The sequence below is a fragment of the Antechinus flavipes genome, chromosome 4 (assembly GCF_016432865.1).
Source record: "Antechinus flavipes isolate AdamAnt ecotype Samford, QLD, Australia chromosome 4, AdamAnt_v2, whole genome shotgun sequence".
Lineage (NCBI taxonomy): Eukaryota > Metazoa > Chordata > Mammalia > Dasyuromorphia > Dasyuridae > Antechinus > Antechinus flavipes.
Window position 1 is genome coordinate 429,015,171 of NC_067401.1, and position 126,858 is coordinate 429,142,028.

General features: G+C 38.4%; 2 protein-coding genes across 3 annotated transcripts in view; both read left to right on the forward strand.

Annotated features, from left to right (window-relative positions):
* Window positions 1–9,010, forward strand: part of CREG1 (cellular repressor of E1A stimulated genes 1) — a 10,683-nt gene extending 1,673 nt beyond the window's left edge. Inside the window, exons 2-4 of one of the 2 annotated variants that reach the window (XM_051999025.1) lie at window positions 2,039–2,161; window positions 3,361–3,545; window positions 7,016–9,010. In XM_051999025.1, coding sequence (XP_051854985.1) covers window positions 2,039–2,161; window positions 3,361–3,545; window position 7,016 — 309 coding nt within the window. In that variant the 3' untranslated portion in view covers window positions 7,017–9,010. Of the gene's footprint in view, window positions 1–2,038; window positions 2,162–3,360; window positions 3,547–7,015 lie in introns of those variants that run through there. The other variant, XM_051999026.1, reaches the window with a different exon arrangement.
* A 22,629-nt stretch (window positions 9,011–31,639) lies between these two features.
* Window positions 31,640–121,368, forward strand: CD247 (CD247 molecule). The gene is made up of 8 exons (XM_051999027.1): window positions 31,640–31,818; window positions 107,241–107,344; window positions 108,166–108,222; window positions 110,222–110,302; window positions 113,665–113,697; window positions 116,982–117,038; window positions 117,565–117,606; window positions 119,710–121,368. The coding sequence occupies exons 1-8, from the start codon at window positions 31,761–31,763 to the stop codon at window positions 119,773–119,775; spliced, it is 498 nt and encodes a 165-aa protein (XP_051854987.1). The 5' UTR covers window positions 31,640–31,760; the 3' UTR covers window positions 119,776–121,368.
* The last annotated feature ends 5,490 nt before the right edge of the window (window positions 121,369–126,858 follow it).

Sequence of the window (126,858 nt, forward strand, 5' to 3'; positions counted from 1 at the left end):
GAACTAGGGCCTTCATGACTGACTTTAGGTTCAATATAAATTACAGAAGACTTGACATTTGGATAGTTCCCCACACTGATGAAATGATAAACAAAACAGATCGTGGTATGCTGCTGTTCCACTCTCCACCCATCTTTCTAGAAGCCAGCTCACATCTTCATGGTCTTTTAGGAAGCCTTTCTCAATCACTCCAGCAGCTGTGGTGCCCTTCGTTGTTAGTATAATTTTGCCATTGATCCGTCTTATTGATCAGGATATCGCATGCATTGTATTTTAAGTTTTAAAATTTGTTTCCAGCTAGAGAGCTTCTTGATGGCAAGGGCCATGTCTTAAGTTTTTTTTTTTTCCCCCCATTGCACCTTCAAAATTGTGCTCAGTAAATAGTTGTAGTTTGAGCTAAAAGTCAGATCACTAATACTTTGCTTGTTGCTTTTGTGGTGGTTGTGATTCCAGGCCATGGTGGCCACCTTTTGCTGGAGTGAATGGAGGGCTGGTTAGAGTTGTCTCTGGCCTAGTGTCTGACTTCAATATATCCAAAAGAGTCTGTACAAAAAGCCAGCACAGTCTGACATCCAAACTGTGACCTGTTTTTTATCTAATAGTGGCACATTTAACTGGCCTCATATCCCAACAGACACACGCTGTGAACTCTTACTTAGCATTTTCCATACTCCTTAGTCTTAGAGCTCATCTTATCTGGATATTACAACAGGAATAAGCACTTCTATTTTAAAAATCACATTAAAGATTCTGCTAGCTGGAGCTATCCGAAACACTTGTTGATCAAGCCACTTTGGGCTTTGATAAATTAGCTACTGAGCAACTTCTCTCTGTATTAAATTTCATATCATATCATAACCTTAGGCAGAGAGAGAGAGAGACGGAGAGACAGTTAAGACAAAAGATATGTTCTTTAAGGTCTTGGACTCTTCTTATCTCTTGCATTTTGTACATTCATGGGCATATCAAGTAAATGCTTAATAAATGTTTGTGGATTGAATAAAGAATAGAATTAGGTTCATAAACAGAAAATAGCACTTTAAAAGTTTATTAGCGGGTAGCTAGGTGGCACAGTGGGTAGAGTACCAGCCCTGAAGTTAGGAGGGCCCGAGTTCAAGTCTAGACCCCAGACATTTAACACGTCTTAGCTGTGTGACCCTGGGCAAGTCATTTAACCCCAATTGCCTCAGCCCCTCTCCCTCCCAAAGTTTATTAGTCAGGGACAATGTTTGTTCCTAATTTAAAGTTTGCTTTAATTGATTTAATTAAATAAATTAAATTAAATGAAGTTTGCTTCATTGATTTTCAGCAAGACAAGAGTTTTGCAAGTATGGGGATAGATCTTCTAACCAAAAAAGAAACAATTGCTAGTTACATTTACTCTGAGCCAATCAGGGCCCAAACCATGACCCAAAGCATATCTCCTATGGCTTCATTCAAATAATTAATAAAACTGTTGAAAAGCATAGAAACAGTAATAGATTACTATTCCATTAGACATCTCTCTTCAAGTTACTATTGACCCATAATTCTTTAGGTATAGTCATTCATCTTCTTCTAAATCTACCTACTTATTCATTCAGCCCATATTTCTTTAGTTCATATACTGAAATCTAAGTAATATTATATCTGTAGCATTCCCATGATCCACAAAAGTAGCTACTCTGTCAAAAAAGAAAATGAGGTTAATCTGGCATATCTTGGTCTTGATAAATGTAGACTACCTTTTAATAATCAAAGCTTCTCAGAATCTATCCATGTCCTTTTTTTGAAAATTGGAACATCATTTGTTCTTCAGCCTTATAATAGCTCTACACTTCAACATCAGTCTTTTAAATATCACTTTCTGTAGGCTTAAGAAGCATCCCAGCCATGAGTAGAAATGCTGTTTATAATGGTGCTTATTTGAAGCAAGGTGAGTGGAAGTGGCTATTGAAAATATGTGATAGTGTTGGGGGTTTCATGGCATCTGTGAAATTTATTCACTTTCCAGATGTCAGTTAACAGAAAGATTTCAGCCTTCATTGTCATTCTGCAGGCGAATCCAAATGCTGGTTTGACATTGTCTTTGGCACAGACTGGTTTTTGCAAGAAACATGAATTTGATCCTCAGAGTCCCCTTTGTGCTCACATAATGCTTTCAGGAACAGTCACTAAGGTGGTAAGTTATCATTGTATAATAATAAAGACTTAAAGTAATGGGATTTTATTTTTTAATCAAGTAAAGAAGAGCTTGGTGAACTTAATTATATTGATTTGTCATTAAGGTTGTAGAGAGTACTGTAGAGGAAAAGCATCCTTATTTAAGGTAGTATGCATAACAGGTGCAACATCCCTTGGATTAAATTTGAAAAAGTAATGAATGATGTCCAGGAAAGAAATGGAGAGACAAAATGTGAAAGAAACACTAGATTAAATGTAATTGATATTGATCTTAAAATTACTTATATTGGTGGACTAACAAACCTTCTTTGTAGCACTTTGTGTTTTGTTCATTTGAGGCAAGCTTTATTTAAAGAGCAGTTGAGAATCACTTTTGGGTATTTAATTGATGAAAAGAAGAAAATGGCAAAAACAGCAGAAGGAAATTGGATATCCAACATATTGTTCAGTCCAATTAGGCTCTTTTAATAAAGGTTGTTGAATTTTATTAAAATTTTTTAATTTTTACCTCCAATTTTATATTTGTTTTGTCTTTTGAGCATTTTCAATTGCCATCTGTACTGTCTTCAGATATTAAATATCTGTCAGTAACATTTCTTTTGTTTAGTCAAATTATATATGTAATTGTATATATTTAGCTTGAGGATTCTAAAGACAGTTATCATAAGTTTTATTGTTATAATTAGTGCAAGTTATTTAAGTATTTTAAGAAATACCATCGATTATACTGCAACATATTTAACATATATAGGACTGCTTGCCATCTTGGGGGGGGGGGGTGGAGGGAGGGAGGGGAAAAAACGAAACATAAGCGAGTGCAAGGGATAATGTTGTAAAAAATTACCCTGGCATGGATTCTGTCAATACAAAGTTATTATTAAATAAAATTAAATTAAAATTAAAAAAAAAAAAAGAAATACCATCCATTTTCCAGGGAGATCATCAGTACTGATGGTATTTTCCACTTTATATCTATTATAATGACCCATAAATAACTAGGATTTAAAAAACTGAATTGTTATTTTCCTTCTTTCTACTTGCCTGATTTAAAAAAAAATCAAGATTTACAACTGAATTACTCTGTAGATTTTGGTGACTACATATTCTCAATAGATTAGAAAATAAAGTATTAAAACTGTAAGGATTTTTTATTTCTGATGGAGAAAAAAAATTACATTCTTCTTTGATAATTTTTAGGTGAATGATACAGAAATAGCCTTTGCAAAAAAGTCATTATTCACTCGTCATCCTGAAATGAAATCATGGCCTTCAGATCATAACTGGTTCTTTGCCAAATTCAATATAACCAACATCTGGGTCATAGATTTCTTTGGTGGAGCCAAAACAGTGACACCTGAAGAATATTTTAAAGCCAAACCTTAGTAAGTACTTATCTTCTTTCTGTTAATATGACTATTTCTAGTAGTCTCTACATTTGTTGCCTGAGTTCCCAATACTGATTAAAGTTTAAAGTCTGTGTTGGGATTTTATTAAAGATGAGGAGAGTCTGAAATGTTGCCCTCACTCTCTCAAAGAAAAGTGTATTAAAATCAACATATGAGAAAAGAGTGGGTGAGGTACTTGATCTACTTAATCTGACTCTTAGTAAACTAGGGACAATCTACTCTCTGAATCTTTTTACACCCTTAGGACAGTTCTTAGAGACCCAGGTGTTTCTAGAACTTTTTCCTTAATTCAGTGGGCCTACAATAAAAACAGTGAGTATGTTCTAGGAAATGTGGACTGGTATATCAGGAAATCAGGATATTAGAACAGATTGGAGAAGAGCCACAGGAGGAAAAAAAAAAAAAAGAACTATGGGAAGAAGTTGAATGAGGATAGAAAGAGGATAGAGAGGAGGGAGGACAGTTTGGCAGAGGAATAGAAACTAAGGAATGAGATCAGATTCCATGAAGTTTAAAGAAGAGTTGGTATGGTCATGTTGAAGAAAAAAGTCGGTTTCCATCTTCTGGAAGTCTTCTGAATTTTTTCAGTGATTAGTGCTTCCTCCTTCTTGAAATTACTGTTATATACTTGGTATTTCCTTAACTTACATATGTGTTCTATCTCTCAGTAAAACAACTTGTTGAGGACAGGGACTATTTTGTTTTTGTCTTGGTATAACTAGCATCTAACACAATGTCTTGCATAAGGTTAGAATTTAATAAAAATTTAAATTGAAATGAGTTGTATTTTGAGTAACTGCTCTGTTAATTACATTTATCTGGGTCACACTTCATACTGTTTCTAATAGCAAAAATAAACTTTATGAAGTATTTTACATATATCTCATTTGAGACTCATAGCAGTCCCCTGAAGTTGAGAAGATGAATGCTATTATTCTCATTTGTAGTTGAGGAAATGGGTGATGGGATGCCATGTGCCTGTGGTGACAGTGTTAATGAACAATGGCGCCAACACTTAACCCCACATCTTTTGACTCCAAGACCAGGGCTCTCTCCACAATATCACCCTGCCTCTTTACATTATAGACTTGTTTTATATGCATAACAATTCAACTGGAATAGAAATCATTTCAACTCTTGGCAAAAAGAAGTGTAGAAATTAAAATTTGGGCCAGCATGCTTACCATACCAAGGAAATTTAAAATTATTTTAATTCTGGACTAATAGATCATTGTGATACAGGAAAAGAGGAAAGTAAACATTTTTGTGAAGGAAAGTTAATCTGAAAAACTGATTGTTGAAAGAACTTTTGGAGGAGAAACATAATATTTGCAAGTGCTCAACTCATTCTTCCTCTTCCCGTGCATAAATATTGGTCTTAGAAGATGTTATTTTTCCAAATAACAAAAAGCTTTTTAAATTAGAATTTAATTTTGCTTAGATGTGATACTTTCAAAAAAAATTAATCCTTTAGTAATCTTCCTAGGTGCCATATATCAATCTAATACTGAGCTATGATAAAAGGAAGACTTATTTAAATGTTAGGTCAAGTCAACAAGCAGCTATTAAGTACCTATAGTTGTCCCTTCCACACCTCAGGGATTAGGGGCATAACATCCCAGGGATACAGAAAATTCTTGTAAAATTTTTTGGCCCTACCAAAAATACTGACCTTCACAAGTCATCTGTGGCTTTTGCAAAACTCCCTACAAATTCCCAATCTGTGATATATCAAAACTGCTACTGGGAAAGTTGCTGTGTAAAAGGGATAATGATAGTTTTACTGTGTTTGAGGCACTGGTGACACAAAGAAAGTCAAAAAAATGTCCCTGCTTTCAAATATTTCACAATATAAGGAGGGAAACATTTGAACAAGTCTGATAGACCCAGGATAAATTGGAGTTAATCAAGAGACATTGAGCACAAAAACTAGGGACAGCTGGGAGAAGCTTCTTTGCAGAAGGTAGGATTTCAGCCAGAAAGTGAAGGTGAGGAGGGAGGGCATTTTTGGCATGAGACAGCCCATGAAAAGGCAGAATTGGGAAATTGAGTGTCATGTTTGAGAACTTTCAGGTGGTCTGGATCCCAGCATCTACAGAGGGAGACCGAAGAACACTAAGAAGAGAGGAATAGGCCAGTTTATAGAGGGATGTAAAAGCTAAACAAGACTTTATACTTGATCCTAGAGGTGTTAGTAAGGATAAAGTTATTGAATGGGGGGAATAATGTGGTCAGACTTATGCTTTAGAAAGAACAGTTTGGCAGCTAAATGGAAGATAGACAAGAGAGGGAGAGACTTGAGGCAGAGAGATTAGTGCAATTATGGGTTGAATAGGGACTTAATGAGGCCATGTCAGAAGAAAGAATGGAATTATGAACGAAAAAATGTTGCAGAATTAAAAACAAGACTTGGGAACTATTTGGCTAAGGGAGCTTAAGAGAGATGGCTTTTCATCAGTTCATTTCATAGCATCCTGATTTTTATTGGTTATTTTTGTTTTTTTCTTTGATAGCATAGAAGAAAGTATATACTATGATCCTAAGGCAGACTACTCAAACATGGAGGAGAAAACATGATTTTTACTATCATAAAGTCAGCATGAGCCAATATTGCTTACAAGACCTCTTTTTTTTTTTTTTTTTAACTGAAATGATGAGTCAGAATACTCTAGAACAGGGATCAAGAACCTATTGTAGGCAGCTGCTCTCCAACAGAGAAAAATCAATTAAGTAAAAACAGGGAAATTTTCTTTGAGAAACAAAAGATTTCATTTAAAAATTGAAACAAAATAATATTTTGTCCAATTGATTCAAATTTAAAATATTTCAATTGTAATATTTGCTATTTAAAATGAGGAAATGGGGGGGGGAAGAGTAGGAAAAGAGTAAAAAGGAACTGGTAAACAGCTACACAGAGAGAAACACATAGAAAGAAAAATCTGGAGAAAGACATGGATTTGGATGAGTATGATAGAGTGAAAAAAAATATTGGCTTTAGAGTTAGAAGAATTTGGGTATTAGTTCCAGCTCTGCCACTTATTGTAACTCCTCATCTGTGAAATAGGAATAATACTTGAATTACCTGTTTCATGTTACTAAGTGTAAGTTGTTATTGGTAGTTTAATAAGCCATTCTTTTTATGTTATGCTTCTTTTCAATTATCATCTAGTCGTGCCCATTCAGAGTATTAATTAGATAACCATTATTCTCTCCTTCCTTTGAAAAAGATTGTTTTGAACCTAAGTTATCAGAGTAGCCTACCAGGTGGGAAATTATTTTCTGGACTAATGATAACCAAAGCAATAGTACTTCATAGACTAGATGTACTTAAGTCTAATGTTTCCTTTGGGTTGAAGATTCCCTGTTTTCATCTTAAAATAAATTATTTTTAAAATCTTTGCACGTGTAAACTCTGCTTAATAAAAATTCTTTTCTCCCTTCCCCAGGTGAAGAAGAATATGGTCAATTACATAATTCTGTCAAGAAACTTGAGTTACTTTGTTTGGGATACATAGAGAAACTATGTAAAAGTTTCTGTGCATAGTTTTGTTTTAAAAAAATCACCTTATTTTTATATGCTTAATATTCAAATCAAAAGCTTGCTGTGAAAAATTTAGGTTTACTATTTTTATGACACTTTGAATTTTTCTTTTTAAAGAAATAATTCATTAGAAATCCTGATTCTACTGAGTATTAATGTAGTATGCTCAGAAACAAAAGTTGCAAATTTAAAATGGGCCTTTGAGATTGGAAGCTTTTTCAGTTCTTGTTTATTCCTGGAAATTTCTTTGCTCACTAAACTTACTAGTCACTACTTATGAGGCCTTTGATAGTTTTATCTGAACAGGATGAAAAGTGAAAAATTTGCCCATATACTGAATGTGCCTGAATCTTGACAAACAAACTTTTTTTTTAAACCAAATGAAGCTTCAGACAACTAATCAGCTTATGTATGGTGATTTTGGGATTCTTGCTAGTCATACAGGAATAAAGCTAGATTGTGAAGAAATTGTTGTGACAATATGTGGACTCAAGTAGGCAGATGAATTTGTCCCTAAGTTTGATTTTTACCCATTTTACCTAAATAGCTTTCTTCTTAGGATTCCCTTCCTCCCTTTAAAAAAACAAAACAAACAAACAAACAAACAAAAAAAACAGTGTTGGAATTTGTGGATAAATACTGAGATGAGTCCATGGTTTCAGGTATTATTCTACAATGTTCTTTAACTATTCTTTCTTGCTTTTGGCAATAAGGTCATCAGGCTTTTTTAGGTGTTTTTTCCAACCCCTCTTGAAAGAAACCAGGAGAGGGAAAATCATATAAAGAAAAGGAAAAATGTTTTCTTCAAAATAAAATGTAATGGAAGATGTTATTGCTAATTATTATAATGATTATAAAAATAAGTCTGAACCCTTTTGGGAAGCAGGAAGAGGTATTATCTTGAAAGGTAGTATGATGGAGCTGGAATCAGATCTCACCCCTAAGACATATGTACTTGTTATAGGACACTGGACAAGTAATTTTACTTCTCAGTATCATAGACATCTCTCTTAAAGCTGTAAGTTGCAGAGAAAGTGCCAATTTGCATTGATAGAAGAAATTTTCTTGTCTGAGAGTTCTTTATAACATTAAATCACCAATCCAGTTCCTATCCTCTATTTGAGTTCTTAAAATTGATTATTCTTATAAGGTAATTCCTAAATATCGTAGACTAAAATATTATTTTCTATATTTCCAATAGTCATTTTCAGACAAGATTATTTATTTGAAAGTGTGTAAGCTATAGCAGTAACAACAGTACTTCTAGAGTTGTCTTTATCACTCTGTTATTGATTCATTTTTTAAAAAATGCTTTATTCCTAGTTGTTTAAATCAACATCAAGGGAATAAAAAAGGGATGAAACTTTACCAACATCATATTAAAATCCTTTAGAATTTCATTAAGTAAGATCAGGTCCTATACAGATTTGCCTTCCCCAGAGTTCCATCTTAAAATGAATAATAGCTATTCAACAAATATTTGTACTGTAAATTGATTACCCTTGAGGTTTCAATGAATTTATGTAACTCAGGGAAACACAGCATTTGAAAAGATTTTGGGAGCTATTTAGATGAAATGGGTTTTTAGAAGCCTACCAGCTATCTTTCTTAAAATGTTATAAAGAAAACAAAATTGCTCATTTACTCAAAATCTGCTCATTGCAGAAATAATTTCTATGGATTTTTCAGAATTCCTTTTGAAGTGTTATATGTTGGAAGTTAAATGTTATATTCAAAAATTGCAAAGTGAAAAAATGACTTTATTAGAAAACTATAAAATTGACTTTATAGTATTCTATCATGCTCAATTGATGCTTTAAAAAATGTTTTCTATAAAATTTCATTGTGAAGTTGATCTCAAACAAATCACTAATAATTAAAATTTATTCTTTAATGAAAAGTGTTTGATTTATTGTCTTCTGATTTTTGCTTTCTTCTAAGCTTGTTGTGAGTTCCTTCTGTTTCTGTTTTCATTTTAGCCTAGACTGTTATCGTAGCAGTCAAAGAAGATAAATTACTATTTCAAAGCTTAGCTGATGATCTTTTGATTAAGTGCTGGATGCTTTTCTTCCCTTTTGTCAAATAGCTAATCATACGCTGAAATTAATGGAAAAGCCAGAGCCCAATATGTTATAGAACCTTACCTCTAGTGAAGTTAACTTTATGATACAAATTTAGGATGACCAGCCTAGTTATATCCTTTTCATTTATTGTTAGCTTTCCGTTGGAAACTTCTATTCCAGTCCTCTCTTTCAACTATATAAAAGCCCTTTGGAATTCAGTTAAGTTCTGATTTTTCTTAGAAAAGTAAAGTGAACTAGCAGGTGCTTGCTTCTCTTTTAATTAAATTCAAAGAGCATTAAAACGTGAATGCATTCTGATTGGCCACCAGAGGGTACTGTAGACTGCAGTTTTTGAGTAGATGAAAGCATTTTGTGCTAGATTTGGGAATTTAAAGCTGAAAAGGGCTTTAAAGATCATTTAGTCCAACCATCTCATTTTTCAGGGGTTTGTGGTTGTGTATTGAAAGGTAAGAAGGCTGAATAATTCTAAACATGGTTCATTGAATAGTTTAAAGACAAAAAAAAAGAGGAAGATAGATTGTTATCTCTATTGGAACCAGAGGGAGAACATGGGATGGTATCCTCAGAAGGAGTGGGGTGTTCATAATATCCTAATTGCTCTTCCTGATCCAGTCTTTACCTACCTCCAAATCCATTTTCCATAGTTGCTACAATAATCTTCCTAAGATTATATATTATATAATATTCCTTTTTTTTTAATAACTTTTTATTGATAGAACCCATGCCAGGGTAATTTTTTTACAGCATTATCCCTTGCATTCACTTTTTCCCCTCCCCTAGATGGCAAGCAGTCCTTTACATGTTGAATAGGTTACAGTTACATAATATTCCTTAAAGTTTACCCAAAAGAAGGAAATAGACTGCTGAGTCTCTAATTTAAGGCTGTCTATAATATGGGTTCTACCGACTCATCTTCTCTCCAATTATTTTACATCACTCCTTATTTGTAATTCTAGTCTAACAGGACTTCTGAGCTGTTCACTAAACACAAATATCCCATCCACCCTCCTCTGCATTTTCCTTAAGTTGTCTCATGTGTCTGGAATGTTTTTCCCACTCCACCACTTACAGGAAAAAATATCTTCCTCCAAAGGTTCTTGAGTCTCAGGAGGAACCTGAGTCTTTCCTATGGCTCTTTCTTCTGTCCTCTCATTTGTTTAATATTCTCCCGCTTCAATTGCTTTGTTTACTTTTTGATTTATGTTCTATCTCTCCCTACTCATGGCCTTCCAGTAGGCTGTATAATCTTTGAGGGCCAAGGCCCATTTTGTTTATTTCCGGCACTCAGCAAAGTGCCTTGCATAATGGTAGGTATTTAGCAAGTATTCCTTGAATCATTTCCAATTCATAATTAGGGAAAAGAGCTAAGGTGTTAAGTGAGCAATTTAAAACCTCCTTTATTAAACTCTTATCCAGGTTAGTAACTTGCCCATAATCAGTCCAATGCTTCCCTGATCATCCCAATCATCCTGATTTGTGTTATACTGGATTTACAAGACTCTGGAGAGAGAGTGAAGCTGACCTTTGCAATTCTGCCTCACTTAAATCCACTTCACTCAAAAGTCATGGCTTGATGTCATTGGTCTGCTTTAAAAATGACGGTTGAATGACAACTTGTATATGTCAAAGTCAGGATTTTGAACTAGATTTTTTTGAGTCCAGGGTCATCACATGCTTTATTTGTTGGATAGTTTCCACTTCACCAAAATACTTAGCTTTCTAAAAAATCCTATTGAGAAAACTGAAAAAAAAAGTTTTAAGAAGTGAGAGACTATTTTGGGATTCACATTAACTGATGTGATTTAGGAGAATAATCTCTAGCCAAATAATGTACAAAATGAGATTGATGTAGATACTAAATGTTGGGGTTCAATCGTGAAGAATTTGCAATAGCCATTCTCTTTGGCAAAAGGTAGATTTGTTTCAAAGAGGTTACAGACAAAATGAAGAGATACAGTAGACACCAGGAATAAAATATAAATTAGAGTTGGGAGAGCATATAATTATCAAGGAAAGGGATTTTAAAAATTATTAATGGAAGACAAGTTCCATAGTGGAACTCAGTTAACCAGGAGAAAGGGAACACTTCATGAGGTTGGAGTATGCCCTTAGCTAGCAAGCTAAATCCTAAAAAGGATTTAGCAATTTATAAGAGAATTAGCCATAGGAAGAAGAAAGACACCATGAGGCACTATGTGCAGATGAGGAGAGACCACATGGCATGGGAAAGAGAAGAGGGCAAAGATACCCGAGGCAGATACTGTGGAAGGCTACAACCCCCAAAGGGATTCAGCAAAGATGTCAAAGATCATGGACAGATTTCTAGGGGAAATTTAACCCTTAGGGGTTTGACTTAATTTTGACATCTGATGACATAGTAAAGTGAGGCTACTATGACCTCCACAGAACACCATAAACCTGAAGTGATTCCAGTCAGTGCCCTTCCATGCTTGCCTGAAGGGGTAATTCCATCAATATTTCAATCTTTCTCAGTCAATTTCACCTATTTACTTAGGACTTCATCATTAACTACTTTTGAATTTGAGTCTGCAAATTTTTATAACACAAAATAGATTTTAGAATAGCTTGAGGTTTTGAGGTCTGAAGAAAAAAACTTTTTTTCTTTCCCTATTGTGGTCAGCAATAAAAATGATAGGGAAATAGTTCTCCAGTATATCCTGTTCATTGGGAATATGAGTAATGGGAAGAAATTAAAAAGAAGATGTGTTTTCATTTTTCTCTACCTCATCCTGGTAAACTTTTTCTCCCCTGAAACTGGTAAGAATGTAACTTTCAAAAGGGTACCTATATGTAGTTTTATGTGGGCTGAAGGAGCAAAAATCTAGGTTAGAATTATAAAAAACCTTGAAGCACTTAGTCTTCTTGACCAAGACCCTAAGTACATTAGACCAAAATCTTAAGTCTTCCCTTAAGATTCTATATAGGCCATGAACTTTATAGGACTGGGTCAGAGGTACTGGTTGATTGCTAATGACTATTTCATTGTTTGCTCTGCCCCATTCTTCCCTTTGTAACTGTCCAGCTATTTTCTCCCTAATTTTCATTACCTTCCTCCAAACTTCCCTTTCCTTTCTTAGTTGCTGCTTTGCTATTATGGATTTTTAAGGATAACATCCACTTTTTTTTGGTAGAGATTCTAGAAAGTAAATTATTAATAGAATAGGAATAACATGACACTTTGGCACAGTGGGTAGAATACCAGGTCGGGGATCAGGAAGACTCATCTCCACGAGTTCAAATCTGGCCTCAAACTTTCCTATCTAAACCTGGGCATGGTTTTTTTTTTGGTAACTTTTTATTGATAGACCGCATGCCAGGGTAATTTTTTGCAGCATTATCCCTTGCATTCACTTCTGTTCCGATTTTTCCCCTCCATCCCTCCACCCCCTCCCCCAGATGGTAAGTAGTCCTTTACATGTTGAATAGGTTACTATATATCCTAGATACAATATATGTGTGCAGAACCGAACAGTTTTCTTGTTGCACAGGGAGAATTGAATTCAGAAGGTATAAATAACCCAGGAAGAAAAGCAATGCCAATGGAGGAGACAGGAAAGTAGAAAGACAATTCCTTTTCTCAAGATATTTTCTGAGAAAACAACATTCAAACAATTATGTACAAACAAGATAGGTGCAGGATAAATTGGAGATATCAAGAGAAAGAAGGCACTAGCCTTAAGAGGGGAGGATCAGGACTGGCTTGTAGAAGGTAGGGTTTTACCTGGGATTTGGAAGAATCCAGGGAGGGCAGAAGACATAGATGAGGAGAATTAAAGAACTTTAGGTCAGCTAGCTGTTAGGTACCAAAAGTTTGTGTTTTGGGTGAGCTAGGATGGAGTTTCTAATTACAAAAATAGCAAATAAACGCGAGAATTGGATATTCCTATAGCATTTTAGAAGGTTGAATGAAACATCTGTTCCTCATTTTATTCCCTGCTTACTCATCCGCTTACACTAGCTGCATAGTCATAGGCAAGTCACATAAACTGTGTGTGTCTTTTATCAGCTAAAAATAATGGGTGGGGGTGGGGGGGAGAATGAAACTACCTACCATGTATTCCCCATGACCCTTAGCAAGTCTGAGGCCGCTATAATGACAGCATTATAAGGAAAAAATAAGAAATTTTCACAAAAACTTTATTATATATTTAAAAGGAATAGCATGCTATACATAATATATTTGCAGTCTCATGTGCAATCATATTTTTTTTATTATATTGTTCCATAAATTAAAAAAAAGAGAGAATGGCATTATGTAAAGCCAGAAATGTTAAACAAATATAAGGTCTAATTAATTTCTTATTTAGTTTTAAACTAGATATTTTAATTTTACTAAGAGAATTTTGTGAGTCAAGGAATCCTATAATGAATCCTTTTATAAAGTGAATGGAATTTTAAGATGAAATTTGCTTAAAGTGAGCTATACTGACATATACACCCTGAGTGCAGAGATTGTCTTATTTATTTTTATAACTCCCTGAGTGTATAGCAGAGTGTGCCTCTGCATATTGCAGACATGTCATTGTTTGAATGAATCAAAAACGAAAGTACACACTGAAAGGTAATCTAAATGTTCACATAAAATAGCATAGCCTGTACTTGCTATTAGAGCTTAAAACTATAGAATATTTTAGGTATACTAAAGATTATAAACCTTAGGATTGCCAAATCAACGTTATGTTTTCTCTTGTTGAGTCACTGCTATTATGACAGGTGGAAGAGTAAAGAATATCAATTGAGCCAATTAGTGATTGTTTTCTTGACCTCAGTGTATCACATGTAATCATAAAATAAAATAAAGGAGCCAAACAAGAATTTCCATCTCATGCTTCATACTGCATACTTGAAATCATAAGCATTTTCTCAGAACAAATTAACATACATATATATTCCATCAATTGATGAGGAGCTGTTTCACCATCCCTATTCCTAAAACCTATTTCATAGGAGAGGAAAGATTGTTTAGAAAAAATAAAGGGCATCAATTTTTTTCTGTGCTTGTACACCAAATTTGGTCATCTTTCCTAAGGCAGGAAAACTCATGTAGTGACCCTGCTTCAGCTGCTCAGGTATCTTATTATAAGGAAGTGCTTATATTTTTGCATTTTCCTATCTTCTCCATTTTGAGTCATTGGTGAAACAGTTCAACTCTAATCTACATTGTAGTCTTAAATCCCTTCACCCCCTGATCCCATTGCTGATCACATTTTGCTAAAACTAAACTCTGGATTATTCCTATCACCTAGTTCCTTTCACCTATTCATGTTCTGCTGAATGGACTTAGAAAATGATGAAACCATAGCTTTTCTGAATCTTTCCATCCTTCTTCTTGCCTCCTCCTTCCTTTTATTCCTTTTAGCTGAAGTCCTTACTTTATGCTTCATTCCTAAAATGTATGGCCATTTACTGAAAGCTTCCGTCTCTTTTTATCTCTTATCACTTGTATGTTTTTCCCTATTTTTTTCCCTCTTCATTTCTGTTTCTGATGACATGGCCTTTATCCATACCAAGGCCAACCTCTTTACATGCACTCATGATCCCATTCTCTCCTATCTTCTCCACCATCTTGCCCCCATTATCATCTCCACTCTTTCTAATTTTCAATTTCTTTCTGTTGCCGACAAGAAAGCTCATGTCTCTCCATTAAAAACAAAAACAAAATTCAAACTATTTTGGCTGTTAGCTTTGTTGTTCAGTCATGTCTGACTCTTCATGATCCCATCTGGGGTTTTCTGAATAAATGTGGCCATTTCCTTCTTAAGTTCATTTTACAGATGAGGAAACTGAAGCAAATTGTTTGAGGCCAGATTTGAACTCATGAGGATGAGTCTTCTTGACTCCAGGTCTGAAATTCTATTCAGCCACCCCAAGCTAATATCTAGCTTGTTATAACATCTCTTTCTTACTAATTTTATAATATTCCCTTTATCAAAGGAACAGAAGTCCATAACCATCCTAAAAATCAATTCAGTGCAATTATTTCAATAATGTTTGAGTTTAACTCCCTTTCTTTGCAGAGGGGACTGTTGAATATTGCATATAGTGATTCAGTGAATATATTGGCTTTCTTTTTTGATTTTTCATTATAAGGGAGGACTACAAACATGATATTCATATCTAAGCCTAGTTCAAAACCATATCCAAGATATGAGTATATTAGTGATATCTAATTAAAATTAATTGTTGGATCAAAAGGTATGCACAGTTGTAAAATTCTTTGGCCATAATTCCAAATTGTGTTCCAGAATGGTTGGATCATTTCACAACTTCACCAACAATGCATTAATATTCAGTTATCCCACATCCCTTCCAATAGCCAACATTTTTCTTTTTGTCAGGTTAATCACTCTGATAGGCATGATGTAGAATCTCAGAATTGTTTAGTTTTCATTTCTTTGATCAATAGTGATTTAAAGCATTTTTTCATATGACTATAGAGAGCTTTGATTTCCTTGTCTGAAAACTGTCTGTTGATATACGCCGATCATTTATCAATTGGGGAATGACTTGTACTTTTATAAATTTTACACTTCTATTAGAGAAACTTATTGCAAAATTTTCCTAATTTCCTGCTTTTCTTATAATTTCAGTTGCATTGGTTTTGTTAAAAAAAAAAAACTTTTAAATTTAATATAATCAAAATTACCTAAATTCTTCTCTTCCATAAATTTCACAGATAAAATATTCCATGCTCTCTTTATTTATGATATTACCTCTTATGTGTAAATTATACACCTATTTTGACTACATGTTGGTATATGGTATGAGATGTTGATTTGTACCTAGTTTTTGCCATGCTGTTTTTCAGTTTTCCCAGCATTTTTTGTCAAATAATGAGTTTTTGTTCCCAAAGTTTGGATCTTTGGTTTATAATATAATGGATTACTATGGCCATCTATTATAATGTAATTTGTACCTTAAGTATTTTAGAATTGATTGCATGATATGAGAGACATTTGGCACAGGACCACCCAGCATGGCATCTGTCATCAGAGAAGATCTAGTACTTTATGAGCAAAACATAAATGCAAAAAAGAAGAAGAAATCAGAATCAGAAAAAAATGTGAGATGGGCAAAGTTAGAGAATCCACCCCAAATGTTCATATGGACTATTTGTGCCTAATCTGTGGCAGAGCATTTTGAGCTTTTATTTTGTCTGATCAGCCACAATTGGACACATTAGGATTCTAATATAGTAATGTCATTTTGGTCCTCTTCAAGAATAAAGTATAACAATAACAACCAATTTGTACCTAATCTATTTCACTAATCTACTACTCTATTTCTTAGCCAGTATCAGATTGTTTTAATAATTACTACTTTATAAAATAGTTTGAGATCTGGTACTGCTAGATCACTTTCTTTTGAATTTTTTAAACTGATTCCTTTGGTATTCTTAAGCTTTTGTTCTTCTAGGTGAATTTTGTTATTATTTTTTCTAGCTCTATCAAATGATTTTTTGATAGTTTCATTGGTATGACACTGAATTTTGATAAATTGTCATTTTTATTGTATTAGTTAGACCTGCCTATGAGCGACTTATATTTTTTCAGTTGTTTAGATCTGACTTTAATTGTGTGAAAAGTGTTTTATAATTGTGTTTAAATAATTTCTGGATTTGTCTTGGCAGGTAGGTCCGTAAATATTTTATACTGATTATAGTTATTTTAAAGGGAATTTCTATTTCTATTTTTTGCTGCTGGACTTTGTTGGTAATATATAGACATGCTGATGATTTATGTGGACTTATTTTGTATCCTGGAACTTTGCTAAAGTCTTTAATAATTTCAACTAGTTTTTTTGTTGATTTTCATGAGTTTTCTAAGTATAGCATCATATCATCTGCAAAGAGTGATAGCTTTGTTTTTTCATTGCCAGTTCTAATTCCTATAATTTATTTTTCTTCTTTTATTGTTATAAATAACATTTCTAGTATTATATTGAATAATAGAGGTGATAATGGGTGTCTTTGCTTCACCTCTGATTGTATGAGGAAAGCTTTTAGCTTATCCCCATTACAGATAATGCTTGTTGATGGTTTTAGATAAATATTACTTATCATTTTTAAGGCAAGCTCCATTTATTCCTGTGCTCATTAGCAATTTTAATAGGAATGGGTGCTGTATTTTGTCAAAGGTTTTTTCTGCATGTATTGAGATAATCATATGATTTCTGTTGGTTTTGTTATTCATATGGTCAGTTAGTTTTCAAGCCAATTGTGGCTGATCAGACCAATAAAAGCTCAGAATGCTCTGCCACAGATCAGGCACAAATAGTCCATATGAACATTTGGGGTGGAGTTTTCCAGTCAGTTATTCCTGGTATAAATCCCACTTGGTTATAATGTATGATCTATGTGATGTGTTGTAATCTCTTTGCTAGTATTTTATTTAAAAATTTTGTATTAATATTCATTAAGAAAATTAGTCTATTATATTCTTTCTCTGTTTTGGTTCTTACAACTTTGGGTGTCAGTACCATATTTATGTCATAAAAATAATTTGGTAGGATTCCTTCTTTGTTTCTTTTTCCAAAAAATTTATATAGTATTGGGATTAATTGTTCTCTAAAGATTTGGTAGAATTCACTTGTGAATCCATCTGGTTCTGGGAATTTTTCTTAAGTTCATTGATGGCTTCTTCAGTTTCTTTTTCTAAGATTAGGCTTTTAATATTCCATTTTTTCTTTTGTTGGTATGGGTAATTTGTATTTTTACAGATAAATTCACACATTTAATTTAAATTGTCTAATTTATTGGCATATATTTGGGTAAAATAGCTCCTAATTGTTAAGGACCATGCCTAGATGAAGGGGCAGGTCAATTCTCTGAAAGCCTTCACAGCTGTGAATCATAATAACAAGCATTTTTCATAAGTTTCTCATCAGTCTCCTGGCTCAGCCCTTTGATATGTTGGCCCATTTAATTACTCCACTAAAAAAGTCTTATTGGGTCTCTTCTTCCTTTCCTTTCCCGGCGGTTACCGAAGGAACTCTGGGAAGATCTTACTCACGAAGAGCTCTCCAATGCTTCAACTTCATTATTTCTTGTGATTCTTGTGATTTATCGTGATGTTCCACATTTGGGCACCATATATTGTGACATGGAAGCCACCTTCCAATGGCTGCTGGAGGTCTAACTCAGACCTGTAGAATGGATCTCTTCATGTGAGAGGATGATGATGATACAAGGAGACTGAGAGGCAGTTGCATTGTCTGACCTCTCTCCTCTTTCCTCTTGCCTCCAATTTATTTCATTTCCAACCCACAAGGAACATCTGTGTAGGCTGCTTTGCAACTCCTTCAAGTTTATGATTCATAGCTGTGGAGGTTTTCGGAGAATTGACCTGCCCCTTCCCCTTTGGTGCTGAATTCACTCTTTCATTTTTGATGCTAGTAATTTGTTTTTTTCTTTTCTTTTTTTAATCAAATTGGCTAGTGGTTTATTCATCTTGTTGTTGTTTTGTTGTTGTTGTTGTTTTTTCAATAAAAAGTTTCTAGTTTTATTTATGAGTTCAATGGTTATATTATTTTTAGTTTTATTCATGTCTCCTTTGATTTTCAGGATTTCCAATTTGGTGTTTAATTGAGTGTTTTTGATTTGTTCTTTTTCTGATATTTTGTTGTATGCCCAATTCATTGACTTGCTTTTTCTCTATTTTATTGATGTAGGCAATTAAAGATATAAATTTCCCCCTAAGTACCACTTTGGCTGCATCCATAAATTTTAGTATGCTATCTCATTTTTGTCATTTTCTTTAATGAAATTATTAATTATTTCTATCATTGTTCTTTGATCCACTTGTTTTTTATATTAGATTTTAAAATTAATTTTAATCTTTCTATTGTCTTTGGATATATTTGAATGTAATTCTTTTTTTTTATTATTATAGCTTTTTATTTACAAGATATATGCATGGGTAATTTTTCAGCATTGACAATTGCAAAACCTTTTGTTCCAATTTTTCCCCTCCTTTCCCTCAGCCCTCCTCCAGATGGCAAGTAGACCAATACATGTTAAATATGTTAAGTTATATGTTAAATACACCATATGTATGTGTGTCCATACAGTTATTTGCTGTACAAAAAGAATCAGACTTTGAAATAGTGTACAATTAACCTGTGAAGGAAATAAAAAAATGCAAGTGGACAAAAATAGAAGGATTGGGAATTCTATGTAGTGGTTTATACTCATTTCGCAGAGTTTTTTCTCTGGGTGTAGCTGGTTCAATTCATTACTGCTCTATTGGAACTGATTTGGTTCATCTCATTGCTGAAGAAGGCCTCGTCCATCAGAATTGATCATCGTATAGTATTGTTGTTGAAGTATATAATAATCTCCTGGTCCTGCTCATTTCACTCAACATCAGTTCATGTAAGTCTCTCCAGGCCTTTCTGAAATCATCCTGCTGGTCATTTCTTACCAAATAATAATATTCCATAATATTCATATATCACAATTTATTCAGCCATTCTCCAATTGATGGACATCCATGCAGTTTCCAGTTTCTGGCCACTACAAAGAGGGCTGCCACAAACATTCTTGCACATACAGGTCCCTTTCCCTATTTGAATGTAATTCAATGAACGTCATTATTGAACGTAATTTTTATTGCATTATGATCTGAAAAGAATGAGTTTCTGAATTTCATTGTGAGGTTTTTATTTCTTCATATATGGTCAGGGTTTTTTTTTGGTAGGTGTTATATACTGCTGTGAAAAGGTATATTCCTTTCCATTCCCATTCAGTTTTCTCCCGATAACTACCTTATCTACATTTTCCAGAATTTTGTTAATATTCTTAATTTCTTTCTAGCTCATTTTTTTTTTTTTTGGTTAGATTTATTTAGTCTGAGAGGGAACAGTTGAATTCCCTCAGAAGTATAGTTTTATAATCTATTTCCTCTTATAATTCATTTAACTTCTCTTTCAACAATTTAGATGCTATGTCATTTAGTGCATATATATATTTAATATTTATATGATTTCATTGTCTATGGTACCTTTCAACAAATGTAATTTCCTTCTTTATTTCTTTTAATTAAAATCTATTTTTGTTTTTGCTTTCCTGAGATCATGATTTCTACTCCTGCTTTCTTTGCTTTAGCTGAAACATAATAGGTTCTGCTCTAGCTTCTTATCTTTACCTTGTGTGTTTCAGCTTGCTTGAGATATGTTTCTTATAAACCGCAAATTGTAGGATTCTGGTTTTTAATCCATTTTGCTATGTATGTACTTTCTTTTTATAAGAGAACTCAACTAATTCACATTTATAGCTATGATAATTATGTATTTTTCTCCCTGATACTTTTCCCTTGTTTATGTCCTTTTCTCTCTTACACTTACCTTTTCCATCCTCACATATGTTTTACTTCTGATCACTGTCTTCCTCAATATACTCTTCTTTTTATTAGTCTCACTTCCCCTCATATTATCTTCATCCCTTTTTACTTTCTCACAGGCTAAGATAGATTTCTATATCCAATTGAGTGTGTATGTTATTACCTCTTTGGGATAATATTAATGAGAGTCACGTTTAATCTTTGCTTGCCACCTCTTCCCTCATCTTCTCTTTCATTATAATTGCTCTTTTGTGTGTGTATGAGGTAATTTACCTCATTCAATCTTCTCCTTCCTTCCAGTATAATTTCCTTTCTCGCTCCTTTATTTTTTGGGTGAGATTTTATCATTTTATATCTATCCCTTTCTCTACATATACTCCTTCTAAATGCTTTTAAGTGATAAAGTTAAGATAAAGATAAAGATAAATATTATCTTGTCATATAGAAATATAAACTCTTAAACCTTATTGAATATTTATATTTTCTGTTTCTTCTTTATTTTTTATCTTTTTATATTTCCCTTAAGTCTTGCATTTTTTAGGACAAACTTTTTATTTAGTTTTGGTCTTTTAATTAGAAATGGTTGAAAGTCCTCTATTTCATTAAAAGTCTGTTTTTTTCCCTGAAAGATTATGTTCAGTTTTATTGGGTAGGTGATTCTTGATTATAATCCTAACTCCTTTGCCTCTTGGTATATCATATTCTAAACCCTTCTTTTCTTTTATGTGGAAGCTCCCAAATCTTGTGTAATTCTGACTGTAGTTCCATGGTATTTGAATTGTTTCTTTTTGTCAATTTGCAATACTTTCTCCTTGATTTGTCAGCTCTGGAATTTGTCTATAATGCTCCCAGGAGTTTTCATTTGAGATTTCTTTCAAGTTATGACTGGTGTATTCTTTCAATTCAATTTTGCCCTTTGGTCTAATATAGCAAGGCAGTTTTCTTTTATAATTTCCTGAAAGATGTTGTCCAGGCCTTTTTTTTTTTTTTTTTTTTTTAATCATGGCTTTAAGGTAGTCCAATTATTTTTATATTATTCTTCTGACTCTATTTTCTAAGTCAGTTGTTTTTCCAATGAGAAATTTCACATTTTTCCCTATTTTTAAATTATTTAAAATTTTGTTTCATGGTATCTTGATGGTTCATATAGTCATTAGTTTCTACTTTTCCAGTTCTCATTTCTAAAGATTGGTTTTCTTCTTTTCCATATGGCCAGTTTTATTTTTTTAGGAAGTTAGTTTCTTCAGTAAATTTTTGTATATGTTTTCCCATGCTGTTGATCCTTTTTTTCATGATTCCTTTGCATTACCCTCATTCCCCTCTCCCCCCCCCCCCAATTTTTCTTCTACTTCTCTAATTTGTTTTTTAAAATCCTTTTCCAGGAATTCTTTTTGGGCCTGAGACCAAATTATATTTTTCTTTCAGGCTTCACATATACCATTTTGACGTAATTGTGCTCTTCTGAGTTTATACCTTGATTCTTTTTATCATCCTGATAACTTTCTATTGTCAAGTTTGGGGACTTTTTAGCTCATTTTTTTAATGCCTTTTTTGTGATTTGGTGTTTTTATGTACATGCTATCTACCTCCAGAGAGAAAACTGATAAATTCAGAGTATAGATTATAGCATATTTTTGAATTTTATTTTTCTTGGGGTTTTTTGATGTGTTTTCTTTTGTACCAAAATAAATGTGGAAATGTTTTGTATGATTTCACATCCTATTGCTTACCTTGTCAAGGGAGAGCAAGGAGAAAATTTGGAACTCAAAATTTTAAAAAATGAGTATTAAAAAGTTTTTTATGTAATTGAGAAATGTTTAATGAAATAAATAAGAGTACTTTTTAAAAAAAAAAAAAAGAGCTTGACTATAGGTGATTCCTGGAAAGGATGATTATAGAGAAGGAGTTGGGCTACTTTGCTGTCTTTGGGCTTATAGGAAACCAGATAAAGCTATGTCCTAAGGTATTGATAATGACAGAGTATGGAGGTATTTTCCTGTGTATATGTGTGTGTGTGTGTGTAAGGGGATATTTGGGAGGGAGTTAGAATAACTCTCAACTTCCCTAAGTGCCAGGACTTTGTCTTCCCTATCCCTCATCCTTTCATATTTTGTATCCTCTGTTGTTGTTCAGTTATTCTTCAATAGTGTTCAACTCTTTAGGAATCTTTTGGAATTTTGGCAAAAATACTGGAATGGTTTGCCATTTCCTACTCCAGTTCATTTTACAGATGAGGAAATTGAGGCAAATAAGTGACTTGCTCAGAAACACACAGCTAATAAGCCTCTGAGATGGAATTTTTTTTTTAATGTTATGAAAATGTTTCTTTTATTTTTTAATTTCAGAACAGAATAAATTAAATAAAAAATAAAAAGTAAACAATCAATACTATGTTTCAAGCACTATGTTAACTCTGCTAATTGATGAATCTGTAATAGATAATAAATTTAAACAGAGTTAAAATAAAAGGATCACATAGAAATTGAAAAGTGTGTCCTTTTTGATTCTTTTTCAGGTATGGATAGTTTTTAGAAGTTTAATTTACATCGAAGAGTTGAAAAATAAAGTGTATCCATATATACACACACATACATATACATGCATGTGCACACATACATATATGAGGGTATATAATGCATATATTTATCTTTGTGTATATGTTTGCATGTATTTCAGCATGTGCATATCAGCCAATGTTTTTTTTTTAATTAAAGCTTTAACAAACAAACAAACAAACAAAAAAACCCAAGCAAACAACAACAAAAAGAATGAAAATATTATATTGTGATCTACATTCGGTGCCCACTGTCCTCTCTCTGGGTGCAGATGGTTCTCTTCATCACAACACCATTGGAACTAGCCTTAATCATCTCATTGTTGAAGAGAGCCATGAACAGCAGAATTGATCATCTTATAATCTTCCTGTTGCTGTGTGCAATGATCTCCTGATTCTGCTCATTTCACATATACCAGTTCCTATAAGTCTCTCCAGGCCTCTCTGAAATCATCCTGCTGGTTGTTTCTTACAGAACAGTAATAATATTCCATAACATTCATATACCATAACTTGTTTAGCCATTCTCCATTTGATGGGCATCTATTAATTTTCCAGTTTCTTGTCACTATGAAAAGGGCTGCCACAAACATTTTTGTACATGTAGATTTCTTTGTCTCCTTTAAGATCTTTTTGGGATACAGGCCCAATGGAAACACTGCTGGATCAAAGAGTATGCACAATTTGATAGCCCTTTGGGTATAGTTCCAAATTGTTCTCCGAAATAGTTCAATCAGTTCACAATTCCACCAACAATATATTAGTATCTCAGTTTCCCTACATCCTCTCCAACATTCATCTTTATTTTTTTCATGTCATCTTATGGCATTCTCTCTCTCTCTCTCTCTCTCTCTCTCTCATTCCTGAAGCAATTGGAGTTAAGTATGGCTCTTATTTTTTAAAAAAAGATCTGATATTTTATTTTCCCCTACTTACAAGCAAGAACCATTTTTATACATATAGGTCCTTTTTCTTTAAAAAAAAAAAATCTCTTTGGCATACATATTAGTATGCTTGGTCAAACGGTATATGTGCTTTGTATATAGTTCCAATTTGTTCTGTTGAATCTGTATATAACTTTACTAATGGTACAACAGTGTCTCATTTTTCCTACATTCCCTCTAACATTTTTCATTTTCCTTTCTTATCATATTAGCCAATTTGATAGGGGTGCAGTGATAACTCAAGAGTTATTTAATTTGAATTTCTTTAATAGTGATTTAGAGCATTTATTCTTATGATTATAAATAACTTTGATTACTTTATTTGAAAAATGGGAATGGCTCTTACTTTCATAAGTTTGACTCAGTTCCTGTATACTTGAGAAATGAGGTTTTTATTAGAGAATCTTGGTATAAAAATATTTTTCTCCAGCTTCTGGGCCTTTCCCATGGACAGTGACAATGATTGCTTTGCATGGTAGAACTTAAATAGTCCTTATCAAGAAGTCTTAGACAGGGTTGGAATCAGCTTTGTCACAATGCCTTAATAATTTAAAAACACTATTCAATATCATCCTCATACTGAAAAAAAGGAAGAAAGAAAAAAGAAAAAAATTAGAAAAATAAATGCATATGGAACCCATTTGGTTTTGGATCAAGGATCATGAAAAACTGAGGCCTCCCAACTATTAATATATGTGGTATCAGAGGGACAATTAGGTCTGAAGTCCCACACGCATGGCAAAGAGTCTCCATATAACTAGAATCTGAGAAGCCTACATTTCTGACTTGAATATCCAGCCTAAGCTGAGGAGAATTCCTGAACTCTCATTTTACTCCATCAGGCCTAGCCTAATCAAAGCTACATGGAGTTACCTGGCACCTTACCAAAGAGGTGCCTACTGAGGTGGGACTACTGCCAAGTCTGTTGCATCCTTAGCATTTCAACTATAATGGGCTTTCCCTGCCTCCCTTCTCCATGCCCATTTAGGTTGAGGACTTATGTGTGGCTAAGACCTTTTACTCCAGCTGCCACTTCTCTGCTGGCCTAGGTGCCTCAAGCAATGGATGGGCAGGCCTTGACAAATGGTAGGAAATCTCTCTGCTCTCAAGGAGCCCACTTACCAAGTCTGATCCCCAATGTGGTTCTAGGACTTTATCAAAACTTAAGGAGTCACCTGGTACCAAAAGCAATTGCTTCAGAAATACCAGTGGACATATCAGAGGACAGAATGATAGTGAAAGAGTTTGTGGAATATATTTGTCATTGTTGGTGTCCCTTTTGTGCGGAATATGTCACTGCTAGCATCCCTTTTGAGAAATGAACTCATTCATCTGGGGGAGATTCTGAAGCATGATAAAAATGTACTGAACAATGAGGTTCAGGGTGGGATTAGGGAAGGAATGGTGAGAAGAGGGCAAAATTGAGGCCTTTCACCACCTATACCACTCAACTTTATTCCTTTACTACAAATATTGAGGAAAATATGTTTTACCTTTTTGTTCTAGGTGCTACATTTAGGAAAGGTATTAGAGAAGAATTAAATCAATGCCCATCATTAAGTGCTATTAAGGACTCATTCCAATCTTGAGTAGATTAACCCTTCCTTCCCCAAACCCTTTCACCACTGCCTAAAGAAAGGAGTATGGATTAAAGATGGTCTTTTTTTTCCCAGATTGGAGGCCAATAGCTAAAATACTGGCTGATGGATGACAGTCAGGATCCAGAAAAGATTTTGACAGGTTAGAGCATCTAACTAAATCTAATACAATTAAATTCAGTTAAAAAAATATAATATCTTACTCTAGGATTTAAAAAAAAAATCAACTTCAGAGGTACAACAAGGGGGAGATATGATTGGGCAACAATTTGTCTAAAAAATATCTGAAGGGTTTTTAGTGGATCTAGGCAACCAGGTGGTACAGTAGATAGAGCCCCAGGCCTGAGATCAGGAAGACCCAAGTTCAAATGTGGTCTCAGACACTTACTAGCTGTGTGATCCTAGGGAAGTCACATTATGTCTCAGTTTCTACAACTGTAAAATGGAGGTAATACCATCTACCTCCCAGGATTGAGGACATATGAGATATTTGTGAGGACCATGCCTGGCACACAGTAGGTATTTAATAATTGCTTATTTACTAACTTTCCCTCATTATTTAAGCCTATGAAGATGTTTTGGGATCCTGTGACCTGTCATTTTTGATTCCACCTGGCAGGGAGGTTATTTACCCTCTATTATAGGGAACTCAGGGTAAGACCTCAGTGTGTTCCAGGGAATCTCTCAAAGAGCCTCGACCCAAGACCCATAAATGCATGGAGTCATAGGCCAAAACAATTAGACATCAATCAGGTTCCAACTATGAGGGACAGGGAGGTTTGCCAGTTCAATAGCAGAGAGTTAAATAGTCAGCAGTAAGTAACACCAGAGTGGGTCTCAGGCTGAACTAGGATCCAGTTCAAAGTAACATGTGAACAACACAGTGATCAAAGGCAGGGTATTATTGATCATAGCAGCCTCAGATACTTAACTTCCTAGTGTTTGTTAGCTCTCCTTCTGAGCTTGAGGTCATGATACCAGTCACACCTCCTCATTCTATTTAGAAGACTGTAGTTTTTATATTAAAGGACAGTGGAAGACATATTGATTGCATCATACAATAGTTTTCTCTCTAAATCATTGCTACAAATGCTTGCCAGGGTCCAGAATGGTCTTAAGTCATACTACTAGAGTCCTCCAGGATTCATTCTATTAATTATTTGTGAAGACAGCTGTTTACCCATGAATTAAGTTAATCACGTAGCCCACACTTCATTTTATCCATAAGGATAGCATGAAATACTTTGTCAGATGTCTTGTTGAAATCTTGTTGTAGTAGACAATCTATTAAGGAGAAATAAAAGGATCTAGTTAAAGTTGGATGACATAAATTTTCCAGTCAGGGAAGGTCCTATTCTTGATCTTACCATCACTAATAAGGACTAATAGCCTTCTATTTCAAAGCTTCTTGAACTGTGTGTTGTAACCCTAAATTGGATTGCATAATTGAATATAGGGGTCATGAAATTATGATTTATTATCAGTAAATGTTTGATTTATATACCCATTTTTTATACCTATGTACCCAGTATTGTGTAAAAATTTCTTGGGTGAAAAGAGGTCATAAGGGGAAAACTTTTAAGAAGCCCTACTTGATTTGACCATAATTTCCTGACATTCTGTTATTAACAGAATTGAGTCTGTTCTTAACCTTCATCAAGACTTCCAACACCTTCATCCCTCAGTACCTTTTTAGGGCACTATCCTTGCTCTCATTTAAGTGCACTACTTTCCATATCTTGACACTATAGTTAAGCAATTCAGTTCCATACTGTAGTGATCCTTTAGTCTCTTGTACAGTTGCCGCTCACCTCTTGCTAAATCCCAGCCTTGGATTACTCTCATCATCTCTCTACACTGATCCTGCTCATGGGCTTTTGAGCAGAGCAGGAGGAAGTTATATAAACATTCTGAGTATTCAAAAAATTTCTGCTATCCAACATGAACTAAGTCCTCATTCACAACAAAGCAATCCTTTCCCTCATCCCTGACATCCTCTCTTACTTATCATAGAAACTACAGTACTGAAAACTTTCTCTTCTCTCCTTAAGCCTTCCTTTCTACACTTCCGCCTTTCCTTACCTGACTACTTTTTAAGACATTTGAGGCCAAGCAAAGAAAGCTAGCTAACTTTTTATTTCAAAACCCCTTGACATTAGTGCTTCCCTTCCTCCTTTCTTTCAGTCTCTGATAGTTAGCCCTTCCCCTTGCCGAATCTAGGACTTCTACATGTTCCAAAGGCACATGCTTTGAAAGCATACGCCAGCCTTTTTTGACTCCTCAATTACCTCCTCCCAAATTCTTATCATCTCCTTATCTACAGATTCCTTTCCTACAACATTCAAACAGTACAAATCTTCCCATCCTAAAACCCCAAACAAAGCCTATCATTAGCCTCAAACTATTATCTAAAGCTCTCTTTCCTTTCTTAATCAAACTTATAACCTCCACTTCTTCTCTCACTCCTCCTATCTTTGCAAGCTGGCTTCCAACCTCTTCATTAAACTGAGTCTACTATCTCTAAAATTACCAATGGTTATTTAATTACTAAATCTTAGGGTCTTTTCTCAGGCCTCATTCTTCTTGACTCTGCTGCTGCATTGGCCCTTCTTCTGATTATCCTTTCCTTTCTAGGTTTCGATGACATGGCTTTCTCCCAATTCTTCCACATATCTCACCTATTCTCAGACCGCTTTGTAGAATCTTCCTCCAAGTTATATTTAATAACTCTTTGAGTCCCAAATGTTCTGTCTTAGATATTCTTCTCCCTCTTACTCTCTTAGTGACCTCACCAACTCTTATGAATTTAATTATCAGCTCTATGTAGATGACTTACAGATCTATATATCCATCTCCAGCCTCTCTCTCTAGCTTCAGTCCCTCAACAGCAATTGCAATTGGACATTTTAAACTTCATGATTCAGAGTCATCTCAAACTCAACATATATAAAGTTCATGTCCCCACCTCTCTTTTAAATACCCTATTTTCAATGAAAGCATTATCATTCTTCTAGTTCAAGATTGCAGCATTATATTTAACCCTTCTCATTATAAAGGAGTAGTCTTTCTCTTCTCATCTGAATATAACCAATATTTAATGGTCTTCTAATTGGTCCCTTTGCCTTCTTTCCCCATTCTATCCATCCTCTGCAGAGGTTCCAAAGTGAAGTTTACCTTAGTGCCCATCTAATTGGGTGATTTCTTACTCAATAAATTCTCTAATTGTCTCTATGATAAAATAAAAAGGCCTCTGTTTAGCTTTTAAAGCCCTTCACAACCTGGCCCCATGCTATCTTTCTAGCTTCATCATATATTATGATTATTACCATACATAATTTTTCTGAAAGGAATAAAAAATAAAAAGGTAAGATGGAGAATGAAAGGTATGGAAAGAGTCTGTCTCTGCAGATTGACGTGCCCTTGAATCTGGCTTTGCTTTTTGACTCTTGATAAGCAAACAAGAATTGGTCAGGAGTCCTGTAATACTTATCCATCCAGAGAGCAAAGACAGAACAAGTTAAGGGAACCACAAATCATACTAGTCTAATTGCATACACACCACAATCTTAGAGTAAAGGACATCAGCGGCTCACAAAGGGGATGTTCCTGGGAAAGAGAGATTCAGCCCTCTTAAAGCCACAGAAAGGTTGATGTTTCTCTGGATCATTCTCTGATGTTGGGTTAAGTGCATAAATACTGGTGGTTGGAGAAAAAGGGGTGAATATAAGACTGTTCCACCTGACTGAAGAAGAACAAGTGCATGGTCTGTTGTAAGTAATTAATCTTGCCCTCAAAGAGCTTACCTTGGGGAGATAAGAGATAGTGATTGTAATTATACTTGTGATACCATTGATTAAAGGGAATTTTTGGATAAGGAAATCTTCTCTATCCCTGTAAGTCTGAGCAATTTATATTCTTCCAGAGTTTCTTGTGACAGAGGTGTTGCCAGGTCTCCTGTGATCCCAGTTAGATTTGAATACAATTGAGAAACAATGAAAAAATTTATAAAAGTACAATAGAACATAGCTAATTGTGATATGTGATTTTCTAATATGCAGCCAAAGGGATCATTGTGTATGCTTTAGCAGATCCTATTTTTATGTAAGTTTAATAACAACCAGCCCAGAGAACTGAGAGGTTAAATGTGTTTCCCATAATCACACAGTAAGTGCTTGTCAGAGGCAGGATAAAGAGGCAAGGACACAACATATAAACAGGTGTGTACCCGATAATTTGAGGAGGAAGGAGCTAGCTCTAAAGACTTCCTGTGTGAGATGCACATGAGTTGAGCTTTAAAGAAAGTTAGAGATTCTGCATCTTAGTCAGGTCTCTTCTAGTTATAGTTGGTGCCTCCCTAAAAAGGGAGCTCTACAGCTCTCTAGTTCTCCTAGTTTCAGGTTCATTGAACGTTAACCATAGCTCAAGAGTGTTATTTGCTACAATTCGACCAATGATCCTTAAAGTGGGGTTAAAATACAAAGAAGTACCAGGGTCAAGTTCATGGCTTACCAGGGAGACACCATCCATGTCAATGCCAAAGCCTTAGCATGTTAATTTGGTCAACAAGTTAATCCATCATGTGAGTGACACAGGAAGGCATTCATTAACACTTTCCACCTAAGCATTATGTAGTTAATAGTAATTACTTTAAAAAGGTATTTAATTTGCAATATTCCCAAGGCCATTGTAGCTCTGGTTAAACCAAACTTCAGCCCATCTTAATCCCAAAGAGGCTGTGGAGAACGGATCAGTTCTGTAGGCATGCTGTGACCCAACTTCAAGCCAAACCAATCCTATCCAGCCCAATCCAACACTTGTTATTAAGCACTTTTTACATGCAAGTTCCTGAGTTAGGTATAGAGCTAAAAAGACCAAAACAAAACACAAAACAGTTCCTGCCTTCAAAGAGCTAGCATTCTACTGGAGGAAAAAAAAAAAAGAGTATAAGAGCTAGAACTGTAAGTCTTTATCTATAATTGCAATCTGTGCCAGCCATCTAGAAATCATCTATTTCAACACTCTTATTTTATATATGAAGAACAGATTCCCAAAGAGTTTCAGTGATCAGGGAAGGTAACATTGATGGAGCCAAAATTTGAAACCAGATCCTTTGAATCTAAATCCATCTTGCATTCTACTATACTACCTCCAGAATAAAAACTTTCAAGAGTACCTCCAAATAACCTGATCAACATACTACTACAGTGACCCAAGATGAGTGTGTGTGTGTGTATGTGTGTGTGTGTGTGTGTGTGTGTGTGTGTGTGTGTTCAGTGTAAACTGATCTCCCTTTCCAATACCAAGTCAAAATTAATCTTGCTGGAAACAAGCTGTCCTGCTGAAATCCAGTTCTCATAAATCCTTGATGAAACCTGCCTCCATTCATTTTCAGAAAACTGGGACATTTCTCCAGATCTAAGCAATGAGGTTGGAGGTTAGGGGGCACAGGAAGAGAGAACCAAATCTGTCACCAACATCCCTATTGTCATGTTGGAAAATGTGGAAGAGGTTAGTGAACAGGATTGGGGGTGGGTGGAGCGAGAATAGCATCTCTAAAACTTATTTCTTCAAAATATACTTTACAAAATATAAAATCTGATTCATTGATGTCAGTTGGTTCCTAGCCACCCTGCAGGTTCTGTCAGTCAGCTGGACACTGATATTAGGAGGTGCAAGAAAAGGGGCCAGGAAAGAGGCAGCTCTCAGTTCTAGCAAGCAGCTGGGTCATGTCTGTTCAGGAACCAAACTTACCTGATCCGGGGAGCATGGGGTATGCAATTAGCCATTCTAACACCCCTATTGAAGAAAGGAAAATGAAACATCAATCCTGGATGAGAGAGAAAGAACACATACAACACACACATCCATGCACACACACACCCCAAAACCTCAAACCTCTGAAGCTTCCTTATTGTGAACCGAAAGGGGGAGTGTGTGTGATGCAGCCTCCCTGTTGGTAGGTGATTTCTGAAAGATCTAGTCCTCACACTTCCTGAGGAGGCAGTCAGAAGAACAAAGCCTGCAGAGGTAGCTTTTCTCTTCATCGTCCCAGACCCGGCTGCCAATTGGCCTCCTGTCCCCCCCAGCACCATCCTGGGGGAAAGAAAGAAATGAAGTGGAAGGGGATTGTTATCGCTGCCATCCTGCAGGCACAGGTCCCAATTACAGGTAAGGCCAGGTTTTCAGATAGCAGGGGGGACTCTTTTAGAAATCCATTGGAGAAGGAGGAAAGAAACGGGTCTCTCCATCAAATCACCATCCTTCTGGCATCAATCAGAGAAAGGGAGCGATGATGGGGAGTCAGGATGAGATTCTACCTATGTTACCTCTATCCTCCTCATTACAAGAAACTTGGGCATTGTTTCCGAGCTAGCCACTCAAAGGCAACTTTCCTACATGTTATCTCTTTCTTCTAGATATAAATTCTGCCCCCCACCCCCCCCCCAGGCATAAAGAAAAACCTTTGGGAGGAAATGAGGTGGGGGTCAAGCCATAAGGGCAACTGATGCAGTTGCTGGTATCTAATGGGAGGAGGATATAAAGTAAGGCAGATCTGAACCAGGAACTGTCCTCTGAGCCATGTTTCATGAGAGATGTCTTGCCTTTAGATTTGGGTCATCCATTTGCTGTTTGGACCCTTTTCTTCTTTGCAAACTCAGAAGTATTTTCAAGCTTCCTGGAAGGCTATCTTAGGATGAATGATAAGTGGACCAAGAGAAAAAGTTGAATTTGAGTGGCAGAAGTAGTGTGTTGGGAAGGCTGTTCCATTTGTAACCAATTTTTCCTGAATCCTCAGGAGAATATTCAGCTGCTTCAGCCAAACCAGGCTCTCCTTTTGAGTGCCATCAAAAAAAATTTATGAAAAGACCACATTTTCAAAAATCTTAGTCATAGGCCCTGCAGATTCATGGCAAAGAGAGAGGCCTGCCGGCAGGCCCATGACACACCCAGCCTGGGCTCTCTGTAACAGCTCTTGTGTTATTTTCTAGGCTGATGAGGGGTGGAGGGCAACTGGGCAGGGGGGGCAGCAAGAGGCTGAGGAAAGCAAGAAAGTATAACGGCAGAATGATGGGTGCTAAGGCTGCTCCTTGATTCTGGAGATATCCTAACTAGCAGTAACCATCAAGTGACCTTGTTTCAATGTTCACTTCAGGACTATTTTTTTTTTTTTGTCTTGTCTTCTAGCTCAGAGCACTGGGAAGAAAGTGAATGGCTAGATTTAGTAGGGCCAGATATAGGATCTTAATTTTTATCAAGAGTGGGGTGAGCCTGATTTGAATTTAAAGAGATGAACAAAGGAGTTGGAAGTGGAAACCGCCTTCCAACAGATGCAGATCTCTCTTCATATCAGTTCCCACCACTTTAGGCAGCCAGCTCTATGCTCTCAAGCCTCTAGAAGATGAGAAAGAAAGTTTGGGTGATTAAGAGAACAGCATGGCACCTTGCCTCTCTTAGGAGCACACACTCTCTTTGTGTCTTTGGAGCAAGGTTATAGGAAATTGGGCGCCATGACATTTTCTGTAATTACACAGCTTTTTCTGCTTAACATTATCATTGTGAATGAGTCACATTGCATAGCTGTTTGCCCGCAAGTGCAATCCAAGTATTGAATGCAGTATCTTGGATTGAGGTGACTTATAATAGACACTCCTTGATACCTAAGCAAACAGTAAAAATGTGTTGAATTTAGGGTGTGGGGATGATCAATCAATTGGCACGTGGGGCTTATAGGAGAATCTAGGGCTAAACTGATTGAGCAATATAGATTTTACCCATGAGATACTGTATGACTGACTTGGACTGTCCTCTGTCCTCCAAACTCCCTCAAACCCAAATGAAGTTTAGCTGTGATTCCATTTTACCATAGGGTGGTGGGGATGGAGAGTAAATCTGAAACTCTTCTTTTGGAGAAAGGGCAGAACAGGGAGCTTGGATGGTTTGCCTCTTGAAGACAAAACAGAAAGTCAGTGGGCTAACTTATCAGCTTTTCTACAATCCCATGATTTCAACATCTGAATGGTGTCTGCAGCTGCCCAGATGAAAATGATTTAACTCAAGGTTGCTGGCAAAAAGACTTTTTTCCCCAAATGGCTGGCATAGCAGCCCGGACACTGGTGGAAAGTCTTCTAGTAAATTTGGATATACACTCCAGATTTGTTGTGGAAGAAAAAAATAGGGTGACTTTGATTCCAGAGGCCAAATCTGTACAATGCCATTGCCGCAGTGGCAGTTGGACACAGGAAAAAGAATCCTGGATCTATAATCTGATCCTGATTTGACTATTTACTACTAGAGAACCACTGGACAAATTACCCCAATGGACCTCAATTTCCTTACCTATGAAATAAGAGCACTGAATTAGTTAACCTAAGTCCCTTCTAACTCTAAAACTATAGTTCTATGAAATAGCCACAAAACTAGAATTTGAATGGAGACTTTTTTTTTCTCTTATTTGAAAACAAAATTTTAAAAAAATTATATTTATCTTTCATTTTTATCATGATTTTTACAGCATTACCACCATCTCAATTTTTCTTTCTAAAGCAACAATATATAGGTCATCCTTCAAAGCAAATGAGCAATTAAAAAAAAAAACAAGTAATAATCAGATGGCAGTCTTATTGACTTTGCTGAAATATAATAAAGCTTAAATTGAGAAGCATTTGAAATAATATATATATTCACACTGCAAACATCAGTTATGCTTTTGTATCCTTATTGATATTTCCCATCCATGTCCCAGGAATACTCCTTTTTTCCAATGATAAAGAGCCAGGGCAGTAGATTAAGAATACTACCAATGTCCCATAGACAACCCCGAGGTCCAACTTGATTATCATAAATTTATGAATGAAGCCAAATGACCTGGCATATTGTTTGCTATCTGACCTATGTCCAGAAAAAGATATAACTATCCAAGGTTTGTATTTACCCATCAGCACCTAATTATATCATAAAACAAGTAATAAGTGATTCAAATCCATCTGATAATGCTTTACTCACTTCACTGAAGATTTATTAGTACAACTGATCACAAATTTAGGAGTTCAATACTAATCCCTCTACCTTGACCCCCAAATATTCCCTAATGGACTTAAAGGATTTAGTTGTCCATGATGATCCACGTAAATATCTTACTGTTTTTCATTTAATTTAATTTATAGGGAAGTATCCTCAGGAAAAAATATATTTGAGTAAATTCAGCATCCTAGGACTATTACGTAGAAGAAGGAACATTTAAAGAAAAATCCATCTAGTTGTCAATGGCCTGGTATTATACAGTCTTGCAATTTAATTGCATACAAAGGAGAAAATATGTATTTAGATAAGAGTGCATGTACAACATGTAACTGGGTTTGTCAGAAAAATTTGTTAATATGAATTTAAAAGTAATAACTATACAATGTTCATAGTATAAGCAATTTGCATCCCACTGGAATGGGACAAATGTTTAAGCATAAGAGGAATATTCGTGAAAATTATATAAGAATGGGATCTTTCATATTAGTTCATTTATGCCCCTAAAAATTCTTTTCTTTGATATACAAGACCCAATCACTTCTTGTAAGCCAGAGCTTCTTAGATTTCTCTGTCCATGATTTCTTGGTCTCTTAGAAAAGGACAGAATCCTGCTCCATTTGTTATTGCAGTTCCCTCCAAAACCTTTGGTATCACATAATAATTTTGTGGAGCTTTTGCTTGAATAAATAGGAGTGTGGCTTCTTTTTAAAAAAGTTCATATTCTGTGCGTGCTTTAAAAACTATTTTAAAAGTACTAAAGTATATTTTAAAAATTTTGTCTATGTACTTTTTTTTAAATATAGCTTTTTATTTACAAGATATATACATGGGTAATTTTTCAGCATCGACAATTGCAAAACCTTTTGTTCCAACTTTTCCCCTTCTTCCTTCCACTCCTTCCCCCAGATGGCATATTGACCAATATATGTTAAATATGTTAAAGTATAAGAACTAAAGTATTTTTTAAAAACTTCAATAGAGTAGGGGGAAAAATTCACAGACACAGAAACAAATGGCAGCTTTATTACTACCTTCTTAAACTCATGCTCTGTTTTAAAGCAAATGTACACAATTGAAATTCACCATTTCATATACAATTCTTTCTTTTTCTACTTTGTGTGTTCAAATTTTTGTGCTTATTGATAATTCAATTCTTAATAAAAATGCATTTTTTAAGAATGCATGATATGAATTGCATTTCACAATTATGGATCTAGAGTAGCCTGGAGATCTCCCACTGAGATCTCCCTATTCTCCTGGGTGTATGAATTAATTATAAATTACCAAATGACTGGTAATAAACCAAAATTTCTTTAGTCAACTAGAACCAAAGGCGGCATTTATACAGTGTTAGAATAACGAGTTGATTCTGTCAATTTAATCAATCAATTAATTTAGTAAATTTTTTAAAAAGCTACATTAAAAGTTTGGGAAATTAACTGAGCCCCATTGACCCAGCTTTCATAGCAGAGCTAAATTTAAAAAAAAAAATTGTAAGATGCTAAATTGAATACAACTTTCTCATTCAATCAGGGCCTAAAAGACAAGCATACTTATAAAATGACTACATAGTTAAATTAATCCTTATGGACTTATTTTATTTTCTATTGGACTGCATTTTTTATTTCTATCAGGATTTTTATTCTGAGAACAGAAGGATGCTGTACAATGTTTAATAAAAATTTAAGCAGTTAAGATGGCAGGTCAAATCGTACAAAAGAAAGAACCTGACTCATAATATCCCCTATGAGGTGAGAAAGCTGTTAATGAGAAATTTACAGTTATTAAAATAATTAAAATGGGGGAAAGGGTATCCAATGCTTTCTCCAACTTTCGCCAACCATCAAGGAAAAGCCAAGAACAATTATGACTTGTTTTTTTTATTATATTAAAGTAGACTAGTGGAAAGCTTTTAAAAGTAATTAGGGAAAGCTAAACCGTTAATATGGAAAACAAGAAGAGGTTCTCATGGTTAGTAACTGTTATCTTAATAAATATGTGAAATCCTCCAAGAAAGAAGAGGGAAGAAGTTTATAGGCAGCAACTTAAGTCAAATTTATCTTTGGTAGTGGCAGTCAGAAGGCCTGAATTCTAGTCTTAAGGCTGTCATTAATTTACCGTACAACTTAGGGCAAATTACTCTATCCCTCTGAGCCTTGAATTTCTCATTTGTAAAATGAGAGTTTTGAAAACAGACAGTCTCTATGATTCTTTCCAGTTTGAGTTTGTAAGATCTGAGATTTAGAAGAGATTTTAGAGATCACCTAGTCCAATCCTCTTCTTTTAGAGATGAGGAAACAAACCTGGTGAGGTGAAAGGGCACGAGGTAGTAAAAGAAAGTTGAACTTGGGTCCTGGATTCTAAATCCAGCTTTCTTTTCATGGCTCTAAGGTCTATGACTAGAATTTATAATTGAAGTAGTAGTCAAGAGGATGGAGAACCAGAAAGCTTGAGCTGGTTCTTGATCCATAATAGATAATTTGCATCTAGTCAACACAAGCCAGACTGGGTATTTCTTTAAGAAATTTAAAAATAAAACAACATAACATACTGAGGCACTATGGATCGGGACACAAAAAACAACAGAATATAAACTGAACAAAAAAGCGGGGGAGACGGGGGGTTCTAATGTTGACTCCATGTTATTATAAGCAAGTCTTTCTTTAAGAAAATTTTAAGTAAAACTATAACGTCCTGAAGCGGTATGGATTGGGACACAAAACAATGGAATATAAATGAAAAAGGGGTTCTAATATTGACTCCATGTTATTATAAGCAAGTCATTTTCCTTCTCTCTGCCTCAGTTTCTCCAAAAAAAAAGGAACAGAATACCACACACACATACACACACACACACCTGGGACAGTAGAATGGAAAGGTCATCGGACTGGGAGTCAGGAGACTTGGGTTATAGTCCTGTTTATGCTATGACCCAACTGGGGGAGGTCTTTTCTGATACATCAGTTTCATGGAGCTGTTAGACTGAATGATGTTAATGGTTCTTTTCAGTTCTACCATTCTCTTATTCCCTCATAAAGGAAAAGTAATAAGATTAGGTGATAAGTTTTGAGTTCCTCAGCAGAGAGGAAATGGCTTTTATAAAGCTTAAAGCACAGACCATTGTTAATTAAATAAAAGGTAGAAATGCTCTAAAAAAAAAAAAAAAAAAAAAAAAAAAAAGCTTGGGGAAAAAAATTATCGGACAGGAAAACTTCAATTCTTAAAGGATTTGTGACTTGGGTGGATGCCCCTTGAACAAATGTAGGTGTTCATGCTGCCATGTTTTAGTGAAATATATTCATGACATGGCAGCCAAATATTTGAAGATCAGGATTAGATGAGTCTGACCTCCCTTAGATTGGCCTTCAAACAATAGGTGTAGAGAGAATATATCCCAAATTGCTTTTTTTTTTCCCCTCCTCCTGACTTGTAAGCCATTACCTATTGAAAATCTATAGGATGGCCAGGGAGTGAGCAGGACAGTTTTCTACATATTTAGGTCAAATAAAGGTAACTCTTACCCCTCACTCAATTCTACTTACACTCCCACTTTTCCCCCCCACCTCCCTTATAATAAATATAGTCAAGCAAGCTAAGGTAACCGATGGAGATCAAACTTCAGTGACATGGGGGGTGTCTATTCCAAGCATGTGAAGACTTCCCCTGGTGTAGTGGCTGCACCCCAGTGAACCAGCTCAGCAGACAGGCTAAATCAGGTTGAGAGTAACCAACAGACTTCAAATCTGTTTTTTCCTGGTAGAATTGACCGATGAGAATAATTTGTTCCAATATGCATGAAGGTGGCTGAAGCAGGCACTGTGGAACACTTAGAGCTTGGCAGACATTGACGATATCATGGTCACCCACTGCATCTCAGGATCATTTCCAGTTATCTTACTTTTTGTTTTGACACTGAACTTAGATGACTCCAGAAAAAAGATTGAGACTGACAACTTTGTACAACTCTGCCTCATTTAAATCCACTTACACATGAATCAAAACATCTCACTGTAATGTTATTGGTCCTTTTCAAAAACGAAGGGCAAAAAAACATAAAGTAAGGGTTAAATTACTCTCTGGAGTTGTCTGCAAACTTATTTTTATCTGTCTCTTGACCCTATTCACTCTGCATTTTTAGTCCATTACCAAGAGGGAAGGAGAATAAGGGAGGAGAGGACGGGGACAAGCATTTATGAAATGTCTACTGTGTACCAAGCATGTTATTTAGAAATATGTAATTTGATCTTCACAACAACCCTAAAAAATAGGTGCTATTGTTAGTCCCATTTTTATAATTTATGGAACTGAGGCAGATAGAGGTTCTATCTACCAACATATGGGTAGCATGTGTCATCATCGGTCTTCTGAAGTCACAATTGATCAAAATTGTAGTTTTTCCAAATAGTTTTCTTTAAATGATCATGATCGATTCATAAATTGCCCTCCTGGTTTAGCTTGTTTCATTCTATCAGTTCATATAAGTATTTTGAAGTAGCTTCTGTTCAAACTTTAATTGTCTCAAGCTCTTGTCTCAAGCTCCTTTTTCTTGTGCTTTGGATAGTCATTATGAGTGTTTGGAAGAATTGATAGAAAAGACTTAGGGAAGAGCATGATATCTGTCTTCAAATGTTACCATTCTGAGGCTAAATTGTGTTTATAGGATTTCCTCCGGACTAGAGTATGGGAGCAAGAAGTAGAAATTACATGACAGATTTCAGCCAGATAGATGGAATAGATTCCTAATAATTAGAATTCTCTGAAAATGAAATGAGTGTCCTCATGAAAAAAGCAGTTCCTCATCCTTGGAAGTCTTTTAAGGAGGCTAGAAGGCTACTTTTCAAAGAGATTTCATACCTTTTTTGGGAAAGTGAATGAGAGGATCTCTAAAGTCTCAATTCTAGGGCTCCGTACAAGAACACTGGCTTAGGACAAACTTTGGAAGCATTAAAAAAACCAAAACACCCAAACTATGGGTTTGGTGGTGCTATCACATCCTGTGCTAAAATAAGTAAGTATTTATCATGATAACTAAAGGAATAAAAGTGGGGGTAGAAGAGGTGTAATGGGGGAGGGGAGGAGAAGGAAGGCCATTGAAGCACATGGTTGAGGTCAGACTGACAATATGGAGCAGGCCAGCATAGGAAGTGGTCAAGGGCACCACAATGCTGTGAGTAGCCACTGTCTGTCTTTGCTTTGCACGTTTTTACATCCTTAGCTAGTAACAATTATGAAATGAGACACTTCATTCTTAAACTGAAAGAAAAGAGGAAAAAATAGAACATAGATTTGCTTCTTTGCTGCGCCCAGTAAATTGGTTCTTGATTAGGCTCTTATTACTCAACATTTAAAAATGATAATTCATAATGGTTGATTTCTGAAGCAGGTTCTTTTTAAAGGATTTGCCTTGGTAAACATGGCTTCCTGTTTGAGAAGTTAGAGATGATTAATTGTTTGCTTGATATTTTCACTAAATGTAACTCTTCCCTTTGATTATGGTTGAGTGGAATAAATTTTAAGGTTGAAGCTAGGATTCTAGGCTTTGAATCTGGCCTTTGCTATTTACTGAAGAGCAGTAAGTTGGGTATTACTCTTGGGTAAAATTACAGAATCGTAGAATCTTAGAGGTGGAAGAGATATTAATGATTATCTGGTTGCTTCCCTCAGTTTACTGGCGGAAACACTGAGGCCCATTAAAAGCAAGGAATTTGCCCCCCCCCAAATCACAACTAGTTCAGTTACAAAATCAGGAAGAAACTGAGGTCCTTTTCTATCACATCTTCTGCTCAGTCCTCTCCGTTACTCTATGATGTTGAGCAGATCTCCTTTGTATCGGTCTCAGTTTACTCCTTTGTAATGATGGCTTTGTAGGAGATAGTTAGATGGTGCAGTGACTAGAGTTCCTTGCCTCTGTGATCCTGGGCAAGTCACTTAACGCATTTTTCTGTAGTTACCTCATTGTAAAATAAGCTATAAAAGAAAATGGAAAACTCCAGTATTTTTGCTGAGAAAAGCTCTTGGACAATACAGTTCTCAGGGTCATGAAACACTGGACATGACTGAACAACAACAATGATGGATTTAGACTAGATAACCTTTTAGGTTCTAGCTAGAGCTAAATTTCATGATCCTATATATATCATTGTTGATGTTTAATTGAAGTTCTACCAAAAAAAAAATTACTATCCTTTGGAGTTTTGCCACAGTTCTGATAAATGCGGTTTTCAATGTAAGTACTTAAAACAAAAGATAAAAATTTTTAAATCACATGAAAGAAAAATCAAGAGTACTCTTTATGAATTTGTTTGGAGATACCACTTTAAGAACCTTACTCCTGGATCTATAAGTTGGTAAAAATTAGCAAACAATTAGGAATGAATCTAAATTCCTTTATCAGTCTGGTAGAAAAAAAAGTAGCACCTATAAAATGCAAAGACAAATATTTGATTTTCTCAGTCTGCTAATTCAGTAAAATATGAGAATAAGCAACAAATTTGAAGTTAACTGAATCCCATTGAAATCTGCCTACATAGTAGATGCTTAATAAAGGTTGAATTGATTGGATCAAATGGAATTCAATCACTTTATATGGCCAATAATATTTTAGGATCTAAAAGACAAATGTATTCATTAAATGATTATATAAATATACATACACACAGATATGTACATATATGTATATGTGTGTGTATGTGTATGTATATATCAGGGCTTCTTAAACTTTTTCCGCTTGCAACCTCTTTTTGCTCAAGAAATTTTTAAGTGACTATGTGTATATAAGTATATAAAATAGGTATATAAATCAAATGTTTACTAATAATATGTCATAAAGAAATTTATTTTAAAACAATTTTTGGTATATTTATAATTTTTCCATTTGTTAAAGATTAAAGCAAATTTGCATAGTAATGAGATGAATATGCTTGTTTATTTTTATGTAAAGAATTAAATCTTGACAGAATATTTGATACTCTTTACTGGGGTCAAATTTTTTGTGACCTCTACATTCAGTTATGTGACCCCATATGAGGTTGTGCCCCGCAGTTTAAGAAGCTTTGGTTTATATATAAACATATATAAGAAATATGGGGTGTAGATGTTTATATATGTGTGTTACATATATATATAATATATATGTTGAGGGGGATTTTTTCCCCTCCCTCCCACCAGACCTAAATTTCATTAGGTGTTTGAAGGACTTTATAATTTTTTTTTTTTTTTTACTGGAACTTAACGGTCTTAGAGAATTGCTTGTCTAGCTCTAAGACAAAATGTCACTTAGTGAGTGGAAGGTAGATCTCCAGGTTAGGAGGACCTGGCCTGAGTCTTGCCTCAGATATATTCTGATTATGTGGCCCTTCATATGTCATTTAACCTAAGTAATTTTCATATTTTATATCTAATATACAAATATTTTAGTTTGACCAAAGTAATCAACCGTGGAAGGAAGAAAACAACCATTTATTAAGCACCTACTTTATGGCAGACACTGTGCTAAGTGCTTTACAAATATTATCTTATTTGATCCTCAGAAGAACCCTGGGAGATAAGTGGTATTATGATCCTCATTTTAGAGTTGAAGAAGGTGAGACAAAAGTTTAAAGGATCTGTCCAGAATCACATGGCTAGTGTTTCAGGCATTATTTGAACACAGGTTTTCCTAACTCCCAGGTGAGAGCTCTGTCTACCATACTACCTATTTACCTAGTAGCCAAAAATATACAAATAAAGTTCCCAGAACATTGGGAAGGACTCACAGTGGCAAACGCTGGACAGGGGTCATCCAGGGTGTACAGATATAGATGGGTTATGTTCTGATTAGTGGGAAGAAACATGCATACCACTGGGATCATGAGTCTTTTACAAAATCTGAGTATTTTAATCAGATATTTCATTTTGAAGTTTGTCATTTTTATACATGTACACATACCCCTTGTTAATTAAAATTCTCATATAAATCACATTTTTGCAATTCAGTTCATATTTTAATTGCACTAGAGAATCTTCCTATAAATTGTTTTGTTAAAAAAAAAAAAAAAAAGAATAATAACCCCCTAATTGTTCTGTTTTGTAAGTTTGGCTAGCATTACAGGCTTTCATAAAACCATGTATATCTAAACATTTTTCCTATTCCCCACTTTCCCTCTTCATGGAAAAAGATAATTATTTTTGAATAACAGATGTTAGAATTTATTTGTTTGTTTGTTTTAACATGGTGATTTTTTTATTATTATAACTTTTTATTTACAAGACATATGCATGGGTAATTTTTCAGCACTGACAATTGCGAAACCTTTTGTTCCAATTTTTCCCCTGCTTCCCCCCCCCTCACCCCTTCCCCTAGATGGCAGGTAGAACAATACATGTTAAATATGTTAAAGTATATATTAAATACAATATATGTATACATATCCATACAGTTATTTTGCTGCACAAGAATCAGACTTTGAAATAATGCCCAATTAACGTGTAAAGGAAATAAAAAATGCAGGCGGACAAAAATAGAGGGATTGGAAATTCTATGTAGTGCTTCACATTCAATAAATGTTAGAATTTAAATAGATAAACCTTCAGGTGGTATAATTTTGATCCCAGAGCAGCTCTTCTGTATCACCCAAGCTAAGTGTAGACTACTCTGGACCAATTTCAGTCATAGCACCAATTGTTGGTGCGTGTTCAGCAAATGCAAAGCCATTTTAAAGTAGCTTAGCCAAATAATGTGATGAAAAATAAATGCCATAAAAAAAGCTAATAATGTATAGAAAACAGTTGAAAATCAATGAAGGTTAAAGGTGACTTCCAATGGAATAAAATTCATAAGATAACAAAAAAATCTTTTGCCAAATTTTGTTTGGGAATTCAGAATTTGAATCTACTTCAGTGATTTTTCTGTTTGAGGATTTTATTTGAGGATTAGATGGGATGCCACTTCCCTCCATCGGTGTGAATAATTGAGAATTGACTATCTATTAGATAACATATTCCTTCTCTGAAAAATGTGAAACACAATCTACCATATGGGATTCATTAAAACAACAGCTCTCTTGCCTGAATGCCAAGTGGTCTCAGAAAATTTTGTCAAGAGATAAGGAGAAATGAAAAAAAAGGGAAAAAGTCCCAAATATTCTGGAGTCAGTGATGTTGTTAGGTCCAGTAATAGGTGTTAGTAGCTGCCAAGCCCTGCCTGTTCCTTAAATCACATTTAATTGTAGGGCTAGTCAGACTATTCTGTGGCTCACAATCATTGTGTAAGTGTGTGTATGTGTTGTATGTGTGTTTATGTATATACTCATATTCTTTGAGGAATGGGAATAAACAGCTTAGTCTCATGCAAATGAGTTGTGTTGAATTATTTAGCAAACCCCAACAAATTCCTTTCAATGGAGAAGAGTGGGGAAAAAAAAAACTTATGGATCTTAGGAATCTATGAAACATGAAGAGCTGAGTTACAGTTTGATGGGAATTTCCCTGGCTTGTTGTTCATCTGGTTCAGAGGTTTTAGTGGGGCGGGGGATGGAAAAATGGTAATTCTCAGAACTCATGGTTGAAGTTCCACATGTCTTCTCCCATGGTGATTGAGCCACTAGCATAGCTAAGGTTAGGTCAGACTCATAGAGTGGTCAAACAAACCATATCTAAATCTACCTACTGGTTTAAAAAAATAGGACCAGATTATAAAATGTTCAATAATTGTCTTCAACAGCCATGGCTAGTATTCTTTGAGGCTGCACTAGAATGGTTAAAAAGAAGCCCACTTAATTAATTTTCTGTCATCTGAATAGTTGATGAATTGCAGAACAGTATGTTGAATTTTCATAGATGATACAACCTGGTCATTAAAAACGTTGCCTTTAGCAACTGGCCTACATGGCCAGTTTTGCAATTTGATTATTTAGATATTCTAGCCGTTTCAACAATCTGGCCAATAGCTCAGCATTCAAGGCTTGCACCATGCAAACAGCCTAGCAAACAATTCATTCAAATCAATCATGTTGACTGGGCCAGTGTTCTAGAGAAGGCAAATTTGGTGGCATGAAATGTCAGAAATCAAAGACAGACACTACTGTTGCTGTGTGTCACAGTGTCAATTTTTGTCAGTGCTTCAGCTTGATGGAGTTCTTCAATGTTTCAAACTGATTTGGGTCAACTTTTTGGTTTATGGGCCTGTGCTTATTTGCATGCCTGTTCCAGTAGCTAGAGTAGCTTTCATAGGGGAAAATCCTCACCCAGGATTTTTTTTTTTTTGGGGGGGGCGGGGAGAGGTTGGTTTTGTGGACTAGTAAGCTCTAGGGGCTATGGATTTTTGTTGATGAGCCTTTTCAGAATCTCAAAGCCAACTAGCTAGATGCTCTCTTCAGAAGTCATCTTGTCCAGTGCTTGACTAATACACACAACTCCCCATTCACTTCTCTTCTACCGTTTGATTCTCTTCCTCCCATAGCATTTCATTACACTATGCACAGTTTGCCCACCCATCACTTACATTAGCTTCCACCTTGCTTTGCTTCCATATTACATATAGCATTTCCAGCAATGATTGAGTCCCATCACCCCACCTAAAAAGTCTTTAAAATGAAAAAATCAGCATTAAAGTTAGGGTAGTAAACTAAACAGCTTGTACTGATTCTGAACTGGAAAATATCATGGATACATAAGATAGACTTCACTTTATAGAGTAAATCCATTCTTGGAAGAGGTATGAAACAAATCACTTTTTAAATGTACCTAGGAGCTTGCAGTTTAAAGAATCTTGTAGCAAATTATTTTGAATATGGATGGATCTTTTTTTAATGTAAATAAGCTTCCCTCTTCTCTCTGGCCACTTAATTCATTTTGTTTTTAATTGTGTGTTTTTAAAGGTTTCTTAAGGTAGGGAATAGATACATTGGATTTTGTTAAAGTGAAGGAAATCTGCTACTTTTTAAGCTTTAGTAGTCTAAAACTGCACTAAGACTTTTGGGAAACCCAAAATTAATCTGGTGGTTGGTAAGAGATTACATTATTAGGGTCAGCTTGACAAATTTCTAGGTGGTTGTGGTAGGGGTGGGGAAGAGTATAGAAAAAATTTATTTTAAAGAGCTGACTACAATGTATTGCACTAAAAAAAGTGCTGAATTTGAATGTCAGGGAAACTGGGTTCAAATTTCAACTCTTCAATCTTATTAGATAGGTGAATTTTTCTTCCCCAGTTTTCTAGAAACTCTTCCATCATTATCTTCCATTAGAATTTAAGCTTCCTAAGAGCAAGACTGTCTTATCTACTCTTGAATGTTTCTCTAGCACTTAGCACAGTGCCTAGCAGATATAAAGTGCTTAAAAAATATTTTTTTTCTATTTATCTGCCATATTTACAGGCAACTGGTTATCCGCTGTGAAGTTGTTGGAGAATCCATCCAATTTAAACTGATATCCAGTCACCTGAAACTTCCCCCAAATTCCTCTATCTCCAAACTAACTCTGTTGAAAAAAAAAATCACCATTCCCAGAGAATCGTTCACCATCTTTGACAGGAGCAGTATTTCCAATGACCCTGACACATAAGTTTGATTGCCTTTTCCAAAGTCCCCATGATGGGCAGGGCAGGCAGCCTAGGTTGCACTAATTTTTCTTTAAAAGGCATTGAAATTGTTCTCACGGATTAATTGTCTTAAAGGACTAAGACATGGGCAATTTTCTGGTTGTTTGATTATAAAAACACTAGAAACACGAAAGGCTCCAGTTGTTCCTCAGGCTTCTGACCTTGGGACTATTATAGACCCAGTTAGCAGTTAACAGAGAGCTCCACTCAGTGAATCAAGGCCACAGTCTTGTTGAATATTCTTTCCATGCTGTATATGAGTAAAACTTTTCTTAACTATTAAATGTACCACCAGTGACTCATTTTGCTTTAGTCTCCAACCTGAGATTGGTATCTAGGGCTGGCCTATTACAAATGGTATCACCTTATATAATGGTATTGTATTGTCCAGACTACATAATAGTTAAATTATGTAGACCAGGACTTCTTAAACTTTTTCCAATTTTTGACTCCTTTTTACCCAAGAAATTTTTATGTGACTCTGGGTGTATAGGTACATAAATAGGTATACAAATCAAACATTTACTGATAATAAATCATAATTTTGTAACCCCCACATTCAATTATGAGACCCCCATATGGTGTCATGACCCACAGCTTAAGAATCTGGGATATAGATCATCTATGTAACTCTGTTATATTGGGGTAGTCAAGAAAGGCTTCAGAGTGGATTGGGTTGGTTAAAGAAGGCTTCCTGAAGAAGATGGTAGATGAGTAGAAAGGAAATAGAGTTTAAGTGAGTAGGTAAGAAGGGGTAGGTATATGTGTGTACACTTTTAGAGTGTATGGGATGAAGAAAGTTCAGACAAGTTCACCTTAAAAGTTGATTTCTAAACCCAGCCCTTTATTCTTTTTCATCATTCTTGACTCCCTGCCTCACCCCGGGTATTGAGGATAGATAGTCTAAGGCTTTTCAGTGATAGGCTATGAAAAGGTAACTAAGAAGGGAAAGACCAACAATCATATTTTGCCCTTAGTCAACCACAACAAAAGAGAAGAGAGAACCTTATCCATAGACATAAACTTTACAATAATCTGGGTAGGTTCTAACATCCCCACTAAAAAAAAAAAAAGACCACTGATTTATAGAAGTGATTAAGTTCCTATGATTACCATGATATAAACTCCTTGTTGAATAAATGACTCAAACCCCTGTTTCCATAAAGTACATTTCCCCAACTGTCCCAACAAGGAGATAGTTTCCTTTCAAATTGCTTCAGTGATGTTTCATTTTTTCTATTCAAAGAACCATAGCATTTCAGAGCTAGAAAAGACCTTGGAGATCATTTAGCCTCATTGTCCTAACTAGCAATTTGGGCACTTGGGGAAGCAACAGGAAATCAACCTTGTCGTTCTTGATGTGAAAATAATACAAGAAATAATTTAGACAAACTCACTTGAGTAGTAAGGGGAATTAGTTGCCACAATGACTCACAGATGGCTACATCTGGCAGCTTCTCATTTTAACTACTTTTCTTGCTAAGTAGATGTTAAGTCACATGAATGAATGAAAAAACATTTATGTGATTACCGTGTTCCAAGAACTGTGCGAAGTAAACAATACAAAAGCAAAGAGTCTCTATCTCAAGAAACTTACCTTATGTTGCTATTGATGTTTTGCCCTTCTCAAAGAGGACCATGACATCAGGGAGCCGATGCCATGATATGCTAATACAATGGATTTCAGTGAGGGATTTCAGCTGGATAAGGTTATCTATCTCACCTTCTCCTCCAGAGCCATCTAGGTCCAGTGGCCAGATATAGATCAGGAAGACTGGAGATGGACTAGATACACTGAGAAGATCTTGTTCTTTTTAAGCTAAGGTCTTCAACAGGTCTCAATTTGATTGAGGCAACACCCCTTCAGTGGTTAAAGCTAGTTAAAAACTGAAGCATCTTTCTAAGAAGGAAACAACACATAGGGAAAAACAGTGGCCAAAGACAGTGAAGTGGAACATTGTAAAGGAGATTGATATACCCCATCCTGGAACAATGGCAGAGTTCAGTTGATTATCATGGTTCCAAAACTGGAGGGAAAGGGGAAAGAAAAAGAAGGAAAACAAAGAGAAGGGAAGGCAAGATTATTGGCATAGCTGTGGAGGAAGTGGTTGGAGAGTAGGGAGTGAAGTGAAGCAAGATGGCTGGAGGATTTCTCAGAAAATATTTGGACAGTCAACAGTCAGAAAGAACAGTGTCCCAAGGCAAAAATTATGAGCATAGGGATTTTTAGCTTTTTTTATGTGATGGACTGCTTCAGCAGTCTGGTGAAACCTATGCACTCTTAAGAATAATGCTTAAATACACACAGTAAAATTTGTTATTGTCCAGTCATTTCAATCAAATCTAGCTCTTTGTGACTCCATTGGTATTTTCTTGACACTTGCCATTTCCTTCTCTGGCTCATTTTACAGATGAGGAAACTGAGGCAAACTGGATTAAGTGATTTTCCCAGAATCACACAGCTAGGAAGTGTCTGAGGCTGGATTTGAATTCAGAAAGATGAGTTTCTGGCTCCAGGTCCAGTGTTCTATTCACTGAACCACCCAGCTGCCTAAACAATAAAATTCATAGCTTTTTTTAAAAAGTCAATTACACTAAAATGCAGTTATCATTTTTTTTTTTTTTAAGTTCCTTGACTCTAGAATTAAGAACTCCTAATAGATCTAGGGGCATAGTCTCTGGTGTGGGAAGCACATTCTGGTTTTTTGTTTTTTTTTTTTTTTTGGAGGGGGAGAGGGGGTTGCCAGAGTATTTATATGAAATACTATAGGGCAGCTAGATGGCACAATGGAGTAACCAGTTTGAATCAAGTTCAAATGTAGCCTCAAACACTTATTAGCTGTGTGGCTCTGAGCCAGTCACTTAATTCTATTTGCCTCAGTTTCCTCATCTGCAAAACGAACTGGGGAAGAAAATGACAAATCTTCAACATCTTTGCCAAGAGAACCCCAAATGGGGTCACGGTGAGTCTGAAATGACTGAACAACAACAAATTTACATAATTTGAAATTTCAGTGCCCAGGAGCTGCTAGGTGGCTCACTGGATAGAACACCAGCCCTCAAGTCAGGAGGACCTGAGTTCAAATCCGACCCCAGACATTTAGCACATCTTAGCTGTGTGACCCTGGGCAAGCCACATAACCGCAGTTGCCTCAGGAAAAAAAAAAAAAGAAAAAGAAATTTCAGTGCCTAAGTGCCTCAAGCTAGTTCTGGACGTTAGCTCAATCTTTTTATTTTACAACCAGAAAACTGAAGCCTAGGAGGGTTAAGTGACCGGCCAGAACCACAGTCAGCTCAGGACTTAGCGCCTCTCTCAGCTCTGGAGGATGATTAAAGTTTCTGTTTCCTCTTTCTGGCCTCCAGGGAGGCTCGCGGTTACAATGATTGTTATTTAGTTCCCAGTAACTTGCCCAGGGTCACATGACTAGTGAGTATTTGAGGGTGCATTTATGAACACGGGGCTTCTTGACTCCACCCACTGTATCCCTTAGCTGGCTTTTACTTTGATACCGGGTGGGAAGGTTTTCGGAATACTTTGTTATCTCTTAGCTCGTTTGAATCTTGCTACAACTTTGTGGAAAAGATTCTGTTATTAGCCACATTTTATCACTAAAGAAATCCAGTCCGATAATTCACATAGCAAAGTATCCTATGCGGGTCTGAAGGCCGGGCCAAACTGGTACCCCCGAAGAACCCTCGGACCACCGCCCTAGAAGTGCAGTCAGTGGGGAAAGTCCAGAGGCGCCGCGGGAGGAAGGCTGTAGCTCCGGACCGAACCCGCAGAGCTCAGCCAATAGATTGCTACAAGCAGCGGATTGTTCTCGTGGCTCGGCTCCCCCTCCCCCTCATTCTACCCCTCCCCCCCGGAGCCGGAGTAAATGAGTCGCACCCAGAAGAGAGGTTGCCTGGGATCCCAGTTTCACCAGGGGTTGCCCTTCGGAGAAACGTCGCCCGTATGTTCTCGAAATGAGCGCGAGCTGCCGCACAGCCCACGGAGCCCAAGTGGCTGAGAGGCGGCTTTCGTTCGCCTGTGCGCAGACCCCTCTTCCTGCCCTTCGCCCGATGCCCCAGCCCTCAGCAGAGCTTCCTCAGCGGGGAGAGGAGGACAAAAGGGGGGGCTTTCAGGCCATTGCCACGGGGGCTCGGCTGCTGCGTGATGACTGTTCCAATTTGTTCGTGTCCTTGCGAGAAAGATCATTAGAAGTCAGAGTCCCAGAGAGCTGAGAAGTCAGCTGGCTGGGAGCCCCCTTGGATCCGAGAAGTAGAGGAAGAGGGAAATGATGGGATTTGTCTCAGGGGGACATAGGTAGTGAGTGGAAGAAGAAGGATTGAATTCCAGGTCCTCTGACTACAACTGTAATACATTTTCTGTTACACCCTATTTATTGATCATTGAATCCAGCCTCAATTTACAGAAAGGAAGGTTCAGAGAAAAGGGATTCGCACAAGGTCACACACACGGCTAGTAAATAGCACAGTCGGCACTTAAATCTGGTTCTGATCTCGTTTGATTCTGAATCGGGGTCAACAATTATTTGAGAAATGAGTTTGGGGAGAAATGGACAATTATGTTTGTTTTCACTTTAGGTTGTACTTGAGTTTCTGATGAGATGGTTTTTGTTCAGAGCAGGGCTCTGGGCTGCAATGTAAGATTCTTCTTGTTGGTAACAGAAGAGGTAAAATGGGTAGTCAAAGACAACTTGGGCAGAGAAAAACAACAACTTACTGCATTTCCTTTTCCTCTTAGCTTTCATAGAGAAAGGTTTATAGGGTATGGAAAATGGTGGAAGAACCTTCTCTGCTTCTCTCTGTTGTTAGAAAATGGCGGTCATGCAAGTTAGTAGAGAAAGGGGTTCACAGCCAATTACCACTGGCAAAAAGGTATCTCCGTTTGAGATCACAAGTCCGGCACTCTATGTATCTTTAGGTGCACTGAGGAGTGAGTCCTGGACAGACAATATGGTGATTTATTTTCCTTGACACTACTTAACTAGTTATAAGGGATTTGGTGGCAGATAGTGGGGGGAGAATCATTAGGAAATGATCATTATCAAAACCAAACAAGATCATCAATAAAATACTTCTTTAAAAAATGAAAAATAGCCCCCCAATACAGTATGTTTTTGTTTTTGCTTTTTGCTTTTTTTATCCCAAGCTGCACAAGCAAATGGACTTGGGCAAGTTATTTGACTACTGTAGCCTCAGTTTCCTCATCTATAGAATTTATTTTTTATTTTCTTCAGTTTTGTCCTACTCTATGTGACTCCATTTGGGATTTTGTTGGCAAAGACACTAATGTAATATTCCATTTCCTTTTCCAGTTCATTTTACAGATGAGGAAACTGAGGCAAACAAGGCTAATTGACTTTGCCCCGGATCACATAGGTATTAAGTTTCTGAGGCCAGATTTGAAGGCAGAAAGATGAGTCTTCCTGACTTCAGGCCTGGCACTCTATCCACTGTGCCATCAAATTGGCCCATCTGGAAAATGGGGATAAACAAATCATCTACTTCCCAGAGTTGTTGTGAAGGTCAAAAGGGACAATATAAATGTATATAAATTGATACAAAATTTATATATTTATACAAATATATGTGAATGTTAAGCACTTTGTGAACCTCATGGATCTATATAAAAATATTAGCTATGCTTCTTCATCAGTTCTCCAAAGTCTTTTTAGGACTTTCTATGCTCCTTTTTTCTACATTAGGTTCTACACAGGTTCACTGTGTAAATTGTTCCTTAGTTCTGATGATTTCATCCAATATCAATTGTTACAAGTCTTCCTAAGTTGTTTCTCTGAATTCTTACCTGTTATTTCTTATTAATGTCATTAATATGCCTTTTCCAAATTGATGGGTAGTAACTTTTTTAGTCCTTGACTACTACAAAAAAGCATATACTTTATAAGTATGTGCATATTTTTCCCTCTTCGTTAAAGTCTTATTGTTATATATATCAACTAATGGATATTTACCTTAACTTAATATGCTACATTACACGATATGTTCAGTTATTTTTTTTTTAGCTTAAATTTTAGTTTTTAATCCAGATTGTTTTTAGAAGAGTGGGACTATTTCTTAGTAACACCCACATGCTATCCCTTGGTGCTGATACTACATTTGACTGATAATTTCCATCTCTGTGGTAATGAATGAATGGGTGACTCCCTGGGGGTTGTGAACAATTAAATTCTGATTTTAAGTCTTGGCTAGGTTCCTTGGGCAGGTTTAATTGAAGGTCCTGAATCATTAATTTATGAGCTGTGGCTTGTCTTCACCTTCTGTCCTCTATATAACTGTACTTACGTATCTTACCTTTATAGCCTCATTTATGAGACTATTTAGGAGAAAGTCAAGACCTATGTTTAGATCCTGTGCCAAGAAGATGTCATCAGGCTCACTTAGCACTTGTGTGAGTGCCTGGCATTGAAAATGGGAATGAGTGCTACTGACACCATCCATCCCAAGGAATCGGAGGGTTGTGGGTATTTCAGATACATCTCTAGCCTGTAAAGATCTGATGGCTTCACTAAGCTTATTTACCTCCAAGACTGAAATGGATAGGGCATTGGACTCATCCAGGATGGCATTTCTCAAGTTTTGTTTCTTTTTTTTATTTCCTAGAAATTACATGCTAGACTTAGAGCACAAATGCCCACTGTTCTGGCCTTAGAGGTGGCTCAGGAACTTAGGTAGACATAGGAATATGGTCATTGTGTGGGTAAGATAAGGGAGGAGGGGAGTTCACCAAATCAACCATCCAACAAACATTTATCAAGCACCTGCTATATGCTCAGCACTATGTTAAGCATTGAGGATACAGAGTCTAGAGTGAAAACAGTCTCTGTCCTCAACAAACTGTCAGTGCTCATGAAAACCCTTCTCCTAAGCATTTGGCCTGGTGAAATCTGCTGCAGCTCTCGAGTTTATCCTTTTTAAGGTTAAGGAGACTATCCTTCTTAAGTCTGTATTGAATTCTTTGGTCATATGAGAATAGGGGAGAAGTATGTTGGGGAAATTGGATACAAGACTAAAGACATGCAAGAATAGGAACCCACAGATTTGCCCACACAACTGCAGCTGCACACCTGTTGTGAGACCGTTGTTCTCTGGCCTTGGTTCACCTTGCTGCTGGTGGTGGGTGTCTTAGCAAAGCCACCGGTCTGAAAGTGAAGAGGACATTTTCATGAGCTTTGAAATGTTTTCTTTCCTGAATAGAGAGACTGGATTACTGGTGGTTTTGATGAGTATGGGAATCAAATTAAAAATTCAAATTCCAGCCAGGGTAGGGCAAAGGCCTAGCATTATTGGCTGGTGGCCCATATAAAGAGGGGAAAGTTATAGAAAGGCTGCAGCAGGTGGCTGTAGTCAGAGAGGGTACTGTTCTCAGGCTCTGGAGCTGCCTGATGTAAAGTGAGGGTAAATAGCAATTGTTTTCTGTTCTAGGCAAGAAACTTTGAGGTCTGCCCCTCTCAACTTGATATTCTTTGATGGTAAATTAGACTGTCTTTTGTCTCATTGCCTAGTCCTTAATCATTAAAGGACTTTGTCTCACATAAACTGAGGTCTGGGAAACGACCTTGATTTAGAAAGGCCCAAATCATGCCAGGCCATAGACAGTTGTCTTGATTTTTGTTTTGCTTACTGGACTTCAATAGTTCAGGAATAAAGAGGCTGATGACTTTGCCCAATTCTGCTTCACTTAAATCCAATTCACACACAAGTCAAAACATTTCCCTGTGATGTCATTGCTTCTCTTTGAGAAGGAAGAACGAGCAGCAATTGCGACAACAAAAATAGCCGCCTGATATTTTTACAGGCCAGAACTTGAAACAAGGTGCTAACTCACTGGAATTGATAGAAACAATGCTTATGTATTTTAAGAGTTCACACATTAGTTCACACATTAGCGTTCAAGATTCACAAGTCAGGATTCAGTCGGGAGATTCACAAGTCTGAGAAATTCATAAATCAGGAATCCCATTCTTGGAGGAGGAGTCAACCTTTGAGTTCACACCTTTAAGAGATCATATATAAGAAGCTCTTGGAGCCTCAGCCAGGAGTCTGTTGGGGAGATTGAGAGCCAGAATTCAGGCAGGAGACTCAGAGCCAGGATTCACAGTGAGCTGGAGGCTGAAGCTGACAGAGGCAAAGGACAAGTAACAAGAGCTCTCGGAATCAAGGAAAGCTAACTGGGCTATTTTGGAAGAGGCAATGAAGGATCTGAACTTTTAACAGCTGGCTGCACTTGAGGTGATTATTACTCTGAACTGAAACTAAGGCTGCCTCCAGAAGCCCCCCAAGAAATCTACTCCCAGAGAATGATTATATTTTAGACAAGAGAACATTATAATTTTAGAGAAGAGAACATTACATGATACGAAAGATTTAATTTATCTTAAATATTTGATTCCTCATCTTATAGACACATAACACACACACACATACACACACACGCACAAAACCCATGATTATACACAAATAGATACACATACATGCATGTATGCATATATGGTTATACATGTATATTTTTTATTGTGAATTTTAAATTTTTAATAGCTTTTTATTTTTTATTGTGAATTTAAAATTTTTAATAATATTTTTTTTATTTTTCAAAATACATGTAAAGATAGTTTTTTTATTGAAGCTTTTTATTTTCAAAACATATGCAAGGATAATTTTTCAATATTGACCCTTGCAGTATTTTCATATTGTTGTTTGAAAGCCTTAAGAACTCTTGTCAACACAGAGAACATTTACAATTCCAGAGGACCAATGATAATACATACTATCTACCTTCCAAAAGAGGATTAATTCAGATATAGAATGAGATATATATTTTTGAACCCCCAGTGAGGAAATTTATTCTTCTTGACTATATATATATATATTTGTTACAAGGGCTTTGTTATTCTTGTCATTGTTTTTCCAAAGGGAAGGAGAGAGAATAGATTTTTTTGTTCACTCCCCCCTCCAAAAAAATTTAGACAAATAAAGGAGGACACAATGAAACAAGGGAGCTTTTTCCAAATCATGGTAAAGCCTATAAATTCCTTCTAAAAATATTGTTGTTAAATGCATAAAATATACGAGGTTATGAAGGAAATGGATTTTTATTAAAATGAAATTATGAAAAATTTTTTAAAGTTTATGGACAGTAGATTAAGAAGCCCTGGTTTGGGTGATCCTTAAAATCTCTTCAAGTTCTAAATTTTGAATATTATGAAATCCTTTCTATCTCCCATAAATCCATAGAAGGGCTCATCCTCCCTTCTGATTTTCAGAGCAGTGGCTCAAACAATATTATTTCCACTGTTATTATAATCCAGAAATATACTCATTCCTTTCTATCAATTTCATTTTAAGAAAATGTTTTTTCATAATCACATTTTTAGTTCCTTTTTACAGTTATTATCTTTCCCTTCCCTCTAGCATGCATCCTCTGCTAAACATTTTCTTTATTTTAAGTGGCCAGTTCCTTTTAAAAAAATCATAGAATGTGAGTTTTTGCATTTTCCATCTTGAGTCTCTCAAGATATTTGGGGACCTCAGAGGTTAGAGTTATACTCCTAACATGTCTAGGCACGCACAGATCAGATGAAGTTTGATTTGAATCCTCTCCTAGGGGACTGATCAGAATCAGTAAAACACCTAGCATTTTCAGGATGTGTTTATATGACTCAAAATATTCCATTGAGGAAAAGTCCATTTTGTATTCTTGGCCCTTTAGTAATGTAAGGACTAAACCCATCTGCTGGGTATCGATTAAGTGTTTGGAAGATTTCACATTGTGTTTGTATATAAACACAATATAGCCTTAGAAAACCTCAAACCCTAAATGTATGCTAAAAGGACCAGGAAGGTCCACTAGAAAGTAAATATTTTCTGTGTAGCCCCAGACAGAAAAAAAAAAAAAAAAAAAAAAAAAAAAAAAAGGAATGTTGGTGGTTAATGAGTATTAATGAGTAGAAGTTATAGAGAGGAAGCTTTAACTTGATGGAAAGAGGAATTCTCTAAGAATTATCCAGAAATGGAATGGAATGCCTCAGGAGGTGACATGCTGGGGAAGTGAGAAACTATGGAGAAGACGGGGTGACCATTTGTTGAGTGTGTTGTATGTTGTATGGCAGCTTGATTGTACTGTGGATAATAGATAGATTCGAGCAAGAAAGACTCACTTTTGAATTATAACTGATAGCTGTGTGAATCTAGTAGGCAAAGTAGTTTATAATAACCTTTCTCTCAAAAGATTATTAAGGGAAGCAAATGAAAGAATGTTTATACACATAAAGCTTTGTTGTATAAATGCTAACTACTATAATGATGATTCTTGTTCAGCCCTCTGAGGTCCTTCTTGTTCTGAGATTCTGGAATAATATGTGTTGACTAACTCTGACAATGTTATGGATGATATGATGGATATACATATTTTCTTCCATGGTTTCATGGCAAACAGCATAAGCAAAGTGTTGTTTGTTTATTTAAAGGCGAGAATGACATGCATTCACTTATAAAGTGCCTTGGGTTCTTTATTCCTGTAGTCCTGCCTCTAACATTTAGTGTGACCTTACTGGATGATGTTGAACAGGTCTCTTAACCCCCTAGACTTCAGTTTCCATAGCTGTAAAGTGTCCTGAAATGAAGAATTTACATTATTCTTCCATTCAATGCAAGGAGAGATGGGTTGGGCACAAATGACAAGAACAGTTATTTTAATATTATTTAGTTTTACTTAAAGAGACAAGCTCAAGAGTTTCAATTTCTAAGAACCGAGAGCATTTTATTTTATAGGTTTTCTCTCTTCCTAACAATTACACTGCTTTGCATAACAAACTCATCACTAGGGAAGAGAGAGAGGGGTCTAGTTTATTTTTTAAAAAATTGCTGGGTGGCATATTGGAACACTCTGATATCATTCATGACTGATGGAAGTATTTTTTTTCCCCACACTATATACTTAGGTTGTTTTGAAGTTGAGGGGGGGTGAGAGGAAAATTGTGATTTAAAAAAGAAAACACTTAACTTTAAAATGGTGTTGATTTCTTAAAATGTAAATACAGCATCCTGTTACATTGAACCAAGAAAGAAGTGGAGCAATAACAGCCTGGATCGATATGGCAAGAATTATTGTAGGACATTAGGCCGGTATGTGATGTTCAAGGATTTCCTTCGCTTGGAAAATGAAAAGCTGGCCCATAAAAGGTGTTGTCTGCCTAGTCATCATAAGCTTTCTCATTTTAATGGGATATATTGTCCTCCTGGAAGCAATAATCTCCTCTGGGTCATGGTTAAAATGATTTTGGTTCAATGTCGAAGTTTCATTACACAGAGAACATTTCTACAATGCAGCATAAGGAGCAGAACACAACTCAGTAGAAATTCTACATTGGCCCCAATAATGTGCAGAAATCTCATGAATAGGACCCTATGACACCAGAGGGAGGCTCCTTCTGTGTATGAGGATGCAACAAAGTCAACAACAACCCATCAAAAGCTCCCTCTGTGCGAGGTTCATTGCTAGCCATGGGGGAGTTGCCAAGCCGGAACCATTCATACTGCCTGCCCCCAACAAGTTTACATTTTAACAGGGGAGTGGACCCAAATGAGTACAAAGCACAGCAGAACTATTAAAGGCAAAGGGGAGAGCTTTGCAAGTTCTAAGATTTGAGGAGGAAGAAATCACGCCTAATTTTAGGGTGTCAAGGAAGATTTCCAAGAGGGGAAGGTACTTAATAGAACCAGAGGTACGATTGAGTCAGCTCAGACTGTTCTCGAAAGTTGACAGTTAAATGTTCAGCATGAACATTTACACTTTGGAAATGGGCAAGCTCTTCAAATCAGGGCTTGATTTATTATTTTGTTGATTGTCTAGACTAAAGGAAGTGATGGAAAAATGTTAATGATGCATTTCCCCCTGGAGAGCCAGTAGTTAAATATTTGCCAGCACATTCCGGGGTAGAACCTGAGAGAAGGTATGTTCATGTGTGGAAAGGAGAGGTCAAGATACATAGAGGAGAATCCCTTCAAATCCTGATTCTTTGCCACCATAGAGAACCTTTTCCCTTAAAAAAAAAATCTCTTTGGGATTCAGACCTAGAAGTGGTATCATTGAATCAAATGGTATGAATAGTTTTAGAGTCCTTTGTGCATAGTTCCAAATTGTTCTCCATGTTGATTGGGTTGGTTCACAACTCCACCAATAGTAATTAGTGTCTCAATTTTTCCACATTTTCACTCCATTTATCATTTTCCTTTTCTCTCACAGTAGCTAATCTGATAAATATTACTTAAGACTTATTTTATTTGTATTACCCTAATCAATAATGATAATAATCAATTAATAAATTGTGAACTACTTGAAGATAAGAACTATGGCTTATTCACTTCTGGATTTTAAAAACATAGCATGGTGGCTTGTATATAGCATCAACTTAATAAACATGTAAAATTGAATTAAATTTTTTTTAAAAGATACATAGAAGAAGGAGGGAGATATCTGTTCTAGATGGGAGGGACAGCTTGCATGCAGGGCACAGAGATAGAAAAAAGGAGGCAATCAAAAAATGGAAAGTGATTGAGTTCAGCTGGAATAAAGTTATATTTAAAACTATATATTTATATTTAAATTAGAAATTTTTCTAATTTCTAGGGGATGGGGTTGGAGGGAAGAGAGGGAGAAAAATTTGAAACACAAAGTTTTGCAAGGGTGAATGTTGAAAACTATCTTTGCATATATTTTGAAAATAAATATTTTTTAAAAAGGAATATAGATAGTGCAAAGGGTTGTAGTATGAGACAAAACTGAAGAGGTGGGTTAGACCCAGGTTGCAAAAAGCTTCGAATGCCAAATGAAGGAATTTGTACTTGTTTGGAATGCATTGAGGAGCTTCTGAAATGTAATGGTACCCTTAGGAGGTGATGGATCCGTGAATGCAGGGAACATTGAATTGAGGAAGATTAGACAATTAGGAGACCATTCCAATAGGTGATATCGACCTGCACCAGGGTGTTATCCGTAAGAGTGGAGAGAAGATTCAGAGCTACTGAGAAGGTGTGTAATAAAACTTCACATATGCTAATTCTGCAAATATTTTGCCCCCACAGCATGTAAGCTTCTGGAGGGCAGGAACTATTTCATTTTTCCCTTTTTATCCTTGCCACCTCTCACGGTGCTTGGCAATTTTTTGAAATGATTTCATGAATTATTTCATTTGCTACTCAAAGAAACTCTATCAGGTAGGCACTTTATTTTTGCCATTGTTTTGCCAAGTGAGAAAACTGAGACTTAGTAATTTGCTCCAGATCAGAAGAATTTGTGGCAAAATTGTTCCTTGTGCCCCATCTTTCAATTTCAAGCTTTCCACTGTGCCACTGTATATATGAATGTCTTAGCCTCAAAAAAGAAAATAAGCTTTACTGAAATTTGCAAATCAATTTCCATTATTACACACTGTTTTCATTTGCTGTTTTGTTTTCAGAGACAGTTTGTTTTAGAGGTTAAAATTTCCATTCTTGTTCTTACCAAAAGAATTATATTTAGCTGTGAGCTTTGGGGCCAATTTGATCAATCAATTTTGGCAAAGGGAAAATAGAAAAACATATATATATATATATATATATATATATATATATATATATTTTTTGTGTGTGTGTGTGTGTGTGTGTGTGTGTGTGTGTGCATTTCACGGACATTAATCAAACAGGATGTAGATTTGCTTGGTCTTTTCAAGAACCTCTTAGGAAAAAATTTGAAATGCCTGAACTTTCAAACTCAATCTGTTCCCAATGGGAGGGGGCTACTAGAACCACCATTTTTTCAGTTTAGTCCTTGAGTAATTGATCATGTTATTCCTTTATGCCCTTACATCATGGTCTATAGTAGAGAGGAAACCTAGAGGTATTTTCATATTTCATTGGTCAGTTAGCAATTTGGAGCATACAAAATAGTTGGAATTCTAACTTCTCCTAGAAATTTTTTTTTTCTTACTTCCCTAAGCACATTCTTCCTCTTCCCATCCTCATAGTGTTTACAAGCATCCGTTTTCCTTCACCCTACCCAAATGGCACTCTAACAAGAGTCTAGGGTTTTCTGCCTTTATTATTCGTTGTTGTTCAGTAATCCGACTCTTTGTAATCCCATTTGGGATTTTCTTGGCAAAGATATTAGAGTGGTTTGCCATTTCCTTGTCCTGCTCATTTTACAAATAAAGAAACTGAGATAAACAAGATTAAATTACTTACCCAGGATCATAGTGTCTGAGGACAGATTTGAATTTAGGAAAATGAGTCTTCCTGACTTCATGCCCAGTATTCTATCTATGGTGTCACTTGGCTGCCCGAGGGCATTTCTGATGTTTGGTATTGGACAAATCACTTAACATGCCTAGACTTCAATCTCCTATCTTTAAAATGAGGGAATTGGACTAGCTGGTTTCTGAGATTTCTTCCAAGTCCAGAACTGTGAGGTATATACACACACATACCCACATATACACATTCATGTTAGTAATAGCAGCTAGTTTACATAATTCTGTGAAAATTTTCAAGGCAATTTGCAGATACCATCATATTTGATCTTCACAACAACCTTGGGAAATAGGTGTTATTATCTCCATTTTAATAATGAAGACACTCATCATTAAGTAACTTGTCCACGGTTACATAGCTACTTAAGTGTCTAAGGCTAGATCTGAATTCAGGTCTTCTTGACTTCTAGACCTAGCTTTCTATCCAATACCCATTGCTCTATCTAAGTGCTTTGTAGCCTATTTACACCTACTGTATGTCTTTCCATTGTTCTATGAGTGACCTACAATTTTGATTTCTCAGATTGTAGTATTTCATGATTCATAATCACATAGTTTCACTGGAAAGATATTGTTTTTTTAAAAAAGAAAAAAAGTGAGGATGAGTTTTTGTTTGAGGAGAAGCTTGGGGTCAATGAAAAGTGTTTGCTCTACAATTTTTCAAATATAATTCTTCCCTTTCTCTTCCTCCTCTTCATTTATGGGTATAGTTCATCTTTCATGTATCCAAGATATAATATACTGACAGACCCATTCTCTGAGTCATCCATTCAAATGCATATAGTTTGGATGACAGACGCAAAGAATATGTCCAAACTAACATGTCAAGATTTATAGTAATCTCAGTCAGTTCAAAGTCCAGAACAACAAGTCTTCAGCAATGTCCTTCAGGAATTCCATGAATTATTGGTAAATAGGTCATTTTCACAATACAGACAATCAGGTTAGAAGGAAGTTTCAAAATCATGTTACTAGCCTGCTCTGCAACCGGATATCACATGATAGATTTTAATTTGTAATAATTTGAGGAACCTTATCTCCCAATAAGTCCTGTCAATGTTTTCTTTTGCTTTAAATATTTTTGAAATTATAAAATTTTAACTGCAATTGAGAATGAAGAAGTTTGAGACTTCTTATCAGAGAAAGCAAAACCAAATAAAACTGACATAAAATTTTACCAGTGAATACTTTGACACTCTTGCTGCAGGTTCTGAACTTTGGGTTGAATATAGCCTAATCCTGACATCCTTGTCACCTTTCTTTTACTGGCATAACCCAGCCTATGGCACATCCCTTTGTGCTAAGTTAGAATATCTTATACTCCCAGACCAGGCCCTCTAACATGAGACTCTAATTCTTCACCAGGATCAGACATAAGAAAATCTGAGGGAGCTAGATCCCACACATTTGTCCCCTGATTGCTGCTTTTTAACAGTTGTTCCCCTATCATGGAGTTTTCAAGCCATGAATGGTGGAGGTTAAGGGTAGGAGAGGGGAAGAAGAGGCCTCAGGTGGGAGTTAATGACTCTGATACTGGGTGATCTAAGGCTAGAGGATCAGTCTAGTGTGACTCAAACAAACTTTGAAGTGGTCCCAGAAACCAAAGAATCTTAGAGCTTAAAAGAATCTTAGCGGTCACCTCTTTCTACTTCTCAGCCAATTAAGGCAGCCTTTTGTCAACAGAGATGGCCATCAAGCCTCCCTTTCAAGTCTGCAATAGCAGAGAGGGCTAGCTAGAAGCTTAAGTGGAAAAATATCTGAGGGTTGAGTGGTCTATACATTGCAAACTTCATATGAGTCAGCGCACCTATGAAGGCTTCCAGAAAAGCTGAAATATTTTAATGAAATATGACAAGGGAGCTTTTTGTCCAATTCTACTTTGCACTGCTCAGCCCCAGGGGTATGCTGGTTTAACCATCAGTTTTTGCAGTATGTGTGTGTGGGGGGAGGGGGAGAAATGTAAGCAAGACATTTTAAAATATAATCTATATTATTATTTTCTCCATCCCTTTCTTAAGTCTAAACAATCAACAAAACTATGGAATCAAGCTCTGCTGTATAGCGTTTACCAATTTCACTGAAAATTTAACAATTAGATCTTGTGAGCCACTTTGAACTGGTTCCAGCACATCCCTGACTCAGATTATACCTAGGGTATTTTGTCCACTTCTGGGTACCTCATTTTAGGAGGTAAACTGACAAATAAAACCCAGAGCTAGGCAACAAGATTATCAAGGGGAATAGAAACTATGCTGTCTAGGATGGGTTAATGAAACTGTAGTTGCTTAGCCTGGAGAAGAGAAGATTTAGGAGGGACATGATAGCTGTCTTCAAGCATTTGAAGGATTATCATGTCTAAGAGGGAAGAGACTTATTCTTCTTAGACCCAGAGGGCAGGAGGAAGATTAATGGCGGAAAGTTACAAAGAAGCATATTTCAGTTTGACATCAGAAAAAAACTACCAAACAAATAAATTTCTCCAAAAATGGAATGGCTTGCCTTAAGGGGTAGTGAGTTCCCCATCACGAGAGGTCTTCAATCAGAGGCAGAATGACTATTTGTTAGGGATATTGCAGACAGGGTACTGCAATACTTCAGCTAAGTGTTGACATAGATGGCTTCTAAGATCCCTCCCAAACTCTAAGATTCTTTGAATCTTTCTTTCTAGTGCTTGGATGCTTACTACACCTTAAGATGGCTTATTCCATTTTTAGATAGCTAGAACCATTAGAAAGTTCTTTTTTACAGAGCCAAAGTCTGCCTCCTTGTAGTTTTTACGTCTTAGTGTTGTTTTCTGTAGCCATAAAACAAACCTCCTACAAACACTTGCAGATTGCTATTAAATATACCTCCATCTACTCTGGAATTTGGGACTGTGGCTTCCTTGAGAATTTCCCTTTTTAGAGTGGCCAGAATGTTCTACTGTGGAGAGTGGAGTGAGACTGACCAGCTCCTCAACTCCTTGTCCTTAATCAGGGCTTGCTGAGGCTGATTCATGAGCAATACCAGGATGATAAAAGTAGAAAAACCCCTGGATTTGAAGTCAGGGGGTCATGGGGATTCTAGTTCTTCCATTTGCTCCCTGTGGAACCTCTTTGTGTCTTAGTTTTCTTATCTGTAAAACAAAAACTATCGGACTAAATGATGTTTGAAGCCCCTTCCTGCTTAAACACCCTTTGGTTTGATGATCCCAGACAAAGCAAGACTGAAAATAAATACAAAGATCAGAGGTAATACCTGGCATAGAGCAGTAAGCCTCAATAGAGCATGATATATTCTCCCATTAATTCTGATGATATTTTTTTCAAGTGCCTCATTATTTACACATTGTTTTCTTCATTAGAAGGTAAACTCCTCAATGGCAGGAACTTCATTGTGCCTTTCTTTGTATGTACTGTTTGTGGCACTCAATAAGGAATGGAAAGAAAAAGAAAGAGAAGAATTTATGTAGCACTCATTATGGGTTGGGCACTATGAAAGCACTTTTTACAAAAAGTATCTTATTTGACTTAGTAAATGTTTGATGAATAACTGTCTGTCAGAAAAATGTGCCATCCATGAGGAATGAGAGATGTTCCACATGGAGTGCAATCTTCTAAATGATTTGGCCATGATGGTCTCAAAGACAAGCTTACACAAATATACTTCAGTCAAAAATCAGCAATCTTTTTAGCTCTGGCTTTTAGTGAAGATATTGATGCTTCTGGCTGGTCTGAGATTGTCTTAGACAAAGAAGAAGGAAAAGAGACAAAAAGAGAAGAGATGAAAATGAAATCCTCATTTCCTGGGAAAAGAAAAATGGAAGAAGAGGTTGGGATACTGGGAAGAATCAATTAATCAATCAATCATCAACAAGCATTTATCAGCCATTTATTGTTTGACAAATATTATGCTAAGTGTTTTGAGTTCAAAGACAAAAGCAAAATTTCTCCAACCTTAAGAAGTTTATGTCCTTTCAGGGGAAACAACATACATACCCACATAAGTATATAAAAAATATAGGAGGAGAAAGTATAGGGGCTAGATTTGTAATGTCATTAGCACAGGAAGCTACTGGATAAGGGAGTTCCCTTTCTCTACAAAAAATAAATAAAATAAATGAGAGAACAGCAGATCTCAGAAAAAGTGAGATAGAAGTAAACAGGTTGGCTGTAATCAAACCCTGTTTCAGGTTTTATGCTCCCATAATCTAGCTCAGTAAATTATTAGCCACGTTAGTTCTTGAATAAAGAAAGCAATAGTATACCATGAGGATGTTCCATCGGGGAGGGGCTAGCCAAGCCAATGAGTAAAACATGGAGGATTATTCTATTCTTACTAGGTGCTCTATGATAGTGTAAACTGGTGGCTATAGGCTATAGGAAGCTTTCATCCCTGTGGAATGAAGGCATCATCACAGGATTAAGCCATTAGCTGATCAACCAACAAGTATTTATTGAACCTCTAATGTGCTTGAGCCTTGTGTAAGGCACAAGAAATTAATATGGAACAGTCCATTTTTTTTTCAATGAATCTATATCAATCAATTCATCCACAAACATTTATTATTTACCATGTCCAAGGTACTAACCAGGCTGGTATTGGAGATCCAAAGATAAAAATAAAACTGTCCCTGCCCTCAAATAACTTACATTTTGGCTACAACAACACCATGTTAAATGTTGGAGTCTTGAGCAAAATGCATTTTATTTTAACTAGCACTTTGTTTCTTGAAATAGGGTCTCCTCCTCCTTAAACTTCCAATAGCACTTTTCCTGGATTTTTCTTTTGCACTTATCTAACTCAATAGTCTAGATGATCTCTTAGATTTCTTCCCATTTTGAATCTTAGAATCCTATTTGTGTACATATATGTCACATCCCGATTCTTGCTTGAAAGGAGGGCTCAAATGAAGCTAGTTTTGTAGTCTTACCATTTATTACATATCATGCCTTGCACACAGTAGGCATTTAATAAATGCTTATTAAGTTGAAGTGAAATAGAGGGTATCCCAACAGTCTTAGTGCAATTTTAAGCTTTAAAAACTACTAAAGTTTAAAACTGTCCTAAGGTTTTGGGGATACACTGTATTGTTACCATGAACTGGAAGGATAAGAAGTTGCTCTTGTAAGCTCCTAAATTCTGCATCCCATCCATCCATTCCCAGGGCATCTTGCTATCTGCTCAGCAACTTCAGATGTATAAAGCCCCTTCCACCTATCACCCTAGTCCCCTCACACACTTTTTTTTTTTTTTTTTTTTGCTCTGGGAATGGAACTTAAATCAAAACTACCATTACTTCTGCAAAGTAATAGTGAACGATCAGTTGCCCTATGATTCTATTCACTGTCTCTGTGATTTCCCAAATCAAAATTCCCTTTCCTGGGGACATGTGCTTCCTCTATATCTGTTATTTCCTTCAATTAGAATATCAATCAGTCAAAAAAATTGTTAATTTAGCCATCTTGATGCTAAATGCTGAGGATACAAAGAAAAGAAAAAAAAAAAAAAGAAAAGAAAAGACAGTCTGTGCTCTTGAGGGACTAAAGTCAGTACCTTCAGGTCAGGGAATCTTATCCCCTGCATTTAGTTCAGTGTCTGAAACATAGTAAGTATTTAATGGATGTTTTTCTCCCTTTCTTTCTTCTTCTTAATTCATTGATTTCTGGGGCAATAATCTGAGAAACTCTTGCATGGGATTGGATTTTTTTTTTGAGGGTTAAGTTGTAAAACTTAACACCAAACCAAGAGACCACAACCTAGTAACACTGGGCGCAGAATGCTGACTAGAGAGGTAGAAGATCTGTGGTTTCAACTTATTTTAAACACCAACTTTCTAAAAAGGGTCCATTTTCTCCTCTCATAAATAAACACCTCTTCATTGGGCAGAGATAAGGAAAAAGGAACTGAACTGTTTCTCTTCTCTTTCCCCTTCTTCCCAATTAATCCTGTCCATTCTTACTCTCACCATGTCTCTCACCCCTAGAAAGAGAAGAAGGGGTTGGAAAGAGAGTGAGGGGAACACAGAGAAAGAAAGAGAAAATAGTGGAGGAGGAAAAGAAAGATGGAAAGAGATGAGTGAGAGAATGAAGAGAGAAGATATTACAGGGGAAGGGAGAAATAAGGAAGGGAAAAGAATAAGGAGGAAGGGAATGGGGTAGGTAGAATAATAGCTTACTTTTTAAATTAATTTTTTGCTGTTTTATAGACTACAAAAGATTTTCACATACATAGTCTCAATTGTGCCTCACAATGACTTAATGAGAGAGATAAAATGTTGCTTCTTGTTGTTCTTGCTGTTGGTTCTTCATTGTTGAAGAAAACCAATGACATCCCACACATGATTTGTGTGTGAGTTGGATTTAAGTGAGGTAGAGATGTGCAAAATATTCCTGTTTCACAGATGAAAGAACTAAAGCTGAAGGATATTGAGTACCTTGTTCAATATAAGTTTCATGGTACCATAGTGCGTAGAGCACGTGGCCAAGAATTAGGAAGATTTACTATCAAATCTGGCCTCAGATGTGTCCTAGTTGTGTGACCCTGGGCAAGTCACTTAATTTCTGCCTGACTCAGTTTCCTCACCTGCAAAATGGGGATAATCATAATCATTTATATCTAGCAGGGTTGTTGGGAAAATCAAATGAGAAAATGTTGAAAAAGTACTTAGTACATAATAAGAGCTTGATAAATGTTTGTACCAGGCATAAGAGACTGAGAGGACATTGATATTTTTTAATTTTATTTTTTAATTCATTATTTATTTTAATTTAATTTTTAAATTATTTTTATTAATTGTTAATTAATAAAAATAAACATTAATCAATTACATGTAAAAACAGTTTTTAGAAGGAAAAGGACCCACATATGCAAAAATATTTGTAGCAGCCCTTTTTGTAATGTCAAGGAACTGGAAATTGAGTGGATACCTCTCAGTTGGGGAATGGCCAAATAGTTATGGTATGTGAATGTAATAAAATATTATTATTTTATAAGAAATGACAACCAGGCTGATTTCAGAAAAGTTTTTAAAGATATGAACTAGTGTGAAATGAAGCGAAGAACACTGTATACAAAAATATTATATGATGATCAACTGTGATAACTCTTTCCAACAATGAGGTGATTCAATGCAATTCCAATAGACTTTTGATGGAAAGAATCATCTTCATCCAGAGAGAGAACGATGGAGACTGAATGAGGATCAAAGCATAGTATTTTCACATTTGTTATTTCTGGTTTGGTTTGGTTTTTCTTTCTCATTTTTCCCCTTTTGATTTCATTTTGCTTTTGCAGTGTGACAAATATAGAAATGTGTTTAAAAGAATTACACATGTTTAACCTATGTAAGATTGGTTACTATCTAGAAGAGAGGATAGGGGACACAAGGAGAAAAACACAAGGTTTTGCAAAGGTAAATGTTGAAAACAGATAGTTGCAAGTATCTGGAAAAATAAAATACTATTTAAAAAAACAGTTTTTAACTTTTCATCCATTTTAGATGTGCAGGGAGCAAAACCCATTGTCATCTCATACTTCTGACTGGAAACAATCTTTGATCTGCCATGCTTCTCTGAGATCCCTAGGGCCCTCAAATGGATAAAGAAATTATGGGAGCATATGTTTAGATCTGGAAGAGACCTTCTGATTCTAACCTTTATAAGATGAAGAAACTAAGAGAGATTAAGAGTTAAGATATACAGGTGATGAATAGCAGAAGCCAAATTCTCATAAGCCAAATACACTGTTCTGCTCAAAGGACAGTCAACCTCATTTCCTATTAGGTGGAAAGGCTTCCATTCCAGAGAAGGATGATAGGTAGGTTGGGGTTTCCCCCCAAGGCTACCCCTTCCTTTGGGGTGTTGTTTATGATTTGGACTTAAATCAAACAGTCAGCCCATGATGCCTTGGAGGAAAATTACCCCCACACCTAGGCAGGGGTTTCAGCAAAATCTTACAAGACATTTTGTTTTTATAGGTTTTCTATTTGTATCTATAGTGGTTTCTGAAATCACTAGCCATTGTCTTCCTTTTCCCTCTAACTAAGCAGAAAATGCTGGGTGAACAAAAGTGAAGGAAGCTAACATGATCATTTCCCTCAGTACAGCAAAGGTTAAACCTTTCCTTCATGTCATTTCACCTAGGATCAAGTTTCTGTTTAGAACTATCTCTGTATTTTGCAGTTTCTGTGTGTTTCTCACATATATGACACATATACAATATAATACATATATATATACGTGCATTCATATATATATGTGAATATATGTGTATGTGTACATACACACAGACATACAGATTCTATCAATTTGGGCTTTATTTCGTTTTATTCTGGGCCTGTGATTTCATTGGTGGGAACTCCCCATATGGAAACTCCTTCCACCTATACATATTAGGAAGTCATCTATAACTAACCAAAAAATCAAATCAATCAGCAACCATTTACTAATAGTCTTAAGGTTGCATGGAGGTATAGAGAGCCCATGATTGTGGAGCTGGCTGGTGTCAGAGGCAGGACCTAAACCCACCTCTTCCTGACTCTTTCTATTCTGCCACGCTGCAGATAGACAGACAGAAAGAAAGACAGGATAGACAGACAGGACAGCTAGTTCGATGGATTGATAGATCAATTGATGGACGGAAGTACTGATGCATATAAATAGACAGGATGGACAGATTAATAGAATACTAGATTGATTGATGGATGGATGGAGATGCAAACAGATCAATAAATAAATATATATTTGTGAATTTAAATATACTTCAATGCTCAGAAAGCCTGAGATTTCATTGGTGCTATACAATTATATAGCTCAGCACCACCCACCCCCCCACCCCATGTACATATACTTTATTTTTTTTCTTCATTTTATTTTTATTTTTTTCAATTATAGTTTTTTTATTTACAAGATATATGCATGGGTAATTTTTCAGCATTGACAATTGCAAAACCTTTTGTTCCAACTTTTCCCCTCATTCTCCCACCCCTTCCCCCCGATGCAGGTTGATCAATACATGTTAAATATGTTAAAGTATAAGTTAAATACAATATACATACATATACTTTAATACATAGGTCTTCAAAGATTACTGAGGCTAAAAATAAAAATCATCACCTAATGGCCAACTTTTGTTAATGAATTTCTCTGAATTCACCTGGACTAACTATTCACTTTTCTTGTTCATAAAGGAAAGGGGTTACAAACAGAAGTTCCCTTCCCAATTTAAACATATGCTCCCATAATTCCTTTCTTCAACTGATGTCCCTGGGGAGCTCAGAGAAGCCTGGCAGACAGAAGGCTGTCTCCACTGAGAAGTGTGAGATGACAATTGGCCATTGCTGAGTGAACATCTAAAATGCATGAATCAGTGTCCCTCAGTCTCTGCTTCACAGGGTTTGCATTGACTTCAAGGAGGGGCGAGTTACAGCTATTTTGGGTTGGACCGTTAATTTCATTCTATTTCTGAATATTTCTGTCAGGCAGCAGACAATCTGTGTCCAGGATGCTTCTCAAAAATCCAAGGTCGACATAGTTTCTGCTTCATGGTGCTCCACTGGTTTTAGTCAATGGGATGTAGTTCTGATTCCTCCTCTGTTAGTGATTACCTGTGTGCCTTAGGCAAGTGTCCTGACCTCTTGTTTCCTTACCTGTAAATTGAGAGGATTGGACTAATGATCCCTAAGACTCCACCCTAAGACTCTAAATGATCTTCTAGAGACATAGTCTTTAAAAACTCAGAATTACCTACATATTCTACAGTGAGGTTAGGAGGCTAGTTGGGGAGAGATGTATGCGGGGGTGAGAATAAAGGCACTGAAATATTTTCCCCTTTAGGCTATTTCTGTGATTCTATTAGTTTGGGGAAACTCCCCAAATGGAAACTTCTTCCACCTTGGGTAACAATATTAGAGAGTTCCCTGGACTGCTGAGAAATTTTGAGATATTCAGGATCATACCAATGGATGTTTTAGAAGTAATACTTCCACTTAGATCAGTGATTCTCAAACTTTTGTTTTCAGTATCTTTATCCTATTAAAAATTATTGAGGATCTCTCCAAAGAATTTTTGTTTATCTGGATTATATTTATAGACATTTACCATATTGGAAATAAAAACTATTTTTGAATTTGTAGACCCTCTAAAAGGGTTTCAGAGATCCCCAGGATTCTCTAGACCGTACTTTGAGAACCATTGACCTAGATCTTTCTAACTAATTCTCCATCTTCTTTGCCTCACTACTTCTCATTTAAATATGTAGAATTATATATTATGTGGGCAGCTAGGTGGATAGCCAATAGAGAGAGCCCTGTGTCTGAAGTTGGGAAGACTTGAATTCAAAACCATCCTCAAACACTCACTAGTTGTGTGACTCTGCATAAATCACTTAACGTTGTTTGCCTCAGTTTCCTCATCTGTAAAATGAACTGGAGAAGGAAATGGCAAACCACTCCAGTATCTTTGTCAAGGAACTCAAACATAACTGAAAAGATTCAACAACTACAACTTATGTTATATATAAATATGTATTCTGGTGCAGTAGTTCCGCCTAATGGAAAGCTATAAAGGATATGTAACATCAAGTAACAACTATTTATCGAGTGCCTGCTACGTAACAAACATCACGCTAGATAATGGGGTTGAGAAAAGAAAACAAGCATTTATTAAGCATCTAGTATTTGCCAGGCACTAAAGTGATAAGCACTTTACAAATATCTCATTTAGTCCTCACAGGCCCCTGAGATGGAAGTGCCATTATGGTCCCCATTTTACAGCTGAGAAATTGGAGGCAGACAGGTTAAGTAACTTACTCACAGTCACATAGAGTCACAGATTTGAATTCAGATCTCTCCTGATCCTGGGTTCAGGGCTCTATCCGACTCTCCCCTAGCTCCTCTCAATATAAACTTTCAAAATGGAGGAATACAAAGAAAAGAAATGAAATAGTCCCTACTGCACAAAAGCTTATATTCTATCAGGGGAGACAACATATGCATATATTAGCATATATGGAATAAATACAGTTAGAATCCAATGTAAAATAAATCCGAGGCAGTTAAATAAAAGGTAGTTTGGGGAGTTTGGGAAAGCAGGAGAGGCTGTAATGTGGCATTTAAAGGAAGTGAAGGATTGAGTTTAACCAAGGAGGAGATAAAGGGAGAGTACATGGGGGCCTGGAGGACAGCCAGCCAGTGCAAAAAAGTAGAAATGAGAAGCAGGGTGCAAATGAAGGACAGATAGAAGGCAAGTTTGATGGGATCCTCATCAGTGTTAAAGGGAGTAAGGGAGAAGAAAGAAGAAAGCCAGTTTGGGGACAAGTTGTTAGGGGTTTTAAATGCCCACCAAGGGAGGTTATATTTTATCCTAGAAATGATAGAAAGCCAATGGAGTTTAATGAGTAGGGAGGTGACCCAGTCAGATCTGTGCTTAAGAAAAATCACCTGGGCATGTGTTATACATGAGGGCCAGTTCTACCATGTCCAATGGCTTGTGCATTTCCTATCTCTGAATTTAGCTTTGGTGACTCTCCTGCACATATATCCCCAAGAAAGTCTAATTCAGGATCCAATCTCAGATCCTGTTTCCCCAGAATGGGACCAAACTTCTTCCAAATTCTACTGGTGAAGAGTTTTAGACTCATACTATGGTAGCACGAACAGAGACCTTAGAACAGAAAGAACAGACTCTAAAGTCGGAGAGGTTGCATTCAAATCCTACCTCCTGTGTGACCTTGAGCCTCAGTTTCCTCTTCTGTAAAACGGAAGATTTATACCAGATGACCATTAATTTCCCTTTTAGGTCTAGATTATGACTGCAGCCCAGCCTTCTTATTTCACTGATGAAGAAGCTAAAGGAACATAAGTCAGTAAAAAATACTTAAATGTTTGTTTTGGAAGGAAAAATAAATAAAAACTTGTTTTGACGTGCTCATGTTCACAAATATAAGCACACCTTGTTTTATTGCACTTCACAGTTTTTGCATTTTGTGGCAACCATGTTGAGCATGTTTATCGGTGCCATTTTCTCAACAGCCTATGCTCATGTCATGTCTCTCTGTCACATTTTAGTAATTTTCACAATATTTCAAACATTTTCATTATCATCATATCTATTTTGGTGACCTGTGATCAGTGATCTTTATGCTATTATCCATTGTTACTCTTGTACAGGTTACTATTGTAATTGTTTTGGGATGTTTTGAACCACGTCCATAGAAGATGGTGAACTTAATTGATAAATGTGTATGTTCTGATTGCCCCGGAACTCACGCTCTCTGTCTCTCTCTTTTGGGGAGCTTCCCAATTCCTTGAAAAACAACAATATTGAAATTAGGACTGCTAATAACCAATGGCCTCTAAATATTCAAGTGTAAGGAAGAGTCAATTCATGTGACAAATTCCATTGTTTCTTAACAAATTGATACCTAAGACCTCTTCCAACTTGCCATATTTTCCATTCTTCAGATCCTAAAAACCAAAAAATAGACAAAAATGATGAGTAGAAGGAGGGAAGATTAGAATTTCCATCGCTCTTCTTTTTTTTTGTCTCCTTCCTTTCATCCTCACTTTTTCTCTCTTCTTTGACATCTTTCTTATTCTATAAAAGCTGATAAATTGTATAATAATTAAAAGATCAATATATCACATACAAAAAAGCAGGCAAGATATTTTTATTTAATCATTATTCCAGATGCAAAGGGAATCAAAACCTTTATAATATATACTCTTGAAGGAGCCAAGCCAAGCTAATGGGACTGGGTAGGATTTCCTTCTCATATTTTAATAGAGATTCATGGATTTTTATATACATATAAAAGGTCAAATACATATAAAATATAAAGTACATGTAAAATTTATATACACAGCCTCTGCTCACCAAGTGTGTGTACATGCATATTTATACAAATATGCAAACAGTACATTACCGTTAGGCAGAAGTGAATGAGTCCAGCGTCAGTCAACCTCTCCTCCATTTCTTATTCCAACACTTAACAGCTGGGTGATTCTGGGCAAGTCACCACCTTTTTGAGGTTAAAATTTCTTGTCTGTAAAATGGTAATATTTGTGCGACCAACTCGCAGAACTGTTGTGAGGAAACAATTTTGTAAACCTTAAAGCCGTCGTTATGATTACATACACACACATCCCCGGCTCTCCCTTTTTCTAAGAAATGAGTTTACAATCTAGAAAGCCCCTCGAGGAGCTGTCCTTTATCTCTTCCATTTTTATTCCATGATGACACATCCCTCCTGGGAGACTCCTGTCCTCAAATTTTTATTAGGCTTTTGTTGGATGCTGGATATTGAAAATCCCACAGATCCATTATGTGGTTCTCAGAGCTCCCTTTCAAGTTGCCTCTTAATGAGGTGCAAACTAATGAAATGTCCGGTGACACAGCTGCCCTTGCTGCTGGGTGGAGGTGGGGATGGCCTGCCTCAGGGGTGGGGGCAGCTTCCTAACCCACAGACATACTGGTCTTTTAGAGAAGTTTTACCACAAAAATTGAGGGCCAACCCGCTGGCTACGTGAGCCAATCCATGTGCCAATGCAATGGGCATGGGTGTTGCACAGTGCATGGTGGTATATGCTCAGGAGTCAGTAAATATTTGGTGAAAGAATGAATAAACATTTGCTGAACGAATTAGTGTGCTTACTTTGTACTCCGCCAAACCGCAGAATATTAGCGCTGGAGAAAACCTTAGAGAACATTTGGTCTATTTTATGTGAGTTCATCAATGTTGGGAACTTCTGGTTGTATAAACTCCCTCCACTAAGACCTATAAGCAACTTGTTTTTAATCTATAGTCTTAAATAGTTTTCCAAAGCGCAGAGCAGAGTAGAGTAGCAGAGTCACACAGCTTCTCTGACTTCAAGATCATTTTTATTCTTTAGGCCCCTCTGCCTTTGGTTTCTGGAAGTATAACTGTGTGATGATGACCTCAACATTGGCTATGGTTACTGGAAAGACATGTCCTCTGGTACCCTGTAGTGCTACTCACCCCTTAGATAATTTTCCACACAGAAATATCTCTTTATGGCCGCTCTCCTCTACGTATTGTCTCCATGAGAATGTAAGCTTCTTGACAATCAGGTTCTACCCTCATTTAAAAAAATACAACCAAAAAAATAAATAAATAAAAATTGCCCTCACTGGGGGAAAAAAAAGTAACTGGGGGAAATATTAAATAAATATATCTTAAAAAAAATACAACCACAGCTTAGCATTTCAGTCTGAAGGCCCTCCTCTAGTTCACTACCTTTGGGGTCACTTCTTCCTGATAGGTAGGTCCTCCCTCCTTTCTTTGGCAGATCTCACACCAGTTTCCCAAGCAGGGTCTTTTCTTGCCTTACCGCTAGGACCTCGAGGTCGGCTCTTTTTTTAGTTTCAAGGACAGACTACTTCCTGGGCAACAGCTCAATCCATCCATTTGGCATGGAATTTCCCGGACTCTTCCCACAAATTTGTCTAGCCTTTCTCTTGGTTATAAAAGGTTATGACTCATTTTCTTTGAGCTGAGAATCTTTATTCCCTTCCGAATCTCTCATTACCTTCTTCCTATCCTCCTGGGATTATAAATATAGAATAGGAAAAAACCTTAAAAGACAACCATTTTACAATGGATGAAGGACAGTAGGGGCATAAGGGATTATGATTCGCTCAGGATTACACAGTTAACGTAGAATTCTGAGGACTTTCATCAGTTGATGTACAATGCCATGTTGATTCTGGTTTTGTTTTTTTCCTGTCTCCTGCCTTCTCTCTTAAAAAACTTCTTAGAGGGAAGAGAATATTAATAATTTAAGTAAATCCATCTCTAAGTAAGGAATGAAACAATCATTAAGCACATTATAAACCTTTTACAAATATTATTTCATTTGACTCATACAACAACCCTGCTATTATTACCCTTATTTTACAGTTGGGGGGAGTGAGGTAGTTAGAGGTTAAGTGGCTTGATAGGGTCAAACAGCTAGTCCCAGCACTCCTAGCCAGCCAGATGCCATGCAAAATATCTGTTCTTTATCACTTGAGTTGCCCCCAGCCTCCAATAACTCATTCACAGTGGGGCAGTGGATGATGGCGGCAGTCTTTTTGTAGAAAAACTAGAAGGAAAAGAAAGATGGCGGGAAAGAGAAAAAGAGGGATAGAGGAAGGGAATGTGGGAGGAGTGGAAAGGAGAAAGACCTTGTGGAGAGGGGATATGGAGGATGTGTGTGAAAAAGCTGACCTGGAGAATTAAGACCACTAACGGTTGAGTTGTTCTGAGAGAAAGACCAAGAAAGGGTGAAAAGGGGTGGGGAGAGAAGGGAGAAGGGATGTCCATGGAGCAAGACCAGAGGACTTGGGATAACAGTTCACCTCTATCTACCGCTTTAATTCTCTCCTTCCTTCTCATCAGAAGGGATAACTCCAAATCAGAGAGACCATTGACAGTGACTTTTCAGGCAGCTGTATCACACCTGCTTTGCCTTTAATTCTAGTTCTGATCTGTTCCCCACTCCTATCCCAAGAACAGACAGCCATAGGGGAACCATGTTTTGGGAGTTTCCTTGTGAAATATGAAGTCTGATTCAGAGCCATCAAGCCTTAAGACAGTTGCCCAGAGTCACCAAAGTCAGTCACAGTGAGAGGCTTACATTTAGCAGGAAGTGGTAAAGGTGATGCAGTGCAAGAGGAGGGACCCTAATTCTTTTTTTTTTCTCTTATTTTTAAATGTTTCTAAATATTTAAATTTAATTTAATATTTTTACTATTCCTTATTTTTTATTTTCCCATTACATGTAAAAACAACAATTTTTTTTTTTTGGTTATACATGTATATTCACTTTTTAACATATTTCTTTATGAATCATGTTAGGAAAGAAAAATCAGAACAAAAGGAAAAAACATGAAAGAAAAAAAAAACAGAAGAAAAAGGAAAAAAGTGAACATAAGTGAACATAGTGTGTATTGATTTACATTCAGTCTCCATAGTTCTCTCTCTAGATGCAGATGACATTTTCTATTTAAAATTTACTAGATCACTGAACCACTGAGAAGAACCAAGTATGTCATAGCCGATCATCTTGTTTCTGTGTACAATGTTTTCCTGTTTCTGCTTGTTTCGCTCAGTATCAATTCATGTAGATCTTTCCAGGCCTTTCTAAAATCAGCTTGTTCATCCTTTTTATAGAACAATAATATTCCATTGCTTTTATATATCATAACTTAATCAGCCATTCCCCAATGAGCATCTACTCATTCTCCAGTTCCTTGCCACAACAAAAATAACTACTACAAATATTTTTACATACGTGGGTCCTTTTTCCTCTTTTATGATTTCTTTGGGATACAGACTCAATAGAAATACTGCTGGTTTGCAGAAAACTGCAAGGTTTTATTGCCCTTTGGGCATGATACCAAATTGCTCTCCAGAATGGTTGGATCATTTCACAACTCTACAAACTATGCATTAGTGCAGGGATCCTAATTCTGAGGCACATCTTCCCTGTGCCAATTTATCCTTGAGGGATACTGATTGAACTGAGTAAGGAAAAGAGGGACAGAAATGTTCTGGCACATCTGGCAAGCAAAAAAAAAAATCTTACTTTAGATTGTAAATTGTAAGATTCGAGATTATAAATTGTAAGATTTTGAGCTGAATAAATCCTTAGAGATCTTAGAATCTAGCCCTATTGTTTATTTACTTTTAAAAAGGCAGTGGAGTTAAATGACTTGCCCAGAGTCACACAGCTTAAAAGTGTCAAAGTATCTAAGTCTGGATTTGAAATCAAGTCCTATTTATTGGGACACCTCACTGCCCCTAGATTTATTATTTAAAGTAAAGGTAAATTCTTTGAGGGAATGGATTATTTCTCTTTTTGTCTTTTTTACTTCAACTCCTGGTGCAATATGTTGGAGAGTTTGGGGCTTTTTTTTTTTTTAAAATTTTGGTCTGCATTTGTAATTTTATTAATGGAGTAGATTCCATGTGTGTGAAAATCCCTTTTGGTGATATAAATCACTAACTTCTCCATAATTGATGATCTCAGTTGCCTAAGGACACTGAGAGGTTAAGTGATTTGCTAAATTCACACAACCAGTAAGTCAATCAATCAACAAAAATGTGTGCCAGACATTAAAACAATGAACGAAGGATACGAAGAAAAGAAAAGAAAAATGACAAAAACCATGGTCCCTGCTTTCAAGGAGCTCACATTTTATAATAGGGGAGACATCATGCAAATAATAGTATATGTAAGATCTATGTCAGTGGCAAGACTTGAAGACAGATCGATTACCTGAGCTCACTGTCCGTTATTGCTTCTTACCTTATACATGACCTCCAATGTCCTGTCCAACTTGAAATCCTATGATCTACAACTGTAATAGACCTAGCTCTTCTCGGGAATACAATCATCCAAGATCATTCCAAAAGACCCATGATAAAAATGCCATCCACATCCAAAGAAAGAACTAGGGAGTCTGCATGCAGACTGAAACATTCTATTTTTACTTTTTAAAAATCTGGTTTTTGTTTTTTCTTTTTTTATGGCTTTTCCCTTTTGTTGTTATTCTTTTTTTTTTCACAACAAAATTAATATGGAAATATGTTTAACATGATTGTACATGTAAAGCCTACATTGGATTGCTTCTTGTCTTGGGGAGGAGCGAGGGAAAGGAGGGAGGAAGAAAAATTTGGAACTCCAAATCTTACAAAAATGGATGTTGAAAACTATAATTTTATTTTATATTTTATATAAATATATGATATATTTATGTATAATATAATATTATAATATATGATATATAGCATATAATAACATATTAATATTAAGTGAAAAAACCTACAATCCACAATTAAAAGTAAAGTTGTACATATTATGCACCTAATGTTTTTTGAAATGAATCTAATTTTGCAGCTGAGGAAATTGAAACCATCACAAATTCAGTATATAGATATGGATGTATAGTTAAGCAGTCTGGGGGGACTTCTTCCCCCAAAAGGGGGACTTTTAGGCATTATAACTTATGTGCCTTTCACATTGGAATTTATATAATTTATATTTATCATATTATAATTTATGTAGATGAGCACTGCAAGAGAGCTTTTAATAAAAGTTTTAACATTTTTGGAAAAAAAATATTGCCATCTGCTAATCACAGGAGTTAGTTTTCTCAACTGCAAAATAGAAGTAGATTTGATCTCTAAGTTTTTTTCAACTCTTAAATTCTATGATTTTGAGAACTGTTTAGGGGGGGTATTTTGCCTAACAAAGGCTCTTTGGTACTTAACAATGAGCTCTTCCTCTATCCTGGGAATTTTTCTTCCCTTCTTCTATCAGTTTCATTCACAACCATGATTCAGTCTGGCTTCATACTCTAATCCTCTGCAGAAGAGGCAGGACTAAGAAACTATTTATTTCCCAAACCAGAGATGATGGCATCTCAGTGGTGACTAATGAAATCCATTTAGAGAGAGGAGACTTATTATAAAGCCCTTTGGCGATCTGTCTGGAGGTCAGGTAGCATTCAGTATAAAGGAATTATATTGGGTTTTAAAAAATACTCTCTTCACTCTTTCACGGTGGTGAGAAGAAAAGGAGAGCCACTAGTGTACAGGGTTCCTAGAGGCTATGGCTGGCCCGCCCCAACTTCCCTGTCTACTCTTCTACTGGAAAAGGTCAGCCTTTCCTTCTGGACTTGGGAAGTTGGGGGCAGAAGGAAATGGGAGAGGAAGGCCAGGGTTGGTGAGAGAGGGGGAAGATAATGCTGACTGACTGCTTAGAAATGAGCTTTACTGGAAAGTCTGAGTGAGAAGAGAAGCTCACTCCACCCACCTACTCTAAATGAGATACAGATTCAAAACAAAGCCTGAGGGAGAGCCAGGAAGACCACACGGATGAAAAGCCTAAAGTCATTTATTCATTATGAAGGACACCTGGGGCCAGCAGTATCTGACCTTTGATTTTACTTATTTAAAAAAATAAATAAATATATACATATATATGTATAGTTAGATAATTGTATCTTAGTGATATCATTCATTTTTATATCACATTCATTTCTGAATCTAATTTTTATATCACATTCAAATTCTGAATTAATGAGGGTCTGAATTTCTGAATGTTGTTTAATCATATTTGATTCCTTCTGCCCCCACTTGGAGTTTTCTTGGTAAAGACACTGAAGTAATTTGCCATTTCCTTCTCCAGCTCATTTTACAGATGAGGAAACTGAGATAAACAGGGTTAAGTGACTGGCCTAAGATCACACAGCTAATAAGTGTCTGAGACCAGATTTGGGCTTAGGAAGATGAGTCTTCCTGATTTCAAGCCCGGGACTCTCTCTACAATGCATGCAACCAAGCTGCCCATGTGCCCTAGTTTATTTCTTCCTGTAAAATGAGGCTCTGGTAAAGTGTGAATTTGACCCATTGCAAAGAAATGGGTGAATCTACTTGAAGAACCAAGACATAGGGTTTTTTTGACAATAAGGTAGAGTGTCTTGCAATTGATTTTTTCAACTGAAAAAACTGGAGCTATGTCAATATTACTCCATAATTTGGTTCAACTCAGCATCCAGTTTAAAACAGCAAATATTCATTAAATCCATTATGCTTAGCACAGGGTTAGACCCCCTGGGCAATACTAAAAGATGCAACTAGTGTTCCTTAGTAGTTTTATCATTTCTTTGGGGGAAAAGACAGAAGACAAAATGGAAGAATAACTGTGGTTAGAGACAAAGGCGTCTCCTAAGCAAGGACATGATGTAGTGGGACAGAATATCCTCAAGCCTTACAGGAATTCAAAATAATGGTTTTTGAAAAAAAAATTGCCATCTGCTAATCGTAAGAATTACTTTTCTCAACTGCAAAATAGAGTCTGATCATTGTAAGTGAGATGATAATCAGAGAAGGCTTCATGGAAGAGATTAATCTCAAAGACATAACTAGGATTTGACTTTACAGAAGGAGACAGAGGCAGTTGCAAACAGAAAAAAAAATAGCATGATTAAAAGCATGAATGTGGGTATGAGCATTGCATGTTTGGCAGGCTGTGAGGAGACCAATCAAGCTGGAATGGAAGATAAGGTGTTGGAGAGTAGTGGCAAAAGTTGGAAAGGTTGCTAGGGTTAATTGGTGAAAAGTCTTGACTGCCATACTGAGACTATAAAATGGGGAAGTATAGTTGGAGTTGGAGTGAGGAGACTGGGTTGAAATACCACCTTAGATATATACTAGTTAATGTGATATTGGACAGGTTACAAAACCTCTCAAAGAATCAATTTTCTCACCTGTAAAATGGCAATAATATTAATTGTATTAACATTCAAGTTAATATTTAGAAGAAATATTAAATAGTAATGAAAATATAAATGTTATTGTTAAGTTCCATTACTAGATTGTAAATTTCATGAGGACAGCAGCTTTTGTCTTATAAATATTTGTTGAATTGAGAAGTAATGAAATAAGAGTTCAACATAAAAAGCCACTGTAGGCCCTGGTTTGTAGATTTCTGAGGTGAATGATCATTCTGAAAATTTAACAATCAGCTTTTGCAAGTAATTAGAGCAAGTTCTAGAAAAACAGAGCTGGTTCTAGTAAACTCTTAATGTTTAAGCAATCTTCACCTTTGTTTAAATAAATATTTAGTTTGTGAAGTTTTTCCTAATGTCTATCTCAAAATTCCTTTTGTGGCTTATAGAATTATAGTTTCACAATTGAAAAGGTCCCTCTTTCCTTTTCATTAATATGAATAACGTTCCTGATATTATCTTTTTAAAAAATTTGAATATAGTTTCCCTGCATCTTTTGCCTTAAAATTATTTAGTTGTCCCCACCCCTCTGGGTTTACTATCCAGCCTACTTACCTTTTTGAGTCACACTTGTTCTCTTGCAATAGCTTTTATCCCACTTCATGAGTGAAAGTCTTCCCCACTAGGAAATTATTTTTCAGAATTGGGAGGAACCTCCATAGAGAGTCATCTCTACAATGTGTCTGATATCAGTCAATAAGATTCTTCTTGAGGACAGTATTTCTTTGAGGCCTCCTCTCTTAAAAACAAACAAACAAAAAACCAATCAATCCTGTATCTGCAATTTGCAAAGATACTAGAGTGGTTTGCCATTTCCTTCTCCAGCTCATTTTACAGATGAAGAAACTGAGGCAAAGAGATTAAGTGACTTGCTCACACAACTATTACTAGCTCATCCAACTAGTGTCTGAGCCCAGATTTGAACTCATGAAGATGTCATTCTGATTTCAGGTCTGGCTCTCCCTCCATTGTTCCACCTAGCTGTTCTAGGTCCCACTTACTTCTTACCTTTTGTTCTTATAGCACCTTATAGACACAGTGAGCATTAAGTAGTTTACAAGTCAACTTTTCCCTCTTTCCTCAATTCATTATCAACCCCTGGTCATTTCCATTTACCCGAGGGTCATTTCCATTTACCTGAGTTCCATCACTCCAGAACTGAACTTCTTGAAAAAATGAGAACCGGCAAGTCATGGTCTGTAGAGTAAGAAATACCCAGCAATCGTAGAGGGTACACTGTGGAGGTGCATTGTTGTGGGTTTTTTCTGAAGAAATTATAGGAGTGTATCATTTGATACCTGTTGTCCCTAGTATCTCCCTCTTCTATTGCCACCAGGGTTTCTGCCCGATGTCCCAATGCCAAGATCTCAGAGATCCCTAATTCTTTCTATCTCTCTATCTTTATCTCTGTTTCTCTGTCTCTGTTTGACTGCCTCTGTTTCTCTCTCTTTCTGTGTCTCTGTCTTTTTTCCTGTCTCTTTCTGTGTTTCTGTCTTTCTCTTTCTGTGTCTCTGTCTTTGCTTCTGTCTCTTTCTGTGTCTCTGTCTTTGCTTCTGTCTCTTTCTGTGTCTCTGTCTCTCTTGTCTCTCTCTTTCTGTGTCTCTGTTTTTGTTTCTGTCTCTGTCTCTTTCTGTGTCTCTGTCTATCTGTGTTTCTATCTTTTTCTGTTTCTGTCTCTTTCTGTCTGTCTTTGTTCCTGTCTCTTTCTGTGTTTCTGTCTGTCTCCCTCTTTCTGTGTCTCTTTGACTCTTTCTGTGTTTCTGTCTGTCTCTCGTCTCTTTCTGTGTCTTTCTTTCTGTCTCTTTCTGTGTCTCTGTGTCTTTGTTTCTGTCCCTTTCTATGTCTCTGTCTTTTTCTGTTTCTGTCTTTCCGTGTTTCTGTCTGTCTCTCTCTGTGTCTTTTTTTTTTTTGTCTTTCTGTGTCTCTGTCTTTGTTTCTGTCTCTTTCTGTGTCTCTGTCTTTGTTTCTGTCTCTTTCTGTGTCTGTCTGTCTCTTTGTCTTTGTTTCTGTCACACACACACACACACACAATTCATGCCTGGAGAGAGCGCCCAGCTAGACGACGAGATACATCTGCTCAGCGGTTTTAGTTGCAAAGCCCAGGATGTTATCATCATTACAGAGATCAAAATTCTGTTCATATCTCTCCTCCCGCTCACCTGCAGAAGGGGGGGGGGGAGGACAAGTCCTTTTTTCGGCTGCGGTTCTAATTTAATGAGGGTCTTGGATCGGAGGAGCGGTGCCCTCACTAGTTCGTTTAATAAGGTCTCTGAGTCTTTGGGGGCAGGGGCGCGGGCGCAGGCTGTGCCTCTTTCAGCCCGTGCACTCCCCTCGGGTTAACAGGTGGTTGTGCCAGGAGGGGCACGGACCGGGCTCGCTGGGCTGGGTTAGCCTGGGTGGGCGGAAGGGAGATTCACATCTAACTTTAAAGGAACTGGCGTCGACTTGCCTGGAGGCCCCCCGAGTGCTTGGAGCCAGAGTCAGGGAAGGAGAGAGGGGTGGGAGTGGGGGAGGGGAAAGCCCGGGGAAAAGAAAATAGTGAGACTATTTATATATCCTTTCCTATATTTAGAATTTAGGCAAAGGCCCCATCTTTTAAAACCAAAGCAGAAAGCAAACGAACTGGCAGGGAGAGGGGTGTGTGTCTGTGTGTGTCGGGGGTGGGGGAGAAAGGGCGGAGGTCTGCTTCTAACATCTGTACCTAAGGGGTATAGGAGCAGACCAGGGGCAGGGGGAATTTTGTCCGCGTTAGCACCTTTCAAGGCCGGTTAGCCTGAAGAAGTAGGCTAATAATCTGCACAGGTAAGCATTGGAAGGAAGCGGATTTGGAAATCCCGGTTTAACATAACAAAAAAGAGTATTCTATCGAATAGGCTTATCCACCAAAACCTCAGCCGGCTATCTGGGGAGATAATCGGATTCCTCTGGGCGAATGCTTTCAGGCCAGGAGACGTCTCCGATTCCTGTGGGGGGTGGGGGGAGGTTGTACTCGGTGGCTCGTAGAAAGACCTTCCGATTCTAAGATCCTCAGAGAGGGCAGAGTCTATCCTGCAGATGAGAAGAAAGGAGCGCCCGAGCTCCCAGAGCTGGCCAAGGAACCTGCCGCCATAGAACAACGACTGTGGAGGAGGAAAAAGAAACAAGAGAAACTTGGCTCTTGGAGGGAGGGGAGCACTGAGGTGTGAAAAGAGGGGGAGGAAGATAGAGAATATGAGGAAACTTGGACTCGATCCTCCTCCCCTGATGATTCAGATCGGCTCCCCTTAACCTTTCCCCTCCACCCAGAAGATGCAAGAGTATGGCCAGAGCTCCCGGAGCGATTCTGAATTCGCGTGGTAGGACATTTCCCCAAGTGGAAGGGTGGAAAGTCGTTCTCTGGAGCGGCAGGCAGGCAGCTGAGGTGCGCCTCCGTGTGTGGCCCCCAAACTCCCCATCGCTCCTTTGGGCCCCGCCGCTGCTCACCTGAATTCCCAGAATTCAGCAGTGGAGTGCCCTGAAGCCCTGCAACAGGCATTCATCCGCATTGTCGGGCACTGCAGGAAAAATCCTTTCTCAATATTCACTTTTATCATTTCCTTCTTTCTTATACAACCATTTGATTTATGTCTTTCCTTTAAAGGAGCCAACAATAAACCCCCTAGAACTAGGCAAGAAGGCCAGATTGTCGAAGTCAGAAAGTATTCATTAACGGCAGAATAGAGAATTTGAATAGATTGCAAAACATGAGTCTCGGGGTGGGGGGGGATTCCTAGAGTTATTTATTGGGGAGTGAACCCTCAAATTCTGCATTTAAATTTTAGCAAAGTTAAATTTTGCACACGTGCCTCCCTACCCAGCCTACTCTTATGTCGGTGTCTGTGTGCACGTAAATAGCCATTTATTGATGGATACACAAAGGGTTCTGAAAAGCTCGGCCTTCAGCTGCATACACTTCCAATTTTGTTAGTTGTGAAGGTTTGCTGGAGGTCATTCCAAATGGAATTTCCTTTCCCCTTCAACCCTCTCCCCTCCTCACCAGATCTGAGTCGATGAACCAGACTTGATTCTCTCTGTGACAAATCAAATTATAAAATCTTCTGAGTCTCAACAAGTAAAAGTCATGGGTTGTCGCAGTTGAGTTTTACATTTATTCCTGGAGTTTTATTAGTGGATGACGATGAATTTTAGAGATCCCATTATCTTGAAAATGAAATGTGAAAGGCTTGCTGTTCCTAGGAGAGGAAAGGTATTGGACCTTGCAGGGAAGAAGTCACTGTTTGGACAATGAAATACAGCAGATGGAAAAGTGGTTGACCCAGTATTTGTCTGCCTTAATTATGAAACTGAATCTAGTACACACACACACACACACACACACACACACACACACACCCACCTCTAAATTGAAACAGCTGTCGTTCCTTTCTCCTGAGAGTTCCTTTGGCATATCAAAAATGATCTCACAACAGAAAATCCAATGGAACTTTAAACTTCTATTTGATTAACTGGTCCTTTGGTCTCTTGATTGTTTTAGTCAAATAGATTCCACTCATTCAAATCTGAATCATTCCCCAGATGGTACTGATCTCGCTCATCGACCCAGTTTCAAAAGATGTATTTCTGTTTCTAACTCCACTTAGAGATTTCAGTTATGGGAACTCCTTGTTTTGGGTTGTGATTTGTTGTCTGTGTTTATATGCAGCTGCTCAAAAAATTCAATTCAGTTTTCTTTATTATTATTAATTAGCTACTCTGGGGGAACTTTGGTTGCTGCTGACAAGTCACTAAAATAAAACTACAATTCAGATGACCAGAACTTGGTTTAGGGAGCTGAAATATTGATCATTCTTATCATTTATTTTTTTCGTATCTTCTTAATTTCTTATCACCTAAATTTTTAGCTGAGGGTGAGAGGTCAGAGAAGGTGATTTACCTGATTGGGAGGGTTGCCAAAAGGAGCTGCTTTAACATGCAAGAATAGCACCCCTCTTCAGACTTAGTCCTGAGTTGTTGGGCAGCCCATTGACCCTGGCCAACTCTGTGTTCCTTGGAACTTAATTGAGAAAGTGAGATTCTATGTCAGCTTTTGCTAGGTTATCAGCAAACCTTCTTTTAGGAGTCCTCATATTAAATTGATTGATCATCTCCCAGTGGCCAGGAGAGGTGTTTTGGCTCATTGTCAAAGCGCCCATCAGAGAAACCTAGGTTGTGGAAGGTTTGAAAAATGGTTTCAGTGGAAAAATTGACTCTGTTCAATAATAAATTACAATGATATTTTGTATTTATATAGCACCCTTCAACTGAGGGAGCTTCCAGTGTTTTATGGATATTAACTTGCTGATCCTCACAATAGAGAAAAGATAATTTTGTTGATTTAATATTTTTGGCATCTTTTTTTAGAAGGGAGTGGGAACATTAGCTATTACAGTGAAGTTTTCTCTTATTAATTTGGAGGCAATAAACCGTCCTTTCATTTCTCCTTCGGAAAAACCTTTATTATTAGACATCACATAAGAAATTAAAAATGAATAGCGATGTCTAAAATGTGTGTGTGTGCATTTATATATCTGTGTGGGTATGGTATCTACATAAATATTTAATTTTTATGATCTAAGCTTTCTCCCTCCGTTTTCATGAGCCAGAATTTATTAGTTGCTGAACAGTGGGCCTATTATTATTTGCTTTTGTACCTAAATGATTTAAAAGTCAATTATGAATTGGTTAAGGGGATTGGTGAGCTATGGTGTGTAATATAGGTCTTGCAATTTCAATTTGTTACCGTATGTCTAGAATGAGAAAGGTGTTGGGGGGGGGGTTGGGATGAGAGTAGGATGAGTATTATTGCCTACAGCCTGATAGTACCAATATCAAGACAGGCAGAAACTCTAGGTCACTGGGAGACAATCAATTCAGCCAGGTTTTATTATTGGGACATTTTGTATGTGTATGTATGTGAGCAAAGAGGGGAGGACAGGTGCACACACATAAATCTGAGCATTAAATTGAGATGCTAGGACTGCCTAAAACGCCGGGATGAAAAACAGATGAGCTTAGGGAGAGCACAGTTGTCCCTAATGCACTTTTAACACAATAGGTTGTGGTGTCTGCAACACCAGTGGCAATTAGAGAAATTGTCAACTAACTTGGGACCCAGTTCCAACCTCAGCCTTAGCTCCAGGAAAGGAGTGTAAACTTTTATGGATTTCCTATTTATCTGCAAAGTGTCTGTCTCCTGTGTCACAGTGGGTAGAGAAATGCACTGAGAGGAGATAATAATCTATACAATGGAATTATGGATTAGATCAATTCCCCAGGAAATCTATATTTTTTTATTATTCCAAAAGGGTTTTTCTTGGGTGGCACAACAAGTACCAAAGAGGGAGCATGGGAATGGAAATTACAACACATGGTTTATGCACTGAGTCCTCGAATTGGTAATTTTTTATTTGTTTTTCTAAAAAAAAAAAAAAAATAAGTAAGGACCAGACTATGATTAAGCTTCAAAATAGCCAGTGGCCAATGGTGAGCCGGTTTTAAAAACAAAAAGCAAAAAAGCTTCGGTAATAATCTAAATAAGAAGCTGGATCTCTGTGTGGAATTGTTATTGAGAGAAAGAAACATGATGATATTCTTTATCATATACCTGGTTCAATTTCTAGTGGAATTCAGCAGGTTTGTGATTCTCTGAAGGATCTTAAAGAGAAAAACAAGTCAGTAGTTGTGGGCATAGAAAGAATGAGGATGCCAGTTCATGTCCACCTTATTTGTGACAAATGGTTTCTTTCTCCCAACAATAATAATGACTTTTATGATTACTTTACTCTTATTATTACATATTTCAATGCTTGAGATTTTATTTATGTTGGTATTCATTCTACCACATATCTAGTGATGAACCTCTCCATGCGTAGCAGGGTCACTCCTCTGAGGACCGACACGCAGTCTGTCCTTTATTGGGTCAACCCTTTTCAGGTCAGCAGAATAGTCTGTGAGCATCACCTTCATGCCATGATAAGGTATAGGAAGGAGACTTTTGTAGAAGACTGTCATCGTCTTTATTTTTATTGTTATTGTTATTGTTTGTGTCATAATGACTATCTTCCATTTGGATGGCATCTGATGATTTTACAAAGCATTTTCATGTTCTAAACATCAGTTCTCAAATTAAGCTGATTCTGTTCTAATTCCACCATAGCATATCAAAGTATATTTCCAATGTAAAAGTATCCTGAACTTTATGAACTCTTAACTCTATAAATATGTGATTTCTTGTTCTTTGATGGTTTCATTCATTTTTTTTTTTACCTTTATTTTTCACAATTAAAGTCAATATCTTTCCTTAAAGTCTTGTTCCTATGCCATCATGGCATGGAGGTGACCCTGTAGTCTTGAAAATTATACTGATAGAATACAGATTCTATTAGGAATAGTCTGTGCCTCATCCTTGCTTCCATAAAGCAGGAAACACTTAAGAGTGTGGGTCCCACCAACTAGGCATACCATGTGTCTAACAACTTTAGAAATTAGACCAGCTAAGGTCAGAGTGGATTCCCCACCAAAGCCAGACTACCAGATAAATAATTTTTCTGGCCCTCGCAATTTCTAAAAATGCATAGAGGGACTGTGACCTGCATGGACAAGGGAATTTTCTATATTATGCCAGTGAAATTGTGGATTCATGAAATAAGTAAAGTTAACTTAAGTTTGTTTTCCATATTGTGTAAGGTATCTCTTGATATCTCCTCAAGGATCATAAAAAACAACAACAAATGAGCAAGAGGGTGCCAGGATTTTAGGTCATCATTTGTTCTTCACTGACACTAACACTGTGCAACTTAAAGATTTATTTGCAATTAATGTCCAAACCATCTTTCAGCCTCCTTTAAGCTCAATAATAGCATAGCCATTTTTTGTTTGTTTCTAGGCAGATTATCACCATGTCTACAAAAAAAAAATCTTGAAAAGTGTGCAGCGGCTTAGGTTTAGAGTTCTATTTTTTAATTTTGCTATGCAATACTATTAACATTTCTCCTGTCATGAGAGCTAATAATGAGCTGTGCTTGCAAGGTAGCCGAAGTTCCCACAGCCTCAGCCTCCAATGAAGTTAATTAAGTTTAAATCTCATACTGAGTGGCTACTTGATAACAGAATAAATCTGCTGTGTTGTCAGCAAGATGAACCAGAAGAGCAGAGCTCCAAAGAGAAATTTTTATGCCGTAAATATCACTTAAATTCCTCTCAAAGTTGGAACCAGTGTCAAAGTCCAAAAAAGCAATATTCCCTGGCTAGCACTGTCAGGAGAGTGTGTGTGTGTGTGTACATGAGCAATGTATCATCTGAACACTCAAATTAACAGGGAAGAAAGATAGCGAGCTAATATAACCCAGCCGAGCACTCCAGGAGCTGCTTTAGCACTAGCCTGAGAAATATGAAGAGGGCACGGTCAGTCATCAATGACCTCCGAATGACTGGGTGCTTGGAATTTCCTGGCAGACATGGCTGGATAAATAATTCCTGCTGTGAAATAAATCCCCCAAATATTTCAGGAAAGCCAGTGCTTTTGCCCCACAGCTAGTGTAGCCTAAAGATTTGAAAGGAAGCATGGCAAATAATTGAATGAAGAGGATAGAATGGATCTTTTGGGTGACAAAAGGGTTCATAGGGTTAAGGGAGAAATGGGGGAAGAAGGGATGGCAAGGGATATGTTGTTTTAAGAACCAACTGAATGCAGATCTATAAAGAAGCAAACCGAAAAACCCTTTTAAAAAGAGAGAGAGAAAAGCCAAGATATTCTTCAACATGTTTTTATAAGGAAAGAAAAAGATGGAAAGAAAAAGGGAAGAAAGAAAAAGAAAGGGAGTTGCAATGAAAAGAGAGAAGGAGATAAAAGAAAAAAGTAAGGAAAGAGAAAACAAGAAATAAAGAAATGAAGAGAGAAGAAAGGCACAAAGAAAGAAAATGGAAGGGTCAAGAAAATAAGAAATCAAGGGAAAAGCAAAAAGAGGTAGAAAGGAAAACAAAGTCTAAGAAAAGAAGGAAAGAGAAAGATATGGAAGGAAATCAAGAAAACAATTTACCTCTGGTGTTGCACAATCTTTTCTTTATCTGAGTAGCGATGCCCACTTATTGCTATATTTGGAGCCATTTCAGCAAATACTGTTCTGTAGTATTATTTTCTCCCCTTCAGGGTATTTCATTTTGCTTTCAAAACAGTGACATTTTTGAGTTTCAGGCCTCATGTTTCATTCTCTCCTCTCCCCCCCTCCATTCCCCAGTTACTTCCAAGCTAGTCAGCCTCTAATTAAAATTCCTCCCTATAACTATGGTGTATTTCTCCTAACCTGCTGCTTCCAGGAATACAGGGGAAGATTTTTCCAAGGAAAAAACTAGAAATAGATTTGGACAAGTAAAAGTGCTTTGGTCAGTTTCTGCTTAAAGGAAACAGGTCCTTTTTACATCCAGTGCACATAAACTGGATTTCACACAGTTTCATTTTCCCAAAAGTGTTTATTCCCAAAATATTCATAAAAGTAGGGTATAAAATTAGCTGGCACACTGAACCCAGTGTAGAGCTCGTGGCTATTTGGGACACATTTTGAGTGTCAGCTAAGTGTTCCTGAAAATATGGGGGGAAGTCAGTAAACTGTCTTGGATATTGCTCAGATCAGGAATTGTGGCTCAGAAGCATCCATTTGAAATTTTAATTATAGATGAATTAGTATATCTCTTAATTAAACACCTACAGGAAAGACACCATAGAGGAGGGGTTTTAGAATATATCTAATGAAAGCATTGTTTGTATAGTTTTTCCAAATGACACATCTTGCCAATATATACACAATTATATAATAATAACTACAATTTTATAGCACTGAAGTTGGTAAAAAAAAATAGACAAGATGCTTTGCATATATTATTTTATTTAATATACATATACATACTTTCAATTCAGACATAGACATATACCATCTCCAGTGAGGGTATTTTTGTTTCTGGGCCTGGGGTACCTTGGAGATATGTTTTATTAGCCAGTGATGGAATTTTTACAAGGTGTTCCATCTGCTCATTTCATTTGAAGGACACCTCCAGGGCTGTGAGTTTCCTAAGTCAGCAAATAAAAACATTAATACATGCTTTATGAATACTAGTTTGTATGTGTATTGCATCTAGCTTTATAAATATATGTGTGAGATATACTAATGCATGGTTTGGAAATATATGTGTATAAGCATGCATATTTTTTCTTTTAAAATCTCCTTTTTTCCTATCATACAATCTGGGAAATCAAATGTGGGAAACTAGATTTGTGCCATGTGAAATAACAGATCATTTTAGAGCATATTTCAATGTTCTGATTTGGCTTGATAGTTTTAGGAAATATTTGTCAATTAAGTTGTGATTCAAATTAATTTATTGGATGGTTCAGGTTGTTTCTTTGGTTATTTTTTTAAGAGAAAAATATTTTGATTTTTTTTCTCAGGTGGTTGGTTCAATTTGGTATTTGGTAAATTTAGGGCAGCTCCTTTGGGCTTAGAAATCATAACTTCCTCCTGTTATGGGCCATTTAAGCATTTTTAATCAAATGGGAGGCCGGAATGAGTTCTGTTAATTGAGTGTGTCTTACCGAGCTTTAAAAATTGCAGCAAACCTAACACTGGGCTTCTATGTGCTCCATCTGTCTGAGGATTATGGATAGCTAGAAGTCTGAGGGTCATGGGTCAAATTGGAGACCTTACAAATCCCAGAGAAAATTCCTGTATGGAATGACATATAGGGTGACCTTCATTTCTTAATAGCCAGGAGTGGTTCATGCCTTCCTAGGCAAACTGTACACAGAAATCATTGCAGTTTAGTTAGAGAAGGGAGATGCCAGAAAAGAACTGGGGCTCATCACCAGTTCCTATTCAGGTACAACTTTCTGGTCATTCAAGAGGGAACTCTCTGGAAAAAACACCTCTTCCCTCCCAGGTCTTAAACAAGAGTTTTTGAATAGCACTTACCTATGGTTTCCTAATGAAGAGCAAATCTGGGAAGTGTTCATTTAGATTTCCTGGAGAGTGAATGAATGATGGGGGCTTTGGGATAGAGGTCAAGAAAAACATACAAGGAAGAGATCTCGTACTGAGGATGGAAAGAAAGAAGTCAAGAATGAATAACAGTGTAAAGCAGAGAAAGAAGAAGAAATTGGGGAAAAAAAAATGAGATATTGAAATGAGAGTGAAAATGAGACTGAAATGGAAAAGCAGAAAAAGAGCTAAGAAGCGGGTGGGAAGAAAGGCTGCGGCAATAAAAATAGGGTGAAGAGACCTGCCTCAAAGTGTAAATTCTACTCAAACTTGCCCCTCTTATCGATTGGGCTCTGGCTGTGTATATTCTGTCCACGTCCCTGTTCTACTACAGAAGCATAACGGAGACAGGGGAAGAGAGCCACAAATGCCTCTCCATTATAAATGGGTCAGCAGCAGGAGATTGACTGTAATAGGAAAGGCTGCTTTTAACCCTCTCCTGGCCCCTCATTCTCAGAAGGCTGCTTTAACTCTGTCCCTGCATGGGACTCCCACCCCAGAGCTTGCCGAGCATGCATACCGATGTACATGTAGATAGGGCACATCCATCTACATACATGTACACATTTAATCTCTATGTATATACATTCACATATACACAGCTGCATAGGATACATAAATGTACACATATGTGCACCCAAGCATGCATAAACATTATATCCATATGTGCTTACATGTAACATTCTCAGGTTTACATTGTACATATTAGTACGTACTTTTACACCTTGACATAGATACATTAACATAAAGACTGCTATTGTACCACACACAGAGATACAACCATACATTACACAAAACTGTGTTCATCTGCACATGCAAAATGGAAGTGACATGAATTTCTGCCTCTGTTCCTCCTCCAAACAGCCAAAAATATTCTCTCTAAATCTAGCCCTTCCTGGTAGGTAATTTCTACTTTTTCATGGATTTCTCCCTTCCATCCTCATTATGACATGAACTTATTTATGGCCTGCCTCACATACTATTTATATTGTCCAGCACAAGGCATCTCCCTCTCTAATTCTCCCTTCTCAAGGGGTCAAGGGGATACTATTGATCTTTGGGGCCACCCCTAAAGATGCTCCTTAACAGGCCATTTTTTTTCCTTGAGTAAGGAAGAACCTCATGCTCAGGGGAGCAAGGATAAAATATCTTTCTGCCTCAGTGTGATGGCAGAGGAGACTGGCTTTTACCTTTAACATTTTGTGTGATCTCAGAGAAGCCCCTGATAGCATCACCTGAAAGTTAAATCATCTTTGTGCCTTGATCTTTTAGGTACAGATAATGTCTTATTTAAACCCATGTTAAATCCTGGAAGATCTTCTCATCACCCAGCACATTCCCTACCATCTCCCAGATGGCCGATGCTCCAAGAATATAAAGGAATTTGTATTAGTTTAAGTAAAATATAATTAGAAGAGAAATCTCCCCGGGGAAAGAAAATCGCATAAAGGCATTGTAGAGCCAACTATGAATGGCTCTGTCATACTTTACCCTTTCTGTACCCTTCCCCCATCCATGGAAATGAATGGGTGAGAGTTGGCTGTATTGCATTTATTGCTATGTTTTCTCTGTGAGATAGACTGGGGATCTTTTATTATCATTCTCATGTTACAGGTGACAAGATTGAGTCAGGAGAAGTAACATTTTTAGCCTTCAGTTCATACAATCTTGTTTACAGCTATTGTTTGACTCACTATGAACACTTGTATAAATATAAAAGGATTATAAGACCATAGAATTAAGACTTAAGGGACCTTCGAGACTCAGAGGACCCCCTATCAAGCAGAATATTGAGTCAGAGGGCCCATTTCCCCCCTCCTGTGTAATCCTAAGCTTAGGCTATTGCATTCCATGGGCAATTTTCTTTGTTTTGTTTTAATTAAACTATGCTATAAAAATGCTTTTCATACCATAAATTAAAAAGAAAGAATAGGTAATATTCAGAGGTGTATGTGTGTGTACATATGTACTTGTGCACCCACCAGCAAAGTTAGTGGCAGCCTCAGCGAGATAGCAGAAGAACCTGTGGGATCTTTGATCCATGATTAAGTGCGTCACAAACGAATGCTCACTTTGAGTGGGTTTTGTTTGCTGTGCTGGCAAACTGAAAGACACATGGGGGTGGAGGGGATCTCTTTTTGCTCTGTACTACTCTCCATTTCTTCAAGCCCTACCCATCTGACTCCTACTTTGTCAATCTCAGAAGTTTCTTCTTCCTCTTGAACCAAGAGGAAATGTCCTTTGGGTCCCAACAAATTTGGAGGGAATCCTAAAGAAGGAGTCCCCTGGACTCCCTCCCGCAGACTCAGCCTAAGCTGAGGCTTACAAACAAGAGCCAAGTGGGATTCGTGTGTACTTCACTGTGGACATGAGTTCTATTTACAATTTAAAAAAAACTGAAAAGAATTTTACTCAATCACATCTTATGTCTTTGTTGTCACAGCCCTTTTGGGAGGTTAGGGACAATGAAGTTCGTATGGCTTGGGTTAGGGGGTGTAGGTGGAAGCGCTGAATTCAACCCCAAATGTGAGGACACAGATAAAGTTCCATATCCTGATCCTCTACATCTTACACTCACTCCTTTTTTCTTCAATCATTAAGGTTGCCCTTAATAAAAAGAAAGTAAGCCATACCTTTGAGGGAAGAAGGAAGGGTCAGGATTGGAGATCACCAAAGTGGCAAAGTCAAAAACTTTCCAAAGCACTTGTTTCTTGGCTAGGGACATTTGATTCTCATAACAACCCCAAGGCATTAGTTCAAGTAGATTTAAACCCATTTTACAAATGAGAAAACAGAGGCTGAAGGGGTCATTGTTTTTTCTCCTTCACAAAGGATTCTGTACTTCTCTTCTGCTCTCATGTATTAGTCTATATTTGAGGTGGGTGTGTATGTCTGTATGTGTGTGTGTATGTGTGTCTCATCCCACACTAAAGTGTAAAATTCATGAAGAGAAAATCCTGTGACGAACAGTGTGCCCTGTTCATAGTAAACATTTCACAAATGTTAGTTGAATTAAACTAGTTCCTTTATCTTCCAGATAAGAGCGTTGACCTAGGTGACTTTAAGTGGTTGAGGTAAATTTTGTTATCTTCATTTTAGAGATGAGGAAACTAAGATAGAAAAATAAATTGCTTCAAGCCATATACTTAGTCAATGGGAAAGCCTGGGCTTGAACCCAGGGCCTAAAGAAGCCATGGGCACTTCCACTAATTTGTTTCTGTACAGTGGCTCAAGAGTATCTCAGGCCTGACAAAACTGACCCGGTTTGTCATGCCAGCCTTGTCGGAAAGAACCATCACTCTGTACTTTTTGGCAGAAGAAAATGTAGTTTATTGTAGTTATCCAAAGAAAGACTCCCTGCCCTACCAAAGCAGTTTCCTTCTTTCATCTGAGCCTGGGGATCCCTTGGATTTTCACCAGGGGAGAGAAAGCTCTTCCTTAGTCTTAATTCTTGAAAGTAAACCCCAGAGATTAAGGAACTTTTATTGGAGGATCATCAGCAGTCACTGAGGATGAAGAGGAAGACAGCCATTTGTGGACATCTTTGGCAAATAGCCTGGAAATCAGTAGATTATACTTTCATAGTATGAATTTCAAAAGAAGGTGCTGAGTAAAGTTTTTGTGTTTGATTTTTAATTGGTATTTTTGAAATTTTATTTTAGAAGGGCACAAAATGTTTTTCGGAACATTCCTCCAAACTTGGATTTTTTTCATGTTATTTAATGTAGGTTTTGACATTGCCGATTTGTCATGTCTTATTTTTGAGACTTACTTTTCTAATATTACAAAAATGTCTAGTTTATTAAACTATGCATTTTTTTAAAGTCTCATAAAGTCTGTTGATTCTGAGAACTGCTGTTATGATGACATTTGGAGTCCCATGTAAGGAGACAGAGAGACAGACATAGACAGACCCCCCCCCCCCTTCCCCCTTCCTGTCCCCTCTCTGATGGAAGTTTGTAAGAGCTCACAGATAGTGGGGAGCTCATTCAGGCTCCTACATTAGTCCCAGGGGTCTCCTTCCCTTTCTCCCCTCCATAGAAGGAGTCCTGGTTTCAGAGACAGACATGGATATGCTATTTACAATGCCGCCTTTTATAAGTCACTTACAAAAATGACTTGGCGATTGAACTGGGTCTCTGAACTCCCAACACACAACTATGTATAAGTCTAACTATGTATGTTCATGTGTATTTGAGACATGGAGGCAGAAACCAGGTTTCAGGAATCAGTCAACTGATCCACATGCATGTGTTTTTTCTATGAGAGTTTCCAGTGGGGCTTCCCTACCCTAACCAGAAGGTGCTTCAGGCTCAGGAGTGGGACTTAGGGTTGGACACCTTTCCGTCCTGTGGGCCAGACTCCCAGGGAGACCTTGGGGCTTCAGAGGGAGTGAGGGTTGGACACCTCGCCTAGCCCCTGGGCCTGACACCCAGGGAGACCCTTGGGCTTCAGAGTGGGGCTCCACCTTCCTTCTCAGTGACACTTCTCAGAGTGAGCCTAGGTGGGTGGGAGTGAAGTGGGGAGGGGGGATTGGAGGTGGAGAGCGGTGTGTCAAGAAGGGACCGCATGTGGGGGCGTGTGCATGTGCTGAGGGCCTCAGATACGGAGATCAGAAGGTGATAAGTCCCCCTCCCCTGTGAGTTGCAGCCCTGCACAGGAAACCTCCAGCTCAGAGAGCCAGCTGTCAAACTCGGCCTGGAGGGGAGGTTGAACTGTTCTGTCTAACCACACTAAGAGAAGTAGGGAGGAGGGAGGGGAGGAAGGGGACCCACTGAGAAAGGGGCTCGCTGGGCCGGGCCGGGCTGGGCTGGGGTGGGGGGCAGCTAGGGACTCACCACTAGGCTCCTCCCTCCCTCCCTCCTGCTTTTTCTGGCCCTAGATTTCCTCTACCTCCTCTTGAAATCTCTTCGGCTTTTCAATTAGAATTTTTAATTTAGGGTTTGGGTCTTTGGGGACCCAAGTCTGAAGAGAGTAGGTATGAGCCCATTCTGCCTAGAGGGGAGTAACAAAAGGTCTTCTATTGTCCCAGAAGGCCAAAAAAAAAAAAAAAAAAAAAAAAAAAAAGGCAGATACTCATCTTTTGGAGTTTATTTTGGAGTCTTCTGTCTCTCTCTCTCTGACTCTGTCCCTGTCTCTTGTCTCTGTCTCTATCTCTCTCTCTGTCTCTCTGTCCCTCTCTTTTTCTCTCTCAGCCCCTCCCCCCATGGAGGAGGAGACTCCAAATTTTATTAAAACAGTTCTTCTCAGAATCAGCACTTTTTCATTTCTGACACAAGTATTCAGCCCTGAGGGGAGACTCTCCTGGTGAGGACCCGCAAGAATTAGCCACGGAGTAGATTAAAGATTAGGGGAGGAGCCTGGGGCAATTTCATCTATTTATCCCAACTGCCTTACTCCCGTCTCCTCCACAAGGAGACCTCTTTATCAGACAGAAACAGAAACAGAGAGATAGAAAGAAAGAAAGCCAGAGAAAGAGAGAGAGAAACAGAGACAGAGAGAGAGAAACTCCTCTCCGCTCCTCCTTTCTACCCTTTCTCTGACTGGGGAAGGAGGGATTCAGCCAGGGAAGGACACACAAGCTTGAACATTTGCGTCCCTTTATAGGTCTCTGGGGCCTGTCCGAATCACACGTCTCATCCTACTCCCCCAGCCCAAGTCCCATATTAATGTGGGACTGTGGGGACACGTGTGAGTACGTGTGCATATCACAGCATCACTAAAGACAAGCAGCGATGTGAAGGCTGGTTGAAGTGGAAGGACATTTCGGGGCGCACTCCATCAGCCGTGTGTAAGAATCAGAGCAAACATTTATGTAGCACTTAAACCTTTGCAGATCACTTTTCATATTATGTCATTTGATCCTTACAATAGCCCTGTGCGACCTACTACGAAGGTAGTAAATAGAGTTCCTGATTTGGAGTCAGGAAAACCTGAATTTGAATCTAACCCAGGCCGCTTACTAACTATGGCTCCTATTCTCTTAGTTTCTGCTTTCTCTTCTGTAAAATGGGAATAGTAATATCTAATTCCCAGGATAGTTGTGGGGATAGTGTAAAATCATGTTTGTAAAGTGTTCAGCAAAATCAAAGGTCTAGATAAATGCCAACCACCACCACCATCATCATCATCCATCTAATTGCTTGTGTAACCAAAGGCCTCATACTCAGTTCCCAAAAGCTTAACTGATGTTTATCTAGGACCATAAAGTCTGCAGAAGTAGCACATATACATTATCTCATGTGAGCTTTCTAGAAGCCTATAATGTGGAGACTGCAAGTATTATTTTGTTGCTGTTCAGTCATTTCAGTCTCTGTCTGACTTCATGATTCCATTTGGGTTGGCCGTTTCCTTCTCTGGCTCATTTTACAGATGAGGAAACTGAGGTAAAATGGGACGAAGGGACTTACACAGAGTCACACAAATACTAAGTTTCTGAGGAGGATTTGATCTCAGGTCAGAAAATTATTCTCTTTGTCTAACACAAATCTTTCCTGCTGAAGTGAAGTGTATTTGCTGAATGTAAGGGAGGATTTTTCAAACCATATGAGGTGTCCCAAAAGCCTTAGTACAGTAAAAAAACAAACCACAAAAGTGTAGTTTTTTAAAACTATAGTTTTAAAAATTGTAGCAAGACTTTTTGGGACAATCTCTCTATTTCCAGATGTGTCGCAGAATTGGCATTTTGAGAGGGGCCAGGGTGAGGGAGGGGAAGGATTGCTCAGCTTGGGTCTATCATAGGGACCTCCATGTAAGTCCCATCCCCCATCCCCCAACTCCTTCTCATGTACCTTTGTACTTCAAATTCCCCAAGCTGCTGCCTCCTCCCCAAGGGCACCAGATTTCCTGTTTACTAGGCAAGCGGCAACATCATCGGTTGTGGGTAGAAAGTCAGGGGAATCCTAGACTCCAGGTCAGAGGGGTGTGGAAGCTGCGTCATCAAGGAGGAACCAAGATTTACTTCTGGGCATTTGTAAATGGTGTGGGTGCTAGACTCAGAGATGAGGCAGAGGGCAAAGGTTTTCTTCAGCTGGGCTGGTCTGTTTCTCTATTTGTAATGGAAGGGGTCCTGGATTTAGAACCAGTAGACCTACATTCAAATCAAATCTCAGAGAGACAGACAGAGACAGAGACAGAGAGAAGGAAGAAGGGAGGGAATAGGGAGAGAGGAAGAGAGAGAAATATACATAGAGAAACAGACACACAAAGAGACAGAGACAGGGAAAGAGGAAGGAAGGGAGAAGAAGGAGGGAGGGAGGGAAAGAGAGAGAGAGAGAGAGAGACATAGATAGATCAAGACAGATAGACATAGGGAAATATAGACAGATGGATAGCTGACAGCCACAGAGAGACAGATAAATAGATTAATATAGATGGATGGATAGATAAGATAAAATGCATAGATTAGAGAGATAATACAGCATTTACTAAATGATGTCAGACACTGTGCCAAGCTCTGAGGTTAAAATTATAACCAAGTAAGACAGTTCCTGCTTGCAAGAGCAAAAATTATAATGGGGGCACAGAATTTAAAGGGGCACAGGAAAGTGGAGGGGAGACATGTTTGTTCCCCATCAGTATAGCATAGAGATGACTGTAGTACAAGTGGAATGGTATGCTTGATAGTGGACCCAGAAGTGACATAGTGATCCAGTTAGTCATTGTAATATTAGTCACCTAAATGTCTCTAAGCTTTATATGCAATAAAATGGGGAGCATAATTTTTAGACTACTTATCACACATGGTTCTTAAAGTGCTATGTAAATAGGAATTTTTATTTTTCTGTCTTGGTTTGAGAGTTTTTATAGTTCCTTGGACAGAATATGTGATCAGTGATTATTGGATGATGATGTGGAAGGGTGATATCCTAAATTCAATAATAAGAATGTTGTTTCATACATGTCCCAAGTTTTCATGATCTTATCTGGAGTTTTCTTGGCTAAGATACTAAAGTGTTTTTGCCATTTCCTTCTCCAGATCATGTTATAGCTGAGGAAACTGAGGCAAACCGGGATAAGAGATTTGTACAGAGGTATTGCCTAAAGTTAGATTTGAACTCAGATCTTTCAGACACCAGACCCAGAATTCTATCTATTGAGCCTTGTATTTTTCAGAAGTGGGATATTATTATTTAATAATCAAAGAGGTCAGCTTTTAATGCCAGTAGCATAAATGAATTATGATATCCCATATTTGCTGTATTTAAATATGAGGTGTGTATACTTTATGTTTGATTTTTAAAAATTAAAAGTATAATAATTATTTAAAAGCTTAAGTAATAGTATGATATAATTTATTTTACTAGTTATATAAGACACTTCATGTTACACAGTCCTTTTCTAACAATAATCCTATGGGATCTTTTATGTTCATTCTATTTTACATATGAATCTAGTGTATGTCAATCTTGTTTTACAGATGAAGAAACTGAGGTTCAGAGAGGCTCAATGAAGTCTTTAGGATCATGTTAATAGAAAGGAGCAGAGCTAGGAACTTCCAATGCTCTTTCTCCTTTTGGCTTCCAGGTCACTTCCTGTGTAAACAACCAGAAAACACAATTCCATTGTAATGGGAGCATGAGACAAAATTGCTAAGTGCTTTGATCTCAGGGGAGGATGAGATGGCTGTGAGTTGAGATCACAACAATAAAGCAAAGATTGATGGGGTGGAAAGGTGTCCGGAGCAGGTGGTAGCCAGGTTGTTGTAATCTCCACTTGACTCATGTGAAAAGACTTTGAAATGTCCCACGTTATGGAAATGTTGGACTGGATCATATTATCTCAGGACACACAAACAAAATTGTTTGTTGTTGAATTCATTGTTGAATGAAACAAAACATTCCTTGGTGAATGTATGGGCCATGCATAAGTAAACTGTCAGGGAGACTCCTTGACACTCGCTGGAAAATGTTCTTTTCTCCCCATATAGGAAGGTGTGGGACTCTGCTGGGAAGAAAAGAACAACTTTTCCAGGCTTAGAGTCCCTGTGAAATGGGAGCCTCAGGATTAGCCATGCCCAGAGCAACAAACTCAGGGTGTGATACCTCGCGTCCTCTGTCCATACTGACTTAGAGAGAATGAAAGAGCTTGTGTGATCTTGGGATGCATTAAGAGCTTCTGGGAGAAAGGAGGTGATAGTTTTACTTAGCACAATGCCTGGTACATAGTTAAGAGCTTTTAAAAAATGTTAATTATGTTCAGCTGATTGATTTTGCTGTAGTCTAGCCTGGTCAGACCACATCTGGAGCAATATATTCAGGTTGGGGTGACCCATTTTAGAGATCTGGATAAGCTGGAGAAAATCCTCCTAAGGGCACCTGGGATGATGTATCTCCTTGAATCCATGCCATATGGGAGTAGGTTGAAAGAATTAGGACGTCAACATGTTCCTGGAATTTTCTTGAGAACCGGGACATCTCGTTCTCCCCATAGCACCTAGCATATGTTGGACATTTGTTTAAATGTGTTAGGAATCTGGATCCTTCCTGATTCCTCCTGCAACCCAGTCTCCTTTCTTGTCTCCTTTGTCTCACCTCTGTCTCACAGAACTTTTCATCCTCCCAGACATGGCTAGGGCAATTGCTTCCAAGGAAGTCTTTCCTGATGTCCCCCTTTCTCCACAAAAGCTAGTCCCCTCTTTCCCAGATTACCTCATATTTGTTGTTATTTAGTCATTTTTTACTTGCATCTGACTGTTGGTATCCCATTTGGAAGTTTTCTTAGCAAAGATACTGGACTAGCTTGCCTTTTCTTTCTCCAGCTCATTTGACAGATGAGAAAATTGAGCAAACAGGATTGAGACTCTTCCAAACTCACATGTCTAGTACATGTTTGAAGCTATATTTGACTGCTGACTCCAGATCCAACATTCTATCCCCTGCACTAACCTAGCTGCCTTGCCTTTGTGTTTATCTCCCTCTATTATGTGTTTATTGTACTCTGAACTTAATCTTTATGTTCTTATATATGCACTTGTCTCTCCCAAACAAATGGAAGTTACTTGAGAGCAGGAAATAGGGCCAGGCTATATAGATAAGTGCTTGTTGATTGATTGATTGATTACCCTCCTGACAGTGTACATCGACTCCTGGCTTGGGACACCATGAATGGAGGCCCCATCCCACCTGAGATCTGAGGAGATCTATTTGTTCCTGTCTAAAGCCTGAGTGATAGGGTTAATCTCTACTCTTTGACGAAATACGTGACACTCTTACCATTGGCTATAAAATTATATCATCTCAAAAAAATTTCCACCCCATTACTTCTGTCTTCAGAAGGCCCCAAGTCCCCCAAAGTGCCCACCCTGCTGACTGTACAAAATGTGAAGAAATATTCATTTTTATTTGTTCTGAATTTACGGCTCCATAATTTCACTGTTCTCATTTTATGGGGCAGGCAAAGAAGGAACAGCTGAGCAGTTTTCTGGAAGACCTTTCAGAATCAACTACAACCCCCAAATCTTCTGCCCTGGGCTTACAAGGAAAGGAAAAAAGAAAAAGAAACTCATTTTTTTTTTTTTTTTTGGTATCTTTCGTTGTGAGAAAAACCTGAGAGGTGGGCTTTCATTGCTCTCCCTTAAACCATGTCCATTTTAGCTGTCTTCAGGTAGCAGCGTGGTATAGAGGATGAGAATAGCAGATATTTAAATAGCACTTTGAGTTTGCAAAGCGTTTCCCAAATATTTACTCAATTGATCCTCGGAAAGCTGATATATTATTGTATTCATTTACAGATAAGGGAACTGAGGCTGAAGAAAGCTATAAGATTTGCCCAGGTTCATCCATCTAGGGAGTATACAAGGTTGGATTTGAACTCCACTCTTCCTCATGCCAGATCTAGCACTCTCATCTATTGCTCTGTCTAGAGCATTGGTCTTAAAATCAGGAAAACCTGAGTTCAAATCCAGCCCTGCGCAAACTTGCTAATTATGTGATCCTTAATTTCTGTTTGCCTCAGTTTCCTCATCTGTAAAATGAAGTAATAAGAATACTAGCATCTGCCAACCCAGGATTGTTGCGAGAATCAAATGAGAAAATATATGTAAAGTGCTTTGCCAAGCTTAAAGCGTTTAGATGAATGTTGGCTGTTGGGTTGAGAAGTGAGCTGATAGCTAAGATACTAGGGGAAAATGATCTTGGGCTGGTAATGAAGTGTGAAAAACTGCATCTGTCTACGTGCAGCAGGGCTGAATTCTACTTCCTAGCTATGAGAAGTTGTTTACTATTATGGGCTCACTTTCCTCATCTGAAAAATGGGAATAATGGTTCTGACATTCTCTGACTCTCCAAGGTGGTTGTGAAGAAAATGTTCCACGAGCCTTAAAATGGTTAGGGCAGTGGAGACACTGCCATGGTTGACTGATGGGAACTAAGACCATGGACACTTTAGACCAAGTGTAGGGAGACTGAGCTCCCCAGCTTGGCTTGCTTTGAGTCTCTCCTAAAACCACACTCATCTGGGATGCATTCAATGGTGAGATAAGAAAAATCCGATCTCAGGCTTTGGAGCTTGGAGGGAGCTTGGAGGGAGCTTTGGAAGCATCATGTTCTTTCCTTCTTCCTCTGCAAGAAGTTCCCATTTATCAGCAGGGCCAGAATGGACAGAGTTATAAGGGGAGGTGGGCAGGCCCTTGTCTCTGCAGGAGCAAAAAGTGCGCTAGGTTCGCAGGGGATTCTGCCCTCTAGAAAACAGGGAATTTAAGACCCAGAGAGGGAAAGCTGAAGCTAGAATCGAAAGATCCTGTTTTTCAGTCTCTGCTCTCTGTTAGGCCAGACAGGACCTGTATTCTGCAAGAGCAATTCCTTGCCTCCCTGTCAGATTCTAACCCTGCTGATGCATGGAGGACTACCATACTTTTTAAGAAGGAGAGGAAAAGGAAAGAAAGAAAGAAAGAAAGAAAGAAAGAAAGAAAGAAAGAAAGAAAGAAAGAAAGAAAGAAAGAAAGGGAGAGAGGGAGGGAGGAAGGAAGGAAGGAAGGAAGGAAGGAAGGAAGGAAGGAAAGAAAGAAAGAGGGGAAGGAAGAAAGAAAGAAAGAGGGGAAGGAAGAGAAAGAAAGAAAGAAAAAGAGAAGGAAGAGAGAAAGGGAAGGAAGAGAGAAAGAAAGGGAAGGAAGAGAAATGAGGCAGTAGAGAGGGAGGAAGAAAGGAGAGGAAAAGGAAGGAGGGAGGGAGAGAGAAACAGAGACAAAGAGACAAAACAGAAAGAGAAAAGGAGAAAGGATACTGCTTTCCAAGATAGAAAATATTTTCATAAATATAGACTCAGTTGCTTCTCAGCTCTGCAGGGGAGGTGGGAGGAGAAAGACAGGAGAGGGAAAGGTATAAGGAAAGATAGAGAGGGAAGGGGGAAAGAGAGGAAAGATGAGAGAGAAAGAGAGAAACAGAGAGAGACAGAAAGAGGCAGAGAAAGAGACCCAGAAAAGAGAGAAAAAAAAGAGAGAAGAGAAAAGAAGAAGAAGGAAGAGGAGGAGGAGGAGGAGGAGGAGGAGGGAAGAGAAGGAGGAGGGAAGAGAAGGAGGGGGAAAGGAGAGCTGAGAAGACAGGAGGGGAGAGAGGAGGGAGAGAAGGGAGAGAGGAGACGCAGAGGGAAGGGGAGCCGGCCTCCTCTCCCCTCTCCCCTCCTTGTGTCTCGCTCAGAGCCAGGGAAGGAACACGCCAGCAGAGGGAAGCGGCCGTAGGGCGCCGGCAGAACGACGCCCGGGTTTGTCCGGCGGCCCCAGCGCCCCCTAACTCGCCTGGCAGCCCCGAGGCTCGGCCGGGCGCGGAATTGCACCTGCAGCCTGCAGGCGCCGCGGCGTCCACTAGGGGGCGCCAGCACCTCGTCTAGCCTCCCAGCAGGGCACAGCCGCCCGGAGATAGGAGACCCGCGGCAGCTTAGGAGGGGAAAGCTGCCGGGGCTGGGGGAAGCCGGGCAGACCCAGGAGATGCAGCGGTTCTGGAGGCGGGGCGGGGAGCAAACGAGAAGCGGCAGCATCCGTGGCCCGGGACGGAGCCCGCTGACTGGGGTCCCCGCCACGTCGCAGCCTCGGTCTGAGAGCGCTCGCTAAATCCCGGCTCCGCTGCTCGCTGCCTGGGACTTTGGGCACTGTTCCCACTCTGCGGGGCTTCCGCTTCCTAGGGTCTTTCTCTCTTGGAAGCCCTGTTTGCGGTCACTTCGCGTCACGTTTCTCCAACCCCCCCCCCCCCCATTGTTGATACCCTCCCCCTTTTCCAGTATGTTCAGACCGCTCCTATTTCTCTTTCCCGTCATGTACATCCCCCCCCCCCCAAGTGGAAGGCAAACCTCGAGGGGAGGGATTCTTATTCTTAAAACGTTTTATCCGAATATCTTGCACGTTACCTGGCATATCCCGGATACTGAATAAAAGTTTGGCTTCTTTTCCTGAGCCTGAATGCCCCTCTCACTCTGTCTGGAAGGACAACGGTTGGGGGATCCCATTCTCATTGGCACAATGACCTGCTTCATTTGAACCTGGACCAGTTTGTCCCTCTCTAGGCGATCGGGCGGCCGCTCCGGTTCCTGCAAGTTTACTTTATTAGCGCCCGTTTCGTGGGGATGCCAGATTGGCTTCGAGCTTATTGTCTCTCAGAACTCCCAAACTCAAGCAATCCCCTCATTTCAGCCTTTCTAGGAGCAGGGATTTCAAGCATGCGCCAACGTGCCTGACAATAAATGTGCTTTAAATTGTCTGGGAACGGACAAGAGCTTTAGGATCCTTCTACTCAAGTTCTGTAATCTCTAATTAGCTGTATAATGCATAGGGAGAGCTGAGTTCAAATGTGACTTAGGTCTTCTGGAAGATAAAGAAATATAAATCATGTTCCTTGTCTTCTTGGAGCTTAACATCTAGTGATGAGGGGTGGAAGTGTAAGGAAGTGTAAGGATGCCAGGTAAGGAAGTGTAAGAGGAGATAATGTGTGCCTGAAGAATTCTTAGAGGAAAACAAAACCCTCAATTGCCCGCTCAACTAATGGAGTGCCATAAGAGTTCTGGGAAGCAAGACATCAGGACTGGAATTATGAGAAATACCTTTATATGTGACTTTGAGACAAGTCTTAATGCTGAGAAGAATTTTATTATTATCATCATTATTAGTGATAATAATTACTGACACATCTGTGATACTTTATAGCTACAAAGCAGTATAGACAGAACTGTGGATTTTGGTCCTGGATTCAAATTTTGCCTCAGACACTTAGCTTTGTGACCCTGGGCAAGAGATTTAGCCTCAATTTCTTTGTCTGTAGAATAGGTAGTATGTGTGGAATTGATGACTTCGAAGGTTCCTTACAACTTTGAATCTAGATCCTATAATCCACACAACAGCTTTGTGAAGTGACTATTTCATTTTGTCCCTATTTTACAAATAGGGGAACTGAGACTCAGAGGTGTAGATGGACCTGGCCACGGTCACAGGACTAGCTAGCGTTAGTCTAGGAACTTTATTTTTTCATTAAAGATGTATGTTTATATCATATCTTATGCAAAATTGTAAGATTACTTATATCTTATTTTTCCACCACATGCCTTGAAGGAAGGGACAATTCTTATGAATGAGTGAATGAAACACTTATTAAATACTTTCATTTTGATGATCTCTGAGATTCAAATAGAAAAATAAGATGGTCCCTGCTCTCAAAGAAATCCCATTCTAATGGGAGAGCCAACACATAAGGGAAGGTCCCATGATTTGCAGATCATAGAATGGTCTTCTTCAACTTCCTTTCTACTGTTATGATATAGGTTTCTGATGTTGAACCAAAAATATGTTCTATTTCTCCCTCTTCCTCTTCCCCTTGTATCCCACATGCAGTAAATGACTGATAAATGGTTCTGCATGAAGGGACTCTCAGTTGGTCAGTGTATATAATTTAACACTCATACCACTATTGCAGTTAGCAAATTCCTTAAGACTCAGCAGGTGCTCAATAAAAACTTCTTAATGGAGGCTGTTTATAAACAGGGTGAAGTGATAGGTGGAATATTGACTTTGGAGTTAGATGGTTCTGGATTCAAATTCTAGACCTGTTGCTTTCTTTCAGTACGATGTTGGACTATCATGAGAAAATGTTTTATAAAACATTTTGAAGTTAACTTAAAGAGATGGGTACTATTGTCATAAATTGGAGCTTACTGCCTTTGGCTTGTCTTGGGATAAGGGATGGACTGAGGGTGGGGAGGCTCTCTGGAGGCTAAAGGACTCTTTTCTCATGAAACTATCATACCTAGAAATCAGTTCAGAATAAGCCTTTGAGTAGAGAGGGAGAAAAGGAAAAGAGGGGTAAGTCATTGAGTCAAATTTCATCATATTACACATGAGCACAGAGTTTGAATTTCCCTCTCATGGCACAATTCCTTCCCACAGAGGCCCAGAGTTTTGGACTGACTGACCCAAGACTGTGCTACCTTCTAGATGGCATCCTCTTCATTTATGGAGTCATCATCACCGCCCTGTTCCTGAGAGCAAAGGTTGGTGTCTTTTTTTCCCCTCCTGTAGAGGGCTGAAACTCTTGAGTCGTTGCACTGAGATCGGTTCAAGCACTTAGGGCTAATTACCGATTGGACAATATTCTAAGGGCATATGCTTGGAAAATGGCCCTTCCCACTATCTTGTGCTGGTTCCATAATTGGTGTGTACAGACAATTGTAGAAGAGACTAGGGGGTGGAGTAAGACTAGCCAGAGTTACTTTGGCAGTGGACAAGGAAGAAGGCGATTGTGGAGATCCTACTTCCATTCCTTTCACTTCTACCCCTAAAGACCAAGAATAAAGATTAAGAATTTTTGCTTATCCTGACTCTAGCTGATTCTGAAGTACCCTGGATGCTGATCTCACACCCTCCAAATCTGTGATTCAATAGGTTGGAGACCTCTCAGTGTGGAAATTCCCCCTCCCCTTCACCCCCCCCCCTCTGGTACAGTCAAATGCTTTTGGAAAGCATGCTGGATATGAAGTCAGAAGGGCTGCTTTTAAGTTGGTCTTTGCATTTAGCATAATGCTTTGTACAGAGCAGAAGTACACTGCCTATAGAACTGAATTGGTTTGGGAGCTGCAGTTAAAAGATTTCTACCCTTTGTGACAGAAAGGTCATCAGGTGCCAGGAGCACCTTTATTTGGAACCCAAATGGAATGGGGTCTCTCTCTTGGAAGCAGTTGACATAAAGGTCAGCCTTCTAGTTCCTTATTCCTAGTATCCTCCTTCTAGATATATATTCTAGCCATATGCATATGAGGTCAGTATTGTTTATGTCATTTCTCTCTCTTACCATCTCCTTTCTCTTTTTCTTTAGTTCAGCAAAACTGCAAGAGTCGCCAGCTACCAACAGGACCAGAATCAACTCTACAATGTAAATATCTATGGTGTGTGTGTGTGTGTGTGTGTGTGTGTGTGTGTGTGTGTGAGAGAGAGAGAGAGAGAGAGAGAGAGAGAGAGAGAGAGAGAGAGAAAGAAACAGAGACAGAGACAGATAGAGACAGAGGCAGAGACAGAGAGATGGAGAGAAATGGAGAAAGAAAAAGAGAGAGAGATGGAGAGAGAAAATATATATAAAGAGAAATGGAGAAAGACAAATGGAGAGAGAGAGATGGAGAGAAAGAGAGAAGAGAAAAAGAGATGGAGATGAAGAGGGAGACATTCATTGCTTTACAGACTATTTTATGGTGGTTAGCTCCTGAATCTCACGGATGTCTCCAGCAATGTCTATCATAGTCATCCATATCTACCTCTCTTAAAGAACTCTCAACTCTGTTCTATCAGCTTCAACGGAGAGGGTCTACCCTGCACTCTCCTTGTTCTCTTGATGTCTTAAGGTGCCAGTGGAACATGATTATGCCAGTGGAACAAGTTATCTGCTGGAGATCCCTTTCTCTAGCCTTGTGATCAGTGCATTTTCTTCTGTGGTCAGATATTGTTTTGATGACATTTTTCACATGGATTCTCCTATGTAAATTTTTTTTTTTGGTAACAGGCCTGCTTGTACCCAAGAATATTCTGGAATCAGATTAAACAGTCTCAAGAGCTGTTACATTTTCAGTGTGAACATTTACCCCTCAGAAATAATTAGTCCTACAAATTGAGACTTGGTTGATAGTTTTGTTGATTATCCAGACTTAAGAAAATGATGAAGAAATTACTGATAATGCTGATTAAATGTAAAAGTGTGTCATGTGTACATTTATTTTCCTGCAGAACCAACTGTTAAACATTCACACACTCTTGCTCACACCCACCTTGGGCTTCTTTCTATCCTGCCCATTGGGATCCTCCGCTTTAATTCTTTGGAGACTGCAGTGTGTCAGGTACCATGGCCATACAAGGCCATCAATGACTGGTGGATCACCAACAAAATAGTAACTCACATTTCTGAAGTATTTTAAGTGTTTGCAGAGTGTCACTCACAATATCCCTGTGAAGCAGAGTCATGGAAATATTTCATCGGCAATTCACAGATGGAGAAACTGAGGTTCTGAGAGGTTGATGGACTTACCCAAAGTCATACTTACTAAGTGTCACAGGCAGAATTCAAATCCACATCTCCTGCCTCCAAGTCTAGAGCTTCCTCAACCACGCCAGGGTCTCTCACTGTTCTCTCTGGGTTCTTAGCTGTGTTTTTCAGAGACGTTCCCCATTTGGATCCTGCCATTCTCCGTGGGTTCCCTTGTGTTGTTGTAGTTCCTGGGGAAGCCTGCTGGAGGCCTGTTTTATTGATAGGACCATTGGTCCCCTCTCCTGGAGGCCCCAGAGGATTAGGTCTCAAAGCACCTGTGACAGCCTGTGAACTTTATTTTACACTCTGGCAGTAATGCCTTTTTGGGGTTAGACTCATGCAAATCCGTGGTAATTACATACAAATTGGCCATTTATCAATTTCCTAAGATGTCCTGGGAGACACCAAGGATTCTTACCTTAAGTCCAGGATGGATTTCTAATTGAGGCAAGACAGGTACAATCCTGCCCAGAGGGAGACCTCTTTCATTTCCACCACTCACCAGGTTACTGGAAACAGACATTTCAGGAGCTGCTAATGATACCTTAAATAATAAATACTTAATTTTTTAAAAGTGAGGGGCAGAGCAGTCATGAGATTGGGTCACATCATTACTAAGGGCCAGAGGCTCAAGTCCAGATGGCAAACCCAGAGCCTTCTTGGGTAACCGGCGTAAAAGCCAGTGTGGTACTGTTCCTTCTCCAGTACCATTTACATCACCCACATCCTGCTTGTCTGTTTTTACTTTATTTGCCTTCCCCAAACCCCAGGCCCAGACTGGTTGGCCCCAGATTTCCCCAGTACTTTCTCCTCTCTTGCATGAGCCATGCTCTTCTGACAGTTGTTTTTCCCATTTCAGGAGCTCTCCCTAGGACGCAGAGAAGAATATGATATTTTGGATAAGAGAAGAGGCCGTGACCCGGAGATCGGAGGGAAACAGGTACTAAATCCCTCTCTTTCTGTGGCTTCCTTTGTTCCTGCACCGCTTGCTCTTGGGTTCTGGCCTCCGCTCCCATGATGCTTTTCCCTACATGGGTTCATCCATTTGCTTCGACCCTCTGCTGATCTGAGGCAGACTGTTACTCGCTCACCTCCGGTGCCTCCAGATGACCGATTATTTTGGGATTCAAGAAGCTCTTCAGGAGGTACGAATCCTCATCCTCTGACCACCCATATAAGACGATATTTTTTGGCTCACCCTTGGAACACCTTGATTTTGTTCATTAGTGGTGCTGAATTATTATTCACATCATCAGTCAGTAACCATTTGTGTCGCACCTACTTTGGGCCATGGGCTGATCCACAGAAAGGCACAATTCAGTGTGACTAGAGACCCTGATTCCATTGGGACCATGGCCACACTTCTATAATATGAACGACCAGGAGGAGGTCCCTGGCTGTGGAACAGAGCAAAGCTGACTGGCCCGACTTAGGGACACTCCCTCATCATTCACATTTCTTGAATGCCTTCAGACCTCAGGGAGACTGCCTTCCAAATCTGTAAAATGAACAATTAGTTTGATGTAATATATGTAAAATGCTTGGCTTAAATATAAATGCTCCCTATTTTGAGCATCATATACACAGCAGAACAGAAAAGGATTGTCTGTGAAATTGCAAAGTCTGTTCCACACAGGTTGCTTTTCCTTTTGAAGTCTATCACAAATTTAGCATGTAACTTTCAAAGCTGTCCTGCTCGTCTGTGCTTTTTTTCCCCCTGGCTTTCTTTCTGTTCTCTTTTATACATTTCAAAAGTATAATTCAGTCCTTTTGTTGCACCATGCGTGCTTGCCCTCTGGAGCGTTTTGGTCTGAACTTACTACTTTTGTTTCTAAAGAAAGCCAAAAGCTAGTCTTTCACCCAGCTTCACCCCAAAGCCCATTGGTGGTCAGGGCGGGCGTTGCTGCCCCAAGTGTGGATAACCTTGTAATTCTGGGGAGGGAGAAAGAGAAGGCGTGTTCCTTGGTGAGCATCAAAGCTTTCTCCTTGGGGTTGTCTAGACTGGTCTAGTACACAGGCCCATGACTTTATATTGGACAGGCCCCATTTTGGTCCTTCTCTCCCCAGCCACATTATGGTCTGGATTTGAGAGATCCACCTTGGAGAGAGCCAGTCTGGCTCATTTTCCCACAAATCACTGGTAGATCCTCTCTCTTCTGGTGCTCTCCAATAATGGGTTTAAATATACTTTCTTAAGACTCTCCAGATTCATTTATTTTTCATACTTTCCCAGTCTTCCTTAATCTTAATTCCTTCCCTCTGAGACTTGTATATGTCTTTTTGTACATAGTTATATGCTTATCCCCTCCCCCCCCCTTCCCCTTAGATTGTGAGCTTCTTGGAGTTAAATTCTGTCCTTTGTCTTTCTTTGAATCCCCATCGTTTTGCATTTAGTGTCTGGCACAAACTAGGCACTTAAAAATGCTAATTGAAAATTGAAAATTAGGATTTTCCCTATGTAAAAGGCACATTTAGATTGATTCAGAGAAGAACTTCTTCAAGGCCACACAGACAGTCATTATGGAGCTGAACTTCTCAGTGAAACTGGTTCCAGGCAAGGAGTAGGTTCCAAGTGCTGTTATTGAGAGTTTTCTTCATCCATTCCAAATGAATGGTTTGGTTTGGTTAGATTAGGTTTTTGCATTTCTAGCCACAGGTAGGGCAGGCCGCCCCTCCTGCTTGCCCCATCCCCCCCCCATTCTGTATATCCCACTTTTCTTGATAAGAAAGCCTTCCTGCACCCACCCCCATATCTCACACGCAAGAACTCCCGCGCGGCACCTTGTTACATCTGGTTACCCAGCCCTTGTTGGTTTCCTGGATGTCACTCTGGAGATGTTCTCTCTGATGCTAATCTCCCCTGGGTGGGGGGACCTGGGGGTGGAGACAAGCAGGGAAGGTGTAAACAACCACCGGGGAGAACCTGCACAAAGGAGTAGGGTCTTTTTCGCCCTCCATAGGACGCAGAGGACGCCCCACTGGATAGCAGCACTAACATACTTTGGACTTGAGTTGGACCCACCGGGTCAGACCATAGTTCCATCCACTCTAGGGCTCCTTCTGTAGCAATAACACTGAAGAACCTCAAGTATCATCGATTTAGAACTGGAATTTAGAGCCCATCTAATTTAATTCTCTCAGTTTACTACACTGGAGCCCAGAGAGGTTGTGATTTGTCCAAGGTGTCCCAAGTAAAAATATCTAGACTTGAACCCTGTTCAAGGCAGCTAAGTAGCACAGTGGCCAGAGCACCAAGTCTGGAATTAAAAAAGACCTGAATTTCAATCCAGCCTCAGACACTTCCTAACTATGTGATGCTGAGCAAGTCATTTAACTCTGTCTCAGTTTCCTCATCCGTAATGAGCCGGAAAAGGAAATGGAAAACCACTCTAAATCTTTGCCAAGACAGCCCCAAAAGGGATCACAAAGAGTTGGACCTGACTAATAACTGAACAACAAGCGTAACAACTAATTGGAGAGTCTTGTACTAGTCCTGAAGGGAATACAACATTTAGATAAAACATGTTTCCCGGGACTTGGCTGTTAGTTGATAAACTTGTCTATCATGTGCTAGGTACTGTATTAAGTATTTTGGATATAAAGATTTTGAAAGACACTCCTTATTCTCAAAGAGCTCACTGTCTAATGGGAAGATCAATTGAAAACAGTTATGTATAAACAAGTTATTAAATAAGAAATGATCGACAGTAAGAAGGCACTCGAGTCAAAAAGGATTGGGAGAGGTTTCCTGCAGAGCATGGGATTGTAGCTGAGACTTGAAGGAAGCCAGAAAAGGCAAAAGGCAGAAATTAGGAGAGTTGCATTAGTTTAAAGGACTGGCAATGGGAACTTCCCAGGTAAGGGACGTTCCCAAACATCCCCATTAGTTACTTATCACCTCTCTGTCATCCATGGAGTTATCTAAAGCTCTATTTGAAGGTGAGCTTGGACTGCTGCTTGGATCAACAGGGTCATAGCAGGGACTAGCTTTGAATGCCTTTCACCAACACAAGGTCTCCTTCAAAGAGGAGGGAAAAAATGGAGATGTGACCAGAATCGAAGCAGCTTGAGTCCAAATCATGTGTCTGAGGCGGGGTACGGAGACACAAGGTCAACCCTGGCTGCCAATTCAGTGTCCCTTTAAAGATAATAACAAGTCTATGGAGAACCAAGGGCCCCCCATACCAGAGAGGCAGGAACAATTCCATGTACCAAAGACACAATCACCACTTGTATCCACGCTCTGTAAAGACCTCTCACTACTTCTGACTTTTTTTGTTCTTTTTTTTTCTTTTTTGGCAGAGAAGGAAGAATCCTCAAGAAGCAGTGTACAATGTAAGTAGAGGGAAGTAAGATGCATTCATTCATATGCCATTTTTTTTCAGCCATCCCCAATGAATAGGCATCTAATGTGCTTTTTGGGGCAGGAGGATGGGATTATAAAGGAAAAATTGGGTCAGGGTATGGGGAGTGATGAATTCAATTCAATTCAACAAACATTTAAAAATACATTTTATTTATGCCTTTGAAAAATCACAATTATTTTAAATCTTTCCACTCCTAATGATTTATCTCTTCTTTAGGACAAAACAAAAATAATTAAGCAAAAATGCCCAATGGAGTGACAGTATAAACAATATCTATTCCTAATAGTCCCCAGCCTCTCTGCCTTTAGGGGAATGTGTGTTTGATTATTTGTTCTCAGAAGACTTTTATTAGTTTTTCAGTTACGCAGAATTCAGCTCCTTTTAGTGATGTTTTCATTTACGTTGTTGGAGTCATATATGTTTGTAATACAGGATGGGGAAGAGTGGGTCAGAAGAAGACCTGTAGAACCACACAAGGAAAGCAGCTAACGAGATTTAACTACTATTCAAAGGAGAGAAGAAGAGATACAATGGAAAAATCTTATATGTGGTCCAAAGCAGCACACAATAGGGATAGTTTCAGATGTGCAACAGGGCAATAGTTCCCAAATACTTTGTGGTCCAAACTTAGTGTTTTAGACATGGCCTCAATAAAAGACTTCATCTGTAGGGTAAGATAATAGAATAATCAGGATCAGTGAAATTAAGAATATTTTCTGAATTGTCTAATGAGTGTGGAGGGAAGAATAGGAACATGGGAAACTTAATTCTGATTGTGCCAGCCATCAAGAGGTTGGAGAGGTAGGGATAAGAATGCCTCGTCTCCAGATCACACATGCATCCTGAGACAAGAACTGGAAGGGATCTTGAGGATTTTATTGTCAGTCCTTCAGATTACAGAGGAGATAAAGCTGCCAGAGATTACAAAGGTAATAAGTAGAGGAGCTGAGATCCTAATTCAGATTACTTTGCCTCTAGATCCCAGTATGTCATTTTAACTGCCCCTTACTTCAGAATCTGTTCACAGAAAGCCCAAAGAAGAGGTTGAACTAGATAAACTGAGGTCCCTTCTAACTCCCTTTCTTGACTTGACTCATTTGCTGGGGAGTAAGGACCCCCCTTCTCTGTCCAACATCTCCCATCCCTCAGCTCCTTGAATGATAAGGGTAGGGGTGACTGTCAGGCAAATGAGGGAGGTTCTTTAGTGCAAGCAGATCTTGGTTAGAGAGAAAGGTGCCATGTACACCAAAATAATTAGAGAAATGCTCATAAATAACAAGGAGCTGGAAAGAAAGTCAGTGTCCATTAATCGAGGAAAGGCTGGACACGCTGTGACATGAATGTGTGCCATTAAAAATTACAAACATTAAGAATTCTGAGAAGCATTAATCAGAGAGCATTTATTAAGTGTTGGGGATACATATTCAAACAGATCCTGTCTGCAGGGAGTTCATATTTTGATCAAGGGAGCAACATGTAAAAATAACTGAGAAAACAGGCAAGGGGGCAGCCATGACGTGCTTTAAATATCACATGGAGATATTGTGGAATTGAGGGGGTTCTTGAGGGTGGGGTTGGGGTAGCATAGGCGGACCAACTTTTTAAAAATCACTTTGGCAGCTGAGAGGAGGGTGGATTGCATCAATGAGAAGATTATTACAGTAGTGCAGGGGAGAGAAAGTAAGAACCTACCCAGAGTGTAGCTGTATGAGAAGCAAGACAATGTATAAAGAGATATTGTGAAAGTAGGAGCGTCAACATTTGGCAACTGATTGAATATGTGAGGTGAGTGAGAGGGAGGTTGTGATGAATATGAGAGTGAGTGAGAGGGAGGTGTGAGCCTGGATTCCTGGGAGGAGAATGGTATCTCAACAGTATCAGGAAAGTTGGGAAGAGAGGAAGGTTTGTAGGGAAAGATAATGAGCTTTGTTTTGGACATGTTGACTTCAAGATAACTATGGGACATCCCGTTTGAAATGTCAAAAAGTCAGTTTATAAGGTGGGACTGTCTCGTAAGAGAGGGACTAGAAGGACATACAAAGTTAGGAATTATGTCTCATTATTTTCTCCAGCTTTACTCAGCAGCACATACAAAGAAGGCAGCTGGGAGGAGTAGTCTAGGATTGAGGTTTGGCAAGGCAAGATAAGAGAAGGGGAAAGAATTTGAGAAGAGGATGGTATAGAGTTGAATACATTCACCAAGAAGTCAAAGATAGCAAGGGAAGTGTATATAGTAAGTGAAGGATGGCTTGGGAAAAAAACTGAAGAAATGGATATCACAGTGAGGATGAAGAACAGGATTGGGGGTCGTAAAGCATAGGGAAAGATGGACCAATATGTTCAGATAAAGGAATCTTGGAATTCATGAACGTAGAAATGGAACATTTGTGGGGGATGCTGCGGTCAAGAATTAACCAGCTCTGTGTGTTGTGAGGAGGAACAGAGGAATATATCATGGGGACTGAGCAAACTGAGGACCTGGGAAGTTAGTGTATTTGATAGATATGTGTATATTGAAGTCAAAGGCTAGAAACTAAGATGGGGGGTTTGGATAGTCAGTCAACCAACAAGCATTTATTTGTTTATTCGATCAGAGTTAAGCGAGTTGTCCAGGGTCACACAGCTACTCTCAAGTATCTGAGCTCAGGTTTGAACTCAGGTCCTCCTGACTTTAGGGCTGGTGCTCTGTTTACTGCATCACTTATCTGCCCCCCAATAAGTATTTATTAAGCTCTTACTATATGGCAGGAACTGAGCACTAGAAATACTAAAATTAATTTAAAAAAAAAAAAAAAACCAAGAATCCCTGTCCTGGTTGTAAATAACCAGATCCACACAAGACATGTGTGGAATAGATTGAAAGGAATCTGAGACTGGAAAAGCCTCTTGCAAGTTCAGGACTGTTAGAAAAGGATCCAAATAGCTGAGCCAAAGAAATAGCCTGGGAGAATGGTTGGTCAGAGGAGATTTGGCTCCGTACAAACAAGTGTGATATGAAGGAAAGGACAGGAGACTTGTCTCCCTGCATCTTGCCTGGGCTGCTCTGCTGAGCTTAGCTCAGAGTCAGAAGGACTCACCAAGCAGCAAAGCCTCCTAGACAAGGCTGAGGAGGGAAAGTGAATGGAGAAGGAAGCAAGCTGAAAAAAGTAAACTCTGAGATACTGTCTGAGTTGGGTTTGGGGCTTGTGAAGGAGAATGTCATTTTTAACATTAAGACTTTTCTTTCTTCTACTTCCTCCTCCCAACCCTTAGGCACTGCAGAAAGACAAGATGGCAGACGCATACAGTGAGATTGGAGTGAAAGGGGAGGTGAGTGCTGCCGTCACCCTTTCTCTGTTAAGCCTAGGAGATTCCCAGAAAGTCCCCCAAGTTAAAATCTGTCACAAACGCCCTAAATAAAAATGCACGTGGTGGCACATGGATTTATATATATGTCATAAACCCACTGAATTTACATTTGTAAGACCCAGTCACATGTACCTAGAACTTCCCCAGTGGGGAAAAAAGACAAACATCTGGGTCAGTTGTCTTTGCGACTGTCACATAGATAGGGTCATAGTGAACGCCCCATTTGCCGAGTGCCCCCATGTAATAAAAACCTTTCTAGTCCCTGAAGAATAGTCTATTTCTTTGAAATCCATGAGACAGAATGCCAGTCTAAGCACTGACCAATCAAACCTTGGGAAGTTACTATACTTTCCGTTATAGAAGTAGAGGTCTGCACCCTCCTGACCCAGAGAGGGAGAGGGAACTCTTCTGCATGAAGGCCCCTGGTCCTTTGCTCAGATGGAAGTCTGTTTGTGTTCATGATCTCTTTCTTGGTTTCCTTTCACAGAAACAGCGGAGACGAGCCAAGGGAAATGAGACCCTGTACCAGGTAGGACCTCATCCACTGCCACTTTAACGGCCAAGACACGGTGTCCCTAGCTTGGGTGGCGGTGGGTGGGCTGGGGTTCGAGCTTATTGGACGTACCAGCTCGTCACTGAGACGCTCTTGGGCCTTTGTGCCTGCAGAGCGCGTGGTTCTGTGGGAGGCTGTAGGTCAGATCGCATCACAATTTATTGAGAGCCTATTATGCACAAAGCACTCTGTGTAACTACACAAGCACCATTTTTTAACAGGGAATTGAGAAAATGCACATGAGGATGGTGAGAGTCCTTATAAACTAGGGGACCTGCGAACTGTTAAAGGACTAGAGAGGAAAAGTCTAAATGTCTTCATATTTGAAGGATTGTCATGTAGAAGAACCACAATCATGCAATTTATTAGCAATTTATTAAGAGATTTTATTGAGCACCTTTGGGAGATAGTGGAGAACATCATGGTCCATGGGGTTGTGAAGGGTTGGATGCAGTTGAACGAGTGAACAACAAAACAAAAGCTCCATCAATTTTATCCAAACTAAGATTTGGGTTCATGGTGCAGTGGGGAGATCTTTGGATTCAGATGCTGGGTCTTCCTGAGTAATCTTGGTCAAGTCACAGCCTTTTGGGGCTTCAGCTTCCTCATCTATGAAATAGGATTGTATTCCCCTCAGTAATAAAATAGGAGGGCGCAACCACATGAAAGTTAAAGTCTCTTCTGGCTTTATTCTATGAGCCTAAGATTTTAAGTCTTTTGCTCTACCCGAGGTTGAGCCATCTGAGCTTCATAGGTATAACTCGCATGTATTTGAGTTTTACTTTATGGCAGATGATGTGCTGCCTCTGGAAATTGGTTATTTTCAATTCACTTAGTTTAAAAATGAATCTCAGGAAGATCCAAGGTCACACTTGTGTCTGACACTTACTGAGTGTCAGAACCTGAACTCAAGGCCTAATCTCCTCCTCCATCACTACGGATCTCCCTCTTTTTAGACAGCATCAGACGTGTGCTCTAGTCCTCCCTCCTGTCTCTCAAAGGCAACAGGAGTGGGAAGAGAAAGAAAAAAGAAGAGAAGGGGAAGGGAAAAAACCCTCCAAAAAATGGCAGTTTTCAGAGGCAGCGCTATTAGAGTCTCGTGCTTCCTTTGTGCAATAGCTGCGAGTAATTTTGCCACCAAGATGCACCTTGCCCGCTGGCATCCCAGTCTCCTGGGGCTTCCCTCCTCCCCCTCAGGTTCCATAAATGCTGCTACGTACCAGAGCCCTGACTTGTCTCACCAGATTTCTGAAACAGAAGTCACCAGGCTTGGGGCTGGGCGGGAGAAGTTGGCCGGCCTGAGAGAGCCCGGCCAGTCCGGGGGGATCTCCTGGGGCCCATCTTCCTCCGGAGTGGAGGGAAGCCCCAGCGGGGGTGGAACGGTCATAGACCCAGGGCCAGAATCGCAGATCTGCCTCCCCCTGCCTGGGTTGGCCGGTCACTTCCCATCTCGAGGGTCCAGTTTTCCCCCTCTAAAAGGAAGGGGTTAGACAGAGTGGACTCTGGGGCTCGTCCCAAGTCTGGACGCCAGCTCGCTGGGTCATGATGGAAAGAGTGTTACGGACAGAGTACGGCGTGGAGACGGGTGGGCTCGTCCCCTCTGGGGGGGGGGTCTGGCCATTTGAGTGGCGGCTCTGTGGTGGTCTCAGTCCTTCCCACTCTTGATGAGAGGCAGTGGGCTTTTCTTGACAAAGATTCTGGAGCAATTTGCCATTTCCTAAAGAGGAGAAAATTGAGATAAACAGGATTAAATGGCTTGCCCAGTGTCTGGGACTGAGTTCAGTCTTCCCAGGTGCTCTATCCACTGCGCCCACCAGCTGCCCTTTTAGACGGGTCCGCTGCACCCTTATTCCAATGAGTCTTGTGTCCGATAAAGCCTGAGGGGAGGAGGGCCTGTAGCCCATGAGTCCTGCCTGGCTCAGCGTTTCCTGGATAAACCCAGCTCAGTATTACACTGCAGGCAGTAGCAGATTCATGAATGTTTCTGGAGTCTTGCTTCTCTCTCCGACAAGGCTGCAGGTGGGGGAGAAGGAGATCCAGGGACTCCAGCCCTCCTCACCTTCTCCCTGCTTTCCCCAGGGCCTCAGCTCAGCCACCAAGGACACCTATGACGCCCTCCACATGCAGCCCCTGCCTCCTCGTTAACAGGAGACCCCCGCCGACGGACCTCCCGGGCAGCTCCGCAAGGACGTGGCAGTCACGACCGACCCCCATCCAGCAACTTGTTTCCCAGCAACCCAAGCGATCTCTTCTTATCTGTGGGTGGAATCTCAAGTTAATATTTGGCCATGTCCAACTCCTTACTGCGGCGAGCTCGCCTTTGCATCTTTCAGGGGATTTCCAGCCTCAGGGATTATGGTTTCATAGTAACAATAGTAATAGAATACATTTCTGAAAAGCACTCTTCTCACAAGCACCGTTCAGGGTTCAGGTATCATTCGCTCCCGGCAAGCCGATCAATCAATCAATCAGCAATTATTAAGCACCTAATAGCCAAAGCATCAGCTGGGCAGAGTGTTGGGCTAGGAGAACGGCTCTGGAGGATTTGGGGTCTCCTGGCCCAGCCTCCGTCTCCAGGGCAGTCAGTTTTCCCTGGGACTGGATGCTCATACCTGTGCAGTGGATGGATGTCCCGCCCCACGGAGGTGCTGATGTTGAAAGAGACTGCGCCGTCTCCCCCATTAGAATTTACCCAAAGTCCCCTTGACTTGACTCTTGCTGTAAATGTTGCTTTTCTGCTTTGTTGCCTTCTCCCATTTAAATTTGTATTGCTTCTCTCTTCCAATTTTAAAGTGACTTGTCTGTCCTAAGGTCACAGAGATAGACCTTAGAAGTCACCCAGTTGGACTCCTGCACTCGACAGAATGAAAAAATGGAAGCCCAAGAGAGTAAGAGACTTGCTTGAGATTCCCCAGCTGGTAAATGGCAGAATCGAGATTCATACCTGGGTCCTGGGTCTTCCCAGGTTTCCTGTAAAAGTCCCTGCTGGAGGTTGGGAGTGGATGTGGTCTGTGGCAATGTGAGCGGTCTAAATAGGACAGAAGGATAATAAACAAATAAATAAGTAATAAATAAAGAGGATAAAAGTAGGTGGAGGGCTGGGAGAAGTTATAGTGGCTTAGGCAGAATCCTACAGGAACAGGAACAGGGCACGGAGGAGAAAAATTAAGACCATTATTAGGAAGGCGGGGATGTACAGCTGACATCTCTTGGACTCAGGAAAATTAAATTGGGTGGTGGTACAATTCTGGGGGAAAAATTGGAAGAGGAACCAATTGGAACCCGTGAGGACCGAGTTAGCTCCCTGGATACCTTAGAGTCGGCCAGAGTCGGGATAAGCAAAAGTCCTTGGTCTTTAGGAGTAGAAGTGAAGGGGGTGGACGCAGGATCTCCACCATCTCTCCTCTCTTTCTCCACCGTCAGAGTCCCTCTGCTCATCTTACTCCACCCCCTAGTCCTTCCCACAATTCTCTGTATACACCAAAAGATTGAGCCAGTGGGAATAGTGGGAAGGGCCATTTTCCAAGCGTATGCTCATAGAGGATTGTCCAATCAGTATTTGGCCTTAAGTGCTCGGTTGTCCAAGTGCATCTGCTCAGAGCTTCAGCCCTTTACAGGAACCAATGTAAAGGACACTGCCATAGATGGGAAATCTGACTCTTGGCCTTCTGGTTTTTATTTATACTTGTTGGCTGAATCCATGTGATATTTCTCCCCAAATAAATGTTTCAATGAAAATGCTGTTTTATGTTAAAAATAATTAAAAGGTCATTCTATTAGTCATAGAGGGGATGGATGGCTTAGTCACTGACAGATCAGCAGGCTGTTTGGGGGGTGGGCGGCCGTCCTGGAGGACAGCTGGGCGATTGCAGGATTTCCATCTGGGCATCCTAGGATTGCCTGGAAAGATCCCAACATCTTCTCTTGCTCAGATGGGAGCATAACGTAGCCTTTGCTCACGTGTCAGAGGGAGAGCCGGGTCTCAGGCTCTTCGAAAAGTCAAGAGGGTCATAAATGACCACGGACGGGGAAAAGACATCAAGGATCATGAAATTCAAATCCAGAAGGTTCAAAAGATAAGTCGCTTCAAATACTATATTTCCTTTAAACCCAATAATAATATAAACTTTTTTTTTTTTTAAACTACTAGGGGACTGGAGGTAGGGCCGTTAACTGCCACAACTTCTGGGGAGGAACCTTTGCCCCCCAGCCCTTCTCCTTCTGCAGGGTTGGGTTTATTTGTCCAGGAGTGTGGTCGATATGAATTTATTCCTATCAGTTCCTACTCAGTGAAAAAATACTATGACATCTTCCCTTCCTGCTGGCTTTCCCTCAGGCATCCATCTTGAGTCCATTGCACAAGTGTATTAACAGCAACAATAATAATAAGTTAACATTTAATAACAGTTAATGTTAAGATTTAGTTAACAACAACAACAACAATAATATTACCCCAACATATATTCTCTTAACAACCTGAGATTTCTCACATACAAAGTATTCTCTGTCCCCAGGGATCCTTCCTCTGCGGACTGGCCAGTTCTTCTCATTTTAAGGAACTCTCCCAGCCCGGCCATCTTGGGATTCCTGGACGGGCTTCTCTCTCCACTCTCTTGCCCATCGAATTTAATTTGTGTTCTCAGTGCTTGGTACAATGCTTATTAGGGAAGGCTTCATGGAGGAGGTGACATCTGGAATAAATCTTAGAGGAAGACAAACATTCTGAGAGTGCATTTTAGACAAGGTCAATAACTTCTGTGAACGTAAGAGAAATAATTCTTAATAATCAATGATTTGGGGGATCCAAAGTTCACCCCCTTTTTCTAATGCTCAGCCTCTCAAGGTAAGGACTGATGATAGCAGATAGGATTAATATTCTCTTCAATCTAAGTTTTGCTACCCCCTTCCCCAGCCCAACAAAGAATTTAATCTAAAGGGAAACTCCTGGTCCACAGTGCCTTAGATGGAGGACAGACTGTGGGGAAGATTTGGAAGTAAATGATGGCTCAAAGTTAGGTCTCTTAAGGGCAGCTGGGTGGTGCAGTGGATGGAGCACCAGCCCTGATGTCAGGAGGACCTGAGTTCAAATCTGACCTCACACTTAATACTTCCTGGATGTGTGACCCTGGGCAAGTTACTTAACCCCAATTACCTCAGCAAAAAAAGCAAACAAGTAAATATAAACGAATAAATGAAAAATAACAACAACAAGAAGTTAGGTCTCCTAGCCCTTCGTTAGGCTCGGTCCACCTCTCAGTATAATATTAATTCTCTCTCCCTGTTAACCAGTTGATTACCACCTTCAGGAACACCCACTCTTCCAAGGGCATATAAACTGGAACCCGCCACCAGGAAATTTGCCTTCGACCTTTGAGGATGTCACTGACTCATTTTATTGGTAATCTGCTAGCATTGTTTAGGTTTTTTTACAATTAAGTGACTTTGCAGGCTCATAGAGCTAGTCAGCGCGTCTGTGACTGGATTGCTCTATCCACTGTGCCATCTATCTGCCCCTTATGCTAGCATTATTAATAAAATGATTAATTACCCAGAAACTATGACTCTTGATTTTTTTTCTTTTTTTCTGCTGAGACAATTGGGGTTAAATTGCCCCAGGTCACACACACAGGACGTGTCAAATGTCGGAAGGTGGATTTGAACTCAATTCCTCCTGATTTCAGGCCCGGTGCTCTATCTAGCACCGTCTAGCTGTCCAGAATTATTAATAAATTATATTATCCATAAATCAATCAATTATTCATAAAATGATTACACAGAAACTATGACTCTTGAACTTTTTGAATATCATGTGAACCAGGAGATAGTGTGGCCAGTTTGAAAAATAGCCAGTAGTTCAATTTCGGAGGAATAAAGTTCATGAAGAAAGGGAAAATGCGTGTTTTCTGGCTCATTCCTCACCACCACCTCCGGGAGAAGGTGTTCTGATTATTCCTGTTTTTAGAGGTTTAATTCTTAGTTCTCTTTTTACCCGTCTGATCATTGCTGTTATTGTTGCTGGATTGTAACCATCTTTCTCCATCCACAAGGGCAAGCTCTCCGGGCTGTTCCAGTCAGCATGGGCTGATAGCTTGGTTCCTCCGCCATGACTTTCCTTCTCTCCCCTCATCTCTGTCTAAGAGATCCCCCCGGCCAGAAGGTGCCCTTCTTCACTTTTACCTCAGAATCCTTCCTTAAGACGACCCCCAGCCCACCCTTACTTGTACTCTTAAACTACTTTGTATCACACGGCAACAGCAAGATTATACAACGATCAATTCTGATTCTCCTCAACAGTGAGGTGATTCAGACCAGTTCAATGGTCTTGTGATGAGAGCCATCTGCCCCCAGGGAGAGAACTATGGGAACTGAATGTGGACCACAATATAGTATATTCACTTTTTTTTTTGTTGTTTGCTTGCTTTTTGTTTTCTTTCTCATTTTTTTTTTGATCTGATTTTTCTTGTTCAACATAATTGTGGAAATATTTATAGAAAAATTGCACATGTTTAACATATATTGGATCACTTACTGTCTAATGGGGGGGGACAAGGGCATGAAGAAATTAGAACATAAGGTTTTGCAAGGGTGAATGTTGAAAATTATCTATGTACATATTTTGAAAATAAAAAGCTTTAATTAAAAAAATTTCTTTATGTATTCACTTGTGTACCTGTGTATTCCCCCAGTAGAATATAAACTCCTTGAGATCAGAGACAGGAGAGCAAGATATCATGTTTGATAAGTGATTATTCATAGATGTTAACAGTGTATTTTTACCATGCTTAATGTAATTGGATTACATGCCATCTAGGGAATGGGAGTGGGGAGGAAATTGGAACACAAGGTTTTTCAAGGGTCAATGTTGAAAAAATTATCCTTGCATATGTTTTGAAAATAAAAAAGAAAAAATTAATAGAAGTTAACAGAGAATATGCAATAGAGACTAACCAGGTACCTCCTGGCACCTACTGGCAGCTGGGGTAGCAGAGGCAGAGAACGGTGATGTGAGAAAGAATGATCACAAGCTCCAGCTTCCAAGCAGAGAAGGGGAGATAGATGCGATCCAAAGGACGTAAGTGGGAGGGCAGCCCTTGACTAGAAGGGTCCCCTCTTTCTCAGAGATGTTTCTTTCCTTAGGAAGGGATGGGGAACAAAAACTGGACTCCAGGACTGCAAGATGGGAGGAAGGGAAAAGGGAGAGAGAGCATTTATAAAGCCCCTATTATGTGCGAGGCCCGTGCTAAGTGTGTATATTGTTAAAGCAAACCATCTCATTTGAGACTTACAAATAACAGGCCCTGTCTCATGTCCATCTTACAGTTGGGGAAACGAGGCAAACAGGGGCTGGGAGTTAAGTGAGTTGGGTGAGAAGCTCCTGACCCAGCACTCTCTGTACCACAGCATCACCCCCATGGCTCCAATTGGCCGGCAAGGGAACAAGGGAATAGACCGCCAGGTGTGTTTGATGTATACAGGCAAAATGTGAACTGATTAAAGACAAAGCAAAAGATTGTGAAAGGAGCAGAAGCAAAGCCAGGCCGTGGATGATGAATGGGAGGACGGGAAGGAATTGTGGGGCAGAAATTGCAGGGAGAACAAAAAAGGAGTGAGGAAAAGAGGGAGAGAAAGGAGAAGAGATCATAAGGAAGAAAAGAAATGTTTGAAGAGTTTAGAATCATTGAGGGGGGAGTTGTGGTGATGGTGAATTCTAGGGTATGACCATCCCTGTGTCATAGGACACGTTAACACTTGTGCTCTTAAATTACCTCGTATCACACGGCAACAGCTGGTTATACAATGATCAGTTCTGATGGACGTGGTTCTCGTCAACAATAGATGATTCAGACCAGCTCCAAAATTTGGTCCAGATGTAGATTATGGAAATTTGGGAGGTTGATTAACTGGGGGGCCAAGATGGGCGAAGAGTGGTTTTTATGCGTCCTGAGCACACATCTGTGAGCACAGGTAAGGGAGGAGGGGTTGAGTTTGGTGATGAAAAGGAAAAGAAATCTCAAATTGAACTGGGTCATTACAGGTGGAATACCTGAGGTGTCCAATAGGAAGCAGATGGCAAGTGATGGAAGAGGAGAGGTGAGTGATGTTGACAAAGGAAAATAACAATGGCATCAGAGTATTTAGATGCATCCCTCCTGACCAGGGGATGAAAGGAACAACTAGCATTGATGAAAACTAGGAAGGTTGGACATGGTCTTCTAGACAGTTCCAATCATGGAAAATCTATCAGTCAAAAAGCATTTAGTAAGTACTTAGTAAGGATTAAAGTTTGGCTATGAATATGCTCATAATTTTTATTAAATAAATTATTTACAGATAAAATTATTTATAAGTACAAAACCAATCAATCAAAAAGTATTTTAGTAAGTACTTTGTAAGGATTAAAGTTTGGCTATGAATATGCTCATAATTTGTATTAAACAAATTATAAAAATTTATAAATAAAAAAGCAATCAAAAAGCATTTACTAAGTACTTTTTAAGGATCAAAGTTTGGCTATGAATATGTTCATAATTTATATCAGACAAATTATTTATAAATAAAATTATCCATAAATAAAAAAATCAATCTATCAAAAAGCATCTAGTAAGTACTTTGTAAGGATTAAAGTTTGGTTGTGAATGTGCTCATAATTTATATTAAACAAATTATTTATAAATAAGAATTTGTTTCTATAGATTTTTAAATATATATAAAATTTATAAATAAGAAAATAAAATATTAATCTAATGGGCATAACATACAAACGACCAGGTAGATGAGAGAAATTTCAGAGAGCAGGGAAGGAAGCCTGTGAAAAGCTTTCTACAGAATTTTAACAACTACTTGCAGAAGTAGCTGACCTGACCCTTGAAAGAAGCCAAGGATAGAGGTGAGAAGAACATGAAGAGAGGTAGCCAATGCATAGGGATGGAGACAGGAAATGGGATCCGCCATGTGCAGGACAGTGAAGGGGAACGTTGTTGGAAAGTTATGCAGACTTTTAGATGCCAAAAAGAGAACTTTATGTTTGACGTTGCAGGTAAAGGGGAACCACTGGAGGTCATGAAATATGGAGGTGATCATGGTCAGACCAATCACTTTGGCTGCTAAGTAGAAGATGAGATGGGGAGAAGCTGGAGGAGTGAGAAGACCTGGCTAGTGGCTTTATGAGTTGAGAGAACGGATTAATACAGGAGATGTTGCGAAGATTGGAAACCTAAGACTTGGCAG

Coding starts and splice junctions, on each gene's coding strand:
- CD247 (XM_051999027.1), top strand. CDS start 31,761: ATGAAGTGGAAGGGGATTGTTATCGCTGCCATCCTGCAGGCACAGGTC. Junction 108,223..110,221: donor ACCAGAATCAACTCTACAAT/GTAAATATCTAT, acceptor TTCCCATTTCAG/GAGCTCTCCCTAGGACGCAG. Junction 110,303..113,664: donor CGGAGATCGGAGGGAAACAG/GTACTAAATCCC, acceptor CTTTTTTGGCAG/AGAAGGAAGAATCCTCAAGA.